General features: G+C 47.3%; 1 long non-coding RNA gene across 1 annotated transcript; it reads right to left on the bottom strand.

Moving 5' to 3' along the window:
* Positions 1-3267: 3267 nt before the first annotated feature.
* On the bottom strand, positions 3268-81422 carry LOC138489621 (uncharacterized). The gene is made up of 3 exons (XR_011274834.1): positions 81315-81422; positions 79706-79785; positions 3268-3349 (listed from the first exon to the last, which is right to left on the bottom strand). It is a non-coding gene; the product is annotated as an uncharacterized lncRNA (long non-coding RNA).
* Positions 81423-121896: the final 40474 nt, after the last annotated feature.

Below are 121896 nucleotides of genomic sequence, written 5' to 3'. Positions count from 1 at the left end.
GGGTGGGAGACATGGGTGGGGGCCTGGTGGAGGGTGCCCCTGCACTGCTGGGGGGTAGGGGGGGTGGGGAACATGAGTTGGACATGGGTGGGGGCCTGCTGGCAGGTGCCCCACAGTGCTGGGGGGTGGGGGTGGTGGGGAACATGAGTTGGACATGGGTGGGGGCCTGCTGGCAGGTGCCCCACAGTGCTGGGGGGTGGGGGGGTGGGGAACATGAGTTGGACATGGGTGGGGGCCTGCTGGCAGGTGCCCCACAGTGCTGGGGGTGGGGGTGGTGGGGAACATGAGTTGGACATGGGTGGGGGCCTGCTGGCAGGTGCCCCACAGTGCTGGGGGGTGGGGGTGGTGGGGAACATGAGTTGGACATGGGTGGGGGCCTGGTGGTGGGTGCCCCTGCACTGCTGGGGGGTGGGGGGGTGGGAGACATGGGTGGGGGCCTGGTGGAGGGTGCCCCTGCACTGCTGGGGGGTGGGGGGGGTGGGGAACATGAGTTGGACATGGATGGGGGCCTGCTGGCAGGTGCCCCACGGTGCTGGGGGGTGGGGGTGGTGGGGAACATGAGTTGGACATGGGTGGGGGCCTGCTGGCAGGTGCCCCACAGTGCTGGGGGTCTGGGTGGTGGGGAACATGAGTTGGACATGGGTGGGGGCCTGCTGGCAGGCGCCCCACAGTGCTGGGGGGTGGGGGTGGTGGGGAACATGAGTTGGACATGGGTGGGGGCCTGCTGGCAGGTGCCCCACAGTGCTGGGGGGTGGGGGGGTGGGGAACATGAGTTGGACATGGGTGGGGGCCTGCTGGCAGGTGCCCCACAGTGCAGGGGGGTGGGGGTGGTGGGGAACATGAGTTGGACATGGGTGGGGGCCTGCTGGCAGGTGCCCCACAGTACTGGGGGGGTGGGGGTGGTGGGGAACATGAGTTGGACATGGGTGGGGGCCTGGTGGTGGGTGGCCCTGCACTGCTGGGGGCTGGGGGGGTGGGAGACATGGGTGGGGGCCTGGTGGAGGGTGCCCCTGCACTGCTGGGAGGTGGGTGGGGGTGGGGAACATGAGTTGGACATGGGTGGGGGCCTGCTGGCAGGTGCCCCACAGTGCTGGGGGGTGGGGGTGGTGGGGAACATGAGTTGGACATGGGTGGGGGCCTGCTGGCAGGTGCCCCACAGTGCTGGGGGGTGGGGTGGTGGGGAACATGAGTTGGACATGGGTGGGGGCCTGCTGGCAGGTGCCCCACAGTGCTGGGGGGTGGGGTGGTGGGGAACATGAGTTGGACATGGCTGGGGGCCTGCTGGCAGGTGCCCCACAGTGCTGGGGGGTGGGGGGGGGTGGGGAACATGAGTTGGACATGGGTGGGGGCCTGCTGGCAGGTGCCCCACAGTGCTGGGGGGTGGGGGTGGTGGGGAACATGAGTTGGACATGGGTGGGGGCCTGGTGGTGGGTGCCCCTGCACTGCTGGGGGGTGGGGGGTGGGAGACATGGGTGGGGGCCTGGTGGAAGGTGCCCCTGCACTGCTGGGGGGTGGGGGGGTGGGAGACATGGGTGGGGGCCTGGTGGAGGGTGCCCCTGCACTGCTGGGGGGTGGGGGGGTGGGAGACATTGGTGGGGGCCTGCTGGCAGGTGCCCCACAGTGCTGGGGGGTGGGGGTGTTGGGGAACATGAGTTGGACATGGGTGGGGGCCTGCTGGCAGGTGCCCCACATGGCTGGAGGGTGGGGGTGGTGGGGAACATGAGTTGGACATGGGTGGGGGCCTGGTGGTGGGTGCCCCTGCACTGCTGGGGGGTGGGGGGTGGGAGACATGGGTGGGGGCCTGGTGGAGGGTGCCCCTGCACTGCTGGAGGGTGGGGGGGGTGGGAGACATGGGTGGGGGCCTGGTGGACGGTGCCCCTGCACTGCTGGGGGGTGGGGGGGTGGGAGACATGGGTGGGGCCTGGTGGAGGGTGCCCCTGCACTGCTGGGGGGTGGGGGGGGGTGGGAGACATGGGTGGGGGCCTGGTGGAGGGTGCCCCTGCACTGCAGGGGGGTGGGGGGTGGGGAACATGAGTTGGACATGGGTGGGGTCTGCTGGCAGGTGCCCCACAGTGCTGGGGGGTGGGGGTGGTGGGGAACATGAGTTAGACATGGGTGGGGGCCTGCTGGCAGGTGCCCCACAGTGCTGGGGGGTGGGGGTGGTGGGGAACATGAGTTGGACATGGGTGGGGGCCTGCTGGCAGGTGCCCTACAGTGCTGGGGGGTGGGGGTGGTGGGGAACGTGAGTTGGACATGGGTGGGGGCCTGGTGGTGGGTGCCCCTGCACTGCTGGGGGTTGGGGGGGTGGGAGACATGGGTGGGGGCCTGGTGGAGGGTGCCCCTGGTGGCTGGGGGTGCAGGGGGACATGCGTTGGTGGGCAGTAGTGCAATAGGAATCCAGTAGTGATATTCCGTTTATTGAGAAGTCTTCTTTGTAGTTTAGTAGTTAGTTTTGTTAGTGGTTTCATTCTGTTTAAAACTAAAATAAATAACTTCCTTTTGAGAAGGATTGCACTGTCTATGAGAGCTATGAGAGCTTCTAGGATACATTTTCTACGGTAGTTTGTAAGGGTTGTGCATGATTTCTCCCCTGTTTTTAAAAGGTTCTGAAGGACTGTGGTGGAACATTTTTTGTAAAACATTTTTTTTGGTATGCTTACTTGCCATTACATCAAGATCTATAGGTCCAGTGTTAGCAGTAGTGGTAGTTGAAGTCTTGTTAATCACTTTTTATTTGGTTTTACATTTTGATAGAGTTGGGGAAGTTTCTGTACTGGAAGCTTGTTTTGTTTCACTTAATGACTGTATTTGCTGTTTTGTTTGAACTTTTTGTACAACATCTGCTAGAGAGGGATGCTTATTTTGAACACTTTTATTTTGATTTGCTCTACTTCTGCGTTGCTTTCTACGGAGTTGCTTTTTGGTAGGCATTCTTTGGGTTGTGTTGGAGAAAAAAAAGAAAATGTGGGTTGGGCTGTGGTGCAGTGTATGCGTGCTTTGTGCATGAGTGTCTGAGTATGATGGTAAGTATGATTTTGGAGGTGTGTGATTGTGCAATGGGCAGGTACATCGAGTTGGGAAGGCTATTCTTGTATTTGTGTGTTAATATACTGGGCTTCAGATGACAATATAAAGTATGTAGCTGGTAAGGGGAAGCACGAGTACTACATCTAATGGTAAAGGGTTAATATATTTGTTTCTTCTACAACACTAAAATGCTAGTGTGTTTGAGTAACAGTTAGAACATTATGTTAGTTTTGTACTTACTTTTTTGTATGGAAAGAGTAGGTGTATTCTAAGTCCTTGTTCGTACTTCAGACGCTGCTGCTTTTCAGGAGAATGGTGTTCACTGAAAGTGTAAAAGAAAGAAGTTAGTGCATATGTGTGTTTATAGCACTTTTGTTAATGTAGACATTGTTTTGCACTTTTCTTTGTCTATGTGCATCCTGTATATTTTATTTAGAATCTGTTAGTTGAATATGTTTTTCAAATGAGTATGCTAGTAAACGTATAGAGCACACTTGTTTTTTTAATGTTATGTTTATGGATGTTAAGAGATAGAAGAAATAATCATATGCATGTTGTGCTATTATTACAGGGTAAATGGCAGAGATTGTACATAAAAGCATTCAATGTATGCCTTAGTGAAGGTGTGGGTAATAAAGCAGAAGGATTTGATATAGAGGCAGTGGTGTTTTTTTAGCTGGGAGCCTTTCTAATGATATTGTCTGTCTGTGTGCTTGAATGAAGATGTATGTACTCATCCTGGCTGTGTGTAATTTTATAACACACTGGAGAGTCTTTTTTCATAATTATACTGTTATTTTTCACATCTTATAATATCAAACAATATTTTTATAGATATGTGTGTATGTAAAAAAAACAATTGGAGAGCTGAAAGCTTTGCAAGTGACACTTCATCATAGCAGATGGGAGAAATGACAGTAAGTTCATTTTACAGTTTATACAGGTTCATTGGCATTTACTCTGTTCATATTTGTATTTATTTTGTTTTAAATTTTGAAAGCGCTTACACAGCCCGCGGGCATCAAGGCGCCGATACAGGAATTGTTTGTTTTTTAGTTGCTTAATTATTTTGTCTTAGTTGCTTATTTATAATGCGCTTAAACACGCAGAGGTTTCTAAGCGCGGACCCGGGGATCACATCTTTGTTGCTTCATGTTGTCTTGCTTTCAAGGCGTGCACGTTGCCACTGAGCTATACTCCCGGGATGTATTGTATTTCTAGAAGAGGTGTACATGTACTGTGTAGAAAATATTAATTCCTGTAGTCTGTGTTCTTGCTTGTGGATGTGCTTGAATCTGCAAGTGGAAATCTTGAGAAGTTTTATAGTAGTTGTTGCTGTGGGTCCTTTGCAGTGACAGTTGAATTGTACTGAGAGTGATCAATAGTAAATCTAAAGTGCTGATCTGTGATAACAGAGTTAGATGTAGAGTTCTTTGATGTGATTGGTGGATGATTGTGTGACTGCTTAACAGTAGACAATGAGGAAATGGTGCAGAGAGTGCAGTGGAAAGGGTAGAAGGGCTCCCCTCAGTGTTACTAATGCGCTCCGCGGATAGCGCGGCTGTTCGCAGACAGGACATGCTACATCTGGGGTTTCCGAGCACAAGGTGGGAGTGTATTTTGAGGATTAGCCAATCAGGTGTTGAGGTTCTGCTTCATATTGAGAGAGGCTGTGTGTAGTGAAGATGGTGGAGGTACAGAAAGTCAGGGTGTTGGTGGTTGGAGATATGTTTGTTAATGGTTTGGAGCAGTATGCAAAATCTAGGAATGTGGCTAACCATTTTGACACAAATAGAGTGGATGTGGTGTGGATCACTGTGTCTGAGTCGAAATTGCAGGCAATTCTAGTAGTTTGTCAGGATATGGCTAGGTTTCTTAGTCCACATGTAGTTGTCCTACACTGTGGTGCTGTGCATTTGGGCTATGTTAGTGGCCCTACTTTGTTGTAAGATCTGTAAATTTGGTTCAGGCAATCATGAAAGTCCTTCCAAATTGCAAGGTTATTTTTTCTGGGTTGACACCTAGGGCAATATGGGACAATAGTTCTGTTTTTTGTCCTCAGCAAAATGTTGCTAGGTGCTTAGTCAACCGAGGCATGTTTGGTTTTATGACTAGATCGGGCATGTTGTTTTGCAACAATGACAACATTGACTCTGGTAATGTTGATTACTTTAAGGAAGATAGCGTTTCTTTATCTTTTATGGGAAATGCCATGCTGTTTTGGAACGTAAGGGTTGCTTTGGAGAAGCTAATGTGAAGATTTTTAGAGGAAAATAAGAAAAAAAAACCAAAAGAAATAGAAGAATAAAAGATGTTTCTGAAGCATCTGCAATATCCCCCAAAAAAAGAGTCTTTTCAGAGCCAACCTCAAAGGGGAAATGGGGCACACTATTCAATTTTTCATCCCCCACGCTCATATTTTTCGATTTGTCCCCAGACAGTGCGGTTGTCCGTGGACAGCGCGTATTACATACAGGGATTTTGGGGTTGAGTGGCATGCAAATGAAACTGAGCAGAGCAAGGGATTGGTCAATAAGGTTTACTGCGTGTGTTGTGTAAGGAGAGTTTGTCAGTAAGTCTTTTTCCTGATAGAAGAGCAGATAGCTATGGCTGTGTGTTTCAGAAAGCAGATTGTTTGGATTTTGGGAGATTTGTGGCTAAATTGGTTGGAGGTGCATGAAGATCGCTGTGGAGTGGCTGCACATCTTGGATTCTCTCATGTAGAAGTGTACTGGCATGGAGTGCGTGGAATGAAGTGGGTGGATTTGGTACCTCTCTGTGCTTCTTTAGTGACACGGCGTCATCCAGACATTATTATTATTCATTGTGGAGGGAACAGTTTAGGACATGTGTCTGGAATCTCCTTGCAATTTGCAATGAAAGAAGGACTTGGGAAAGTCATGGACATGTATCCAAACTCCACGGAAATTGTTCCCGCATTGAGCAGAGACAAATGTGGCTGCGTTCTTTTTTATTTGGTCCACCAATGGAGAAAGCAAGGCGCAATGTTAACAAGGCTGTTTGTGCCTTTTTGAGAGATGTTGGCATGTCCTCTTTTCAGAATGAAAACATAGCACACACATTTTTCGCAGAGATGGAGTACATCTTACTTATGCCGGCAATCAGATTTTTCTGCGAAATAGAGAAAATGCATTGCAGCCTTTTTTGAATTAGAGCAATCCATTTTGCAGTAGGTGTTGACCACACAAAACACCAAAAAACACCACAAAAAGGCTCTTTCCAGAGCCGCCACTTCCTCCCAGAGATAAGTGCAATGGTTGTGACAGGGCAGCACTGCAAAGATTTTAGATGTCTGCGGACCTCTAACAAATGCACAGGGCCCTGCACTATTTAGTGTCACTTCTGTTTTTAAACTGTGAAAGGTGGCTCTGAAAAGAGCCTTTGTTTTTTTTTGTTGTTGTTTTCTATATATTTTTTTTTAAAACATGACACACAAGGAATGGAGGGGAAAGGAGGGTAAGGAAGGGACACCAACCATGGGGATGAGAAAGGGCAGGTGGAGAGAGGAAGATGTAGGGTGGGCCTTATTCAGGTAGGTCGTAGTGATGTCATCAATGACATTTGTGATGTCATCTTTGATGTCCTGGGTGTTAGTCTTAGCAGTGCACGGTGGTGGCGCGAGCTATGGTTGCTTAGCTTACCATAACTTGCGAATTTCAGGTGTTTTTTTGTTTTTACTTTGAACCATAACGTTCCTTTAAAAAAGTTTTTTTTACTGATTTTCATAGGTTTTTAATAGCGCAATTTAACCATAACATCCCTTTAAGAAAGTTTTTTTCACTAAATATATATATATATTACACGGCCTGCGGTAGCGGCCGTGTAGTTATGGTTTGCTAAACCCACAGGAAGAGCACTTTTGGGTGGCTTATAAGTTCGCTCCCCCTGGTCAAATCCTCACCAATCTGGCAAGTTTGGTGAGGTTTCGTGAAGGGGGGACAAACTTATAGGGGGGTCCCAAAATGTTGTTTTACTCCATAGACATAATGGAAAAAAGAATTTGCTCATGCCGACAGCCCAAACCAAATTTGCGCGAGGAGAGGCGGCTTGGTGCCAAAAGCGTGCTTTTGTAAATTTGTTTTTTTTTTTTTAAATGACCAAAAAGACGGTTCAAAATAATTAGTGAAATCTGGCTCTGCTTCGCGGACCCATTTCCCTGTTCGGTCCACGGACAGGTATCTGATTGGTCTAGAGGATGCCGTGATATCCGCGGACATCGGACGCGCCCACTGGATGGTGAAAAGAGTAAAGTGCGTCAGATTTTTGGAAACACCCGCCATGTTGGATTTGCGGACATTCCGGTGGTGTCCGTGGGCATTGCACTTGTCAAACTTATCAAACAATCTCTGGGGAGTTGAGGGGTAATGAGGATGGGATGGGATATGACTGTAGAAGCCAAAAAAACTGGTGTTATTCACTCCCATATTCAGGAAACATTGCAGATGTTCGGGGACAGCCCTGTGACGTTCACAAACACTTCAGATGTTCAGGGACATCTATGCCTATTTCTGAATTACAGAGTTGGTGAAAAGCAGTCTTGAATGGCTTATAACTTTGGACCACCCAATGAAACTGCATGCACTTTTGGAATTCTATTCTAGACTTGATTCTGAATGGTTTTGCAAAGTGTGGAGCTGTTCTGTTAAGGAGGAACAAATTTAGATAAAATATTGTAAAGGCTTAAAAATGTGGTGACGAATCTGCACAAAAGTTTGCAAAACAATTTGAAATCTAGATATAAATGTTTTTGTAAAGTTTGGTGGGATTTTCTCAAGAGGGGGCTAAATTAGAGTGGGGTCTCAATATTTTTAGATGTCTTATAACTTTATTGCCATTTGACGAATGTGGACAAAAGCTTTCAGAAAGATTATAGACCGAACCTTCAATGTTTCTGTAAAGACTGAATTGATTTTGTCAAGTGGGAGCTAAGTTATATGACTACCGTCTGTACATACATTTTGACACTTTTAAAAAAATTAAACATGGGCGGATTTCAAGCAAGGAGTATTGGCGAGGACGTTAAAGCATGGTTTTGCAAATGTGCCTGTGTTTTATTTTTTGACAAGTGTCATAATGTAGGTACAAAAAATAGTGATATAACTTTGGTAACTGAGGTATAGCCTGTGGCCATAGGTAGTGGTCAGATTGTCTGGGTGATGGTATAAGGTCATGACCCGGACAATCTGGCTACTGGCCATGACTGCGAGGGACGAAAAATTGCGTTAAAGTGGCCATGTCCACCGGGGACCGGCTATGTGATAAAGTTATTCGAAAGTAGGAAATTAGTTTGAAAGGGAAAAAAATGTGCTCGTAGTAATTTGGTCGTAGGGTTCTGACTTCGCCTTCTGCAGGCTGCCATAGAAAGGTAAGAGGGTCTCTGCACAGAGCCCCGCCTTCTCCTTCCATGGAGGCCATCTTGGAAAAGGATTTTCCTTACTTTAGTGGGACACCGCAGGAGTCTCGTTGTAGGAAGAAAAATCCTTTTTTTAGCACCCCTGGTTCCCGCTTTGGGAACCAGGGTTGCTAATGGCCTTTATCCTCCATTGCAGGGTCTGCAATGGAGGATAATGGTCCGGAGCCCTCGTCATTTATTTATTTATTCATAATGCACCAAAGCCCGCAGGCATCAGGGCACACACAGACACACTTCGCTTGCACCGATAACTTGGGCTGCCGGGCTGTTATCCCTCGTTCCGGTGCCTGGAACGGGGGATGAACGTCACATTATTCCCATTAGCACAACACAAAATGCTAATGGAAATGTTGGAAAAACGTTTTGAGTCTATGTACTTTACTGAGAAATGTAAAGTAGATGGAGTCTATAAGATTTCTTTTTAGTTCTATTTTTTTTTACTTTGAAAGGTGGTTCCTAAAGGAACCTTTCTTTGGTTGTTTTAAAAAAAAGTGTTTGCAGGACAGGTTAGAACGTAAGGTAAGGTAAGGAGGAAAATGAGGGAAGAGGGACCAAGCACTAATATGGAGGGACAGGTGGACAGGGGAAGATGTTGCGCGTGTGTTACTTCTAAGGTAATGGGCGTGTTTCTCATGCTCCTTGATTACAGCTTCAAACGCACATCGAAATTGGCCGTGTAGTTGCTTCCCCCTTCAGAGTGGTGTGTTGCATTATATACAGAGGACTGTTGTCTTCCAAAGATATGGATCAACCGCCTCTTTTATTGCTTGCAAGGTAGCTGGTGGGATTTTGTGTCCCACAGAAATAGGCTATGTATTTAGAGTATTGGTTGAGGAAGATGATGTGGAGGAAGACAGCCTACTACTTGCTAAGAAAGGAACAATATTTCTGAGAGCATTGCAGTAGTTGGATTTGGTGTGGCGGCGCATGGAGGTGGTCCCGTAGGAGTAATTTCCAGGTAGTCCGCGACTGAGTACAAGGTCAGTGCATTTCAGTTTTGTAGCTTTAGCCTTTGGTACATTCCCAACAGTGGTAAAGAACTTCCACACACATGATTCTCTCTGGCTGGTAGAGGCACTTCCTCTGCCCCATCTTCTTGGTCCTCTTCCATGTCTTCGAAAATACTGTGCTTTTTTTGTTGTGTGGGTCCTCCAGCTGGTGGTGGTGGTGGTGGTGGCTCTTGGGGAGGAGGGATGGCAATAGCCAATGCCATTTTTAAGTTAAATAGTAGTTTAGCTACTATTCTTCCAAGTATGTGCTTTGCACTAGATTGTTAATGGATAATGTGTAAGAATAGGTGTAGAAGCTGTGCAAGGGTACATTTTGAGATTGAAAGTTCTTCCATCAGTAGAAAATGCAGTTCCAAATTGTCCTCGAAGCAAGGACTCAAAAGCGAAGTGCAAACGCGTTCACGGACACGTCATCATGCCGCGCACAAGCGCATGGTCACGTGGCACTGTCCGGAAGGTCCACAATGACGTCAGATGTTCGCGGACGTCGACGGAAGCAAAAATAGTGGAAAAAAGTATAGAAGTGTTAATAATGATGCTAGAAGGTGGGAAATAGCAGAGTTTTAAGGTGAAACGCTGTAAATTGTACAAAAACATTGCTATATAGGGGTAATTATGATATTAGTAAGTTGTACGAAAATAGCATGCACTGGTAAAAACCCATGGAATTCTCTGGAAAAAAGGTTGTTAAAGAGACATTATTGTTAATTTGCACCAATACAAACCTATACAATTCAATGAAAACACTTTCTTAAATGGACTTTATGGTTAAATTGCACTAATAAAAACCGATGAAATTCAATCAAAAAGCTTTGTTAAAGGGATGTTATGGTTAAGTTGCACTAATGAAAACCTATGAAATTCAATTGAAAAACATTGTTAAAGGGACGTTATAGTTATAGCTATAGTAAAACTGAATAAAACGAAATTCGCCAGTTATGGAAAGCTAAGCAACCATAACTCGCGCCACCACCATGCACTGCTAAAACTAACACCCAGGACATCAAAGATGACATCCCACGCATATTGCACGGGTTTATAGGGCACTTCGAGAGGAGAAGGCAGAGGGGGTATTAAAGGTTAAGGAGAGGTGGGAGATGGATTTGGGGTGCCCAATACCAGACAAAGAATGGGCGCAGGTCTGGGAACTGGTTTGAAAAACATCCAGGAATGCCCGCTTTCAGTTGGTCCAATTTAATATCTTACATAGGGTATATGTGACCCCGGTGGTGCTTAAGGCTATGAATAGGGATCGTTCAGATGCATGTCCCAGATGTGGATCAGGGCAGGCGGGGTTTTGGCATATGGCATGGGAGTGCGAGATAATAGCTGAGTACTGGGAGGAGGTTCTTAAGGGAGTCAATGACGTGCTGGGAACCATTTGGGACCGCAGCCCGGAAATGTGCCTGTGGGGTAAGCTGCCGGGGAGAAGAAGCACGGACTGCGGAATAAAATGGGTCGGTTCTTGCTCATTTTAGCTAAGCGTCGTATGGCGATAGCGTGGAAATCTCCACAGGGCCCGGCGGCTAGTCAATGGAGGAAGGATGTGCGGAGATGGGGAGTGGCGGAGGTAACGTTGCTACAGAATGCAGACTCAAAGACGGAGCGGACAGATGTAACGATTCATTGGGCCCAATTGTTAGATGATTTCTCCAGAGACAATGATCTACGACCTCTGTGAAAGATTGGAGGCAGGAAGGAATAAAAGGGAGATTAGAAGCAAAAGGAGAATACAGTGATGGGAGTTGTTGGTCGGACCACCTAGTTGGTATATATTCACGGACAAGGGAGAGTTGTGGGCTGGGGTTGAGGCGGGGAGCGAGAATTAACAGACTGATATGGACACTGAAAGGTGGGAGGGTTTAGGGGGTGGGAGGGACCGGGTAGTTGTTGACATTGTTCGATTGGAAACTTGGAAGATGTTTACGGGGAGGATTATTGGGGAGTGTGGGGGAGCGGAGGATAGGGAGTGCCAATAAACACTCTTTATTGGAAATCCCAATAAAGAGTGTTTAAAAAAAAAAAAGATGACATCCCAAATGTCATTGATGACATCACTGATGACATTGCATATCTGGTCCACTTGTTTTTGTTCACTAAAATATCTATGCCAGGTGGTTTTGTTCACTGACAGTCAGAATATTAAAATTCAAAAGGTGCGGTATATCTAGACGTTAACCTTATCTTATGTTCTTAAAGTACTTTCCTTAGGGTTTGGTCTCCGCTCACGGTGCATGTACATGGGACAATAGGCAGGCCTCAAACACACAATTCATTTGTATACATGAAGATAAACTTTAATGATATTAACATTTTCTGATGATTCTGTTTCTTTCTTCCTTACTTTAGTTTCCCTGTATGTGCCTCTGATTTGTTTGCATTTTGGGTCTTCATATGTATTGTTTGTACTAGCACAAGTGTGTAGTAAGTCTTAAATTGTTAGCTAGTTATTACATGTTTAACATTACACAATCACCCCTGACATCATGTAACCAACATTAGAAACACAACCCCTTGTAAGGACTTTTCATCAAAATTAATTTCACATGTGATGCCATCAGTGATGTACAGAAGTCACTATTATGAGTAACTTGTTCTATCTTTCTATTGGGACCACTGGCCATGTCACACCATTAATTTGCTACCAAACACCCATTGCCCCTTCCCAGTAGATGGAGGCACTGCAGATGTTAATGTTCAAAATAATCAGTGATCCTTCAGAGTGACAACATAAACAGAAGGAGTTTTGAGTCTGTGGGCCTCATTACAAGTCCGGCGGTAACACTGCCGGTGCTACCGGTAGGTTGACGATGGACTTGCAATATATACCGGCTCCTGTCTTGCCAGTAACAGCGGGGGATTACAACCCCGGCGTTCCGGGAAGTCAGGCACCGGTAAATTGTAAAGCCCCATTCCCTTTGAGTCCCATAGGACTCAAAGGGAATGGGGACCACTGAAGCACTAGCACTGTTAATAACGGTGCCGCTGCTTCCGTGAAACTCTGCGGGCGGGTGCCATTCACCTTCCAGGCCTGACCCTGGTGGGCGGGTTTGCACCCGCCCGCTGAGTCGTAGTGTGCCAGTCCGGTAACAACAGTGACGGTAGGCTTACCGGCACTGTTGTTTCCAGTCTGGCACAGTCGTAATGAGGCCCTATGTCTGATGTCGAGAACGTTATTAGACTCTGTAATGTCGCTTTAGCCGCAACTGATGTGAGGGCGCTTTCCAGCCCTGTAGAATTATGCATACTCCTGATAGGCTGCTGTCTGCCTTAACTCCATTGGCAGGGAGCCGGCAGTCAAATCCGGCCCCCAGAAAAGGACTACGGCTAAGGACAGGACTTTCCTGTGCGGGCCACATTGGACATCATCTTCAAGCGTTGGACTTGTAAGGAACTCATGGTGGCAACAGTAAAGACAGACACAAGTGATCACAGTTTAAGGGTGTTTATTAAACTATATAATGGGTGAAATAAACACCTAATCTAAACCTAAATCTAAGATAGGAGCAAGCTACGACCATCAAATAATAATAATGCAGTCCTAGTTGTGTCTTAGTCAAATAAAAAGGGCCTATACTAAAAAATAACTATTGCCAATCCTTACCGCTATGCTACAAAATAGTGTGGGATTATGTTCATAAGAAAAGAAAGAAGTGTTCTCAAAGTCAGAATGGTAAGCTGGGGTCTCCTTTCTGCACATTTTTAGCACAGGTAAAGGCATCACGCCTGAGCACAGTACACTCCTAGGCTTCTCCAGCACAAGGTTACAGTTCCTTTCAACGATATCAGGACCTTCTGGGGCCAAGTCTCTTTTATGCAAAGTCTCTTGCCTCAGAGGGCCTGATGGCTCATAAAAAACAAACAAAAAGTTCCTTTGGAAAACTTAACGTTGGGCGATCACTATTCACCCATTGGATCCCCCTCAACAGGCTCTGATCCTTCTTTCAACAATAGCCTACCTCAGTCAGGGTCACTATGGCCTTCCTTCAAAATGTCATCTGTGAGAGTCTTAATGTCCTTTTAAACAATCATTCACTGTGGACATCCCTTGGTCGGGTTCACTCTTGTCAACACAATGTTCACGGGTGTATTATGATTCACCCCAAATTGCAGGCATCTCTCAGTCGGTTCACATTTGCCAAATACACAGTTCACTTTGCTTTATCACAATGCATGACTCATTTGCCTTAGCTTTGCTCTTGGCATCCCTCCGTCGGGTTCACATGGTCATTCTAACACAGTTCATCAGAAAGCGGTGTTCCCTTCCCCTAGCTTTCTCTTGGCATCCCTCTCGGGTTCACACTTGCCACAGTTCACTAGACCTCTTAGTTTCCTTTCTTACCTAAATCCGGGTCTCAGCCCCTACTCAGGCTTCACAGAGTTCTATTCACACAATGTTCTCAGGGTTGTTACTGTCACTCTAATTCGTAGGCATCCCTCAGTCTGGTTCACATTTGCCCTCATTAACACAAATCACTTTGTTTCCTCAGCGTGTCAAAGACTTTCAATTGTACAAGGGGTTTTGCTTGACCCTCGTCTGACCACTTTGACACCTCATGCCAGCCTCTTGGTTCTCGTTGTTTCAACAAAACAAAAAGGCTCCAGTCAGAGTCCTTCGAAAGAGCGCCCCGCGGTGCCGGGCCACTCTGCCGCTGGACCTTTACTGGGGTTTTGTTTTAAAGTTTGAATGCACAAGTTCTTTGTTCGACAAAGTTGCTGCCCATAGCCTTGGGCCCAGCACAGTTTGGTTTACTATCAGTCCTTTCTGACTCACTGGCTGTGCTCAACTGTTGGAGTTTCATATCTCCGGAGTCAAGGACGGAACCATGGCGGCAAGCGCGTCTCCCCGCTTTGGCTATCAGCGCGGGAGGGCCCACTGTACCATTGACACCTGTCACACCACACGCCAGCTGGACTTCTCAGTCTTATGATTTCTCTTTCAGAGGCTTCATGGGTCTGAGTTGAAAAGGGCAAGGGCAATTCCCTCCTCGTCGTCATTCAGGTCTCGCCACCTTTCTCCTCCGTTTGCCGGTCCGCAATAGCAGCTTCCTCGTACGTTCAGCCTTGCTCAAAGTGTGCTCTCATGCTCCACCTTTTATCCCTATGGGGAAGAGAATGGCAGTCAGGTGTGTGTGGTATTTGGCAATTGCCTGACTCTGCCTGACCCTTGTGTTAGGACATGTCAGGTAAACAGCTTTGGTGTTAGTCCGTTGTCTGTCACGGTGTGAGAAAGTGTTCGGGTAGGAAAAGGGTAGGTGGTTGGTCAACTCAGAGGGGTGAGATTTGTAAGGTTTGTGAAATGAATAGGGGGTATTGTGGGAACTGTAGTGTTTTGTCAAAACAGACTGGGAATTCAGGAAATAATAATCAGAGGGATGTGGACTGGGAGTATTCGGATACACAACAGTAAAACAGGGATTCTGGGAGATGTAGTTTCCCAGTGCACCAGGGTTTGAGTTCCTATTGGATTTACCAGATGCAAAGGGGTTTCTGGATTCATCAAGATGTGGGTCGCTTTGGCCGCAACTGATGTGAGGGCAATTTCCAGCCCTGAAGCAGCCTGCATCCTCCTGATAGGCTGCTGCCTGCCTTTTTTCGAATGGCAGGGAGCCAGCAGACGAAGTCGCCCCTGTGGAAGGACTCCGGCTAAGGACAGGAGTTTCCTGCCTGGGCCTTTCCGGGCATGGATGGGCTCTGCCCTCCTTCCATCTTCTGCCAAATTATGGAGTTGCCTGTTTCACATTACTCCCATGTTCAGGCCACTATGTTGGCAGGTAAGGCTCACCTCTGACTTCCTTCACCTTTCTTCCCTTTACCTTCTTCTTCCCTGTCTCCCCCTCTGCACCCTTGACCCCCTCTCCTTTCTCTCCCCGTAGGTGTTATTTTTGGTTTTATTCTGTTCACCGCCATTGCATCCCGATCATCCACCATGCTCTGTGCCATGATGTTCCCCTAATGACTGCCCGGCCAGGAGGGGCTTAGTGCACACCTATCCTCCTAACACCCTTCCCTATGATTTCAATGCTACTGCAGCATGAGTTAGCATCTTCTCTCCCTTATGAGCTCCAGTCTGCCCTCTTAGCTTTTACATCCTGCTTCCAGCCGACCCGCTGCACCCGCATTGGGTTCCCTCTCTTGGTCGACGTCCTTCTTGCCACTGCCTCTGTTATGCTATGTTAAATGTGCTTATATCACGCCGGCAGCCTGCGGGCATCCGGGTGCTTGTAACATATAACAATACTAGGCATACATAGGACACCCTTTGAGCAGCCAGGTGCACTTTCTATTTCTTGAAAGGGTACGATCACTTAAAGTGGCAGATCTTCAGGCATTTCCCAACTGTTTGATAGTTCTCTTCCAAACGCAAGGTGGAAGGTAATTTATTCCACTTTTGCGCGGCACACACTGAGAAGGATCTCCCCATGCCTGCCTTAAGATTGTATCTTGGCACGTTAAGCAATCCTTTATCCGCTGAGCGTAGCTGTCTCAGGGCGATGTATCTTACAAATTGATTTTTGAAGTAATGAGGAGCATCTCCAAAAAGGCACCTGTGTATAATGGTCATAAATTTAAAGTTGACTCTGTCCTCAACTCTTAACCAGTGCAGAGATTTTCTTGCCGCAGTTATGTGCTCCCTGGTTTTTATTCTCTTGACTATACGTACCGCGGCATTTTCCATGATCTTTTTTGGTTGCTCCTAGTAGCAATGCATTACCATAATCTAATCTTGACAGAACGATTGCTATAGCAACAGTTGCTGTTTTCCTCATTCAGATACGGTCTAATTGCTCTCATGAGGCGTAAGTTGTATGCATTATTCTTATGCAAGAAGTTGACCTGAGCCTCTGAGCTCACTGAGGCATTCACCATCATCCCCAGTGTCTTAACCTGGGTCATGTCCTGTGTTTTAGCCTCTTTGATATGGAAGATTTTGTACTCCTCACCTAATTCGGCTATGGCGGTGCTGGTTCCAAAAATCATAAGCTCTGTTTTCGTGTTATTTAAATACATCCAGTGTTGCTGCATCCATAGGTCTATTATGCAGTACACTTCGGCTATTTTAGCACTATCCCTGGTGTATTCTCCCTCCAATTCAACAACTGACATGGTACGCCTCCTCCACTATCGCTTTTCGCCTGCCTGCTTGGCTCTGGCTTCCTGCCTCCATCTCCTTACTACCTGCTTTCTTCCGCTCCGCTCTATCCTCTGCTACCATGCTCTGTCTCCTTCACAGCCTCCTTGCCCCACCTAAGGCCTTGGTCTTCTTCCCCGCCTGGACTTCCCGTTGCACCTCTGTTCTCCGGGATCCTGCCCTTGCACTGCACACTCTTGGTGTTACTTGCTTTCCCTTTTAGTTTCTGCTGCTTTCCTTCCTTTTTACTACCTTACTTCCTGATTGCCACCCACAGCACTGCACTGTCCATGTATTGCCTTACCTGTGAAATTTGCCCTACCTGTGTCCACTATTATCACCTGAAGTCCAGAGCTGTCATTTAGCTATCTTACCTGTGAACACTGGATGGACACCTGCAGCCCAGCACTTATTGTCCTACCATCGACCACCGTCTTGTTACCTACAGCCCAGTGCTGCTTTTAATCTGACTTACCTGCGACCTCGGGATGGACCCCTGCAGCACAGCACTGTACTTTATTGTCTTACCATCGACCGCCGTACTGAAACTTGCAGCCCTGTGCTGCACTTTATCTGACATACCTATGCCCACTGGACGGTCACCTGCAAGCCCAGTACTGTTCTTTATTGTCCTACCATCGACCTCTGGAGTGACCCTGCAGCCCGGTGCTGTACTTTATCTTATTTGCCTGCTTTCCTGATTTAGCCCCTCATTCCATGAGGTCAGGCATTTCCAGTCTGCAGCCAATCTTACCTGCTTGTCATAATTTCATGTTTTATTTTCCCTTTATGCAGTTTTCCTGCTTGTCCCTGCACTTTTTTTAAAAAAACCTTCTTTTATTACGCTTGACATTACAACTGAAGAGTAAGCAGTGGGTTACATTCATTGATTTCTGCGGACAACATACTTAGACTGTGCACTTACAATGACAAATGGAATCGGGAGAGAGTCACATTAGTGGTTAGTCGCTGATCATACATAGCATGACAAGAATAGATCAAACATTCAAAAGGATTGTTCTGTGATGGGGACTGTTCAGGGGAAGAGGTATCCGACTCAGTGGACATAGCTGCAAGGTAGGAACGGAATCTGGACCACACATCCCTAGGTCTAGTTGCTTGTGGCAATTGGAATGACCAAGCCGCCTCAGTGTCGGAGGCCCAGGTAACGGCTGATAGCCACTGTGCATGCGTGGTGTCCGGGGCCAGAGTCAACACAACAGAATGCATCGTGCTGCTAGTAGCATACATAGCCCAGCAAGCTTTCGGGAGTCTCAGTGAAGGCCTTGGAAGTCGTGGAAAAGACATTTCGATGGAGAGGGGGCAAACTCATGGTCAAGGGTCGATGAAGTTGTGGAGTATACATCGGACCAGAATGGGGCAATGGAGGGGCAGGTCCAAATCATATGATATAGGTTGCTTCATTAGTCTTACATCTGGGGCAACAGGGTGAGTGGTCTGGGAACATGCAGTGTACTTATAATGAGATGTAGTGGTATCTGTGTAGAATTTTAAATTGTATCAACTTGAAGCGGGAGTTGAACGAGACTTCGTGGGTGCGGGAACACATCCGCTTCCAGCACTGGTCGGACATCTCTAGTTCCAAATCCCCGGCCCAAGATTGTCCCAGCGCTTCGAATGTAGGGAAGGTCCGTCCCTGCACTTTTTAACTTGTTTTGCATATATGTACCACTCCCTTTTCCCCTCCGCACTTCCCTTCCTTCCCCCTCTCCCCTTTTTTCATGTTCAGCACTTGCAGGTTCCCAATTGTTTCATGACCTAGTCAGAACATTTTTGTTTGTCTTTTCCCCTTCTACCCGCTTCATGCACTTCTCCGCCTCATCCTCTTCCCTGCTCTAATGCTATAGCACTTGCATGTTCTAAATGTTTCGAGACCTTTTAAGAAGTTTTTGCTTTATACCTCTTCCCCATCCTTACTCCCCCCTTGCCTTGATATTTTGCTACATAGTGCCCATTACAAATATCAAATAACTAAATAAATAAAGGTCCTGGGGGAGTTCATTCCAAAGTTTGATCCTTTTTTCCTCCTCCAAATAGCATTTTGAGTTCTTTAATTTGCGGCGTCTCCGGGTAATATCATGGGAATCATTTGCATTGAGCACAAAAAAAATGGTGAATTTTCATTTGTGAAAAGCCTCTCAACCTCTCTGCTGCAAAGCGCCAAGGCTGATATATATAAAGGTTTTAAGGAATAGGGGACAACTCCAAGTCTCTGTCAAATATTGTAAAAACTACTGGATGGTTCTACCCCAAACTAGTCAAGGAAATTAAGTCAATGCTATGTGCCCAAATAGTTTCTTATTTTGTCCAAATCTGCCCAGTGGTTTTTTGTGCTACGGCTGTTCAATAACTGCACTTTTTCTCTGAAAATGAATGGTAGTATGCTGAAAACTGTGTTTTTAGATTTCCTTAATAGCCTTTTCATTTTTTAACAAATTGACCAAAATGTCCAGTTTGGTGGGTGGGGGGAAACCTTGACAAACCTTTTGTTTGGACAAGTCAAAAGTTATTAACATCTTGCAGCCTCTCTGCTGCAAAGCACCAAGTCCAATATGCAAGTTTTAAGGAGCATGGGGTCATCCCCGATTCTTCTGAATATTTTAAAAACTACTGGATGGATTTACTCCAAATGAGTCAAGGAAATTATGTCAACCTGTTGTGCCCAAGTTATTTCTCATTTGGTCCAATTCCTTCAAGCAGTTTTTGCACTTCAGCTTGACAACATTTTGACTTTTTCTCTATGGGAAAATAAATGGGAGTAAGCCATGTTTTTGCTTTATTAATAACTTTATGAATAACTTTGTCATTTCTTAATTAATCTTTCCCAAATGTATAGACTGGGTGGCATGACAAACTTTTCATTTGGAAAATATCAGCCAAATCCATCCGGCAAGTCAAAGGTTTTTTTTTTTTTAAAATGTCTTAATTATTTTTTCGTAATCAACACAAAGTCAACAAATGCAGAAATACAGACGACAACGCATTCCTCAACTCCAACAGTACAAAGATGTTGCACCCAACCAAGGAAAAGGAGACAATTACAACCATACTTATGTAACAGACCGGTGCTCTGATCCTTTGGAGGCATCACTACTGATCGATAATAAATAGGCAACATACGGACCCCAAATATCCCTCAGCTTCAAGGCCGGGTGTACAGCAGCTCCCTAGTTAGACTCAATTTCATAACAACATAAAATGTCATCTCTCCATTCTTCATATACAGGTGAAAGCCCCCTTCCCTACACCATAGCCACCCTCCTATTGGCAAGCAACAATAACAATCCCAAAAGCTTTCTGACATGATTAGGCAGATCATGTGTGTATGCCAACAACGCATCTATGGGGGATGGTGCCACCACCTCACCGCAATCTCCTAAAAGATGTCAAACTCCTGCGCCCAGAATGAATGAATACGAGGGCATAACCATGCTAGGTGCAGAAATGTAGCTGAGGAATCACGGCACCTCTGGCATGAGTCTGGTGTTTTCAGGGAAAAAACCTATGAACATCCCCCGGGGTCAGGTAGAACTGGTATAGGAATTTTAAAGCTGCTATTGACAGCCACCTTGCATGTCTGCATGCAGCAACACCTTCAGATATCCTCCGAGAGAGAGGTACCCAGAGTGTCTTCCCATTTAATGCAAGAATCCCCAGAAAACCCTGCTGCCATGTGGATTACAGTAGCATATAGCTCAGAAACCAATCTGGACTGAATCCCCGAGCTGATCACACGATGTAAGACAGGTGCAGTGGGGGGCTTCCGGCAAAAGCTAGTGAACCTGCCCTTCAACCGAGTATGCAGTCTAAAATATATAAAAATGTCTAGCGCTGACGCCTCTCCCCTTGCCTTGAATTATTCCAATGTCAGGAACTGCCCTTTCACGGAAATATTCCACCAACATGATAAACCCAACCTGTCCATGCATTGTGTGAAAACTTTCTCCCCTGTCAATGGGATCCCTGGAACATGCTTGATGGGAAAAAGTGGGGAGTACAGAACCGTGTCACATGTCCTCCCCTCAATGCGCCTACAGGTGCCACAAGTGAGCTCTACGATATTGCGGGCCCTTACTATTTGTTGTGGCGAAGCGAGGATAACTTACCTCAAAAAAGACTACCACCCTCTCAATCTGGACATGCGCCTTATTTGGGATCCTTTCATACCAATAAGCTAGAAAAGAAGCCTGCGCTAACACCCAGTAGGCTTCAAAATCGGGTAGAGCGAGGCCCATCCTAATCAATGGAGCCACAAATTTACTCGTACACACTTTCACCTGTCTCCCTTGCCACCGAATCTTGTTGTTAAGGCCTTCAACGATGGGCACATTGACGAAGGTGTACAGAAATCTGTGCAAGATAACCATTTTAATTAGCGATATCTGGCCGTATAGGTACAGGGGAAGATTCATCCACCTCCCAAGAGCTGCCTTGATATGTGCTAACTTTACCCCATAGTTCTCTTGGTAAAGGACTTCAGGGGACCGCACTACCGTCACTCCAAAGTACCGAGTAGGATCAGAGTGCCATTGCAAGTTGAACTCCTCACGGAACCTCTCGGTGAAGGGGAACAACACTGATTTGAATGGTTTGAGCCCAAATATTCTATGAAGCCCATACGATGAGGACCTCCTGGGTATAACCCTGCCTGATCAACCAGTACACACTTGGGCATTACCGGGGAGAGTCTGTTAGGCAGCGCTCTGGTCAAAAAAAGGTTTGTATTTTGTTTTGTTGTAGTCCAGCTTTATCAGGCAGATCGGTTGGTATGACGAGCAATTCTCAGAGCTCTTCCCGGGCATTAATTGGCGGGTAACATCTGCTTCGTGCATCGTGCAGAGAGCTGTCCCACAGTGCCTGCTGATACATATGCAACATATGCAACATTTGGGGAACTAGGATATTTTCAAATGCTTTGTAAAAGTCTGCCGAGAGACTGACTGTGTCTGCGAATATTCCTGTGAGAAGTGCTTTGATGGCCTCCTGCAGTCCTTGCTATTTTAGCGGCCTCCAGCGCTCTCTCTCTTCCTGCGCTACCCAATACAGCCCAACCTGGTCCAAGTATGTATCCAGCATTGCCTGGTTCATTCTGGTCTTAAAAGGAATATCCATTCTCTCCTTGTCAGTCTGCAAGAGCCCCCCCGCCGGTGATTCAATAGCTGTAAAAAGCGACCACGTGTTTTCGGATTTTATCATTCCCGCCAGCAAACTCCCTGTCCTCTGCCCCTCACTGTACTGTCACACAGCTGTGCTCCTGTTAAGAACTCTCACCTCTCTCGCTGCCGTGTCCTTGAACACCCCAAGGTCCTCGTGGAATTGTGCCTGACTCCCATCGTCCGTAAGGAACCCCAGTCCAGCTTCCAGGTCCCTCAATCGAGTTTCACTTGCAGCCGGCTCCGCCCTTATACTCCTGAGAATTCCTGATTCTTTGCAATACATATTCCCCGAATTACACACTTAAGAGCTTCCCAAAGGGTAGAGTAAGTGTTGTACATGGAAAAAGGACATGGCCCCTTTAAGAGGACCAAGGCAGAAGGAGCGGGAGGAAAGCGGAAGGGGAGGGGACAGAGGGAAGGAGGGCAGTAGGCGTGAGAGACTGAATAAAGAAGGTTTGTAGCATATCAGGCTCTGTCTCTTTATTGTGGTATGTGCATGAGTGAGGCACATTGCAGGCCTAACACTGGCGACGAAGCCGATGCGGAATCCCGCGGCAGCAACAGCAGGAGGGCGGTGTGCCCAGCAGTTTCAGAAGGCCCGTGTGCCCCAGCTAATAGGAGGCCTGTGCGCCTCGGGACGAGGTGGCCGTGCGCCGGCAGCAACTACAGGTGGGCGGTGTGCCCAGCAGTTTAAGAAGGCCCGAAGGCCCGCAGATGATCGGAGGGCCGTGTGCCTCAGAAAGGTGTGGCTGAGTGCGGGAAGGTGAGGTCCGTGTACCTCAAGAAGGAGAGGTCTGTGTGCCTCAGCAGACCCACAAGAGGGGCCCGTGTGCCCGGGGATCGGAGGTGGGCTTGGAGACCCTGTAGCCCAGCAGTGGCCCAGTAGCCTCAGCTAATCGGAGGCCTGTGCGCCTCAGCGAAGTGAGGCCCGTGTGCCTCGGCAGTCAAAGGAGGCCTGTGCGCCCGTCGGCGACCGACGACCCGTAAGAAGGCTGGGAAACTAAAAGAGAGAGAGCACCGAAGGACCGGAGTGGGCCCGTGCGCCCAGAAAAGAAGTACCGACACCAACGAGGAGAACGGCACGTCACAACGACCGCTTCAAGTAAGGTGGGTGGGGGGGAAAGGAAACCTCGCGTCTCCCGATTGTGACAGTTTACAACAATCTGGAAGAGCCATAACAAGGAAAGGAAGCCCCGTGTCCCCCCACGTGACACTTGCAAATATTACGGGAGAATAAGAATCCCTGTGTCTCCCCACGTGACATTTACGATTTACATGAGAAAGCTAACACAGAAAAGAAATCCCCGTGTCTCCTCACGTGACATTTGCAATTTATACGAGAAGGCTAACACAAAAGAAACCCTGTGTCTTCCCACGTGACATTTGCAATTTATACGAGAAAGCTAGCACAGAAAAGGAATCCCAAGAGTACGATTACTCCATTATCCACAAACCAGGGGGTGACGCCAACCCAGCGGACTACCTATTCAGGCACCCCCTAAGGGACAAAAATGACACACTAGAACATGAAGCCACTGAATATATCTCATACCTGTCAGCAAATGCCACGCCACCCACCATCTCCATAACAACATTTGAGGAAAGAAGCAAAGCGGACCCGACAATCAGGGCCGCTGTCTCTCTCACCCGCTCCAACAAATGGAGAGAGCGTCGCACAAGAGAAACGGAAATGGAGGAGGTAGACCAGAAAGAACTTGACCGGCTGACCAAGATACACGACGAACTCATAGCCACAGACCAAGGACTCCTACTACGGGGGAAGAGATTAGTAGCACCAAGAGACCTGAGAAAGACCCTGGCAAACGCAGCGCAAGAAAACAGACACCCGGTACAGTCCCGAACCGCGAATCATCACGGCCATTAAGGGACCCATGGTCACGGCGACCGGAGACCTAGGAGACATCACCCGCAATTCCTCATTCTTCAAGAAATTGTATCTAGAGGAACCCGAAACACAAGAAACACCTAATGAGAACATTAGTGAGGAAGAAGAAACAGAGCCCCCGGTGGAATCAACCGGCGAGAGCCGCGAGTCACCAGGGAGACCCCCTCGGACAATAAAGAAGCCAATGAGACTCATCGAACAGATGTAACTGGACTTTCATGTTAAGCATGGGGGAGGTGTTGTACATGGAAAAAGGACATGGCCCCTTTAAGAGTAGCAAGGCAGAAGGCGTGGGAGGAAAGCGGAAGGGGAGGGGACAGAGGGAAGGAGGGCAGTAAGTGTGAGAGACTGAATAAAGAAGGTTCGTAGCATATCAGGCTCCGTCTCTTTATTGTGGTATGTGCATGAGTGAGGCACATTGCAGGCCTAACAGTAAGATGCCACAGAATCCTCGATCTCTTGAAAAAATGTAAGTATGCCTTCCCAAACCTCCTCTTGAAATACCAAATCTTGCAGGCTCTCATTTTTAAAAAAGCAGCTTCTGCCATTTCCCTGGGATAGTAAGTGTTGCGACCACTGGTGCGTGATTGAAGAGTGTGTGCACCTGAATTTTACAATCACCGACCCATCCTGACCCCCTAGTAGAGACCAACACATAATCCAACCTGGACGCAGAGCCATTCACTGAGGAGCTGAAAGTTAACCCTTTATCCAACCTGTGATGATCCCTCCACACATCCGCAGCCACCTCATTGTCCTCATTGTTGGAAACGTACCGCAGTTTGCATGTGGCCCTAGCTGTCCCCCTATCTGCTCCCCCTGACTTATCTAATGCAGTATTCATGACCGCATTGAAGTCCCGCGCCCACTACACAATACTTTCCGGGTGTCTTCTGAGTTACTCCTCAATAAATTCCAATGCCTGGAGAGTATCAGTGTTAGGACCATAGTAGTTCACAAAGGTAAACCATTGCCCTTGTATCAGCCTTGTAAGGACCAAGGCCCTCCCTTCAGTGTCCCTCACCGCCAACTGGCATCGGAATACTACTGTGCCCCTGATGGCTATACAGACCCCCACCAGTATCTAGAGCATAAAAAAGTACCTATGGCAGCCCCATGATTTGGCGAACGCTGCCTCACCGGAAGGCAAGAGGTGCGTCTCTTGCAGGAAAGTGACGCCCACCTGGTGTCTCTGCATATACAGTAGTACCTTCCTAGCTTTAGAGCGGCAATTCAGGCCTCGGACATTCCAGGTCCTACAGGTGTTAGCCATCCCGTTTTAGGTGAAGCATCCCTGGATTCAGTGTGTCATGGGGGCTCAGCCTTCCCTGTGGTGCTAGTCAGCCCCATGGAAACCTCAGCGGCCTTCTGCTATAGCCAGACCTTATAATCGGTCAACCCCACTGAAGCTCCTTGTTTCATCATGAGCCCAATATCCTGGCCCACTGCCTGTTCGCCCCGATGGTATTGCTCAGACTCACTTTCCAGAGCTGGGTAAAAGCCTCCCCGACCTCCTTTCTTCCACTCAAACCTCCCTGTAGCTGTCTCCCCTAGAAAAGTGTTGAGGCCAGTGGCCTGTGTGCTGTCAAAACCAAACTGACACCAACCAAACAGCCAACTTGAACTGCCCGTCCCCTCAACCCCCAACCCCACGCCAACCGCAATCTGCCAGTTAAAACCCCACCAAATTGCATCCAAGAAGGCAAAGTATGGGAGCCTCTCGAGGCTTAGCCACTTCCACGCTCCACAGTCACTATCATAGGCCTCGACAGTAGGTCACCATGTACTTTCTACAAAATCACCATAGCCAAGCGCCCCGGTGCACGTCCGGAGTATTAGCCTGGGTCTCTGGGCGAAGGCCCGCCCTGACCATTTCTGCTCCTGGCTGGCCCAGCTCCATTGTCTGCGGTGTCCAAGCACTCACTCTACTCCTCAGGCAATTGAAAGAATAGGACTTTGCCATTATGCTCAACTCGCAGGCACGCCGGAAAAGCATGCCGTACTTGAACCCCTTTGCTTTGAGCCTCTTCTTCATATCTATAAAGTTCTTTCTGGACGCCTGTACCCTGTTCGAGAAATCCGGGAGGAGCAGGATCTGATGGCCATTATAGCCGAGGAAGCCCAGTCCTGCTTCGATGACCAAGGATTTTATCCGGCTTTATAGCGGGTGCAATGGGAGTTCACATTAGAGAGGCCATCATGGCGTGGCTCTCTAGCGCCCCCCCCCCAAGTCAAATGTTATTAGCAATAGAATGATGTAATTTCCTATGGATTAAGTCACTCACCTTATCTACAGGGGGCGGCTGCCGACCTTTGATATACATGAATAGATCATTGACCCCATCTGTAATATGGCTTTTTCATTATTGTGACAGTGTTTTGTATGAACGTTACCAGTATGCTAGCTGGGCTGAGTTTCTAGAAACAGATTCCTCTACTCTTTCACTTAATTAAGCCTGCAACAGTGAATGTGTTCGCAGCTGGTATCAAGCAACTAGTAGACGAGTTGGCTCTGGAAATGACTCACCTAGTAGGGCTATCCCTGGAATGACTACACAACCCATAATGCATAGTTCAGAGTGCAGTTGGAAGCCTTGTAATGTGTTGCTGATAACGTCAGCTGTGCAGCCCTCCACATCCTGCACGTAAACCCACCAACCCACACCCCATTCGGCCCATACCTGTGTAATAGGCTTAGGGCAAGGGATGTGTGGGTTTAAGAGCAGCATGCCCGCTCACAGGAAGCAGGAGGAGGCAGCTAGGCATTGCGGGGGCCAATGTCCGCGGACATCCTACTTCCATAGCTTGAGGGAGCTAGAATTTGTCATGTGTGTGGAACTAGCCCCAAAAATGGAAACATTTTGTTTTTAAAATGTGCTTGCCTTCTTTGAATCGTGACTATCGCAGACTTCGTACCTCCTCAGCCGTTTATTCCAAAACCTTCTGTCAACACTAAGGACACAATTAGATAACACGAATTTCCAGTTTTTAATCTCTTTCATTTGTACTTAGACGCCACACTTTGTAAACAATGATTTCATAGGGTTATTTGTCATTAAGTGCTTAATAGTCACCCTTCAAACTAGAGAGAAGCAGTCAAACAACAAGTCACTACATGTATCCTCCTGTCAAGCAGTGGTGACTGCTGAACGTTCAATAGGGTATGGTGTAAAAACCTGCCCCACATGTTCCCTTGCTCCTGGCTGACTGTCAACTCATTTTCCCTTAGCTCTTCACACGCCGTTGTTTCATACGCTATAAATTAATAATTAACAATTTGGCCGACTCGATTTGGTCGAATCAACCTAATGCACGCGCCTGTGTTTGCGGGTAAGGAAACAGGGAGGTGAGTGGGAGCGTTGCGTAGGGTAGGGAGAGGGTACATGGAGGTGACCTCCCATAACAAAAAAAGCAAATGGCCTCGCACTGCGTTTTTTTGGTAGGATTACAGTACCTGCAATCAAACTGAGCTCTGCCAAAACACACCCGTCCACACCCACAGTAACCCTTTTCTTTGCACTGTGTCCAATGCACAGATCTTCCGATGCCCCACTAACCTGACCTGCAGCACGCCTGCTATAACAGCAGAGGGATTCACACAAATCTCTACTAATGCACCTCAATTCATTTGACCAACAACCAACCTTCGCTATTTCTGAATTCGACCAACAAATGCACCTCAACCTTGCAGCAAACCCTCATGTTCAAGCACAAAGCCAGACGAATAAGCATTAGCAGAGCCAACAGTTTAAGCTGTTGTGTAGGTGTGGCATAAGTATTTGCTAGGCACTGATATGAAGGTACTACAGGGCACTAAAATTGCAATAGCTGGAAAATTGAGTGATTACCTGGGCATATGATGTCAGTTCATGGCAAATGCCAATCTAATAACTAAAGCCAAAACAGTTGGCTTTGTCATTGCTTGTTTTCCACAGGACCTCAGACCCTAGAAAATTAGGTGGCTGAAGGCACAGTTGGTTAAGACAATTGTATTACACCAATAGCAATTTAGAGCTACAATTAAGCCATTAACTCTCAGCAGACTGCTTAGAGAAAACACTGGCAGATGAAAGTGTGATGCTTCGGCTTGAGCACAAACTCACAGAGATCCCTGGACGATGTGTTTTGGGGAAGGGGCAGGTAGTGGGTGGGAAGGCCCGTAGGGATTAACATGGCCAGGGGCAATCAATGGGTGGGTAAATAACCAACAACACACACAGGCTGTGTGTCCCTACTCATATGCCATCTCCCTACTACTTCTACTCCAATGCAATAGTTTTGACTTATAGGTGATGCTTAAGCGCCACCTAATAGCCCAAACTAAAAAGAACTGCCAAAGCACCTCCTTTTGCCGGATGCCATTCACCATCAACTTCTTATCCAGCACTGGCGCTTGTACACAGCATAACAATCTGTTTCACCCCTGTTGAGCACAGTTCTGCAAATGTACATCGGTGCTGACCGGCAGCAATTCATAAGATTCTAGCAGTGGGTCTCACATTCAGTCCTGGAAGTGCACCTCAATCCACAGCTGCCTCCCCCTCCTGTGGCTCCAATGAGAGGCACACCAATGTATTGTGATGAATTCAAGGATGTCATCACTTCTTTCCCTGGGACTGCCCCCCTCCCACCTATGTGGCCAGCAGAGGGCAGCCGCTAACTGATACTGACCCTGGGGGCGTCTATATGAGGGAGGACCACCTGAGGGGAGATATCTCTCAGGGTAACCTGATTATATCAATGGAGGAAATCACATATCCTCCCTTTTCTCCTAAAGGGTGCTTCCCCGGTCCCCCATGCTCAAATGGCATGTTTGTACCCTCATTTCTCCTCTCACTGTAAGGATGAAGTGTCTGGCAATCACATTCACAGCAGGGAGATTATGTGGGTCACCGGAACATGGAAGAGGCAGGGGGTGATGAGGATTACTCTCCAGGTAATACAATGTTCACCCCCATCGAGTTACCTAAAACCTGACTTGCCATCTGAAACTATTGGAAATGCTTTTTCCCACTCTGCATTTTAGTTGCCAAACTTCACTCCTAAAATTACTGGAAAAATTACTTCAACCTCTACACATAAGTTGTTAAACTCGCCCTTAAGACTTACTAAAGGCATTTCCTCAAACTCTGCCTGTAAAATATCACAAGGTGACTTTCCTATTTCTAATGAAGCAACCAATGCCACTAGGAAGATAAGCCAAGTAGTGAAGATCACAAATGTGAAAGGAACATACGCTGTGCTCTAGTTGTAGCGAGCAGCTGACTGCAGATGGGACATTTAAACAAAGAGATCAGCTCAGTAGAGGAATCTACATCTGAGACGTCTTTCCACTCGGTACTGACCAGGGGACTGCCAGCCAGAAGTGAGACCCATGGAGCCAACCGGCTCAGAAGAGGAACTGGGGGAGAGAGACTGCCCAGTCCGGCAAGCGGCAGGAACGCCGGAGTTAAGTGGATGGCGTCTCGAGGCATAGCTTTTCCGGAGAACAGCCCCTGCGCTACCAGAGTCCAGGAAGACGTGCAGCAGGCCTTGCGAGACACGCAAGCAGAGCCCAAGAGAAGAGACTGGGGCACCCGCAGGCCATCGGCAGTTCACCACAGGAGAAGCTATTCCTGATGCAGTAACCCGGTGAGTCTGCCTGAGGGAAGAGGGGACACCGATGCATGCAACCAATGGTGCTGAAAGAAAACCAAAGGAAAAGTAATGAATGAAACTGAACGCAAAATGCCATTTAATTTAAAGAAACTGAATCATATAATAGCAAGAGACTATCAAAGTTGCAAGTGTACGCATTTATTCAAACAAAGGTGCCAAAGGAAACTGAAGCAAATGAGCTGAATGAAACAGAACGAAAGGTGCTAAATAATTTAAATATACATCTGAAAGGAAGAACTGGCAGGAGAGTATACCAGGCATTTCAAAGCATAAGCAAATGAGAATAAGTGTAAAGCCCTGGCAGGAGAGTATACCAGGCATTACAAATCACAAGTAAAAGAGGACCTGGCAGGAGAGTCCACCAGGCATTACAAATCACAAGTGTTTGAGAATAGGAGAACAAGTGTTATTAGAACAAGTGGTTTGCATACAGTCAAAGGCCTGTCAGGAGAGTATACCAGGCATTGGCAAGCAAGAGGTGTTTATGTAAAAGGCAAGCCCTGGCAAGAGGACATTCCAGGCAAAGGTCAAATGAGACAATGCTACATGAGAGAATCCTGACAAAGATATATTAAGGGATGACCAAGGAGTGTGAATAAAACACATCCCGGAGTAAGAGAAGGCCATGCAGGAGAGTACGTCAGACAGTACTTTGTATGCTCATACTACTGATGTAAAGAAATTCAAACAACTGCTATTAAGTGAAAAGAAATCCAGGGGAAGGGAATTACCCATTGGAGCTGTGAGCTAAATTTACTTTGTGTTGAAGTTAAACTTTCTTTTGAACATTTGTACACTTTTCAAGGCCAAAGACATGTCCCTTTCACTTTAGAGTCGATATTTGAACGTGAGGGTCAGGATAGTGCTTTGGACACAGGACTTGTTATTTTGGACTTTCTGTCAACATATGGAAATGCTGGCATCTAGGACGCAATTGACGTTCCATCACGTTTCTGTTTCAACGTGTATGCCCAGTCTAGTCTATTTCAAAATGGCCACCGCCATTCATTTCAATGCCGGTCTGCAGCCGTTCCCTGTGTTGCAACCCTGTGGGTTATTCTCCTTTCAGATAAGACACAAAGTTTCTTATCGCTCATGTTGTTTTCCTTCCACTCTTGTTTTCCTATTGTCAGCCTTGACAAGTATCATCTTGTCACTCTGTATCCTGCCTTGCCTCACATTCAGCCTCTGCCTTCACTGTTCGCTACGGCGGGTTTCTTCCTTACCTTTATCTCCTATCTGCCTTACCACCTCCAACTGCTCTCAGGATTTCTCTGCTGCATCCCCAGTACACGTCTTTCATCCAAGGGTTGTTCTCTGCTCATTCTCCATCATATCCAGATACCGGAAAGTACAACGGACATCACATTTCTATGGACAGCGACTGAAGGGTTTCTTCTGCTGTTCAAGGCTTTTTCCCTTCATTTCTGGTTTGCCCCGTGGAGGAGTCTCTTGCCTGGATTGCTTTACCAGCGGGCATAGTGGCTTGATCTTGACGTAGACCTTACCTCTTCGGGGACCGGAAGTCATCCCAAAATAAGGGTTCTTCACCTCCACCAGACAAGCTATCTGAGGAACTCTCCAGTGAAGATTCAAGTCAGGAGAAATCATCCAGTTTGGACAGATTGCAATGCCAAACAGTACACCCCATCATTGCTACAGCGGAACAAGTTCAAGAACTCATTTGCGCAGTCCAAGGACTTTCTGTAGAAGTACAGAATTTGAAGTTGGAATATGTGGTCCTTAGGCAGATGGTCTCTGCCAGAGAAGATCGGTCTACTGAACTACCTCCAATGGGATTAGCAGTCAGAAAGTTTGATGGATCAATGCAAAAACTTAAGGAATTCCTGGAAGCATGTGTGGTACACTTCGCCTTCCAGCCTGCCACCTATGCTCCTGATCAGGCTAAAGTGGGGTTTATGATCACCAACATGGTGGGAAAAATGCCCTTGTGTGGGCAACTCCTATGGTGACTTGTACGAATCCTGTACTACGTGATTACAGCGCCTTTGTTGGACTCCTGAGGCAGAACTTTGGAAGATTTGAAGTTGTCTGTTCTGCCTGGGAGGCTCTTCTTCACATTCAACAGGGGTCTTCATGACATACATTTTGAGTTTCCAATGCATAGTCACCGAAGCCAGATGGCCGGAGGAGGCACAATACACCATCTTCAGAAGGGGACTTCATGAAGAACTCAAGGATGAAGTGGCTCCCAGGCACGTCCTGCGACTTTATCTGACCTCACCTCATTGGCCCTTCAGATTGATTACCGGTTTACAGAGCGAAAGGCCGAAGGGAAGAGACACCAACCCAGTGCGCTACCTCTCCCTACTCCGACTCAGTCCTTCTCCAAGACAGGAGAGTCTAATAAAGAAGAACCCATGCAGATCATGGGCTACTAGAGGACCCTTATCGCCCTCTGAAAGGAGACACAGAAGGGAGATGGGCCTTTGCATGTATTGTGGGTCAAGCAGTCATATACTCAAGGACTGTACTGAGATCCCTCAACAAAGGACGGGAAATGAAAGACTCCGGCCCTGGAGGGGATCGCCGGCCGGGGAAGCAAGTATGGTCCCTTGTTCACTTCGAAATCCTGTGCCTTGAACACTGAGGACATGTGTCTTCTCATGGTTAGAGTAATTCTACAATTGCCCGAACTAAAGTCAAATTGAATAAGGTACTGTGTTCTGCTTGAGGAATTAGGGTGAATCGTTTTTCTTCATCTCCAAGGCTTGCCCTTGTCTTCCCTCCTTCTTATAACTTTTGCTTCCTCTGTTGACAATATCTAAGTACTCCTGGCAATGTTGAATCTTGAACTGTCCGACTGTGTGATCCTCGACAACAGGAACCCGGTTCCACTTGACACTGGCTCTGGCCTATTGACTCTTGAATTTCCGTCAAATAGTGTTATCTCATTTTGTCTGCCTTGACAAAAGTATTGCCTATGATTTTTGCCCCCAGCTCTGTCTGGTTAACCCAGGTGCTAAGTATGTTTTTGCCCCGGTAACAATTCTTGCCGCGGATACAAGTTTCTTTAGGAAGACCGAACTGTCATTACTGTCAAAAAGTGATCGCAAGTGTATTCCAGGTAATGTCTTTTGTTTCGCAACACCGGTCCATTAAAACACAGGATACTTACCTTGAGTTAGAGTGTACCAAAGTGAATAAGTTGGTTGTAGTATATTTTTCGTGTGGTTTTGAATTAATAGAAGTGTTGTGTTTATAACAAATGGTTTAAAAATAAATGTACTTATATTTTTCTACCTGAAACCTTGAGTCAGTGTTTGCTTGAGTCACAGTAATTGGTTGTAGGTCATAGTTTCGAAAACAAAACGATTGAATGCCTTTTGTTCGACAGTCAAAGGACCGAAAAAAAGGATCGAATTTTTTTTTACATTATTATTATTTTTTTATGGGGGGGTTCCCCCACCAACCCCCATTTTCTTTATTAAAAACACTTTTTTTTACCAACCCAAACTAAAAATATAAATTAATAAATAAATTAAAAAAATGTGATCCTTATTTTATCGATCCTTTTGCATTCGAGCAAAAGGTCATTCGATCCTTTATTTTCGATCCTTTGACTGTACACCGCAGTAATTGTGGTCACTTTGTGTAATCTCTGCTACTGCTCATATACTCTTGAGAAAAGCCTGGCTGCTCCGCTACTGCTACCACTTTAACATAGTAGTACAGGCTTGTACCAAAGGTAAAACCTGTATTACCACCTGTAGTCTTAATTGTGTGTAGTGGTCCCTAAGGGCACTGCACAGGATTCTGCCTAACATGGGTATGTCGGGGTTTTGAATGCATGTTCGCATGGGAAATGTGCAAACCTCTTGTGGTGCAAACCTCTCATGCAAACCTTTCCGTCACAGACTTTTCCGTGACGGAAAAATCATGCAGATCCAGGGCACTTCATTGACACGCTGTGGGCTGAAAAGGAAAGGATACCCCACCAGGTACGAGCTGAAAACCAACCAGTAGAAGAATGTCCGGTCCTATCATGCATACTTCCAAACCTTTGGAGGTTGCCATTTTGACCATAAGGAATCCCTGCAATTCAACATAATAAGAGCAGCTCACTTTCCAATCATACTGGATATCCATTGGATTACGAAGACACACGCCGTTGATAGATTAGGGTAAAAATACTCTTCAATTCGGCTCTGCATGTTGTGCATCTCATTGTCTCTCCTTCTCTCTAGGAGATCCCACAGTAGTGGAGTTTGTGGTTTCCAAAGCCCCTATAAAAGGAATACATTGTATACCAGTGGAATACCAAAAATTTGAGAAAGTGTTCTTGGACAAGATACCAAAGGAATTACACCCTCATCGCCCAGAAGATTGCACTCTTGACTTGATGTCTGACTCTTTGGTTGCTTTCGGGCGCATGTTTTCATTAACCATCCCTGAAAAGAGAGCTCTTAAAGAATATTTGGAATCCAATCTTCAAAATGGTCTTATTCGTCCTTCTAAGTCACCAGCTGAAGCCTCGCTCTTTTTCATACAGAAAAAAGACACACAAGAACTCAGACCTTGTATTGACTACAGAGGCCTCAATCCAGTAACCATAAAGGACAGGTATCCAATGCTCCTCATAAAGGAGATCCTAGAAGCATTCCAAGGGTCGGTCATTTTTACTAAACTTGACCTCCGAGGAGTGTATCATCTCTTACGGATATGCCAAGGGGATGAATGGAAGACTGCTTTTAGGACTCCTTATATGGCCATTTGAATACCAGGTCATGCCATTTGGCCCGGTTAACACTCCTGCAGTGTTCCAGAGATTTATGGACAGTTTTTTGTAGGGTAACAGATACAGACCACAAGTGCAGGGGCCGCCAAGAGGCAGTGCAGTTATGGAGCTGGACAGGCAGGGACCTGGGCCCAAATTCAGAGGGTTGCCAGGTGACCAATGCATGTATCAGACAGGAGATCAGCAGGGGATAGGAGGAGAGAAGTCAGAAGCAAAGAGGAAGGTCTTGAGGTGCTTCGGGAACCCAAGATGGTTTTGCTCAAGTTTCAGAGAGGCAGGGAGGCTGTTCTAAAGGGAGGCACCTGCCCAAGAAAGAGATCTGCCCCCAACTTGTTGCTTGGAGAAGCAACTGACTCACAAGGAGTTGGAGGTGGAGGAGCTAAGAGCTCAAGTAGGAAGATATTTCAGAGAGTTGGAGGTAGTGCGGTCCCAGGCCCCAAGAAGCCTTGTGGACGATGCAGAGGGTCTTGAACTTGATCCTTACCACCACCGGGAGCCAATGAAGAGATTTTGGTGCAGCAGAGATACGATCCCTGGGCTTGAGGCCAAGGACAAGTCTCGCAATCCTGTTCTGGATGAGATTTAGAGGACGGAGAGTAGAGGCAGGTAGATTTAGAAAGAGGCTGTTGCAGTAGTCCAGCCTAGAGAGAACCAGAGCTCTGGAGACAGTGAGCTTCTGGGGGAAAGTGAGGAAAGGAAGAAGACCTCTGAGGAGGTGCAGCTTGTAGTTTGACTTCTTAGAGACGTCAGAAATGTGAGGAGAGAAGGAGAGTGTGGAGTCAAAGAGGACCCCGCGTTCTTAGCCTCACAGGTAGGAGCAGGAAGAGGGCCCAGAGTGGGCAGCCAGAGAGTGAGAGGACGGTGCTGGCGAGCCAATGACTCTTGCAGCAGTCAGAGCATTTTGTGTATTTCTGTCTGGAGCTGGGAGTTCACTTACAACACATGTTGAGCTCAGCCCTTGGTGCCCCGTGGTTTTCTGCTGGGAAGGCTTGACACAGTCCCAAAGGAACACGGCATACCCCCCAGGGGAAGGGTCGGAGCTTACTACTTTAAAGTGTGATCTGCCACTACATGGCAAAATCACATCAGAGGGATACTTATTGGAGTCCTTTGGATCTCAGGAAGACAGGAGAGGGGGAAGTATAGTATAACATGAACCCAGGAGAAAGGTTCTGCCACATTGCAAATGCTTAGTGTAAGGGAGGCAGGGTATCACAAGTATGACACTGACACAAAAGGTACAATTTGTAAAACCTTTATTGATGTTTCAATTTGTAAAACCTTTATTGATGTTTTATTGATGTTGGAGAAACTCCTACTTTGCCCTTTAGCTAAAATGGGAGTCGTCATGACCATCAAATAATAAATAAAACAGTCATAGTTGAGTTTGTCAAATCAAAATGGACTATAATAACAAAACCTAATGCCTCCCATATATCTTATACAAAAAGTGTCAAAGGAAGAAGATGTATGCAAAGGAAAGTCAGTGTTCAGATATAAAGAATAAAGGCAGCTGAGTCAGCTCTTCTCCCCACCTTTAGACAGCGCAGGGTAAGGCGGTCGACATAGACACAATGACACACTCTGGCTCAGATTCTTAACACAAAGGCAGTTCACAAGGTATATCGAGGCCAGCCTGGCCTTTCATGTTAAAGTCTCACCTTCCACTTTACATGACACAATTCACCATTAAGGTCACGTTGGTCCCCCTCTGTCAGGCTCAGACCTCTTATAGCAAAACCAATTCACTTGCTGGGGTTTCCTTCCCCAAGCTCAATTCCCCCTTCATTAGGGGTTCCCTTCCCCTAACTTGTCATCCTTTCGGTCTCCCTCAGTCAGTCTCGGACTGTTTCCTGATGTGTTAGACTTTCAAATGTGTGTGGCTTTTCACAGACCTCTGCAGGACCACTTCAACTTTCCAGCTTTCAATTTACACTCTTATGTCATTTGCCCCAGTGCTTCCTGATCTGGGTATTTCAATGTTTATACATCATAGTTCAACGTTCACCTTTTTACTTTCCTATTCTCTCAGGGTTAATTTTGATCACCTTGCTTTTACAGTTCATTAATTTTATCGCTAGAAACTTTACACCTTTCATGGAGACTTTCGAGTGGGCTACTTCCTTTCGCTGGACCACTCTGTTAGTCATTATCACTGAGTTTACAACTATTATTACTTCAAAGTTAATTCACAGGTCTGCCTTTCTTCACATCTCACCCACATGTGTGCAGCCTTCAATTGTGTGTTATAATGTTGCTATTTCAATCTTTGTAAGGCACACACCAGTCTCTCATGTTGTTTGTCAACTCACCGGCTGTGTGAGTTTCTTTCTTTTCTTTTACTGTCTTTCAATTCGCGAGTCAATGTTAGTACCACAGACTTGGCCTTGCCTCCCCAACTCTACCGTTCACCCGGGAGGGTCGCTGGCGTCCTTGAAACACAATGCAGCCTTCTCGATTGGGTTTTGGCCTTCTGCACATATCTTTCGCAGCCTTTTGGAGGCAACAACCTCCTGCACGGAACTTCTGGGGTCCTCCACTCGTGACTCTCGTCCCTCAGTCCGTTGCTCTGCTCCGGTAGGTTCGCCTTTGCCCAGGAAGTTCTGATGTTACTGGTGTTCCACCTTGGTCAGAGTGTGTCTCTACGTTTCGCCTTTTATCCTTGTCAGGAGGGCTAATTGGCATCAGATGTATGTACTTAAAGTCAAGTGCCAGACCCTGTTAGCGGGACATTTCCAATGCAATGTGTAGTAGTTAGCATTGTTACGTTTCGTCATCCTCTTCCTCGGACCAGTGTTTGTGTAAAAAGAGGTAGGGGGTTAGACATCGGATAATCCTATGTAATAGGAGGGATCATGGGTACGGAAAAGGGAAGTATACTGTGTCTCACCATCAGCTGCCTCACCCGCACTCCGAGAAGACCCCTCACCCAGATGATCCTCCTGTACTGATCCACTCCCAGGATCTGGATCCAAAGGCGATGGCTGTGCCATGGCCACCTGAGAGAGAGATGCTCAGGGAGTAGCAGGTGAGACACCCTTTCATTTCTCACATTAGGCTAAATTTCCTTCCTGTGCCCCTCCTAACTTCCTGCAGACAAGACACTCTTGGAGCTGATTTCAGAAAGCATATCTCTTGTTACAGCAGCAAGAATTTGCCACTTAACGTTTGGAATTGACACATTCACTGTGGAGTATGTAAGGGGGTGAGCCACCCACCCTCCTGCCTACCTTTGAATCATCTTGGAAAAAACATCTTGTAGAAGATTTTGCTGCAACTGTGTTGGAGTGAAGACTTCCCAAAGTCCCCAGGCATTGGGGTGAAGATAATAATTCCCCTGGAGGAAAAAAGGCCATTTTCTAACCCACTTCTAGGGAACTCTGTCTGCTGCTTGGACACAGGTACTCAGGACTCTGACTGATGAAGGGGCAACAACTGTAAGTGTCCCTGGTACCATTCTTGGCTGGAAAGGGAAGAAGTTGATTGTTGCGTTCTTGATTCTACTTCCGTATTCTATGTGTTTTCCATTACTTGAGAATAGTGTATTCTGGTTCTGGAATGTTTTGTTTTAAAGAGAGAAAGCTGAGTGGCACAGCAGACCAGCAGCAGATGCTGCGTTCGGCAGGCTTCAATAAAGGACTTGTCTAAACCGTACATTGTGGAGCAAGTCTTTTCAATGATCTCACACTTTCCTCAGGAACCCAGGACAGGGTTTCACAACACCGTGGGAACAAAGAGAAGCCCTGCTTGGCTCTATCTGCTCTTTCAAGTTGATTCGAACTGATACAAGTGCCTTCAAATTCTTTCATGCTACTGCAAAGTCCCTACAGAGCTGCCTTTGACACTCTACAATTTGAACCGCTTCAAGTTACCTTTGAGTCAAGCTGACTTAATATCACCTGCCGTTTCCTAGCTTCTTTGAGCTTCAAGCTATTGCTGCTGCTGAACCATACTGCATTGTTGGACCCATTTGAGCAAACTCGCTGCTGAAGTTGAATCACTGCATTCACAAATCAATCCACTGTCCAGTCTTCAAGCATTGTGGATCTGCATATTGCCATTTTTCTCAAGCTTCTTTAAGCGTTTAGAAATTGCTGCTTATTGAATTGCATCATTTGTTGGGATTGCTGAATCCCAACAAACCAGCCCAACCAACTCGACCCCAACTCCATTCAGTGATAAGCGCCTTGAACCCAGTCTCAAGGCTGTCGAGCCTTTGAAATGAAAGAAGACCTTAAGGTATCTACATAGTGTTTCTGTCCCTCTGGCATTGTTCTATGGGCCCTAGGGACATTCAATGTCCCACACTGTACTTTATAAGACATATTCTTGAAATTGAACTTTCTACAAAGAGTATTCACCTGCATACCTCTGTTCTTCAGTACCCAGAGTGCCATTTTCCCCAGAAGTCTGCATTATCTGTGTATTTCTCTACAGGGGTGAGTTTTTAGTGTTTTAAATTTTTTTTAAATTTAGTTTAAACTGCGTGCCTGGCATCAAAAAAGCCATCATAAACACTATATTACAAAAATACAAGCCATTACAAATCCAACAGTTTAACACTTAATAATTCATAAATGTCATAAATTCAAATAGAATCGTTTGTAAATTCTATTTAAATGTATAAAACCCAGTGACCACCAAGGGACGCAGATAAAATTGCAGATTGAGCCAAGCTGTCTGACCCGTCTCCAGCCCACCGTTAAAATTGGGCATGCCCCCGCTACCACTCCCTGGCTGAGAGAGTGAAGGAAGCTGGTGGAACTAGTTTTATAAGCATCTGGGAACCAGACCAGCATAATCCCGGCGGCTGCAGACATCCCCAAGGCAGAGATATTGAGGACTTGGGGTGGAACCAGATATGCAGCTCCGATCGCAGGCGAGATGAGCAGACACGCTGGACCGGGGAACCAGCCTGTTGTTTAGACAGCCCTGCTGCCAGAGAAAACAGGGGAGGAGGAAGACAGCGGTGGAGATGGCTGCCAGTGATTGCTTGCCCTGGAAGCATTGAGGAGTGAGAAAAGAGTCGTACTCTTGCAAATTGCCTCCCCACGTGCTGCATCCTCTATACAGTACACTGCCTTCATATAGAAGGGCTGATCAGGCAGGGGCAACAAGGCGGTGTAGTCAGAGGTCAGTGACTGGACACCCTGGTGCAGTGAGACTACTTTGCATACACACCCTAAACTGAAGACTCAACGTGGATGCAATGGGACCCTGCAGAGACAGGAGACCCCCTCTCCTGGGCAAGAGGATGGCAGTATGGAGATCGAGGGATTGGAGCGATATGGACCCTAGAAGATAGGACAGCACAGGCGCTGATGGACATAACGGGACCCAGCGGCAACGTGGGGTAAACCTCCCCCGCGACATATGTCAGAGAGGATACAGTGAGATTGCAGGGACTCACACCCTGCAAGGAGAGGAACCATAAGATCATCATGCAAAGCAGGGGCAGACAAAAGTCACATCTAACCTGTAATGGGCGTGACAAGATGGCAGACTCCATGACAGTCCAAGACGCCCCAGCAGGGCAAACTTTAGAAGGAGCCCACTCGAAAGGCAATATGCTCAACATCTACAGAAGATTAAGGCCCTTCGTTTGGATTTGCAGGCCTCTCTCACTGAACTGAAAGGAAGGGTATCTAGGGTGGAGGATACTCTTGAGACCATGGAAACAATTTATCATCCGTTGACATTAAGGAGACCGTACTGGCAACACACCACATGGTTCTGGAGTAAAGGGATAAAGTGCTAAATATCAAGGTAGAAGACGTGGAGGACAGGGAAAGGAGGAGCAACATAAGGTGCAAGGGTGTCCGCAATAGGACAGCAAGATGCTCCAGCTCTTGGAGACAACAGTGAGGGACCTCGTGGCTCTCCTATTTGAAGAGACAGGCCCAATAGACATATAGTTTGATGAAGTCCAAAGGGAAGGAGTCCTTCAGAGTCCCATATCAATCCTCACCAGGTGCCACTACTACAAGGAGAAGCCGACATCCTCACAAAACCCCAACAGAGATATCTGATCATGTATGAGGGTTCCAATGTGAAAATCTTCTGGGACTTGTCCGGAGGAACTCTGGACAGAAGGAGATCACAATATGATTGGTTGAGAGAGGTATTAGATATAGTTGAGGTTTCCCTTTCTTTATCTACTTTGAGTTCAGGAACAAGCAATATAGACTTACAGAAGGTTCTGCGAATGAACCCACCATCGAAGATTTCTCTAAAGAATTTGAATCAACGACACAGGAAGGAGAGAGAGAAAAGGAAAGATTTCTGAAGGCCTTCACTTGCTCTGCCTCAAGAAGGAAAATGTTGAGGTTTTGTACATTTTGGAAATTGACAGGCCAGACTCAGGCGAGACCTCTGATCGCTCACATCCCAGTAATGATACTCCTCTGAAGATATAAGGGGGGCAACACCACATTGGGTTATTTGGTGAACAGGGGCTTGGGGTAAGATGGGGGGGTGACTGCACCCCGGTGTCCGGGATATTTCCCAGGCGTCCACAAATGGGAGGGTTAACACAGTTACTGTTTGGTTAGAAACATAGTTGTTATTATTACTTAAGATGGTTCGGGGGAATTTCTGTGACTGCCGCACCAACAGGAAGGGGAGGGTTTGGGGGGAATCCACCACACCAGTAGAGAACTAGATAGCCCACATCAAAGGAAATTCACCCATCACCACATCTGAGACAGGAGGGGTGCACACCTTGGAGTAATTCCTGACCTGGACATTGGGTAGTGTTAACATTGCCACCCTAAATGTGAAGGGACTCCATACCCAAACTAAGATATTTCTGCTCAGGAGACAAATTAGAAGGAATAATATAGGGATTCCTTTTATTCAAGTAATCCACTACATGATAAGAGATGAAATCAAAATACAGGGTAGTCACATAGGGCAGCACTTTTGGTCCTCGGTTCAGGCACACAAGAAGGAGTGGAGATTGTTATGGCCAAATCGATTGATATCACAGAGGCCCTGGGTAAAACCGACACAGAAGGGAGACTTGTGATGGTCAGGGGTAGCCTGATGGGAAGGACGCTGCCAATGTACATCAAGGGGAATTTATAGTGGAGGCTTTGCAAACACTGGAGGGCTGGGCTGAGGATTCTGGCCCGGGACTTTAACACTACTAGTGCCTCTCATCTCGATTGGTTATCTGATTAGGGGAAGAAAGACGGGGGAGGGATTCAGCGTTATAGGCATTAAATAAGGGACACAAGGAATACGGATGGTGTGACATGTGGCAACACGCAGTACCGGGAGGGTAGACGTTAATTTCCGTCCTACATAGATTACCTACATTGATTTACTACATGTACTGGACACAGGGAGGGGGCATCTCCAGAGATGGGCAGAAGCCCTGACGATAGGCTGGTCTGACCATGATGCAGAAAAAATAGAAATAACTTGGGGATGGGTTGCTTCAAGAGGGGCAAGGTGGAAATGCAACCATTTCCATTTTAACGACCAAGGGGCCTGATTCACAAAGCCTTTTTCAATGGGATTGCACTATTATAAAACATTTCTGTGAATCAGACCCCTAGTTTTCAAGACGTTTCTTGCAGATGACATTAAGCAGTTCTTCCTCACTAACGATGACTGGGCAATGAAATTAGGGATGGTCTGGGAAGAAGCTAAAGCCACACTGAAAGGCCTCATTATTGTTGAAGGGGAATCAAACCAAAACAACATTAACAAAGGACATTATGTTATTGCAAAGGAAATGGTCACTGGGAACACATAGGATCTACAAGACACTCCATGGGGTGAAACAAGAATACAATAAGGGTATTAGGGCAGGTGCCTTGTTGGCCAACAGAATTAAGAAAAAGGGACTTGACAGAAAGATGAAAATACTCTGGGATAGCCACAATGTATGTTGCAAACAGCCTGAAGACATTGCCCATTGTTTTGCAGATTTCTATTGCTGTATAGCCCTGATAAGCCTCTAGGGGATGTAGACCCTGCGGACTACCTATATATCTTTACCCTGCCTAGAACCATCTGAACGGCCTGATTTGGATAAGCCATTTTCCCAGCGTGAAGTTGCAGCGGCCATTAATCACCTTTAACTTGGAAAGGCCCCTAGGGAGGATGGCTTCACCGTCCTCTTCTTTAAAAGTATGTTGCATCCCTAGCACCCTTCCTGGTGCAATTGTACAGTAACTTTACCCGGGCCGGACTCCTTCCTCTCCCTTTACTCAGGTCACTCATAGTGTTAATACACAAGGTGGGTAAAAACCTGTCTCTATGCATGTCTTGCAGTCCAATTTATTTTTTTAATATTGGCGTGACCATTTTCACCAGGATCTTGACCACACGATTGGAGGGTCTCCTCCCGACACTGGCGCATCTTGATCAGGTAGGATTTGTGAGGCATAGACAGGGAGCGGACAACATACAAAAGACTCTGAATCTTATGGTTTTACCTCAGGATGAGGTGGCAGACTCGTTCCTCATCACAGCAGATGCAGAGAAGGCCTTTGACAAGGTCGACTGGGGCCTCCTCCAGAGGGTCATGAAAAAAATGGGTTTTGGCCCGGGATGGATTAGCTGGCTCAATTTGTTGTATTCTTCCCCGTCTACTAGGGTCTTGATGAATACAGTACAATCTGAGTCCATCCCCCATGGGCAGAGGTACTCATCAGAGTTGCCCACTGCTGCCCCTTGTATTCTCTGCTTTCCCCCCGGCTCTGTCCACCTGGCCTCCCCTGGCACATGTTTTCTTCACGGGCCCTTCCGCTCTTACTGGAACTTCCTTGGTTTCTTTATCATAAGGTAAAGATGTCATTTTTCAACATGAGCTCAGTTAGAAGAGATGTGAGATTCAGCTCTGTTCTGACCATTTGGATAGGGGTGCCAGGAAGCAGGTCAAGCCAACAGCGCCAAGGTTTACGTTCGACTCTGTTAAGCCAGCCCATGTCCACATTTTGATGGCAGTCTGGACCAAAAAGCTGAATCAGTCGGAGTTTGGCCGAAAAAAGGCTTTAATAAATGGCGCCATTCAATGCCTCCATACTTTTGATCAAGTTTCTTCAAAGCTATCTTCTTGAAAGCTTTTGATTCCTTTTCATCTTGCAAAGGGGACTTTTCCTAGACGTGGTAAAATAAACATCCAGATAACAAAAATGGGCAAGTTCCTCCAGATTTTGATCAATCAATTTCCATACCAATCTTGTTTTTTTTTTTTGTCCATGACTTGCCTTAAAAATCATTACTTTAATTTCACCTCTAAAGAAAGCCTGGATGAAAATTGAGCTCCAGCATCGATGACTGCAGGCAGACCTTTGTGATATCAAAAAGGGTGACATCATCAACATATGCAAAGTAATATATGTGGCTATCATCCACACTGGGGGTGAGGTTACTAGCTTCCCTCAAGGCATCAGAAAAATCTGCAATATAAAGAATGAAAGGAAGGGGTGTATTCATGCACCCCAGGTTTAGCCCACAATTTACTTTCATATCGGAGACCTGTGCATTCAGCCAGACACGCGTTTTAGTATTTGTGTAACAGAACTATGAGGCTTAATAGCCCATCTAGTACCCATTTTTATAAATGTATTTCATAGTAAAGCTCTGTCCACCATATTACATGCTGCTAAATAGTCCAGGAAGGCTACCAACAAGGGGGGATTAGCATAGGTTGCAGCATTCTGAGTTCATACATTCAGATATAAAGCGCTATGGTTTATTAACATACCTTTCCGAAATCCAGGCTGAACACGGGAAAGGATTCTGGCTAATGCTGCCCAGCTCACCAATTCACATAACACCATAGCTGCAGATATTTTACTAGATACATCCACAGGTGCAGTCAAAGAATAATGATTGGGATCCTCCATCCCAGCCTTCTTTATATATTTGGGCCAATGTGGCATCTGTCCATGTTGCTGTTAAGACTGGAGTTTTCATTATGTTTCTGAATAACTCTTTTCAAGGTCGAGGACCAAAAATCAGGATCTGTTTTAATTTCACTGATTGGAATCCTGTCTGGGCAAGGTGCTCTAGGAATCTTTGAACTGTTTGATTATTTCCATAAGTTCTTCTTTACTTACCAATCTGTCCCACCCGGCCTTGAGGACCTGCTGTACTCGGCACACTTCTTATGAAGGGACCGCCAATGTACTACTGATGTAGAAGTCCTATGCATATGCACTTGTGGGTTTATTTAATCAGTCTCAGGTGGAACATGTCTCTTACTGGTCAATTCCTAAAAGCTACTATTGTCCCGTTTGTAGATAGCTGTTAGCATAGTTCTACACTGAATTTGTATCTCTTGATCCAGTTTTTAAAATGAAGCTTAAGGCTCTTTATCCATTCAATTGACCGTAGCCCCCTTTATCCTGTCTCACGAGCATTACAGCTTCTTTTATTCACTTCCTCAGCATTCTCTTTTCCATCATGATTACTGCATCCCCTTTCCTGCATATTTCCCCCTCCTTATACATGCTGGAATTTCCTACAGTATAAGCCCACTCTTTTGTTAGTGACATCATTCACTGTGTCCATACGTCAGACAGACAGTTAAAACAGATAAAGTAGTAATGTATTTGTTCAAGGTTACCTGCAGTCCATCTTACCCGGTTTACCTTGTTCTTTAACATGGTAGCCCCTATCTTATCTACTTGGAATGGTATGGGGTGGTAATGTTTATTTATATAGCGCCAATGCACAGGCAAGTGTTTCAACGCGCTCAAGAAGAGTTTGAACAACAGTCGCTCAGAGCCCTTAAATTTCTGTGACGATAAACGGTCTGCACAGGCAGATTAAGTGAATATGAAACATTTAACAGTTTGCCCTTTACAATAATATCAACTCTACATTTACTTATTAGTGGGCAGTGGTCACTTACAGAATTGGGTATGAAAAAGGAGAATCTAGCGTAAAGAAAATTGTTTTTAAAACACAAATTTAATCTATGGTCGAACCCCACTTACTAGTTTGTGTGTTTTGGCTGGGAATGTCACCTGCCATCCTGCCGTTAAGCATTACTAAGTCTCAATTGTTGGTCAGGTGCCACTATCGTTTACTCCAGGTGACACTTCTGTTTAAATCAATATAGCTTCAGGAATATCTATATTTATTACATCGAGATCAACCCCTGCAATATGAGCATGCAATAGACAGTGTTCAAAACCCCTGCTAAAATAATAAGGCTGCTGGATAAACCACTGACCACTTTTCTAAGAGTGTGGTCACCAACTTCAAGGTCTCCTTTGTCATCTGAGAGCCTGTTAGATCATCAATATTTTGTCATCAGACAGTTCATGTCACAAATGTGAGCAGCTAACATTTATCGAAATACTGTCATGGGAACATGCAATTCTGACTTCCAACAATTTCGAAGTAAAATCAATAAGCTAAGCTAGGTCTACCTCCCTTGCCTTTCATTGCAGAATTGAGAAAAACAGTAAAGTCATCAATTATAGGGGAAGCTGTGAATCAAAGTTCTTGTAACAAGATAACATCATGTTTCAATAAGAGGTCCAAACCAGACTGATGTTGGGTCTGGTGACAAGCCGCTTGCATTCCATGAAATTATAGCGATCTCATGTTTTTTTTTTAAAACTTCATTGGCATTTCATATAATGCAGTACAAACAGTACAATTCCCCTGGTCAAAAACCAACCAACCCAACTGAACATTGTTAGGCAGAATCATATGCAGTACCCTTAGGGAACACTACACACAATTAAGTCTACAAGTGATAGTACAATTTCACCTTTGGTACAAGCCTGTACTACACAGTTATAGCGGTAGCAGTAGCAGCAGCAGTAGCTGAGCAGCCAGACTTATCTCAAGAGCAAATGATCAGTAATAGGGATTACACAAAGGACTACAATTACTGTAACTCAAACATTGACACAAGGTTTCTGGTTAAAAAATATAAGTACATTTATTTTTAAACCATCTGTTCACAAAACACTTAAACCACACTCTAAATATACTACACACAACCAATTCCTCTTGTTCAGGTCAATTCAAGGTAAGTACATTTGGATTTGACAGACCGGTGTTTCGAAACAAAGACATTGCCGTGGGTTAATGCGCGATCACTTTTTGACAGTAATAACAGTTCGGTCTTACGAAAGAAAAGCGTACCTGCGAGAAGAAATGTAACCGAAGTCAAACACACTTAGCACGTAGAATTAAAACAAGGGAATAGTGGATAAAAATCATGGGCAATACTTTTGTCAAGGCAATAGAATCAGAGGACGTGTTCTAAGAGGCAGATAAAAGTCAATAGGCATCCGCCAGTGTCAAATGGAGCAGAGGCTCTGTTGTTGAGGATCACACGGTTAGAACAGTTCAAGATTAACGTTGCCAGGAGTACTGGATATTGTCAAAGGGAAGCAAAAGTTATAAGACGGAAGAAAGAAAGGACAAGCCTTCGTAAAGGAAAAGGGTTCACCCCGATTTCTCAAGGTCGGACGGAGAGAACGACCAAATGGACACAGTACCTTTTTCGAATGAAAAAACTGGTGCTACGGCAGTTGTTCCTGGTAGTTCCTACAGACTCACGGTTCCTGAAGCTTCAGTCGTGGGGACAAGAAGGAGGACGTCTGCAGCGATCTGCACTACCCAGGGATGAAGCCAGCAGCAGCAAAGCAACGATGAATAAAAGGTGCGCTCCTTAAAAACAGGAGAGGGCTCTTCTGATGGCTATCCGGACCACTAGAGCTCAGTGCAGCAAATTCGACCAAGAAGAGGATTCTCTGACTGTAGAAGATGAGCTGGTTTAACCCACCAGGCTCAAGGGAAGAAGACTCCGGACTGGATCTTCTCTGTCGTTGAAGGGTAGATAGCTCAGGACTGCAGCAGGGCTTCACCGGGATCCAGGAGTTGCAGCAGCCGTCCTCTTCTCCACTTCTCTTCGGTTCTTGTAGTTCCAGTGGTGAATCTGACTTCCAGCCCAAGAGTCCTGCCTTTTATGCCAAAATCCCCCATTCACACAGCCTGGCGGTCAATCACACAGCAGGGGGGTTGTCCAGCCCGGGCGGCCACCTCAGCCAATCAACACAAAATGCGACTTGGGTCTCCAAGGAGACCCTGTGCAGGGGATTACTAAACTCCTCCCTCACATTCAGCCCACCAAGACACCCAGATGCCAAAAGGGGGGCTTCTTCGCAGAAGCCCACCAAAGGACAGAGAACAAGGAAACCAAACCTGGTTTGGCGCGAAAGGCAAACAACAAGAAAGACCTTTCCAACACGAAATGGCAAAAAAAACACGCTAGTACCCAAGATAAAAATGATATGGGATAGCGGGTTTTATGTTCACATCTGTCACCACACCCAGAACATTAACACGGGAATCAGTGTAAAATGGATAGTTACCACTGCCACCAGCCATGTCGAGTCGGGAAGGCGGACACAAAGCGCCCCTTGAGGTACAGAAGGACAGGGGAAAGATATTCCCCTCCAGTACTCCATTGTAAGATGGCTTGTACTGGGTCTGTATTTAAAAAGGACTAGTAAAGCCAATGGTGACTTAACATGTTTCTGGGTGACAGTAGTCATCCCCAGAAATGGAGTTTACAAGGGAAGTCTAAAAGACATCCCTGTGTCACTGCACTAAAGGTGCTGTGTGACACACAAGTAAAAAGATGATGCCTAGGGAGTTGGTGATACTCCATAGCCCATGAGCACAAAAAGTACAACACACACAAAAATACACTGTAAGAGTGGGAAAAAGGTTCACATTCTTACCAGGTGGAAAAAATAAACCCCAGAAATCCAGCAAACTGCTGAGGGACTAACTAGGTAAGGGAAATTAGCCATAACTGGGAATTCTCCCTAACAAACACCCCTCCCCATCATTTAACCCCCCCTTTCCTCCCCCTGAAGTAAATGTTAGTCAGTAGGTTCATACCAAGGACTCTAACCCCCTCCGGATCGGACCATTTCAAAGTCATTGGGCTGGCTATACAGCTGTCACTCAGTGAGTCGCCTGTTACAAGTAATGTACGGAGTGATAGGGGGTCATTACAAGGTTGGCGGTAAGGGGTTATCGTCGCCGGTAAAGGTGCCGGAGCCGTCAACCCCTTACCGCTGCATTACGAGGTCCTTTAGCGGGTCCCGCTAAGGGCACCTGGTTTTACCAGGTGCCCTTAGCTGGATCCACTAAAGGACCAGCATGCTAACAACGGGCCCGTTATTAACGGGCCCGTTGTTAGCATGGTCCCCATATCCATTGAGCCCTATGGGGGCTCGAATGGGAATGGGGAAGAGTTCCCTGAATGGGGAAATACCAGGTCCTCCAAGGTTGGAATGACCCGGTATTTCCCCATTCAGCAAACCCGGACCCGGTATGCGGTATAGGGGTAGCCATTCCGCAAATAGCGGCATGGCTACCTCCAACCTTGTAATGACCCCCCATAGACTGTGACCTGTAGACTCCCTTATGACCAGTCCATGCAGCCCACCCCCGGCTGAAGAACCCCCCCCCACTCCCCTGCACTGTTCATCGGCTGTACATTTCAAAATAAGGCACCCATTGGCTTTTGATAATGGTCCAAAGGATGTGTAAAGTACTCCATACCATATATGGCGCGGACCTTCGCCACCCATTATTTTTCAATAGGCACACGCTGACTCTTCCACAGCTGGGCTAGGCAGCATCTAGCAGCCACTAACATAACCTGCATGATATGTCCATCGTCCACCTCCTCCTCCTCCTCCTCTAGCCTCACGGCAAAAGCCCCTTACGTAGTTCATCAACACCCTTAATCCACAATAAAAATTCCCTTCAGTAAGCTTGTACTCAAGGGCAACCCCACCACATATGACTATAGTCCCCCTTCACCCAGTTACACTTCCAGCAATGCAAGTCATACTCCTTATACATTTTAGCCAGCACCACTGGCGGGTAGTGCCAACTGTGCAGCAGTTTCAGGTCCTGATGTCTATACTGCAGGAAAACCGTCGAGCATGAGACTCCCATACACATTAACACCCATAAGGCGTTGTCGATGTCCTTCCCCAGATCTTGCCTCCATCTGATTCTGGATGGGATTGGGTCCGTAGGCTCGGCCAACAATATAGCTCTATACAGCTGAGAAATAAGCCCACTCAAGCCCGCTCTCATAAGCAAGAGCTGTTCAAAGTCTGTCAATCCCCTGCCCAGGTTCTCACCCCAATGACTATACATCAGCACTCCTTCCAGCTGTATGTAGTGGAGTACCGATAGCTTTCCAACACCCAAACACTCCTCCAACCTACCCAATGAGATGAAAGCCCCCCCTTCCCACATATGACCGGCGCTGCTCCGCCTGGCCTCATACCAAAGCTGGACTGCCGACGGTTCCTCAACCCCATACCGCAACAGCGGGCCCAGATAAAACTCTGGGGCGATGGCCACGTGGACAACCACCTATTCTCCCCCTTGCCTCCAAAGAGACCACAGGGATACAGGACCTTGGCACCCATAACCATAACCATTCTCCAAGGGAGACTGGGGTCAAGATTGCATTGTCCATCAGCACTCACTGTTTGTCCGTGAGCGGGTCCAGATGGTCCACCAATACACAGAGCTGGCCAGTTCTGTAGTAGGTCAAGAAATATGGGAACCCCACACCCCTCTCCTCCTTCAGGAGAATCAGTGTCATATGCCCAGAGAAATGTTAGCAGGGCTGCCTTGACGTCATCAAAAAAGGACCTCGGAACCACCATCGGGAGCATTTGGAATCAAAATAAAAGTTTGGGCAGCACCACCATTTTGATACAGTTTAGCTGCGCCATCCATGTAACCTTCAACCTAGCCCACCTCTCAATATCTTTTCGCACCGCTGACCATAACAGCAGTTAGTTCTTGGGAAAATTATCTCTGTAATGGCGTGACACCTGCACCCCTAAATATTGGAAAGAGTCCTCTTGCACCTGAAGTGGCCACTCCTTGATGTAGGCTCTCTTTGCCCCTGACAGTCCCCCGACCGGGTAGACCACCGATTTCTCCAGGTTGACTTTAAAGCCGGATAAGTCCCCATATCTCACTAAACTCTCCAGCAAGCGTGGCACTGACTGCGCCAGCTTAGTGATGTATAGCAGGGCATCATCCGCAAAGAGACTGATTTTGCACGTTAATCCCCCTATTGAGCCTCACCCTATTCCCTCGTCCTTCCTCACCCCCACAGCCCACAGCTCCATCACCAGCGTGTACAGCAGCAGGGATAGCAGGCACCCCTGTATTATACCCTACTGCAATGGGAAGACCTGCGATGTACCCCCGTTCCCCACCACCCTGAACATTGGTTCTGAGTATAGTGCTGCAATCCACCTCCTTCATATAGGTCTCATCCCTATGGATGGGATGACCTACCAATGAAGGCCCACATCACCTGATGACAAGCCTTCTTGGCGTCTAAGGCCAGTGTTAGAGCCCCTTCTCTCACCACCTCTGGTGTGTTGAGGATGTGTAGTGTCTTATGAAGGTTATCCGTGCCTTGCCTGCACATCATAAAGCCTGTCTGATCTGCGTGAATCAGTTGAGGGAGGCATAACTCCAAGCGCGATGCAAGCACCCTGGCAAAAATGTTTGCATCTACTTTTAGAGAGATGGGTCTGTAGGAAGCACATTTAGCCAGGACCTTCCCCAGTTTTAGGATCACTGCTATTAAGGCCTGGAGGAACTTCAGGGTATGGTTCCCTCCCCAACTATAGAGTTAAACAGCTTGGCTAGAGTTGTTGCCAATAGGGATTGCTACTGTTTGTAGAAAGAAGTGCAAACCCATCCTCCCCCGGGGCTTTGCCTTGCTTTAGCTTTTGAATAACCCGTAACAACTCCTCCCGCGTTACCTCCTCCTCAAGTGCTTCATTTTCAGCCACAGTAAGTTTGGGGAGCTGCACGCTGTCAAGATAGCTGCGCACCTCCTCTCCCGTTGCCTCTACCGGTCTGGCGTATATGTCTTAGAAGTATGCAGCAAAGTGAGCTGGAATGTCCTCTCCTCTCTCCACCCTAACTCTATCCGCCACACATACATTATCTACTCTCCTCCCTGCACTGCATCCCCTTACCCTGTTTGGCAGGAACGCGTCCACTGCATCTCCTCGCTCATAATAATTTTGCTGCGTAAACCTCATCCTCTTTACCACCTCCCCTATTGACACCGACTGGAGCTCCTGTCTCTTGTCCCTAATCCCTCCCAGGAGCCTCTCCCTATCAGTGTCCTTTTGGACTAGCTGAGTTTCTAAAGCTTTCAGGTCTTCTCTGAATCTGGCCTCAACCAACCCCCTTTCCCTTTTCTTCCTTGCTCCTTAAGGGATGAGCCATGCCCTGAATGTGGCCTTTGCTGCCTCCCATATCATGGCCATACACACCTCCCCATTATCATTAGTCTTGAAATGCACCCCTATATCCTTCCCCAGGAAGTCCCAGAACACCCAATCACGCACCAGCGTATCATTACACCTCTAAGGTGGCTGTCTCTGAAGTGGCTTCCAAAGCCTCCATTCTGCCACCACCAGCTAGTGATCTGACCACATTACTACTTCAACTTTAGGTCCCCTTACCTCTCCCCCTGTTCTACAGGACCAACAACAAATCTATCCTGGTGTATGTCTGGTGCAAGGCGGGGGGAAACACATAGCCCCCTGGCCCTGGAAAATAACCCTGCCAAACATTCACCCAATAGTAGTCTTGCAGGAGATTCTGAAAGTCAACGTTTTCTGTGCCCACTACCCTTGGCCCTCTTCCCTTTGACGACCACCAATCCAGTGCTGGGTTGGCCACAAGGTTGAAATCAGCCCCCAAGATGATGGCCCCCTCTGCCCAGTCTTCCAACATCGCAATATCTGGCTTCAGAATCACATCTGCCCTAAGTTGGGTGCATATATTGGGGCCAGAGTAGCCCTTACCCCCTCGTGAACACCCTTGATCCCCAGGAACTGACCTCCCAACATCCTTTTGATCTGGACTTATGTCATTCTGAATACTTTTCCTACCAAGATACCCGCCCTCTCCTTCTTGCAATTCTTATGATAGGCCCAGTTGGTCTTACCTATGTCTTTAACTTGTATTACAGACTTTGCCCTCTGCTTGTAGTGGGTGTCCTGGAGAAAGGGAATCACCAGGAGCTGCTTGTGGAACATACTACTGGTTAGCAATCTCTTATTTTGGGAGTTCAGCCCCTTTACATTTAACATGGCCACCCTCACCTCAGCCATAGCCCTTTGTTACCTTTTGCCGCCTGTCCTGCCAGTCTCCTGTGAGACAATCCACCATCTCTTTTTGTGACATCAACTGCACGCTATCCCCTCCGCTCTCTCCCCTTGTCTCCCTCCCGTGCCCCACTTCCCCATACCTGAGGCGTTCAACCATGTGCCCCGAACATCCTGGTCACACCAGCCGAACCACCATGGATACAACACCGACCTTGGTCACACTACCTACCCCCGTTGCCGACTACCCCCCTACTTCTACAGTGCAACATATACCCCTCCCCCGAGCTAAGTTCCAACATGCCCAATAACACTGTAGCCCCCTCCCGACTTCACGTTTAGCCCCCTTTTCACCCTTCGCCCCACCCTTCTCCTCTAGCCCCAACACCCGAAAACAAACTCCAAACCTCCCAGTGTACAAATGCCCCCTCTTCTCCACCCCTCCCATCCCCCCTTTCAACCGGGAGGTTCGGGGGAGACCCCAGGAGCGAGCACCAGGGCGTGTCAATAAATATGTAGATCAGCACAGCCCTCTCCACCCCATTAATGTGCCGTCCCTCTGGGGCAATGAGAAATTGAGTTTCTGAATTTCCTCACCCCCTGTATTTTGCACCTTCCCAGCGCAGGCTTCGGTCCTCTGGGCTCTCAGCAGGGGTCCACCTCACTGCCACGTTCTTCTTGGAGGGTCCCACTTCAGGCCCGCACCAACTCCTCCATGATGTTCTTGATCTCCTCTTCTGTGACCAGGTGGTATCTCTCCCCTTCCTACTCAAACACCAACACAAATGGGTAGCCCCATTTATACTTTGCCCCTTCTCTTGGAGCCACTTGGTGAGGGGCCCACTTTTCTTTCAGCTCAATAGTGTGTGGGCTGACATGTCCTGAAAAATGGCCACCCTGGAGTCTGTGTAGTCGATTCCCCCATGTGTCGTGCCTTCTCAAGGTTTCTCACTGTGTGACTGTAATAGTGCACACATGCCAGGACTGAGCAGAGTCCTCTATCCTCCCCCACAGCATGATGCACTCTGTCCAGGATCACCCGCCCACCCTCTTTGTAGCCCAGGACCATCCCTATTATTTCTTAAATCTTCTGCACCAGGCCCATGGAGGATTCCCCTTCCTTCTCCCGCAGCCCAAAGAACCGTAGGTTATTACGCCTCTCCCGGTTCTCAATGTCGTTCATCTTGAGACGCAGTTCCTTTTCCCGTCTATCCATCTCGAAGAAGCGGGCCTCTGTCTATGCTTCTAGGATCCCCATCGAGGTCTGGATGGCCTCCACCCCTCCACTCTCTCCTGCAGGGTAACTATCTTTTCCAAGAGATCAGCCACCTTCGCCGCTATGTCTGTCTGCATTCCTCTGATCTCCTCCAGGATGGCCTGAATATCGCTTTCAATTGTACCGATCTCTGCCGAGCAGGAGGGAGGTCCCCCGTCTCCCTTGCCATTTGCCGTCTCCTCGCTGCCCTGGTAGTGATACTGTGCAATGGTACCTTTCCAGCTCCTTAACCTGTGTCCTCCCTTGTCCACTCCAGGTGTTGGAATCCACTCAGGCCAATATGCTTCTTTCCTTGCCCTCCCCCAACCTCACTATCCTCACGTGTCCACGAGGAGGCCCCAGCCCAAAGTGGTCTCTTTCACCCCTGCCTTCCATTGTCGTGCAATCCCTTCAATGTGGCTCCCGAAGCCAGTCCTTCTTCCTGGGCTCCCTCCTCAGTCCAATCCACTGCACACTTCCCCTGCCTCACAGGGGGATTCTGCTGCCCCATTGGTTGGGGGGGTCTCATGCCGCTTTCCACTCCACCAGGGCTCCACGGCTGCGCACCACCACAGTCCCTGTTCCTCAGCCTACCCTAACCATGCACCACTTGTTCACTCCTAATAATCCACCAGGGGGGGCTCCTGTCCACAACCACCACCCCCTGCCATTGCCCGTGGCCCTTCTCCCAGCCGGTTACACAATGTTCCACCCTGTGCCTGAAGCACACCTGCAGGGCCTGCCAACTTGTGCAGTGGTGACCGCCAGTCTCAGGGAGGGCACGCTGTTTTAGGAGCCCAGGCAGTACAAGGGCACAGAAGCTCTAGTGGTTGCGTTGAGCTCCCTTGCACCTGGGACGCAGCTGCCTCACCTTCTCTGCTCGCTGGAAGCAGACACAGCTGCTGGGTCACTGGTTGTTAGGTCCTTTCATAACCTCCAGGCCACCCAGCTGCTGGGGGAATGCCTCCCCTGCTGAAATCCCCACAGCAGCCTCCCTTGCGGTGTCACACACAGGCTTGTCCCATTTGCTTTACTTTCGACACTGCCATGCTCCCCACCTCCTCCAGCTTGCCTTCAGGACCAGTGGCTTCCACTGCACTCACCCACCTGGGGTGCTGCCGCTCATGACCTCCTGCAATGTCCTCTGTACCAAGGTCACTCCCTCCACTTGATCTGGGGAAGCTCCACTCCTCCTTGGCTTCAGCTCTGCGCAAATCCGCTTTGTGGGTCAGGTTCCGCACGGCACCATTCACTGCCTGAAGGATGCTAGCTATCTCCCAGGGGTTGTAGCCCCCCAGCCCTGGGGTCTTTCCCTAATTAACGTCTTAGGGGCTTGGCTCTTCTGAGGGCACCGAGCGGTGGGCAGCAAGCACTGGAATCTCCTCCCACGTCACCCAATATGGCTAATCAGCAGAATCAGGTTCCAATATTGTTCCCTTCAGCCCTGGAGGCTCTGTGCAGGTGGGGATTGCTACCTCCCTCGGTCACCAGGCTCCACAACTGCCCTTTATAGCCATCCATGCTTCTCCAACTCCTCCACCGAGTCTGTGGCCCGGCCTCAATGATCCCCTGCCTTGGGTGTGTCACACACCGCTACTTTCTCTCCCAGGTGGCTGTGGACGTTCACACGACCTGCTGGCTTTCTCAGGATGCTACTCTCGCTGTGTTGGGCCTTTCTACCCCCTCATGTCTTCCTGCGGCTTGTTCTCGGGTGCCTGCATGTGGGTCCTGCAAGCTGCTAGCAGTGGTTGCTATTTTGTCCGCTACCCGAAATGACAGCTTCACCAGCACCCACCTTCAGCTGCTGCACCCCGCTGACAGCGTGGAGGTGGTGGGGGGAAATAGTCTACCTCTGTGCTTATGCAGCTCCGCCTCCTGCTGTTTGCGGTGGTCCCGACAGTCAACCAAGGGCCCACAACACCTCTATGTGGCCCCCGGTTCTGGGGCCAGCACACTCCTAACCTTGCTGCAGAGGGGACTGGCCTGCCAACTGTGCAAGGCCCTGCTTACGCCTTCTTCACTTCCCGCATGTTGGTCTTTCAATGCGGAAGTCTGCCTCCCCCTTCCCCCGTGTGCTCTGCACTGCTGGTCTTCCTTTCTTGGCCAGGTTGGGCCGCCACTGTCATGATCTCTGCTTCCAAAAGGTCAGGGTTTTCCCAACTCCCTTGGAAGCAGATCCATAACCCAGGTTCCGAGTGCCAACCAGTCCCAATTGGGACCTATTGGACCCAGTCCTGGCGCCAGTGGCACCAGGCTCATAAATATGCCCAGTCCCAGCGCTGGAAGCGCCGGGCTCATAATGCTTGGGTGGACTTACCTGCTGCAGACCATGCTGCTTACTTGCCTGCCAGTTGAGCCTCTGATCCTCTTCTGTTTGGAACTACTTTTCCTGTTGGGTGGGGCAGGAGCCACTCCCTAGATTATGAACACTGGAACTCTTCTGGAAAGCAGGAACTCTTTTCTTACCTAGGCGTGGCTGTGGAAGGAGACACCTAAGCACTACAGGAGGCTATTTAAACCACACCCGATGGATGAATCTTGCTTTGCGTTATTCTGCATCCTCTGCAGCAGAACGCTCATCGTGTCTTCTGCATCTGATCCTGGGCCTAAGGAAAAAGGCTTACCATCCTGAATCCAGTCTTCAGCAACACCTATAAAGACAAGAAAGAACAGGTTAGCATTACGGTCTTCAGTGACAGCTCTTCACTTACCTGGTCCATCGGCTGTCACCAACGCCTCACGCTGCATTCCGGCATCTGAAAGACAAAGGCTTACCTACTCTTCGTGCGCTCCGGAGGTCTTCACACTGCATTCCGGCATCTGAAAGACAAAAGCTTACCAACTCTTCGCACGCTCCGGAGGCCTTCGGCGCTGCATCCCGCATCTGAAAGACAAAACAAGGTGTGTTTAAAGACATTGGGGAACTTTAATACTCACGTGCCATTACTCCTTTCCACATCTAACCCAGTGGGTATTCCGGCACCCTGCAGCCGCTCCGAACTTGTACCTGCAAAATAAAAAGACAGTTAGAGCGCATCGCGAAGCAGGCAACAAGCGCTTACTTACGTGCTTCCAGGCGCTTCTATTCATCACACGGGCTCCATCTTCAACTCACTTCAGCCCGTCATCCGCCATCGCCGGAACCCTGCAAAACAAGAAACATCATTACTACAGACTTTAAAGACATTAGAATTACTCGAAACTTACCGTTCGTGCAGTAAACGATGGACAGCAGTCCTCTGAAGTCAAGAGGCCTGCTCCCCTTATCCAGTGAAGAAACTGGTTACAGCACCCTGCCCCGAGGCAGATGGAGAGCACGGCGTTCACTTACCTAAGGTGAGAGCGTTAACCTTTGGGGTTCTACAGGAGAAGAGAAAGGGAAGAAGAGAGAGACATTCAATAACCCAGTTCCTTAATCCCATATTTTCTATCTGCAGACATCTTACCCTTCGAGTCAGACATACAGTGCACAGAGGTCCAGCCCAAAGAGCCAGCCGTGTGTTACACATCACCTTTGAAGATACGGTATACGCCCAGTCAAGACCGGCGCCTCTACGGGAATCAGGTGAGCGTTACAGAACGCAAAGCCTACCACAAAACTCCCGTCCAGGCGCTATGGAAACCTCGGATACCGACCAGCTAGCCCAGTTACTTGGGGAACTAAGGGCAGAAGTGCATGCAGCCCGTCAGGAAACGAACGCTCTAAGAAGGGAACTGATTATTACCAAGGAGCGAACAGATGATCTCGCTAGACAATTGCTACAGTCACAAGCCGGACAGACCCCGTTACCCGCATCTGGGGGAAATTTCCTTCTACATCCTCTATGAATCCAGTGCAGATCAACCTACCTGGGAATGTACCTCTGGCTCCGCCCGAACGATTTTCTGGTGACCCAAAGAGGTTTGCAGTATTTATCAATCAGTGCCGGTTGCATTTCGTATTCCGGCCAGCAGCCTTTCCAACTGATCAAGCTAAAGTAGCTTTCGTGCTTTCGTACCTTAGTGGCAATGCGGCAGACTGGTCGATCCCTCTAGTAAATCAAGATGCTCCGGTCCTCCATGATTTTCAAGCTTTTCAGCTCAGTATGGAAAAACTGTTCGCAAGACATTCACAGGGGCAGGCCTTGGACAATGAGCTTCTTTCGTTGCGACAAGGTAATCAAGACCTTTTGGCTTATATTGCGTCTTTCAACAGACTGATAGTGGAAACTCAATGGCCTGAGGACAAAAGGATTACACTGTTTTATAGAGGTCTACGTGGAGAGCTCAAAGATGTGTTAGCCCAAGTAGTGAATCCCCCACAAGATTGTTCGGACTATATAGACTTAGTCGTTCAAATAGATCACAGACTGCAGAACAGGAAGGCCGATCGTTCCAAGTTTGATGCTCGAGTATTTTCCAAACCGCCAACTCCTTCCAAAGGAGTAGACTCCGGGGAACCCATGCAAATAGGGGGTCTGAAAGGTCCTCTAACACAAAAGGAGCGGGAAAGGAGAAAACAGTTGCAATTATGCCTCTATTGCGGAAACTCAGGGCACTTTCTTCGAGACTGTCCGGTGAAACCTGCCAAGAAGGCAGTAGGAGCTGCAGTTACCAAAGTTACAAACTCTGAGCAGGGAAACGACCTCGCCCGACAAGAATAGAGGTCCTCTTGCCGAGCGTGAAAACCAGTTCCGTGACCTCGCATTTCGTGATACCTATGGTCCTCATTAGCCCTGATAATCCGGATCGATTACATGCAATTGAAGCTTACGTCGACAGCGGTGCCATCGGCAATTATGTGGATCATGAAATGGTTTTGAGGATGAATCTAACTCTTTGTCCCAAGGCTGTAAAGGACGTCATTACTACGGTGGATGGTACGGAGATAGCCTCCGGGCCAGTAACGCATACCACTCAAGAGGTGACGCTAGTAAGTCAAGATGGACACCATGAGAAGATCGTGTTCGATGTGATCAAGGCCCCTCAGTTTCAGATTATTCTAGGAATACCTTGGTTAGAGAAACACAATCCTCTGATCGATTGGCGAGCAAGAACGGTCCAGTTTCCAGAATGTGTCTCTACTTGTCACCCTCCACCTGGTGTTGCACTGGCAGCAATTTCTTCAGAGACTCCCCAGTTACCTCCCGAATACCTAGAATACCAAGATGTTTTCCGGAAGGATCAGGCTAACTCTCTACCTCCTCATAGGTCTTATGACTGCCAGATAGACCTGATACCTGGATCTACTCCTCCTTGTAGTAGAATTTATGCCCTCACCGAGCCTGAGAACCTTCACCTTCAACAATACCTGGATCAATACCTGGCAAATGGGTTTATTCGTCCTTCCAAGTCCCCTGCTTCTTCAGCTTTGTTCTTCGTTCCAAAAAAGGAAGGAGACCTTAGAACTTGTATAGATTATCGCTCCCTGAACCAGATCACCGTTAAGAATAGATATCCGTTACCTTTGATCCCTGAACTCCTGGACCAAGTCAGAAAAGCATGCATATATACAAAGCTGGATCTTAGAGGAGCTTACCACTTGGTACGAGTAAAAGAGGGCGATGAATGGAAGACGGCCTTCCGCACCAAGTATGGGCTATTTGAATATCAGGTCATGCCCTTCGGACTTTGCAATGCCCCGGCCGCCTTTCAATATTTTATGAACGATGTCCTCAGAGAGCTCATAGATGTGTGTGTTGTTATTTACATTGACGACATCCTCGTTTATTCTTCATCGGAATCTGAACATCGGAAACACGTGAAAATGGTCCTCGAAAGATTGCGTCAACACAAACTTTTCGCTAAGTTGGAAAAATGTGTTTTCAACGTGACTGAAGTTGAATTCTTGGGATTCATATTATCACCTGGCGGAGTGCGTATGGATTCAAAGAAGGTCGATGCAGTTCTCAAATGGCCATCACCATCCTCCGTAAAAGGTGTGCAAAGCATGTTAGGCTTTGCTAACTTTTACCGCAGGTTTATCCCCGAATTCTCTCGAATAGTCCAGCCCATCACTGCCTTGTTAAAGAAAAACAAACGTTTTGAATGGTCTACCGAGGCGGAACAAGCTTTCCAGGATTTGAAGACTAAATTTATCTCTGCACCAATCTTAAAACACCCTCGCCCCGAACTCCCCTACATCGTGGAAACTGATGCTTCAAGCCTTGCCATGGGGGCAGTTCTATCACAAAAGGACCCGGTAACCAATCAGTTGCATCCCGTGGCATTTTGGTCCCGCAAATTCTCGCCTCCTGAAATCAATTACACGATTACTTACAAGGAACTTCTGGCTATCAAGTCTGCCTTTAAGGCTTGGCGGCATTATCTGCTGGGGGCCCGACACACCGTTACTGTGATTACAGATCACCGAAACCTGCAATATTTGAAAACCGCAAAAGCCCAATCCTCTAGACAACTCAGTTGGGCATTATTCTTTGCCGAGTTTGACTTCATAATTACCTATCGACCTGGTACAAAGAACGGTAAAGCTCATGCCCTTTCTCGGATGGGAGTGGAAGAACACTTGATCAACCCTAAACCTGTACCAATCATTCCCGAACAAAGAATTCTGGGTGTAATCGCCACAGAATCCATAGAGGAAGTTAAGGATAAAGCCAGGCAACTTGTAACTCCAGCAGACATACAGAATTGGCATCTGCAGGGAAAGGACTTTGCAGTAAAGGACAACTTATTGTATTTCCAAGAACGATTATACCTACCCAGCACAGATTTACAGAAAAAAGTAATCTCTTGTTATCACGATTCTTTAATGGAAGGACATCCCGGTATGGCCAAGACCTCAGAAAAGATCAAGCGCTACTTCTGGTGGCCGTCTTGGAAAAAAGATATCAGAGACTTTATAATGTCCTGTGGAGTATGCGCCCAAAACAAGAGTCAAAAGGAAAGACCAGCAGGCCTCTTACACCCTATTGACATCCCACCTCGCCCTTGGCATACGCTTTCTATGGACTTCATCACCGATCTACCTCCATGCTCCGGATACAATACGATTCTAGTAATCGTGGACTTATTCTCCAAGATGGCGCATTTCATTCCGCTCAAAGGCTTGCCAACAGCAGCAACTCTGGCCCGAGAATTTCTCGAAAACATCGTCCGACTGCACGGTTTTCCTTCGGTTCTAATTTTGGATCGAGGTAGTCAATTTATTTCTCATTTTTGGCGAAGTTGCTGTCGGTCAGCTCAAATTGATGTGAGACTATCGACCAGTCACCACCCTCAGACCGACGGACAAACCGAGAGGACCAATCAAACTCTGGAACAGTATTTACGCTGCATGCTGCAACAAACTGAAAAAACTTGGAAAGACATCCTTTGGATAGCCGAATATGCCTACAATAACTCTGTCCATTAGGGAACTGGGAAAACCCCGTTTTTTCTTTTGTACGGCAGTCACCCTCGAACCTCGGAGTTGGATCCCCTCCAAGATCTTGAAACACCAGCAGTAGACTACCTGCATTCTACAATCACCCAAGCCTTTAAGGAAGCTGTTTCTCACCTTCAAAGGGCTAAAGAACAATACAAGAAAGGAGCAGATCAACATCGGAAGGAAGCCCCTCAATATCGAGTAGGGGATCAAGTCTGGTTATCCACCATATATCTACCTCTAAAAGGGCCACGCACATTCAACCCAAGATACCTTGGTCCCTATTCCATCACTACCATAGTAAACCCAGTAGCGGTCAAGTTGGATTTGCCCCCGCACATGAAGATACATCCGGTCTTCCACGTCTCTCTATTAAAACCCGTGCAACCTCAAACCCGACTAACTAAATCTCCAAAACCTATCCTAGTTGATGGAGAACTCGAGTTTGAAGTCAAAAGCATTCTGGACTCCAAGATCTCCAAATCTAAACTATTTTACCTAATTGACTGGAAAGGCTACGGCCCCCAAGAGAGATCCTGGGAACCTGCTGAATATGTCCACGCTCCTCGCCTAATCAAAAGATTTCACCGAACATTTCCTGACAAGCCAAAACCCCCGGAGAAGCCCGGTTTGGGAGGGGCCTTGAGGGGGGGTACTGTCATGATCTCTGCTTCCAAAAGGTCAGGGTTTTCCCAACTCCCTTGGAAGCAGATCCATAACCCAGGTTCCGAGTGCCAACCAGTCCCAATTGGGACCTTTTGGACCCAGTCCTGGCGCCAGTGGCACCAGGCTCATAAATATGCCCAGTCCCAGCGCTGGAAGCGCCGGGCTCATAATGCTTGGGTGGACTTACCTGCAGCAGACCATGCTGCTTACTTGCCTGCCAGTTGAGCCTCTGATCCTCTTCTGTTTGGAACTACTTTTCCTGTTGCGTGGGGCAGGAGCCACTCCCTAGATTCAGAACACTGGAACTCTTCTGGAAAGCAGGAACTCTTTTCTTACCTAGGCGTGGCTGTGGAAGGAGACACCTAAGCACTACAGGAGGCTATTTAAACCACACCCGATGGATGAATCTTGCTTTGCGTTATTCTGCATCCTCTGCAGCAGAACGCTCATCGTGTCTTCTGCATCTGATCCTGGGCCTAAGGAAAAAGGCTTACCATCCTGAATCCAGTCTTCAGCAACACCTATAAAGACAAGAAAGAACAGGTTAGCATTACGGTCTTCAGTGACAGCTCTTCACTTACCTGGTCCATCGGCTGTCACCAACGCCTCGCGCTGCATTCCGGCATCTGAAAGACAAAGGCTTACCTACTCTTCGTGCGCTCCGGAGGTCTTCACACTGCATTCCGGCATCTCAAAGACAAAAGCTTACCAACTCTTTGCACACTCCGGAGGCCTTCGGCGCTGCATCCCGCATCTGAAAGACAAAACAAGGTGCGTTTAAAGACATTGGGGAACTTTAATACTCACGTGCCATTACTCCTTTCCACATCTAACCCAGTGGGTATTCCGGCACCCTGCAGCCGCTCCGAACTTGTACCTGCAAAATAAAAAGACAGTTAGAGCGCATCGTGAAGCAGGCAACAAGCGCTTACTTACGTGCTTCCAGGCGCTTCTATTCATCACACGGGCTCCATCTTCAACTCACTTCAGCCCGTCATCCGCCATCGCCGGAACCCTGCAAAACAAGAAACATCATTACTAAAGACTTTAAAGACATTAGAATTACTCGAAACTTACCGTTCGTGCAGTAAACGACGGACAGCAGTCCTCTGAAGTCAAGAGGCCTGCTCCCCTTATCCAGTGAAGAAACTGGTTACAGCACCCTGCCCCGAGGCAGATGGAGAGCACGGCGTTCACTTACCTAAGGTGAGAGCGTTAACCTTTGGGGTTCTACAGGAGAAGAGAAAGGGAAGAAGAGAGAGACATTCAATAACCCAGTTCCTTAATCCCATATTTTCTATCTGCAGACATCTTACCCTTCGAGTCAGACATACAGTGCACAGAGGTCCAGCCCAAAGAGCCAGCCGTGTGTTACACATCACCTTTGAAGATACGGTATACGCCCAGTCAAGACCGGCGCCTCTACGGGAATCAGGTGAGCGTTACAGCCACCTCCTGGTGACCATTGAGGCTTGCAGCCATTGCTGAAGAGCACAGTGTCCCCCGTGCTGGGCAGCAGCCTTCACTTTCTCTGCTGCTCTCCACAGCCGGAGTTCATCAGGGGTGTCCGCCACTAAAAACGGCAATTGTTCAGCGATTTTTTTGCATGGCATTATTTTTGAGTGGACATTTTTGCATGGAACCTTTCCTTCCTGATTACCATATGCAGACTGCCTTATTATCAGGGGCTCTACATTTTCAGGCAAGATCTGAATGGAACTGGACTGGTTCAGTCCTTGGGCTACTGTGTCAATAATTGTTTGTGCCATGCCATTTTCGTGCTAAACAATGGTACTAAAGGGGACGTATTATATCCAAGGTGAAAGGAACCTTATCTTTGATCTAATAATATCATCACTTTAGGTGCTTTTTACAGTGAACTTTGATTTTAACGATGTCACTTTGGTCAACAAACTCTACCAGCTCGATATTGTGCGCTGTTACCACGCGCATGGCTGAAATCTCTTGAAACGTTTGTAAAACATGCAGCCTATTAATTGGGGCAGATGCTTAGTGGGGAATGTGTAGTACTTTTTGAAGAACCACCCCAGTTTGAATGTTGTACACCGGAGAACTGCCTAGGTTGAGATGAATCAAGAGTTACAAATATTGCCCCCTTTTTGGTTATTTTGTTACATAAAACAACAGCAATAAATATAACTTCTTACAGCATGGTCAGTTAAATGTGTCATTATGCAAGGATGCTTTAGCGGCATACTGACCCCCCTGATTATCTTCTAAATGGTTTATCTGATTCTTACTGGAGTTGTCGGCCTCATCAGCGGTCCTAAGGCCCCACAGGAGCCCTATATCCCACAGTGGAGATCACCTTGTCTTTTTCTGCTTTTTAATCCGGGATTTTTAATTACGTGAATGGGCATTTCTATTCCATAAGTGCCTTTTGGTGTTGTGATCAGTTAAAGATTAGAGTCATGGGGCAATATTTAAGGGTTTAATGGAGCGCAATCTTCCATGCACTTCCCCTTTTTGTTAGCCTTATTCGACATTTGGAGCTTGTTGTTTAGGTTCACTAAGAGGCTCCCATATTTTATAAATCTGACTCTTGCTCACATGAAGCTCCCTTCTATTAGATTGAGATACTAACCCCCATTATGCCTGAAGACACAGAATCAGATAGAGATGCAGTAGAAACTGCTGCTGCAGGTAGATCATTTTCATTGCCCAGCATATTGTATTGCGGTCCCCTCAAAGTTATCACTGCATCCTGTATCTTGCATTTTGATTTGTTCACATGCATCTCCCGTAGACGAGTTATTACACATAGGGCCTCATTCCGGGATTTGAGGTAGTCATGGCGCTATTTGCACCATGACTGCCTCCAATAACGGTACCAGCAGTGGTCTTGTTCAATGGGGACTTATCGGTGTAGTCCGACCTTTGCGGGACCAGTAAGTCCCCATTGAAAAAAAAATCCCCATTCCCATTTGAGCCCCCATAGGGCTCAATGGGAAGGAGGAAGTAGCTAATAACGTAATAACGGTACCGCAATTTAAAGTACCGTTATTAGCTCTGAAGTCCCTTAGCAGTCCAGTCTATACCGCCTGGTAAAACCAGGCGCTGAAGGAGGGACCCGCTAAGGGAACTCGTAGTAGGGCTGTAAGGGATTACTGGCACCGGTCTCCTTAACGGTGCCCGGTATCCCCCTACTTGTAATGAGGCCCACAGTAATTTGAACTGAAGATTCACCATCAAATCCCCTGTTCTTCTGATTAATTATCTTCCACGTGTTGTTGTCGTCTAGTTTCATTACAGTTTCCAGTTTTCAGTCATGTACTTGCAATTCGGCTGCCATTTGTTTGGTGCAACTTGATCAATGATTTTAAAACTAAATGCAGGGCAGGTGGAGACGAAGTCGTAGGGAACGTGGGGCATGCCGTTTCCTCTGCTGGGAGTGACTCAGAGCTCGATTCTGAGCTCGGGAGGAAAGTTATGCAGAAAGTCGACATACTTCCCACCCGTTTCCTGTAGCACCGCTCTGAGGCGGGAGGAAGGATTGGAGGGGAGATGTTGTGCTTTCCATCACCAAGAGCTGCTAAAATCCTTCTTTGTTTGGGCAGAGTGTGCAGCAATATCATTGTCAATATTTCTTAAACGACTGCCACTTTCTAATTTACGGAACTGTCCTTAAGCTTTCAGAAAATTAGAAAATTGGTGCTGTAGTCTGGACATGCCTTAATTAACAAGGGAAAACGTGTGCAGTAGATGCTAACGGCACATATTTTAACTCCCTTTTTCTGACATGCAAAGGCAGGGCTCTGTCAGGAGACTCCCTTGCACTGCCAGTTTGCATGCACGATGGTCACCATGGCGGTTGTCAGGCCAGGCCATGAATCAGGTACATGCAAAAGCCGAGGCTTTCATACGAGCATGCTGCATTCTTTATTTTATCAGAATATGGTCCTTTTAAGAAATGTGTTTTTATGCTTGAAACAACACATCTCAATTTGTACACGGACCTCGTGCCCTCAGGAGGACTTTTTAAAAAGAAGCTGGAGTCTGATGAATACTAATGTTGATTGCTATTTTGCTCCAACTCAGAATTCAAAGATTCACAAGCTGCATGTTTTTTGTCGTCAATTTCATCCGTCACATTTAATCAATCATAATTTGTATCAACATTACAGTCTGACAATTAATTATTCTGTTCTTGCAGCTCGTGTGAGGGAGGAGAGGGAAAGATCACAATAAGAAGTGTTAACGGAGAACCTGAAGTAAGCAAGTGATCACCTTGGTAGTGTGCTCTCTGTGTGAGGGTGTACTTGGGCTTTTTGTTTTAATGCTTTCTGATCTAAAATAAGCTGTAATTTTCCCTGCACACTGGTTTTTAAAGGTCCTACATTTATTTTAGAAGTTGGCCTTGCTACAATACACTCTTCGCAGCTGTATGAATCAAAGGCAACTCTTTTCCTGGCGTCTTTACTGCGCTGGGGGGATTGCACCTCCCTGGGACGTGACTGTGCCCAACACACAGCTGCTACAGCAGAAGCCCAGGATTACAGCAACAGTATAGTGTAGTGTGAAGTTTACCGTATTTGGTGCAGTAAAACAATACTGTATGCATGCGTTATTGCTTACCTTGACCAAAATAAAACCGCACTGTACAAAGACAACAGTAGTTGTTCACCCTTTAGCCCTGAGAGCTTATGGGGAAATAGTTATTGAGTGTTTTCAATAGCTTGTTTGCCCTATTACTGTCATTTTTTGAAAAAGAAAATAGAAACTTGATTCGACATTTCTTTCACTTTCGTACCGCAATACTCTTGTTGGTTGGATGTTACCTTAAAGAGATGAAGGAGGTTTAGTAGTAGTGTGAGACTGAGTAGGAGTTCTATCTGTATTCCAAGCTTTTGTCATGGCCAATTTCCCCTCATCAGACTGAATTAAAAAAAATATATATATTTGGGGGATGAGTGGCTGGGTGAGGTGGTGTAGTTGGGTTAAAGGGGGCACTGTGATGCAAATCCCCCATTTAAAATAAATGTGGCCAAAACGACGGCAGTGAAAACTGCACACTTTAAGTGCAAATTGTGAAACTGGCCACAGCAAAAACCTGTAGAACCGTTCAATCTATTATTATACCGGCACTACAGTAGTCAGTTCATGACACCAATAGTGTTGTATTGTGAGAAATGGAGCATTGTGTATTGGCTGTTATTACAGATGTCCTTGACAATTACTGTAGATGGCGCTCTACATAGAATGGAACATCAGATGGAGATGGAAAAATGATATGTCACCCAAATCATGACTACATTAAAACTCTCTGAGGGGATACTGAGTACTTTGTTTTAATTGCACAAACCTCACTCCCTGAAACTCATAACAACTACAAGTTTCCAATTTGGAATTTGCTGCTCATTTGAAGACAAAGATCCCTTTTGGGGTGTGGTTCAAGGTGGAGAAGTTGCTTGTGTCCTTTATTGCGTGCTACCTAAATCCAAAGACTTTAATTTGATAGTGAGTCATTTTATGTCTTTGAGAGCAGACTATACAAAAATAGACAAGGGACCAACTTCTCTGCTGGGCGAGAACAAATCAGGTAAAACCTGTTGAACTACCTGAATGCCAGAAAGACGAATAGCAGAAAGATGCTGGGCTAGCACCATCGAGGAACACAACACACCAGGAATTCTACTGTGAACTGCACACAGAAAACACTTTGCATTTCCAATCACAAGTTGAACAGTTCCTGTCCAATTGTACATTGCCCATATTGTCAGACATTATAATGTCAAAAGTAGATCCTCCGAATAGCTGCTAGAACATATTATAAGCAGTCCAAATAATGATAGTATAGTTTCCCTGTACTGCCCTATATGGGTTAAGTTCAAATGCTGCCTATAATCTTGTGCATGACTTCAGAGACGAGCACATAGATGGGGGCTTTATTTGTTGTGCCCTAAAAGTGGTCCTTCTCAAGGTGGGCCAATATATTATAATGTCAACCAGTTTTGGGCTAATACTGCGTCGAGCTAGGGACAGTGCGTTAGAAAAGCTGCTCTATTGTAAGGAGGGTATTTACCCTGTAGTGGTCCCACCAAGTGACACCGTGCCAAGGTCACCACAAAAACTACATACACTAGACTGTGAAGCCCAAGCGCTACACCCTAATCAGTATTAAGTGTCCTTTAATTAGTAATCACATTCAAAATCATCAACGACTTATAAAATGTTGGTGCATGTCTCTTTTACTGGGTAGCCAACACGTGTTTCCACCTGAAACCTCAAGTGTTCCTCAGGACTTAAAAATCCCAATATTAGATTATACAACAAAAATAAACATAATACATACAAAAAATAATATTTTATACATTACCAATTGTTTAGTAATCACATGTCATGTTAGGTGATGTATCCATCTGTGAACTCAATACTAACCACAACAGGAACCCATTGTGGATTAAGAAGGAGGGGGGGAAAAAGTACATAGATACTATCATTGGTTGGCTCATTCCCACTTCTTCATTACACAAGCCGACAGCACTAGCCAAACCGGTGCTCGACTCTGTTTCTTTATATCGTATAGACATCCGCAGTGAACTTTGTGATCGTGCATCCACCACCACTGCACCCAATTACCAACTTATTACAAACTGCACCCGTGATCCAAAACTTTAGGCCAAGCCAGTTGTTAGGCATGCTGAGACATCTATGGTTGATAATAATCATCCCGCAGTGAGTTTATACTCAAATTCTCTCTCCCAAAATTGTCAAAGTGCAGAACGAAAGCTTGGACTATATTACCTTTCTTAAATGAGTGGTGCGTGCCTACTTGAAACCAACAATCCACTTTCCATACCTTGCTTATAATAGCAATAACACACAACTTGGATTTGGTCTTGACAATGTGTCCTATAACAATATTCATAGAAAACTGTAATGTCACTGTTACATATTTGTATTTCATACCATCCTTAGTATCTAAAAGTGATCATGGTTCTGCTACCTGTATTGGAGAGCCTAAGGGCTCATACTGGCGATTGATATGCCGAAAATGTTCCATATGTCCTAATTGTCATATCCAATCCAGTTAATGGGTAACCTAAGATTCAATCAAATGGTGAATAATGAATCCTATTCATGTCAACCCTTATCAGATTAAACGCTAGCTGTTTCCAAGACACCCAGCATCATGAATGTAGCCCTTACCTAGTAATTCCAATTTGGAGTCACTGATGATCCACGGTGCACCATGACCGTTGTCAGGCCATAGATCAGGCACATACAAAAGCTGGGGTTTTCATGCGAGAATTCTGCATTCTTTATTTTACAGAATATGGTCCTTTTAAGAAATGTGTTGTTCTTACTTGAAATAACACATGTCATTTTGTACACAAACCTCTGAATCTTGCCCTCAGGAGAACCTTTTAAAAAGAAGCTGGAGTCTGATGAATACTAATGTTGATTGCTATTTTGCTCCAACTCAGAATTCAAAGATTCACAAGCTGCACGTTTTTTGTCTTCAATTTCAGCAGTCACATTTAATAAATTATAATTTGTATCAACATTACAGTCTGACAATTAGTCTGTTCTTGCAGCTCGTGTGAGGGAGGTGAGGGAAAGATCACAATAAGAAGTGTTAACGGAGAAACTGAAATACGCAAATGATCACTTTGGTAGTGTGCTCTCTGTGTGAGGGTGTGCTTAGCCTTTTTGTTTTTGTGCTCTCTGATCTAAAATAAGCTGTAATTCTTCCTGCACGCTGGTTTTTAAAGGCCCTACATTTATTTTAGAAGCTGGCTCTGCCACAATTCACTCTTCTGGCGTCTTTACCGCACTGGGGGGATTGCACCTCACCGAGATGTGACTGTGCACAACACGCAGCTGCTAGAGCAGAAGCGTAGGATTACAGCAACAGTATGGTGTAGGGTGAAGTTTACTGTATTTGGTGCAGTAAAACAATACTGTATGCATGCGTTATTGCTTACCTTGACCAAAATAAAACCACACTGTACAAAGACAACACTAGTTGTTCACCCTTTAGCCCTGGCAGTTTATAGGGAAACATGTTATAGAGTGTTTTTAATAGCTTGCTTGCCTATTACTGTAATTTTTTGAAAAATAAAATAGAAACTTGATTCGACATTTCTTTCACTTTCGTACCGCAATACTATTGTTCGTTGGATGTTACCTTGAAGAGATGAAGGACGTATGTATACAAGTCACTCTGTGCCTGTTTCACCTTTCTGGTTGAAATCTCTGCTGGTTTAGTAGTAGTGTGAGACTGAGTAGGAGTTCTATCCGTATGCCGAGCTTTTGTCATTAATACAGAACTACAAAGAACCTTACAGATGGAAGAATCTAAATTTAAGAACAATACTTTAGTCACGGACATAGAGGCACAACTTTCAAACATTAACAAACAGTTTGAACAATTTAAGGCCAATACACTAACTAAAAAAAACAACCAATTAAACAAAGACATTAAAGACTTCAGGACTGAAGTCATTTATCCTTACACGACTGACGGCTACATTGATTCCCTCAGGAAACAAGGAAGTGGATCCCAATCCTCGCCGAGAGGCAGACGAGGCAGAGTCAGCTTTCCGGGATCAAGTAGCTCGGGCTCGTGTGGTGGAAGCTCCCACCAGAATTTTCCTCCATATCAGCCCTACCAATGCCCACAACCACCATTTCAGGGCCCATACTCCCCACCTTTCCCTTTTTTAGGCAGAGGAGGACAGGGAGGGGGATGGGGTCCTCCATTTTGGAACACACCGAACCAAGGACAACGGAGACGACCCAGGAGACGGAGACCTTTGACTACATTTCCGACAATAACCAGCTACCGATCTTCAACTTGGGTAACTTTAACCTTACTCCAGATCAAATTTCACTTTTAACGAGAGGTCTGTCTTTTGTACCAACTAGCGATACAGGCTGGTATAAGGCCGAAACAGAGATGCACCGTTTTTTTTCGCAATTTAAGACTTTGTGTCTTTTTCTAAGACCACAATACGCAAAACGCAGACCAGGACACAGGCCTTCACCCACAGTCATCCTTTACACCCTCTGACAATCAGGTACCCGATGACCTACTCACCTTTGAGAGATGTGTCTTGAGAGACATCAGACAATTGAAGCAAATCAAGCACAAACTAAATCAGAACTTAACCAAGGGTGAGAGAACAGCCCTCAAAGATCTTTCTAACAATCGGCATCTCATTATCAAACCAGCTGACAAAGGTGGAGGCATTGTCCTTATGACAAACAATCAGTATACCAACATGATCATGACTCTACTAAACGATGGGGTCAGCTACTGTACACTTAGGATGGACCCCAACAAAGAAATGCAAACAGAGATTTCCCAAATGGTTGCATATGCACAAGACAGAGACTGGATAATGGATAAGGAAGCCAGTTTCCTTACCACATCCTCTAACCGTACACCCTGTTTATACGCTCTCCCCAAGATCCATAAAAACCCACAGGATCCACCGGGAAGACCAATTATCTCTGGATGTGGCTCCATCTTGGAACCTTTGGGTCAATTCATTGATCATTTCCTTAAACCCTTGAGCAGCAAAACTCAATCATACCTCAGGGACACGACACATACCATTCAAGTATTTGAGAATTTGCCTTTCATCTGTTCTGAACAACTCTTGGTTACAATGGACATTAAGGCATTATATACTTCTATCCCACAAGATGCAGCGATAGATTGCATATATGAACATCTGACCCGGGACTACGCTGAATCAGGACCATACCAGGTCCCACCAGAATTCATCATTGAATTAGCGACTTTTGCCCTATGTAAAAATGTCTTCACCTTTGACAACCAGTTCTACCTACAGGTCAAAGGCACGGCCATGGGTGCAACATTTGCACCCAGCCTAGCCATTCTATTTATGGCCTCCTTTGAGGAAAAATACGTTTTCAGTCCAACCAACCAGTGGAATGCAAAAATCTCCCACTGGCATCAATATATCGATGATATCATTTTCATTTGGACAGGCGACGATATATCTCTTCAACAGTTTTTAAGAATGGCTGAATACCTGTAATAATAACATCCAATTTACAATGGAGTACAGTACCAAACGGATACATTTTCTGGATCTGGAGATCACATGTCTCAACAACAAACTTGAGTGCAACCTCTTTAGGAAAACCACAGATCGCAATACTCTCCTTCACTATCAAAGTGATCATCCACAACACATCAAACAGAACTTGCCATATGGCCAATTGCTAAGAATCAGGTGGAATTGCACCTCTCTGAATGATTTCTATGAGAATGCCAAAGCACTTGGTAACCGACTGCGCACACGCGGATATCCCAAAAGATTGGTGAACACCGCAACCAAGAGGGCGAGATTCACGAATCGGGACTCACTTTTGACACCGAGGCCGAAATCCAACGCACTCGATGAAGAAAGACTAACATGCGTGAAGACTCATTGACCCAATGTTTTTGATTTTAAAAAAGTGATCCGCAAATATTGGCCCATAGTCAGACTACAACTTACGGATGAACCCATACCCCATTTTGCCTTTAAAAGAGCAAGGAACATCAGGGAATATTTGGTTCACTCTTCATACAGTAAAATTCCACCACGTACAGGTCTGTGGAACTTACGCAAGATCACTGGACACCATCCGTGCGGGTCATGTTCAGTATGTAAAGTTACAAAGAAGATACAAACATTCAACATTGGCGACAGACAATGGGTCCTTAACAATCTATTCAATTGTAAGACCAACCAGGTCGTATACTGTATTGAATGTCCATGTGGCTTTCGATACGTGGGACAAACCATGCGAAATGTTGGAGTTCGGATCTCAGAACATCGCTCGAGGCTCCGATGCAAGAAAACTACCTCTCCCTTGGTTGCACATTTCCTGGCCAATTCTCACACTCCAGACAATATTCTATGGTGGGTCCTGGACAGGATCCATTCGGGCCAGAATGTACAACACAGACTCCTTGAATTGGAAAAAAGATGGGTCTACAGATTGGATTCCCTGGAGAATGGACTCAATGAATTACCTCCTTCCTAACAGCTCTCCCTAGATATGGGCATCTAGTCTACACTAATCGAGCTGAGCACTTTTTGTTCCACTTGCCCCGCACTATAATTCCATACAGGGACCGCTATAGGCTTCATTTGCGGTATATATTCCTAACTTCCCTTTTGAGACCACTCAGTCTCATGGTCTTTTCGGCACTTCTACCTCTTTCCACCACTAGGCCCGTGATTCTTCACAGTGCAATCTGCATGACTACACCTCTCTCATGCAGACTCATTTATTCAGCCTCACCTGGCAGATCTCTGACCAGTCATAGCCTCTACCTAGCACAGGCTCCTACATTTTCAGGCTCCAGGATCTGACAACCCCGGGCTCCGTGGAGGCATTCTTGTCCCCAGGCCACGGGCCGTTTTCAATTTTCACGTAAACATTGTCTTGCACTCCAGTCTGCTTTAGCAGCCGACTGCCCACCTGGGGAATCGATCACTCGTTCCCCGGGCGCCGGTATGCTTTATTTAGTAACCGGCACCGTCACGCGCCCTTTGGTTCCCGATCCGGCACACATGATTGGACACTCGGGACACACACCCCTCTGCCACTCTGCGGATATGCAGGCACCGGATTGGTTGCCGCGCACACACCAGGCACCAGCCCACCAGCCCGCCCTTATATGTCACGGTGGCACCCTGGGAACGAATGCCCTTCTTCCGCATTCCTGCAGCCACTCGGAACGGAGTTCTCAGCACGGCATACACCTGGCCGCAGGCTGCTTCTCTCTTCTTCCAACTTGGACTGCGGACCGTGGAACTTTGTACTCCAATTTTTGAGGTACTGCACGCAAACACATTTCCTCAATTGGTCCGGCCGTTACCTTCGGCACGGCCATTTATTCTCACTTTCTGGTATTTTTTCGGGCAATTCCCCGTCCAAGTGCCCTCCTTTGATTGTCCTTTCTGCTCCACTGTGTTTCTCTCCAGTTGCAGAATCACGGGCCAGAACGCATCTGAGGACACGAACCCAATTGATGCACCAATTCTTTTCACTGATACCACATAGGACTCAGTGACTCTGCAGCGACCGTAGCTGGATACACCTGTCCTTTTTGTTGAATACAGGACAACTTGCAGGTAATCTCTTGGTTTATCTGCCCCGCCTCCAAAGTCATGGAGGCCCATATGGCCAGTTCCCTGACCCCATCTCCGTGCGCCTGTCTGGATTTTACATTACATGGACACATTTCTTTTGTATATTTCCAGATACTATCCACATGGTCTGGCGATACCGACTACCAGGACGCCTGGACTCTGGAGACTTCCCAGTGTTTTCATACAGGCACTACATGCACTTCCTGATGCACGAATAAACGACCACGTGCCACAGGTTCCTATTCTTTCCACCACCACCTTTGGTAAGTGACGTTCAGTTTAGCTTCTCAGTCACTTTTTTCAGTCCACTCAGGCCCTCACCGGCTGCTGTCGGCTCTCTCTCTCGCCTGCCCCCCCTGCTGTCCCATGCCGGGTGGGGTTGTTGGACCGTATGTGGGGAGCTGGGGCCCATGCGATTTGTGTTTGAAGGGGAACCCACACCATTATCTTTTTTTTTCCACGGGGGGGGACCCACGGGTAGTCTACCAGGGGATCCCCTTACGTTAGGGGACCTAGACATGGTTATGATGTGATTGGCAAATGTTAGGAAAGATTTCTTAATTGTGGGTAATTTTCCTTCCATGTGGCAACCCCTAAACTTTTTGCTGTTGTTTTCACCATGATCTAGACTTTGCCAGAGAAGTGCAGCCTTCTGCCTCACTCCTCTGGGCTTTCGCTCCATTCTTACAGGGAAACTGACATGCCCTTAAGACAGTCAGTACCGGGAAACGTTGTTTTCCGTAGTTTCTTTATCATGTTGCAGCTTTCGTGCAACATGGCACAAGAGGGCACTGTAAGCTAAGTTACTGCTCTCTTGGGTCTCTAGTCTTCTACAGGCCCTAGATACTCTCTTTGGATTGTAAATGAACGGTGCAAGTGAATCACGGACGGGATTGGTGGCAGCGATCGTTTCTTGTGTTTTTGAGCTCCTTTTGGCGTTTTAAGCACGTTTCTCGCGCTTAGCCCAAAATGGTGGCCTGGCTCCAAAAATGGCCAGACCACGAGGCTCTTTGTCCTGTCCGCTGACCGTCTTGCCCACCTCACCTACCCCAGGTCGAGCTGACCCGAGACCTTCCTTATTTGGGCATGTAGTTTCCGGCGAAACACAGATGCTTTCGCAGGCTTCTACAGGCCTGGTGTGTGCCTCCTGGACGGGGGCTGGGATGTCTGGTCCCAATACACATCCTGGGCGCCAGAGAGTCTAGGGTGGTGTGAATGCCTGGGACCCCCGTGGTCCGTGATAAGGTCCACATATGGTTTGAGTGTTTTATGAGCGGATCTCCCATTGGGTCCCATCCGTTTTGGCGTGAAGGGAACCGTGGATAAGATGGGGCTGGAAATGCCACTACCAGGTCGATCTCCTGAGGTCTCACGAACAAAGGAATACAGGAGCCAAGTATCCTGCAACCACAAGGATGAACCGAGGAATCGCTGGTGACCCGCTGAAGGACTGCTCCTCTGCACTGCTGTCGCTTGTGAAACCTTTTCTACCCCGGATCGAACAAGAAGGCCTGTACTGGTACTTCGACCCTTGGAATAGTGGGGACAACTATTCTCGGCATCTTCACCATCTCCTGCACGTAAGCCTTCGGAGGTGTCTGTGGGCCATCCAAGAGACTGACCAGCCTACCCAGGAGTCTTGCTCTGTAACCGCCGTCAGGTTGTGTTGTATTACGAGTCCTTGTCACTCTCACACGATTTGTACACTTGGCATTCCCAGGTCTGAAGTGAGTAGTGTACATTTGGCTGAAATACACACGGCCGCTCCGTTGCCCTGCTGTGGTAACAAAGTGTGTGGGTTCACCGTGTTTGGGACGTCCTTAACTCAACTTCTGCTGCTGCGGAATCTACACGACAACGAGACGTCCCCTGCTCCTATTTGAACCTGCCAGCACTGAAACTGACGCAGAGAAGCCTGGGTCTGCTTGCATCGGGGACCGGTGAGTAGCATCGCTAGGAACTGGTCGCCCTCCTGCAGGAGCCCATAGCTTTTCCCCGCTGTGTCTAACAGCACGCCTGTCCGTACTCACGCTCTACTTCTGCCCACAGTGGAGGCTGCGCTTGAGTCGCGGAGCTCTGTTCATCTTCATTTGTCCACCGAACTAAACTGCCTGATTCCCTCGAATTGACTCCCCTTTTTGCCCATTGGCACCAGCGTGTGCAGGTACTTTTGAGCACAAGGCTCCACTCTTCGTAGGGCTTGGACTTCCTTTTAGTTAGGTGCCTCTGAAGGCGGACTGGGTCTAATTATTATTCGCACTGCCTGTTTTCCTCTCCATCTAGGTGGTCTACACATTTCGTGCGTCTAACTCGTTAGACTCGTTTGTATTTGTATATATATTCTATTGGTTTGGTATGTGTTGGTTTACGTGAGTTTTATTGTGATTTCTCGCTACAGTCAATGTTACAAAGACCTTGTAATAAATGTGTATATATTTTTAATATAACACCTGCTTGGAGTAATTTGTAAGTGTCCTTGCTTTGTGTGCTCATTGCGGGCTTTCAGTCACCCTCACCCCTCTTGAGACCTAGTTTTGACCGCCGCGATCGCTTCCCTTATTGGTCTGCCTTGTCCAGAGGTTACCCTGTTCCAAGAAACTAGGTTGGCCTTCTGAACCTCTGCCCCTCCAGGACAGAGTTCAGAAATCCGTCTTAACAGCAAACATGACCACATTTATTGGTTTGCATTTAGTCTATTGCATTTCTGTCTACATTACATTGTTTTGTATAGACCATTCCCTTCATCATGTCTATTTCATTTTTCTCCTTCCTCTAACTTCTTTTCTTTTTACTAAATGTATCTTTTCCTCCTTCCTTCCTTTTGTCTTTTACAGGGTCTTGCTATCACTGCCCTGATGAAGGCGGAGCAATATCTTCAGCTATGAAGAGCACCTTTTTCATCCACTTGATACTGCCGAAACGCATCACGTTTTAGAGGGGATTTGAGGTCCCTCACAGAATATCTGATAAAAATTGGACCTCTCACTCAATTGTTTTTTCAGTTAGTCAGGATTTCTTCTTCAGAAACTCTGTTGACTTCCTGGCTCCATTGTCCTTTTGCTTTTTCCTTTCTTTTCCCCCTCATGCGTTGGCAGACCCCTACCCCAATGTATAATAATGTTTACATTGAATGTTCATAGGTACTCAATTTGACCACACAGTATTGAAAAAAAGTATTTGTTACCTTTTTCAAGCTTTGTCCACTTTTGATGTTATCACAGTGTGGGAAATATTACATTGATTTCTCATCATGTTTTAATGACTTTTCTGTCTTTCCTTTCTTAATTATTAATTTTTCATTTTTGTTTTATTTCATTGCACTTTGTTATTTCAATATATGTTTAGAAGGATTTTTTAAGTATGTATAAACTGTGTTATTGATTGTATATGCCCAACTTTGTGGGCGTTCACTATTTGCACAACTCTTTAATATAAAGCCTTGTTTCAAATATCACACAAGCTTGAATGATTCTTTTTGATGTTTGGTTTGAGATATATACAAAGTATATGTAGATGTAAGTACCCAAGAGGGTACATAGGATTGGACCAGAGGCAGGGCTTTAATTAATTTATACTTCCCTATAGGCCAATCTGCATACTTACCAGTACCTTGCGTTAATCTTAGTTTCCTTTGCCCTATTACTGGTATATATAGCCCATGGGCGAACCACAGCCACAAGAGTGTGGCATTTCTTTTTGTTGTATATGAGCTTTTGTCATGGCCAGTTTCCTGTCATTAGGCTGAATAAAATAATGTTTTTGTGTGGGTAGGGATTATGGGTGCTGGGTGGCAGGGCGAGGTGGTGTAGGTGGGCTAAAAGGGGCACTGCGGTGCAAATCCCCAATATAAAATAAATGTGGCCAAAACGACGGCAGTGAAAACTGTACGCTTAAAGTGCAAATTGGGAAACTGGCCACAGCAAAAACCTGTGGAACCGTTCAATCTATTATTATACCGGCACTACAGTAGTCAGTTCATGACACCAAGAGTGTTGTATTGTGAGAAATGGAGCATTGCGTGTTGGCTGTTATTACAGATGTCCATGACAATTACTGTAGATGGCGCTCTACATAGAATGGAACACCAGATGGAGATGGAAAAATGATATGTCACCCAAATCATGACTACATTAAAACTCTCTGAGAGGACACGGAGTACTTTGTTTTAATTGCACAAACCTCCCTCCCTGAAACTCATAACCAACTGCAATGTTTTCAAGTTTCCATTATGGAATTTGCTGCTCATTTGAAGACACAGATCCATTTTGGGGTGTGGTTCAAGGTGGAGAAGTTGCATGTGTCCTTCAGCGCATGCAACCTAAATCCCAAAGACTTTAATTTGATAGTGAGGCATTTTATGTCTTTGAGAGCAGAGTATACAAAAATAGACAAGGGGGCAACATCTCTGCTGGGCGAGAACAAATCAGGTAAAACCTGTTGAACTACCTGAATGCCAGACAGACGAATAGCAGAAAGATGCTGGGCTAGCACCATCGAGGAACACAACACACCAGGAATTCTACTATGAACTCCACACAGAAAACACTTTGCATTTCCAATCACAAGTTGAACAGTTCCTGTCTAATTGTACATTGCCGATATTGTCAGACATTATAATGTCAAAAGTAGATAATAGCTGCTAGAACACATTATAAGCAGTCCAAATAATGATAGGATAGTTTCCCTGTACTGCCCTATATGGCTTACATTCAAATGCTGCCTATAATCTTGTGCATGACTTCACAGACAAACATATAGCTGGGGGCTTTGTTTGTTGTGCCCTAAATGTGGTCCTTCTCAAGATGGGCCAATATATTATAACGTCAACCGGTTTTGGGCTAATACTCTGAAGAGCTAGGGACAGTGCGTTAGAAAAGCTGCTCAATTGTAATGAGGGTATTCAGCCTGTAGTGGTCCACCCAAGTGACACCATCACAAAGTCACCACAAAAACCACATACATTAGCCTGTGAAGCCAGAGCGCTACACCCTAATCAGTATTTAGTGTCCTTTAATTAGTAATCACATTCAAAATCATCAAGGACCCGTAAATTGTTGGTGCATTTCTCTTTTACTGGGTAGCCAACACTTGTTTCCACCTGAAACCTCAGGTCTTCCTCAGGACTTAAACAAATCCCAATAACTGTCCAGGATTATACAAAAAAACAAACATAATACATACAGAAAATAATATTTTATATATTACCAATTGTTTAGGAATCACGTGTCATGTTAGGTGATGTATCCATCTGTGAATTCAATATTAACCAAACAGGAAACCATCGCGGATTAAGAAGTAGGGGGAGAAAAAGTACATATGTTGGCTCATTCCCACTTCTTCATTACACAAGCCTACAGCACTAACCAAACCGGTGCTCGTCTGTGTGTCTTTATAGTGTATAGATATCCTCTGTGAACTTTGTGATCGTGCATCCAGCAACACTGCACCCAATTACCAACTAATTTCAAACTGTACCTGTGATCCAAATCTTTATGCCAAGCCAGTTGTTAGGCATGCTGAGACAGCTATGGTTGATAATAATCATCCCACAGTGAGTTTATACTCCGGTTCGTCCTCCCAAAATTGTCAAAGTGCAGAACGAAAGCTGGCACTATATTTAGCTTTCTAAAATTAGTGTTGCGTTTCTACTTGAAACCAACGATCCACTTTCCATACCTTGCTTACAAAAGCAATAAGACACAACTTGGATTTGGTCTTGACAATAGCTCACTGTTACATATTTGTATTTCATATCATCCTTAGTATCTAAAAGTGATCATGGTTCTGCTACCTGTATTGGAGAGCCTAAGGGCTCATACTGGCGATTGATATGCCGAAAATGTTCTATATGTCCTAATTGTCATATCCAACCAGTCAATGGGTGACCTAAGATTCAATCAAATGGTGAATAATGAATCTTATTCGTGACAACCCTTATCAGATTAAATGTTACCCATTACCAAGACACCCAGCATGGTGAATGTGGCCCTTACCTCCTATTCCAGTTTGGAGTCACTGGTGATTCTCGGTGCATCATAGTTAAAATATTCAGATAGTCAAAAAGAATCTTGATCTGAAAAGACAATATATGAATACATCCGTTATTCCTTGTATGCCCATCATGTAATCATTACACTGTCATATCATGCCCAACATAGACTTACCTATAGAAGGGTGTATTAATTGCATCATCCAAATAGTAGGAAAATGTGGCATTCCGCAAGTGTGCTAGCACCAACATTTTGATTTTAGATCAGTATTTATATTTCTTTCTGACGCAGTAACGTTTGGGACGTCAGACGCATAACATCTGACGTCACAAATATTTTACATATCAATACAAAGCAAAACAAAAACCTGTCGTGATCCTTAATGCGATCAAGAATCCATGTGGAACCTTCTCATTCTATCCACAGTTATATACAGAGCAAGGCTGTAACCAAGTACTCTTGGTTCCAAGCCTGTATTGCACTCATTATGCGCATATATACTCGGTGATGCGTTAAGCTTACCTTTATATAAGTTGGCAGTCTAGCCAAGTGATACCAAAACCTTAAAAACGCTGCATCGTTATACTGGTTCACTTACTGTGCCCGTTTTAGATCAAGGTCCACAACATGACGCTTGTCCCAATACTAATAATGGCAAGTAAAGGTTAAATGAGCCTCTATTGGTCTTTATTTTAAAAAGATTGCAGTCTTTAAGAGCCAAACTGCACATTGAAAAGCCCTTGTTGGCATAAATAAAATTGCATTAGAACCACATTATGGGTGGCCTGTGGTGTATCATAGAGCTAACTATAGGTAGCAATGTCAAGCGTACCCTGGCATAACAATATGCCTCTTATGCGCCTGGTCCCTTTTTTTTTAAACATCCCCATCCAAACCAACTCCCATCGCCCCTCTACATTTAAATTGCAAGTGCTCCATACTCAACACTACATTGAACCGCCTTGCTTCCTTCGATGGTGGCCAGATCCCCCGCCCTCTCTATCGGCAGTGCACAAACAAAACATTTTGGTTGGCTCCGATGGTGGACGCCGGGAACTTCACCAACTGTCTCCATGAGCTTGTCCCGTCATGCTCCCCCATTCCGGCATGGCAATGTTCAACTACCTGACAACCATATCTCGCTCCTTGTTGCAACCAAAATACTGTTGGAACCTTGCAGACACTGCCCCATTCTGCCAGGCACTGTATGATCTAAATGCCTGGACCCAACAACTGCCTGTTACGCCTTTGTGTGCAATATACTGCCAATCCACTGTGAGGGTGATATCCTGCTGACACCAGTTAAATGATGCAACGCTATTGCGGCCCTCCCATGCATCTACACAGCATGCGTCCATACAACCGGGCTGCCGATGATTACCCCAACCAACACAACATCAATCACTCGCCTGAATCCAGGGACCACATTCCAAACGCAACTGAACTGCTCTTTTCCTGACCTCTGGACTACTACCCCTGACTCCACGAAACATTCAGCGCTGCAGACCGCAAATCGGCTTGACAACAAGGGGGGCCATGAAGCAACGCCCCTCCCTGTATGCCAATGACACGCAATGACAAACAAAGCCCTGAGTGCAATAAATCCACTCACCAAAGCCTCTCGCGCATGGCCCAGTCACGAGGCAAGCAGAGGGAGGGTGTCAAAACAAATGGCTCCAGCATCCACACAGAACAGGGAACAAGCCTGTTCAGACCCAACCTCGACACTTATCTCTCAACTGCCACAGGATGACTCATCTCAACATTCGTTATCCTCCGCTGCATGATCTGGAAAAGAGGGTGTCCGCCTGGGTGTGATACGTTTATAGACCCCATTTGCCGGTTTCGCAACCCTTCCCTCCCTACCCATCTCCTGTCCTTTTCTCACCTCGGTCCCCTATCTCCCCCCCTTTCCTGTTACCGGGTCCCCCCTGTCTGCCTCTGATGGCCTGTTGTGTGCCACGGCTAAAGCAGCGATCACCGACGCCTCACGTTGCTCAGCGCGTTCCCCAGCACTGATGCACACAAACCGTCTTGGCATTTATTGACATGACTGTGCGTCTGCTGCAGCCTCAATGTACTGTTGTGCTTGGTTCACATTCTTGCTTAGCTTGTTTAATGAACTAGGTCCACACCTTCACTTCTGTCCCTATATTTGTACTATCAAGTTCTAAGGCAAGAGAGCATCTTATTAATCTTTTTTATGGCAATTACAATCCTTATAGGCAAAATACACAAGGAAATACCATGTGGAACATCAATGAGTACACCCTATCCTTCACTTTGTTTGGCCTACACTGGACACTAGTGCTAAATGTAGAAGTAAAAACTGGATTAATATCCTCTATCTTACAGTATATATAATTACCATGGTGGTGGCTGAATTCCACAACATTTTCACAATATGCATCGATATATTCCACAAAGTTTTCACAATATACACAGGTGTATTTAAAAAAAACGATGGGCCTCATTACGAGTCCGCTTTGCTGGAATGCAGTGATTCCGTGTCGACGGTGACTCCGCTTCCGCGACCGCAAGGTTGCGGAAAGAAGGGCCGATTATGGCACGTGGGTCGCGCGCAACACACCGAGGCGGAAACTGAGTCACTGCCGTCACATAAACACCTGCGCACGTGGACTTAGCGCCACAGAAAACGGCGCTAGAACCGTGTCCACCCCCGCTAACACGGAAACATCGGAAGCGGAAATACCATGACCGTGGGGAAAAAACGGAAACAGAGAGGCTGCCATTATATAAAGCACAATCCACTGCCATCCTCAGACACCACAGGTCAGATCACCTCCCTGAGACTGACAAACCATCCAACACCATCATTGCATCCAGGATACCAGCACGCAGACAGAGAAAGCAGCGCTTCAGTGAGGCTGAGCTCACAGTACTGGTGGAGCACATTGTTGAGCATGCTGAAATGCTCTTTAGTGCAGATCAGCGGCGCGCTAGTCAGCAACGCTGCAAGGAGGTGTGGGCAGAGGCAGCATGCAAGTGCACAGCGGTTGGCGTGACCACACGCTCAGTGAAGGCGTGCCACAAGAGGTGGGATGACCTCAGGCTGCGGGTGCGCAACCTCATCACAGCACACCGCCAGCACAGCACTGGTACTGGTGGAGGCCCTGCATCCCCTCTGAAGCTGCAATCGTGGGAGGAGAGCTGCAGCAGTGTCATGCACCTCAAAGGCATCCACGGCATAGGAGGGGCAGAGGCAGGAGTGAGCCCACCTGCAGAGGCTGGTAAGTGCACAGAGTACAAAGCCATACGTGTGATTGGGAGTGACCCAATGGACCCACTCCCAATGCCCCCCCCAAACAGCGCAGGAGTGACCCAATGGACCCACTCCCAATGCCCCCCTCCCAAACAGGGCAGGAGTGACCCAATGGACCCACTCCCAATGCCCCCCCCCCCCCAAACAGGGCAGGAGTGACCCAATGGACCCACTCCCAATGCCCCCCCAAACAGAGCAGGAGTGACCCAATGGACCCACTGACTGGCCAAACGACGAGTATCACTTCCCCAAAGCACGACCTCTCGAAATTCACACAGTGCATGCCTGACTGGAAGCAGGGACACACACCTGTGTGTATCAATAGTCAAAAGTGTTGAATTGCAAGTGGACATGGATTGTGATGTTTGATGCATGTGTTGGACACATTACGTAACACCACACAACTAACCGCATGCCCTCTGTATCGCCACAGTCGTGACAAGTGACAGCGACGACGGACAAGAGGCTACGCAGCCGCCACCTGCAGGCACACAACGCAGCACTCATGTCCAGGAGGATGATGCGAGCTGCTCTGGCACGGCACCGGCAACATCAGGCACACCGGCTGCAGCAGGCACACCAGCAACATCAGGCACACCAGCTGCAGCAGGCACACCAGCAGATGACACCATCCCCATGCAGCCATCCACCCTGGCCCCGGATGATGATTCGCAACCCATCTGCACAGCTGAGGAGGCTGCATCAAGTGATGGGAGTGCCCCGGCCATGCAGGCCGAAGCAGTACAACAGGGTGAGGGGGACAACATGGATGGCCTGTCACCCATCCATGGACTACAGTTCAGCCCCCCAGAACTGCACAGCCCCATGCGCTCCCCAACTCCATCCATGGCCGAGCTCTGTACACGATTGCAGCACATCGAGCAACAACAGGCTACCCTGACGCAGCTAGTGGAAATACAGCTGGAGGAGGCCAGGCTGCAGCGTGAGGAGGCCATGCAACAGCGGAAGGAGGCCAGGCTGCAGCGGGAGGAGGCCAGGCTGCAGCGGGAGAGCAATGCCACATCGGTGCGTCAGCTCACCAGGTCGATTGGACGATTTGCGGCCACAATTCTCACCCTGGCACGCCATGTCAGGGAAGGGAACAGTGTGCAGTCCAGCATTGCCGAGTCAATGTTGGTAGCCCAGCAGGCGTTTCAAGGACGCTTGCCCATAGTTGCACCGACAATCACCTCAGCCAGCACCACCCCATCCAGCTCTGCCACTGGCAGCCCACGGAGGCGTTCAAGTCGGTTGACTGGATCCGCCAGCAAGGACACACCTGCGCACAAGCACCCCCGCAAATAGTGGCATGTGGGGATGCCAGTCAACATGACATTTGGGGACACCATGGGTGTTGGAGGGGTGGGAACGTTTGGGTGGTAGGGGTGGTGGGGGTTGCCCATTAGGTGGTTAGTTGTTAGGGGCCTGGTTGGAGGTGGGAACGTTTGGGTGGTTTGTGGGCATGGGTGTACACCTTCCCTACCCAATGCACTTTCTTCCCTGTTTAATTGATAATACAAAACCTTTGAAAACTACCATAATGAGTGGACATCTGTCATTTCATTAGCAGACAAAAATCATTTATTCACTGGCATCGTCATATCCATGCTTTGCTGTCAATGTGCAGTCTCTCAAAAGTAAATGCGAATGAGTGCATCCCGTGCTTGTTGGCCATCTTGCGCACCCCTGGGAGGTTGTGGTGCCACCCTATCCCCATCCCCATCCCCATCTTCATCTTCTGCGTCTGGGGGCAGCGGAATGTTCCTGTGCAAGCACAGATTGTGCAGCATGGCACACACAAGCACAATTTTACCCGTCTTCACTGGGTTGTAGAGCAGTGATCCTCCAGATCTGCTCAAGCAGCGGAACCTGGCCTTCAGTAGGCCAAATGTCCTCTCAATCATGCCACGTGTGCGGACGTGTGCCCTGTTGAACGCCTCCCCATGCCTGTTCCTTGGCCTCCGTACAGGTGTCATCAGCCATGGCGTGAGTGCATATCCAGCATCACCTACATGGGATGTAAATGTGTGGGACATGTCAGTGTTTGTGGTTCATCTCACGATCTGATGCAGTGCAATATTGTGTCATCATACATTCATCCATATGGGCCTAGCCGTGGTCGGAAGGGCGGGTGATTGCCATCCAGGGGTAATTGTTGTAGATGGTGGCATTTGGACATTGCACCATTACTTGCTGTGCATATGAAGTGGACCTTATACACGATAGTGGTTGGTAAGTAAGGCACTATACAATGACAAGCACGCATGGGGGGAGTCATTCCATGGCCTGTGATGATTTGGCTGTTGCAGGATGTCTCATGTGCAGCCATCATGTGCTTTGGGGGGAAGTGGTCCAAAGTGTGGGTGGCTGGATTGAGTGGATCAACTTGTATGGCCTGTTGGTAGCTTTGGTCGTATGTCTCTTTAGGCAGGGTGTGTACTCTGGGAACCTGTCATGTGTAGATATGTGTGTAAAGACTGGTAGAGGGTGTCTGTACTTCTGCTCCCTATATGGTAGAAGAGAGGCACAGAAGACCCCAGCCAAGATTCTCTATTACGGTAGCAATGGATGAGAAATCAAGGCCTAGCTTCTCAGGAGGTGATGCAGGCTGGTTCTTAAGTACAGTGTAGTCCCCAAGCCCCCACAAAGGAATGTCCACACACTGTATTGGTTAGAACACAGTCTTTATATAATCAATATTCAAGGTTATGTACACTTATCATAATAACTCACTTTGTACTTAGGAAAATCAACAATGGCAAATATATACAGTTCTAAAGTGGTACCACCCTTTGTATTAGATCTCATGAAAAGTGCATCAACAATACTGTAATCATGTCACACAGATCAATAGAGTGAAACCAGCAATAGAGAGAGAAGAGAAAATAAGATGGTTGAGCAATAGGCAGAAGACTGGCCCCTACCACTAGGCACAGTTCTGTGTGGAGATCCCCCCACCTGGGCAACCTGTAAAATAAAGATGTAGCACAAGCCCAGTCCACATATTGTTCTGCAAGTCTTATTCCCTCCTATAATGTTTTTACCCCCCCAATGTACCTGGTGGAGTCGAGTTCTTCGAAGAGGCGTCGACAGATCCTTCTTGAGCGACCCCCTTTCCAGCGGGAGTCACGGATCGTCGAGAGGCGTCGAGAAGCGTCGAGGAACTCGGTGTTCGGCGACGGGGAATCGACGGCCCCTCTTGAATGCCTTCCCTTTCAAGCGGGAGACACGGGGCGTCGAACGTCCGTCGACAAACAGGGTAGAACGGCGTCGATGAGGCGGCAGCTTCGTCCGAGCGGTGCTCGTCGACGTCGGAGCGTCGGCGTCCTGCAAGGCAGAGGCGTGCGGGGCACCTCGGTGACAATAGTTCTGGACCGCAAAGATTGTGGAGACGGAGGTCTTCGGGTGGCGGGAAACCCACCGGCAGGTTTCTCCTCGGCGCGTTGGTCGTCCTCGACTTTCTCCGGCCGGATGAAGCGGTCGACGGTGCGGTCGAGGGAGTCCTTCGATTCGAATGTTCTTAGGCAAAGGAGCGGACGGCTCCGGTCGTCGGCGGCACGGCGTCAAGTGGTTCCCATGGCTGGGCAACACAACTTCGACGGCCTCCAGCGGTTACACAAACCTGCGAACCCTGGTCGACGACAATGGACTTCGACGGCGGCGATTTCCGGGTGCTTCACTTCGATCTCCTCGGCGGTCCCGTCTCGGGTCAGCAGCCTTTCGAGGGTCTGACTTCCAGGGCGCTTCGGCGAGAGATGTAGCGGTGCTCGATGATCCCTCGGAGCACGGGAAGAGGGCGCCTTACCAGGTCCTCTCTCGGGTCAGTCCTCGACGAATTCGACAGCTTTCAGTTCTGTCGAAGCAAATGCCACAGCAAGTCTTCTTCCTCCAGCTGGACGTCGAGGATCAGCAGTTCCAGTTACTCTTCGAGTGGAGACTCAGCTTCTGAACGCTTCTGAACAACTTCCAGTGGTGAGAGGTCCCCAGATATACTATTCTGTCCGTCATCCACACTGCTGGCACACACACAGCAGCCAATCACCCAGAAGGGCATTCATGCAGTCAGTCAGCCAATCAGGCACCCGGTGCATTCAGGCCACACTCCTCCCTTTCAGACACTCACAACAAGGAATGTGGATTGGGACAAGTACCCAGCCATTCAACACTACACACTGCATTCAGGCCAGTTTCGGGCAGGGCTGTCTCAGTCTTTGTCTCACATGCCAGAAACCAGACAACCACAAAAAGGAGTGTATATTGGTCACACACTCCATTCACCCAGGTCCCACCCACAGGAGGTACCCACAACATACAGTCACTGGGAAGGCTCCAGTCAGTCTAGCTGGGCCTTCACAACAACACCATATATGGAACTTCCACCTGACAGCCAGTCAGGGGGAAGGGACAGAGTCAGGGCTTCCCAGGACTTTGCGAAAACAATGTAACAGGCAATAGAAAGCAAGAGGCCACAGGGGCCATCTTGTTTCCTATCAGGAATCAACTGATCCCAATGGCAGGGCCTGGGTATCCCAAAATGGAGGACACCCAGAGCACCTGTCAAATTCAGCATGGAGCTGCCACCAGCCCATACCCTGCTCTGTGGGCCACCCACAGGTGCCCAAAAACATACACTAGGGGCACAGGGTTGTACCCCTACCCATGGGTGCCATAAGGGTATCCCATGGGTCTGTTCACCAAACCAAAAGAGAGAGCTGCACTGCCAGGAGTCCCACATGGACTCCTGGGCAGAAAACACGACAGAACACACGATAAAAAGCAGTAAAGGACAAGGATTCAGAGGCCCTGTCCCTCTGATGCATTTCCAGCATCACAATGTGATGTGTGGGTTATGCTGACCGTCCATTACATGGGCCAGGGGGTGATGCATGTGCAGTTGTAGCAGCGCACTTACACAGGTCATTGGCCTGGGCACTCAACACACTTCCACAGGGCCTATGCATTGGCAGTTGTACTCACCCAATAGCCATGTGCTTTGTCCAGCGTAGCGTTCCATGTAGCGTGGCAATGTGGAAATCCGCAGGACCATTGAGTCATGTGTTGACCCCGGAAAACGTGCGCAGCAATGTGTAATCACCAGTCCGGCATCCCATACCATCTGTACATTCAGTGAGTGGTACTGTTTCCTATTGCGGTACACCATCTCCATTGCACGTGGTACTGTCAGCTCTATGTGGGTGCAGTCTAATGCACCTATGCAATTTGGCATGGCTGCAATGGCATGGAATGCCAACTTGGTTGCAATGACCTCTGCAAGTGTACGGGGTAGGGTGATGTGTTCCGACACATGGCGCAGCAGAGCGTCCAGTACCTGTCCCAATATTTTTGAAAAACAGGGTTGTGAGAACCCGTGCAGCTCACCAACTGTGTGCTAATAAGTTCCAGTGCCTAGGAAATACAGTACTGACACCACCTTCAGGAGGGGGGGATTGCGGTCGAGATGGCAATGTGGCTGCTGATGTCATCCTCAATCATGGCGGTGATGTACATGATTGTTGGACGGTCCAGCCGGTATAATGTGTGGATCTGTCCTGGGGTCAGGTTCCAGGGTGAGGCCCTGATGCGGGGTATTGCAGGCTGCCTGCGGGGTTGTGCCGGCTGCGCAATTGGGTTTGGCATGGGGGCAGGGTTTGCTAACTGACACCTGCGCCTCCTCCGCCTCCGCCTCACCCTCCTCTGCACCATTGCTGCCACCATGTGCACTGCTGCCTGTAGGTTCAATAGTCCCAGTCCCAATGCTGCTGCTGCTGCTGCTTCCTGCATTGTTGTGTTTGGAGTTGGCCTGGGTGTGGGTGTGGCCCTTTTGTAGCCTCCCGGTGACCTGCTGAGTCCGACTGGCCTCATTTGGGGCACCTGTGGCCTGATTCACCTGACTGGGTACTGTTTAACGTCATGTTCACGGTGGCATCGATACCGCCTCCGTGGCCACGGTTTTTCCGCCATTTTTGTGGCAGTGTTTCCATGTCTGTGGTACTCGTGATGCCCATGGTATTTCGTGTTGCCGGTAACTGGGTGGTTTCGCCGCCGTCGCATTCTACGGATCCCTGAACTCCGCAGCGGCGGTTTGTGGTGGTGGTTTTTCCGGGTCCATGGGACCGGTGGCGTTAAATCCGGGTCAGCGGACTCGTAATGAGGCCCATTACCTTGCCAAATGAGAAAAACATCTTCAATGTACCAGACCAGAAGATTTATAAGAGGTGTGAAAATGTGTTCAGAATATACATATGCATCCTCAAAATAGCCCATAAAGAGATTTGCCAATGAATGTGCATAATTTGGCCACATGGCTAGCCCCTGAGTTTGCCTATAGATGGTATTGTTAAATAGGAAAACATTGTTGCGTAAAGTAAATTCAACCAATTCTTTCAGCATTTCAATGTGTAGGAAATAAGATGCAGATCTTTTGGCAAATGTATGGTCCTTAATGTCAATTTGTACTCAAAAGACGTTTAATCTGGCAAGGCAAAAGTCTTCTGCCCAGTCAAGTTGCTCCAGTAGCTGTAATAAGTGCATCATATCTCTCAGGTATTCCTGCAACTCAGGAACCTCCACGGCTATAATAGCATCAATGTATTTCGAGTATTTCTCGGTTATCCAGCCAATACCACTATCTATGGGCGGACCTTCAGGTGTGATGTCAAAGTTTTCATGTATCTTCAGAAGAAAATATATTGTGGGTAATTTTGGACTACCTAATGTTAGGTACGTTTTATCTTCAGCTGTAAGGAGTCATGTTCTTGCCCATTTTTTCAACCAGTTTGTTCGCCTCATCTAGACTCACTGGATTGGATATGACAATTAGGACATTTGGAATATTTTCGAGCATATCAATTGCCGATGTGAGTACTTAGGCTCTCCAATATAGGAAAGAGAACCATGATCACTTTTAGATACTAAGGATGGTATGAAAAACAAATATGTAACAGTGAGCTACATTATAGTTTTCTATAAATACTGTCACAGGACACATTGGCAAGACCAAATCCTTGTTGTGTCTTATTGTGGATTTTTGGTTTCAAGTAGCAACGTAACAACAAATAATTTAAGAAAGGTAAATATAGCGTCAGCTTTCATTCTGCACTTTGACAATTTTAGGAGGGAGAACATGAGTATAATATCACTGGAGAATGATTATTATCAACCATATCCGTCTCAGCATCCCCAACAATAGGATTGGACTAACGTATTGGATCACAGGTACAGTTTGTAATAAATTGGCAATTGGGTGTACTGGTGGTGGATGCATGATCACAAAGTTCACTGAGGATGTCTATAAAGAGACGAGCACTGGTTTGGTTAGTGCTATCGGCTTTGCTACTGAAGAAGTGGGAATGAGCCAACCAATGATAGTATCTATGTACTTTTTGTCCCCCTACATCTTACTCTGCGATGGTTTTCTGTTGTGGTTAATAATGAATTCACATTTGGATACATCACCTAACATGATATGTGATTACTAAACAATTGGTAATGTATCAAATATTATTTTCTGTATGTATTATGTTTGCAATTTTTTATAATCTTGTACTGTTATTGGGTTTTTTTAAGCCCAGAGGAAGACCTGTTGTTTCAGGATTTGGCTATCCAGTAAAAATGAAATGCACCAACATATGAGTCATTGATGATTTTGAATGTGATTACTAATGGAAGGGCACTCAATACTGATTAAGGTGTAGCGCTCTGGCTTCACAGTCTAGTGTATTCAATATATTATTACTAGTGCAAATCCTTATCCCATCTCCAACAGGACTGCAAAATATGCTCTGAATTTCCGGAAAGCAACTACTTGGGGTGAACCAGCTACTTTGGCGAAACCAATCCAGTTTCCACCCGTGACACGTATCATCAACATAAAGGTACTGGTGTGCTATTGTCTCACAGAACTATCAGGCATGGATGTCACCTGAGTTTGTGTCGGAAGGTAATTGGTCAAAAGTCTGCAGAATTGGGGAATCTTTCTCGAGCATGTTTAAAGTAATTCTCCTGACCTCCCATCTCCCTCTTCTGAGGCATGGGACAGGCCTGTCACCTTTCCCCAATCACATTCATTTTGATGCTTTCAAAATGGAGTGTGACGGGGTGTCACCTAAAAGACCACTCGCACTCCTGAAATGAGTTCCAAGGGTCTTTATTTGGGATAAGATACAGATAGATTGCTTATTGAAGAAATTAGCCACAGTATTCAGAGACTGTAGGTCAAAGGGTCTTTGAGGAATTTTGGCTCGAGGGCCGTCCCTCACTCTCCCATCACCCTTGGTTTACTGCCACCCTATCCCAGGCATCTGTAAAACGAGTAAGTGCTTGTGCTTTTAACCCCTGCTGTTTGGGTCTGTCTTTGGCTATTATTGGATTTCCCTAAGGTGCTGGCTGTATGACTCCCTAGGGCTTTCTTGCTGTGGCTTTCCGAGCCCCGCTTAGTGTTGGAGGGATTATAAGGATGGTGCCTTTATTTGTATGGGTTGAATTGCTCAGCTCGCATGGCCAGTCTCATATTGCCCTCTTCCACACTGGTGTCCCACGATGCTCCCCCCACCATTCTACTTGTCCTCTGATGTTTCACTCCTCCTTCCTACCTCCACCCTTTGATGTCACTATCATTTCCTCCTCTCCCTTCCTCACGCATGCAATCCTCCACTCGCAACTACCACTACCTCCAACTAGCACCCTACTACTCTCTCCGGTGTTACCACTCTTCTCGCTCACTACTACTTCACCTGCATTACTATAACTACCTATCCACACCTACCACTACTTATACTCTACTACCACTACCTCTCCGCCGCTACTACCACTACTACCTATCGCCTCGTACCATAACCTCTCTTCTATCACTACTACTCACTACTACTGCCAATACAACTAACCCTCACCACCACTACCATTTATCAATCTACACCTGCACTCTCAATCCCACTACCTCCACTTACCTCTGCACATGTTCTACCACTACTTCACTTACTCCTCACATCCATGCACAACCACTCCACAGTCCCCTCTCTCCAACAACCTCCACACTCCTTTGATGCTCTATTCCTATTGTCTCTCGGACGTCTTCACTTTAAAATTCACTATAAACTACACCAAGGCTATTCCTTAAATAATCCTCTCCTGCCCAGAATTGGACAACTACCCCTAACCAATCACTTATCCATCTGAAGGGGGTTTACTGGGAAGGGCTTAGGTAGCCTTCATAAGGGCTTGTAAGCCCTGCCCCCTTTTACACACGCATATGCCTAATTTGTAACCTGGGACACACAGGGCTCCAGCAATAACTGTTTTTCCCTACTTGCCTGGCCTATCGGCAGGAGTTTTCTTTAAAAATCCATGGTGGGTTATGTGATGAATCCAGTGGAGTCATCACTTGTTTCCAGGCACTGACCTCCTCCCATGTGGCCAAGGGACGGCAGCCGCTACCTGACCTAATGTGCAGGCTAGTTGTTTTGCTAGACTTAATGTGCGTGGGACATATAAAAATGATAGCGGAACGAATGGAAAGGGTAGTGCAAGAGAGAGCGGCACCAGAGAAGCAGTGCGGGAGAAGACGTGCAACCTCAGGCAGCAGATCTCAAAAGCGAGCCACCCACACCGGTGTGGTGAGAAGAAAGGAGAGGCGCAGCGGCAAGTCCGAAGGACGGCAGAAGCAGTGGAAGCTGCAGAGGAGCTCCTGGAGATACGGCCGTGCAGAGGGTTAGCGCTCTCCGGTCCAGGCCACGAAGAAAGCTAGCGAGTGATCGCAGAGCTGCAAGAGAAGCTGGGGGAACGTCCGCACACTCTGAGAAAGCTTAACCGGTGAGGAAGCTTTATCGCAGAGGCACACCAGGAGTCGAAGACGCTGGGAATGACCAGTGAGTGTGCCCAAAGCATCTGGGGAGCCATGGGCATACCGACAAGTATATGAATGGTACGAGATTGCTAATACGGACAATATTCAAAAGTGGTTTGAATGTAGACAAAACCTACTACAATTTCGATATCCAGTAAGAAGAATATTTCAATGCAGACAAGACAAAGTGCAACAATAACCCCCAATTACAGTACAGAGTCATGAGATGCCAGTGTGGGGGAAAGCTGGAGCAAGTGTTACCATAAGCAAATGTACAGAGCACCTTAGGGTATATGCATTTGTGGTATAGTGAAACAAATAAGTCCTGGGAAGGCGAATACACCAGGCAGCTGATATTGTGGGAAGATACTTGGCAGGGGAGTATACCAGGTGATCTGAAAACTCCATAGGCGAGTTCCTGTTAGGCGAGTGCACGAGGCACCTGAAGTTGTATAAAGTTTCCAGGCAGTGGAATATACCAGGAAATCTGCAAGTTACAAAAAGAGCTAAAGAAAGAACAGTGAAACAAATAAGATGTCCTGGTAGGCGAATACACCAGACAACTGACACTGTGGGAATATACCTGGCAGGGGAGTGTACCAGTGATCTGAAAACCCCATAGGTGAAGTCCTGGCAGGTGAGTATACCAGGCACCTGAAGGTGTTTCAAGATTCCTGGCAGGGGAGTATACCAGGCAATCTGCAAAAAAAGTGTGTTTGTTTGTTTTGTTTGTTTTTTTTTGTTTTATTATTTGTAGCGCACGCCAGACCCGAGTGTATCAGGGCGCGGAAAGCGATAGGTACATTCTCAGCTTGGTTACATTGCTGTACATATATACATTTAATACATTTTAGAAAGGCAGTAGTTACAGGTATATACAGAGTGAATATTGTTGTGCAAATATACAATCGGTGGGCAATGCTTAAAAGCATTAGTTATGTACAAAGGTAGACAGAGAAGGTGGGTAGTATACAGGAAGTCGTGGCCTAGCTATGTACAGTTAGTCTGGTCATGAGGTTCATAAGTGGAATAAAGGAAGTTAATGATCATTTTCTTTAAACCAATTAATGATGTTCTGTCGAAAGTGCGGGTAGGTTTGGTTTGTTCTTAAGGCGGGTGGTAGCGAGTTCCAAGGTTGGGCTGCTTTGACTGGGAAACTACTCCTTCCTGTTTTGGCTCATTTGAATCTAGGTATTAGTAAGAGGTTAGAGTTGGCCGATCTTGTCGGGTGGTTAGATGGTTGTCTTGAGAATCTGTCGGTGAGGTAATACAGGGTGGGGTTGTTGAGGCATTTGTGGCTCAGAGAAGCTGTTTTAAGTATGATTTTGTCATTTGTTGTGAGCCAGTTGTTCAGTCTTCTGGTCTCGGATATGTGGTCTTTTTTTGAGATATCCAATGCCGCTCTAAGAGCGTTGTTTTGAAGTATCTGGATTTGATTGATGATTTGTTTGTTGGCAACCAAGAATAGTGCATTACAGTAGTCTAATCTTGATAAGATCAGGGCTCTGGCCAGTGTAATACAACTCGGGGTTGAGAGGAAGGGTTTAGCAGCCCTGATGAGCTTGCATGTATAGGCCGTGGTAGAGGCCGAGGAGTTGGCCTATTTAGATAGGGAGAGGGTGGCATCTATGTAAAAGCCAAGTGTTTTGACTTCTTTGGCCACTTTTATTATGTTGCCAACTATATCAAAGCCAGAGTATTTGGGGCTGAGTTTATTGATGTTGGTAGCCGTCCCAAGGATGATGAGTTCTGTTTTGTCATCATTCAGGCATAGGCCGTGGGTGGCCATTCATGCCTGGATGATGAGGTACACTCCATTGCCCAAGGCCAAATCCTTATCATAATCTCCTGTCATCTGCATAGTTGGTGTAGGTGATACCAAGATCATCGAGATCATCAAAAAGGGGCTTGGTGAATATGTTGTACATGGTGGGCGACACACAGGAGCCTTGAGGCACCCCACAGGTGACAAAAAGTAACAAGAAAAGAAGGACTGTTCTGGAATTTATAATTTAAACAAGAACTTTGTGAGTTCCGTGAAAGACAAAAAGCAACTGTTAAAGAAAGACGCGTTCTTGCCATCCTACCTACAACTCCAAGGGCAGGGAGCCACCCTCTGTATCTAAGGGTCTTTTTCTTTGGAGAACATTTATGTTTGAGTCATCCTTATATTTTGGTTTTGAACACTTTTTGTAACATCAAGTCAGAAACATTTCCTTACACCCGTTGTTGTTTAGTTTCTTGTGTGAGGGTGAGCTTAGGGCATTTTGGACACAACGGCTTTTAAGTTCCTGACTACTTGACACAGACAGATCTTTAGTTTTAGTTTTCTAGGTAAGGAAGTTCCTATTTACAATAGGGCTAAAGAGGCGTTTTCCCAACCCTTTTGATTTAATAAAAATGTCTGGCTTTGGGAATACCATAACTATGTGTCTGGCTCTCATTTCTGATCCCTCACAGTTAGGGGTGCTCCTTCATTTGCGTGGGCTCCAGCTGAGGCTGCCAGCTAGAGCTTCACACTTCTCCTCTATGGCTCATAGGTTCTGTTGCTTCCCGAGAAACAGGACCATGTTCAATGAATACCCTAATAATAATACTTGTCCTGTGGTTTCACCGATGCTAGGCCTACTCTACTCTCCCAGGTGTCACTATTTCCACCGGTTCCAGCGGTGCACCATGGGTGTTATATCCCTTGGGATGGCCCCTGCCACCTCCCCTACACCAGCTCCTGCAATGACCCCCATAGCCATCTCCTTGGTGGCTTCTAGTCAGAGCCGTGCCACCATCCAGCACATTGGTAACGAGGGGCTGGGAGGGGGTCCATGCTCCATTTTCATGGGACCTGGCACGGTGTCCGCATTCGGACACATTCCCTCCCCTGTCACATGAGGTGCACTATATATTTCAACATTCAGGCTTTTAGTGTTTCAGGCTCAATCTTTAGCTTCTCTTCTTATAATGCCAATATTTTACGCTGCATAAGGAACCATAAGATTTCTATCCCCCTACATCTTGTTGAATATGGTGGAGTAAGCTTGAGTAGAAATCCAATGTAGCACTTGTGAATGTTTTTTTGTTTTTTTTAATTCTTTTTTATTAGCATTTCGTACAACACATGAAATTCCCCAACATCCACGTGTGTCCCGCCCTCTCACCCTTCCCACCCCCCCTTTTGGAGTCCAGAAGAAAGACCATTGTAGAGCTATACCTAGGATAAAGAGTTTCTGGGGACAGTATGTCAATTTGTAGTTGTCTTGTAAGAACGCCAGGATCAGCCCCCATTCCTTTGTAAATATGGCTTGATTCCCTTGTAGCGAATATGTGAGCCACTCTAGTGAGACAAAGTTCCAGACCTTAGCTAGCCAATCGTGTACGAGGGGGCGGGTCTTTGGCCTTCCATTTCTGCTTGATCACCAAAAGGGCTGGTAGACTGAGGATGGCTTATGCTTTCCTTTGGTGTTTCGGCCAGTCCCTTTCATTTCTCTCCCTCATGCAAAGTAAGCTCTCCTTAGGGCCCCTGCGATGTTGATTGCCAAAGATCGTTTGCATGTTTTTTCTTTACTACTGTTGAGATGGGCCTATTGGGTAAGACAGATCACTCTGGAGCCTCAAGTGACAGGTACAACTTTACTTAGGTTCACAGCAAAGGTAAGTACAGTAGGAAGTAAGTACAGTACATTTACGACAAGTTCATGCTTAGAGAAACAAGTCCTTATATAGAGAGAAGCATCCACCAGTCCCCCTCTATTCAAGCTCCAGATTCCAACTGACACTGGTGGAATCCCCAGGAGCCTTGCATCATAACATTCTACATAAACCCAACACTCCATACTCTGACACACACAGGTTACAACCAGCTCAGGTAGATCACAACACATCTCCCCCCTATATAACAATACACACCCATAGGAAGGAAAAGTCGGCAATAAAATTTGCAACAACCACAAACATTTGACAGTCCTTCTAAAGCCACGTACCAAGCAAACCACTCTGAGCACCAAAGCTCCCCCCCCAGAGAAACCTTAAAGTAGCTAACCACTTAGCTATGCCACCACCAGAACAATCAACAATACTATTGCTGGCCTACTATAGAACTCACACAAGGGAAACAGCCCGCAATCCAACTCAAACCCCAAAACAAAACAAACGCACACCTATACCCATCCTTCTCCATCCACCATCGACTAATATGCCAAGACACAATACAGGGTTCCAAACCCCACTAACAGCCTAAAGCCAATACCGGACATCCAAATCCCGCTCACCAATTGCCACACACACCGGGCATCCACATCCCGCTTACCAATTGGCACCACAAATCCGGACATTCACATCCCACTAACCAATTGGCACAAAAAAACGGCATCCACATCCTGCTAACTAATTGGCACTACGGGTATCCACAACCCCCTCACCAATTGGCACCACAACCAGGCAGCCACATACCCCATACACTGCACCACACATTCCCCCCACACACACAACAGATGGGAAAATTGGGGGTTATGCACCACACTTGAGTCCAACATTTAAGCTTGCAAAGTCCTTCATGGTCGTTTACCTGTGGAAAAATGTTTGGTTAAACTAAAACAGTGCAAAGCAGAACACAACTCAAATTTAGCTTTGAAATTCAGCAAGTCGCATAGTCATCAGAACACCAATGAACACACATTTTGGCACCACACATCACCACCAAATCTGGCCTCACAACATGCCACCATTATTGCCAAACACACGCTATCTCTTTTGGCACCACAAGAGCCGGGAACTGCATCGCCCACAAAAATATGCCCACTGAATGCCATTTGCACATCAAAACCAGACCTTAAAATAAACTGCATGCCAAATTGCAAACAATATGTTTTCACACAGCACAATAAAGATGATGGCACCACACTCATGAGCCACAGTAACTCGCATCGTGTACCAAACATTAACAGTTGTTGCCAAAGCCAACCAAATAGGTCTACAGATGACCTCAGCAAAGCCACTTGATGGCTGCACAAATTTGTGACCAAAAAAAAAAAAAAATTGCAATAATACGGGTCATGTGACAGAATTCGCATTTCTTGTGAAACTTAACAAAAAAAAACATTGCAGTAATACGGTCATACGGTAAACACCATAAAGTGTGACAGCATTTGCATTTTTTTAATTTTTCCAGGCACTGATGATCCGATCGTAAAACCCAGCGTTACCAAGAGGAAGCCAGTTGTCTCAGAATTCGGGTCATGCTGCCATTCAACACCCGAAGATGTGACAGGATCCACACATTACATCACAGCCATCAAGCTGACTTTTCTTAATATCAGATCCCCAACACTGACGTTGAAAGCACAAACCAATGTACCTTCCTTTGGACTCCTCTTAATATGCAGTTCCGTACTTTCGCCTGTTCAGGTAGACACTCCACACCCGTTGGAAACACGTTGGAAGGTCCTTTACTCCAAACCCATCACAGCCACTGCAGTACATCCAATGGGATGCAATTATTAAAGAACGTTCAGCAATCTCCATACCCCGCAGAGCATAGTGATGTCACCATTCTTGAAAGGATCCTCGACCTGCACCGAGCTCCCAGCACCAACCGTCATCCGACCACGCCAGCCGTGATGTCTCTACATTATAGCAGGCTGAACTACAATGCCCACACAACATTAAAGCTGCCTGCCACCGGTACAGACTTTAACATAGCGTCTTCACTGTATACGCTCCGACCGCTCCTCTTAATTGCAATTAAACATTTTTACCACTCAGTCACTCCAGACCCCAGCTTACACCAGCTCTTCTTAATCTCGCTGACCTCAGTCCAAACAAGCTAATTAAGGTGCGCAGAGCTGCCCCCCAAATATCTCGTGGTGTCCCAAATAGCAGTTCACAGTCACTCAGGACACGTGTGCGCTCCCCTTATGGCCAGGGAAGGACCCCTCAGGGCTGGGGAGGGACCGGCAGATGCCTCTGTTTCAACACCTCTATGGTGGATGTCTTCTTCCAGACCTTTTCCTTTCCAATTTCTTGCCTTTTGGTCTCAGCTTACTTCTTTTTCCTCTTTTTCTGAACATCCCTTCACTTCCAAGATCCTCATCCCAGTGTTAAAATGGGCCTTTTGGGTAAGACAGATCACTCTGGAGCCTCAAGTGACAGGAACAACTTTACTTAGGTTCACATACGAAGGTAAGAACAGTAGGAAGTAAGTACAGTACATTTAGGACAAGTTCATGCTTAGAGAAACAAGTCCTTATATAGAGAGAAGCATCCACCGGTCCCCCTCTACTCAAGCTCCAGATCCCAACTGACACTGGTGGAATCCCCAGGAGCCTTGCATCATAACATTCTACATAAACCCAACACTCCATACCCTGACACACACAGGTTACAACCCCCTCAGGTAGATCACAACAACTACCTTACAGTATTCTGTTAGCTTAGGGCAGCTCCACCAGACATGTAGCCAGTCCCCACACTCCCTCCAACAGTTTTGGAAGACCTTCGGGAATATGGTATGCAGTCTTACAGGGGTGTAGTGCCATTGGGTCACAGTTGGGTCATCAGTTTATACCAAAACACCCTGGTCTTTATGGCCTGTGCTAATTTGAGTATGCCCCTCCATAGAGATTCCCATTCTTCTTCCTGTATAGGTTCGCCCAATGTTTGTTGCCATTTGGCTTTGTATTTTGGCACCGTCCCCACCTCGGCTTCTATTACTAACTTGTATATATTTGAGACCAGGTGGCTGTCTCCTGAGTTTGCTACTAGGAATTTCACAAATGGGGTGAGAGATCTACTGCTGCCTCTCGGTTGGTGGGGGGTGCAAGCCAGTGGCGCAGCTGAAAATATCTATGCCGGTCCCCTTCTGCTAATCCCAGTTCAGTTTTAATTAGCATGAAAGATTTGATTCCATCCCCTAAAACATGTCACTGAGTTTTGTGCATCCTGCCCTTGACCCCGAATTGCCCGTGAATGTTCTGCACTTAAATCTGGGTGTAAACTGAGGGTTTCCAAATAAAGGTATAAATGGGAATGGGAAGGAAGTGATCTGATGAAGCCTTATGACCTTGTCCCACACATCTTCTATCAGTTTTATGACCGCTGATTGCATGTTGAATGGGCAGTCTGCTTTCTGCAGCCACAAAACTTTCCCCAACGGGGCTCCAACAATTGCCTCATCCATATGAACTCATCTCTTCTCAGAGCTTCCCAGGTTCCATTCTTTGATTACTCTGAGTTGCGCTGCCAGTAGTACATTCAAATGTTTGGGAGACCCAGGCTGCCTTTCTGTGTGGGGATCTTTAAGGTAGCTAGTGCAAGGAGTTCTATTCCAGATAAACGGTGCCAACAGCTTGTCTAGTGCCCGGAAAAAGGATTGTGGCACCGGTTGCGCCTGAAAAGAATAAAGGACCCTTGGTAGAGTTACCATTTTTATCGTGTTGATCTGACATAACCAGGATAACGACAGGGGGCCCCATATTTGAAGTTGCTATTACAGCTGCGCCAGTAGCGAGAGATAATTGGCGCCATAGAGCCCCTCTTGGGTGCGTGTTAATGTGACCCCCAATAACCTTATGCCCCCCTGCACCCACTTGAATGCTGTCATGCCCTTAGCCCTTTGGAGCCCCTCCACTTTTAATGAGAGATTAAGTATTTTGGAATTCGAGATGTAAAATTTTAAGCCTGCCACCACCCCAAACTTATCTATTTTATCGACCACCCCCTGCAAGGAGGCCTCCGGATCTGAAAGTGAAAATCATGTCATCAGCGTACACCATAACAGTGTGTGTTTCCCTCCCAAATGGGATTCCCTTGATACCTGGGCTTGTCCACCGTGCGGTTAAGAAGGGTTACAAGTGAATGGCATATAGTAGAGGGGAAAGAGGGCACCCCTGTCTCGTACCCCTCTCCAGGTGAATCGGTTGGGAGATCTGACTGTTGATAAGCAGTCTGGCCACCGGGCTACAGTTATTGGGCTGATTTTAGTCAGAAACTCTTCCCCGAATTCCATAGCTTCCATGGTGTTAAATAAGAATGACCACTCCACCCTATCAAATGCTTTCTCTGCGTCCATTGAGAGTAGAATGGCTTGGTCCCAATGTCCGTGCTGTCTGCTCAATCAGACGACAAGCCCGGCGGATGTTGTTGTGGGTTTGCCTATGTTGGATGAATCCGGCTTGGTCTGGGTGGATTAACCTTGGTAACAGGGTTTCCAAGCGGTTCGCGAGTATCTTTGTGTATATTTTTGCCTCAGTGTTTATAGGGGCAATAGGTCGATTGACCTGCATTGCGTCGGGTCCTTGCCCGGTTTTGGGAATAATACAACCTTGCCTTCCTCCATTGATTGAGAGATGCAGCCACTTTCGGCAAAAGAATTCAATAGGAGGTTTTAGCTATGAGCAGAAGCCATCTGCTGGGAAGCCATCTGGCCTGTGGCTCATTTAATGGGAGCCCTTTAATAACTTGGAGGAACTCTTAGGTCATAATTTTCACGTCAAGAGTCTCCCGCCTAAGATATTCTAGGGAGCAGGATTGTTTGAAGGTATGTTTTCAGTAGGGTTTGCTTAGGTTTTTCCGACCCGTACAGTTTAGAGTAGAAGTCTACAAATTGGTTTGATATCTCGGGGGTGGTTGTTTCCTTGCTTGCATGGGGGTCGATGATCCCCTGAATCTTTTGGGCGGCTTGCCCTTGTTTGAGCTGTCTGGCTAGCAGCCTGTCTGCTTTGATGATCTTTATATTGTATTTCTGTCTCATTGCGAGCAGGTTCTTGTGGGCTTTTGTGTCTGCAGGAGGTCTAATTTCCCCCTGGCCGTCCAGTATTCTTTTTGTAGTTTCTTGCTTGGATCAGATTCCATTTCCCACAAGATATCCTGTACCTCTTGCTCTAACTTTGTTTCCAGTGCCCTCATCTGCTTGTACCTTTGGGGTGCACAGGGCTATGAACTACCCCCTGATAGTGGCCTTGAATGAATCCCAGCCTACTCCCTCCTGTGGAGGAGTTTGTATCAAAAAAAGCCCTGCTGTTCTTTTCTACATCCTCCCGTAGAACTGGGTCCGCTAGGACGTCCATTGGGAACCCCCAGCTCCATAATCCCTTACTGGGCTGCGTAAGCTGTATTTCCATCAAGATGGGGGCATGATCTGATAATGCTATCGGGAGGAGCTCGATCTGGGTTATCTTCCCCAGTGGTGGGACAAGGGACCACATGTAGTTTATCATTAAGAAGGCCTGGTGTACATGGGAATAAAATGTAAAACCCGGGTCTGATCCCTAAAAAGCTAACCATACATCTTGTAGCGCTAGCTGTGCCACTTTCATTTTAAATGCTGGGGAGGGGGTTGGTTGACTGAAAGACCTCTTTTTGCTCCTGTCCCTCTGCAAGTCCCAGGCTATGTTAAAGTCCCTGTGACTAGGAATTCCCCTTTGCCAAATGCCTCTAGTTCCGTTATGACCTTCCTGAGGAAGCCATCTTGTCCTGAGTTGGGGCCATAGACGGACGCAACCGTAAGGGTCGCAGCTTGTGCTCAGAGTATAAGATAAACAAGTCTCTCTTATTTGTCAACTTGTGAGTCATCTAGCTGGATTGGGAGCCCCAGTTGGATCGCTACAACCGCCCGCCACCTTGCCCCGAGCATTTGTCTAGACCATCGTCGGGTATTGTTGCATTTTCAGTTTGTGCCTATCAGCCTGTCTGATGTGAGTTTCTTGATGTCCAGACGATGGCGCACCAGGAATCGATCCAGTTTCGTCCTCTTGAGTGTGGTATTCAACCCCCTAATGTTTAATGAAAGTAGTGTGACCATGGATTGTACAGGAAGTAGGCCAGTGTCCGTGTCCCCCTATGTTCGTACCATAGTTGTCTTTCTCTGCTCCCCACCATTCCTAGAACCCCCTCTAGAACTTTCCCTGATTAAGGTAACAAACCGAACCCCCAAATAACCATCCATTCCACTCCAACCCTGGTGCGAGCAAAAGTACCTATATGGTCCTCGTGCCGGCGGTCAGCGGCTTCTACTAGCAAAAAAAGGACAGGGCATCCAAAAGCCCCTACAGTAGAACCAAAACAACCGCCCATCAAGACTCCGTCCTCCAGAGGCCTTCACTTGTGTTTGCAGTGTCCTGAAGTAGAAGTGTGCAGCGGTCATCTCAGTGGTGTATCTCGTTGGAACACAGTCTGTTAGCCAATTTCTGAGTTTCCCACAGCCCCAGCTCGCATCTTCCTCTTCTACGTGTAGAAGCCTGAACCCCTCTTTGCATAATTGGAATCTTTTTTTGTCAGCCCTCCCATTGGAAGATGAAGCCAAGCGGGAGTGTCCAATTATATTTAATGCGCTTGGTTGTAGGGCTCTCACCACCGGGCCCATCTCTCTCCTTTTATGGAGCATCACCTGAGACAGGTCCTGGTACAGCTGTATTTTTGAGCCATTATGTGAGACTGGCTCTGCCAGCCTGGCCACCCATATAGAATAGTTTCTTTCAGAGGATATTGTGCCAGTACGACGACCACATCCTTTGGTCTCATGCCCAGCTCCTGCCACTTGGGCCCTACTCAGTGTATCCTGACAAATGGGATATCCATTGCCCCGTCGTCCCCCATTAGGTCTAAGAAGATCTGCAAAGCCGTGTCTTTTAAATCTGCATCAGTGACTTTTTCTGAGAGATTCCAGATACAGATATTCGCTGTACGGGACCTATTTTCGAGGCCTTTGGATTGTAGCTACACATTTCGTGAAATTCTGGTGAGATCTTCAATGGCTTCCTATGTTTTTCAGGAATCGTCCACTAATTCTTGCATGGCTCGTTCCGATGTGTCGGCACGTTCTTTTAAGGCCGCAATGTTTTTCTTCATGTCAGCCAGAGACTGCTTCACCTCTCCCTGAATGCAGCAAACTGCTTTTGGAAGGTCGTGGTTAGCTTGTCTTGAAATTCTTGGAACCATGCTTCAATTTTTGCTATCATCACCGCCATTGTGGGGGTTGAGGGGGGTTCTCCAGGGCCTCCGCCTGTTTGCTTTTGGGTTCCTGTGCAGTACTTGAAATGGCGCAAGGGGTTGCTTCTTTGGCCCAGCAGCATTGGAGAGAGTCCTCCTTTTCAGCTTATGCCTGCAAACATTTGCTGGGGGTGCCTTTCCCTTTCCCTCCTGTCCCGCTTCCTCACCACTGTGTCATGCTCTGGTGATTCAAGGCTCCAGGCCCCACTGGGTGCCGCCTTAACAATTTGGTGCCGCTGCCAACTCCTTCATCACCCTGGGGCCTTCAGCTTCCTGTGGGCCCTCCTGTTTTGTAAGAGGATTCAATTCAACACTACAGCTAAGTCAATGCCTAGTCTGGGATACTGAATGGAAACCCTTATTGATATATCTTTATGTCCAGTTCATGCGTTCTGGATGACTACCCCTATATAACACCCCTCTCTTGGAATCCCCCTGACCCCACTGAGCCAAGAAGTAGTTCTCCTTTGCAAGTTAAAGGTTTATTTGAGAATTTAAACAATATATATAGATATCACACTTTATAATAAATGAATAATTGGATATCACACTTAATCTGAGCAGTAATCAATAATGGATAGTCTGGCACTAGCACACTTGTGAATAGGAACAGAAGAATAAGGTGGTAGAGAATACTTTATATAAGTTCAAATGGATGTAATGTTGAATGAAAAATGCAATACAGAAAATACTCAAGATGATTTCAACAAAACAATGTTATCACTTTTCTCTGGCAATCCCCTCCCTTTTATGCAATGCAAGGAAATGGAAGGAAAGCACACAGTTCTCAGAAATGCAATCAAATGCAATTCAGTTCACCCCAGCAAGCTTAGACTACAGAAGTTTGAAACACAGGCCCAAAATGCTTTTATATGTGCTGGCAATGAAGTGAAAACTATGCTAAAATGCTTTGAATTCCCTCTAGAGGTTCAGGGTGAGTGGTGTCAAGTTAATGTTAGTCCAGGCTCACTCTAGCAATGATTCAGGGATGGTTCTTAAGAGGCAAACGAATTTTTAGCAAGGAAAGCAAAGAAGCTTCTGTTTTCACACGTGGAGAAATTTGCAAATTGCGGCAAATTCACGAGTGCGTTTTTCGCGATCGCGGCAAAACTCTAGGGGGTAGGAATGCGGTTCTAGGTTCGTAGAAAAGCCACGATTCCCAGCTTTCAGATGAAAGTTACTGCAAGTCTCTAGGACAAACGGTCACGGAGATATGAGCGATATGGTAAAGGTTGTTTTTCAGATTTGAAATTTTAAATTCAAAGTGACAAGTGACAGTTTTGCAAAATGACAAGGTACAACTTCTAGGAGACAGTTCTGGTTAGATTAAAATAGATTGAATTATATTATTTTAACTAAGAGATTGGTTCTACACAGTTCTGCTAGGTACTAACAATATATTTTTGAAATAAATGGGCCTCGCCACGGATCTGGTCAGGTTTTAGACTGGACTCTGGTCTGGTCTCGGCACTTCACAGTGATCTGGGTCAGCTCTCTGGTTCTGCTAACAGTGGTCTGGGTCAGCTCTGCTCTGCCTCTGGTTCTGGATAGATTTGAAGTCTGGATCTCTGGATGTGGATAGATTGAAGTCTCTATGTTGGCTCTCTGAAGGTTGATGGAGGTAAAGCATGGATTTTCCCGGCAGAGCGTCCCGCAGCAAATGGATTTGAAGGTCCCTATCTGTCCTGACTGTCTGCTTTTATGTGTTTTGAAAATGGGTGTGTGTGCAGCATCACTAGGCTCTACCCCTCTCCACTTGTCATTGGCCACTTCATCCTCTTCCCCTTGATTGGGGGAATGAAATGAAGTGTCATCATGATGAGGTCTGTTTATGGTACAGAGAACCCACCCCTGTCAAATTACACACAATCTATATTTTGACCCAAAAGACATATTTGCACAGGTACACATTTGTTTAAAATTACATGCACCCATCACATATCACAGGAGGTATACCCTGTCCAAATCTGCTCGTCCTGGGAGCTTGCATTCAGAAATGGCAACATATTTCACTTTTTGGTCAAGTTACCAATATCAGATTCTTACTCAAATTTACCCAAATGTGTGCAAGGCATGCAGGCATTGATTGATGAAGTATCAGACTTTTCACATGCAGACATTTTAAGTAATACCCTCTTAACTGCTAGTTTGCCCCCAGAACATCACACAAATTGGAGTTTGGGCTTGAATTGAAGGTACATTTTTTAAATTAAGGCTCTCAAAGTTATACATTTCTGTCATTTGATTACAAAGAGTTATCAGTGTTTCTGTAAATATATATTTTGCTTTCAATTCAGTTCTCAGAGTGTTGGAGTCCGCCTCCAAGACTTGGGTGGGTCAGTCACATGTGTCTTCTGGCAGGCAGGCCTTTGTTGACAGGAAACAGTCAAAATCAACATATCCTATTCAATTGCAAGAGCCTATTGTGTGGTCTCCAGGAGGCTCCCAGCCAGTCTGCCTTCTATCAATCAAGAGGTCATGTGAGATTCTAACTCCTGGTGTGAATCTCTAGAGGTGAGAGGGTTTCCCAGGCTTCAGGCCCCTGGGAACAGCAGGTGGCTAATTTTTAATTAAAATGCAGCCTTTGAAGTCAGCTGAGTCAAATCCCTTTGTCAGCAACTGCACTCAGTTCTCCTGTCAGAGTTTAGACCGCTAGCGCCGCCTTAAGGATTTTGTTGGTACTGCATGCAATTTTGGGATCTTTCTTGGATTAATGCATTCTAAACAGGAATGGTTCTTACATGGTAGTAAATCCTTGCTTAACATTGTTTTGATGGGGCTCCTTACAGTAAGATGGTTATGTGGAACCCCACAAAAGGGTTGAATCTTTAAAGTGGTCCAATGAGCCACGATTTCAGCAACTTTTTGACATCAGTAACAGTGGATTTTGTTAACAAAGATCTTTCTTTACACTGGTGGGTGGCAAGTTAGGTAACCATTTTGTGGTGCGCACAAACTTCGTGGTTCTCCTGGATTCTGGCGCACTTGTGGGCTTTTTGGCCATCTTGGATTTTCTAAGCCCACAGCACCAAATGCAGCATGATAGTCCAAACGTGTGTCAGGACACCCAACAGTTTGTAGCTGGTGTCTCCCGCAGTGTTTCTCCAGCTCCAACCAGTATAGCTCCCTACTTCCTCTTTGGGCTCTCCTGTGCTCCTGCTCCTCTTCCTTCTCCACCTTTCCCAGTTGGGGTTGGGGGGTGGCTTTATGTACTTTGAGCAGGCCCGCTCTTCGCGCGCTCCAGGTACGTGATTGTGGGGAGTGGGGGTGGAGGGGGTGATCCAGGCCCCTGCTCTAATTCGTGTGTGGTTTCCTTTTGTGGTAGGGTAGCATTGTGTCCTTTGAGTGGGCCCACTCTCCTCACGTTCCGGGTTCGTGATTATGGGGGCGGGAGCTGAGTGATCCAGGCCCCCACTTGCGCTGCAATCGCTGCCTCTCCCGGAGCAGATAGCCCACTAGGGACAGCCTGCTGTCCGATGCTGCTCAACCTATTCCAGGGCTCTTACGGGAAGCCACCTGCCCGCACCTTGCACCGTCCCAAGTTTCAGGGCGGTGGCACCTTACCCCATTAGTTCCTGCTCCAGATACTTGTACATGGCTTGGCTGAGGCGCCAATCCACTCCAGGCCACTGTGTTTGCGGACCCGCAGCCACTGACGTCTTCTGCTGGCGCAGGACAATATTATATTCAGACATGTCGGAGAATTCTCCGAAATTTGCCAATTCCCTCAATTTTAGAGACCCCCAGCAACTTTGCTGGATTTTGAGGACTTGATTTTTTTAACCTGGACAGAGTGAGACCTTTTTCCCACTCTCTCATGTATTTTAATGTGATTTCTGAACTCTGTGTTTCTTTTGGTTGTGGAGTCTGACAAACTCCATAGGCATAATCTTTTACATTGTGACACACAGCACCTTAAGTGCATTGACAAAGGGAAGTCTCTTAGATTTCCCCAAAGTTTAAATACCTTCTCTGGGATAAACTACAGTTTCCCAGAGCAGTAAAGTGAAATTGACTTTACTTACATTTGTAACTTTCTGGACCCAGCACACACTATCTTACAATATGGTGCTGGAGGGTTTACTTAGTATCCCCTTTGTCTAGCTTCTCATATAACATTTTTATGTTACCCTTTCCTCACTGAATGGCTGATGGCAGTGGTTTTGTTTTTTCTACCGTGGTTTGTATTTACCGCGGGGTGCGTTCGCAGCTGCAGTAAAGCACCCGACGGTGCCATTTTTGTCAAAGTGGCCCCGGTCTTCTTTTTTTGCCATTCCTTTGTGGAAAAGTTCATATTGAGATTTAATCTGGTTTGGACCAGGTTTGGTCACTTTGTTCATTTTGCCTTTGGCGGGATTCACGAGTGAAGCCCGCCTCTGGCTACAGAGTGTCTGGGGTGGGTACGAAGTGAGAGAGGTGCCCGAAACTCCCTGTGCTTAGTCTCCTAGGAGACCCAAATGCACTCTGTGATGATTGACTGGCTGACTGTCCGCAAGGACAGCCACCCTGCTGGGTGACTGACAGCTAAACTGGAATGAAAGGGAGAGAACTGTATAAAAGGCCAGTCTTTTGGCTTGGCAGGCAGAGTCGACCACTGGACGAAGGAACTGAAGAAGAACTTGAAGACACCTGCTGCAACTTCTGGACTGTTGGTTTGCCCGGTGAAGCCCTGCTGCAGTGGCAAAACACCAAGTTTGCATTGACAGAGAAGCCCCTGCAAGGACAACTTCTCCCCTTGAGTTGGTGGTACCAATCAACTCCAATGTAAGCCACCTGGATATCCATCTCAGAGCTGGTTGGATTTCCACAGAGTTGCTGCAGGAAACCGTAGAGCCAGGGAGAGGGACACCAGTTTGTGTGTGTTGCTTTTAAGATGGCCATGAGCTCCAGGAAGATCCTCCGAAATCCCAGGAAGCAGGACTGACTGAGCCTGAGCCCCCTCAACAGAGTGCGGGACCCAAGAAGCAAGGAAAGTCCATCTCAACAGCCAGGAACACGAGCAGCTGAAACACTGAACAGCCACTGAAAGTTTTGACCATCCCAGTGTACTGCAGGAGTCCCCTGAAGGTCCTCCCTCTTGTCCCCACGACTGAGGCCCAGGAACACTGAGATCTGCAGAGCTGCACAGGAACAGGAGGCATCTGCTGCATCTTTTCTTCATTTTAAAGCTACTGTACAACGTCTAAGAGAACTTACCTCTTGCTGTAGAGTTGCTTGCATCTCCTACTACTGACAGGTCTAACAGCTTGTGACCCTACATTGATTCATCTTTTCCTTCAAAGACTTCTGAAACATTGTGCAAAGACTTTTCTACTTACCTTCAAAGAAGTGCTTCAGCCCATATAGTCTCTTGCCTATTGACTTTGGCTTAGCCTGTTTTAAATGAATGACTCTTATTGGGGATCTGAAAATATTTGCCTGCTTAAAACCTATTTGTGGTATCTTGTTTGCTCTAATGATCTTTTCCCTTTTGACTTGCTCTTAACTACTTATGAATGCCAACAGTAATACATTAATGTCAACAGCACCCTAGCAATTGAAGTCACCCGTGGGTGTAGGTCTCTACTGTATGCCATCCCAAATAGGTAGTAACTGATTCTGAACTTAAGAGAGTGTATAATTTGAAGTATATTTGTGGGGTGTTTTAAAGTGCTCCCTTCTGTAGAAGGCTTACATTACCTTACTGGTAAATAAATTAATAATTGTTTTATCAAGAAACCCTGTGTGTAAGTGTTTGCTTGGATACTTGTCACTGTGAAACTCTGTATAACTCCCCTACAGCTCACATTGACCCCTCTTGAGATAAGCCTGGCTATTCGTCCACACTACCAACCTGTGTAGTACAGAGTTATACCAAAGGTTGGTTTACTACTGCCAGGAGGTCAGGGTTGTTGTAGTGCACCCTAAGGGTATTACATACATTCTTGCCTAACAGGACCGCACTCTCGAGATGCTGGGGGTGCGGGCCCCCTTTTTCACTGGATCACTACTGTGCAATGTTGTGGGGCAAGCCCCAGCTTTATTGAAAGGCCTCTCCAGGAGCTGAGCCCGACACTCGCGCACCCTTAACTGATGGCGGCCATCTTCGTGAATGTTCTTTTAAAGGCTTTATTTCATCCGTTTTTTGAATAACAGAAAAACAAAACAAGACACAACATACAAGGAGTGCATCATGGAAGATGCAGAGATGCAAGAATTGTACAATACACCATGGCAGTGAAAATGAACAGGCTGAAGACAGGAACCCCCAATCCAATTTCCACCCCTGACCCCACAGTGATGTGACAGGCATAGAGCTTCTAAATCAAGGAAAGAATTTGCAGCTTGACAGAGCGTGCAGGGTATTTCTTACAAAAGTCATGGAGGGGAAGCCATGTGTTGACATACCTGGATAGGCGACCCTGGAGTACGACCCCAGTCTTTTCAGCAGCTGCAACCTCCATAATCTTATCCCACCAGACATTTGCATGTGGTCCCTCTTTATTTTGAGTAATTAAGGTCGCTCTCAGGCCGCTCAGAGGATACACCGCCTCCAAGGGGTTCACCAAGGAGAACTATCACTGGGTCTCTAGGTAGTACTGCCCCATTATTTTCCCTACGACACCCACCGCCTCCTGCAAGAATCCCTGGGCCTTCTCACACAACCACCACATATGGATATAGTCGCTGTTGCGACCGTAACCTGACAACAGAGGGGTGACATTGAATCGTCGCTCTTGTGGAGCCAGGTGGGGTAGAAGTACCATCGGTATAACAACCTCTAGGCCTTTTCCTTGTTGGTGAAACGGCAGAACGAAGTCGCTGCTCTCTGCCATATCTGTCCCCAGACCTCTTTGGGAATGGGTCAGCCCACATCTGCCTTCCATTGGTACATATATGCAAATTTAGAGGAAGGGTCGAACTGTCCAGATTTTCCTGACCAGACTTCCCTCCTGCTGCGTGGGTTCCAGCGACAAAGATGTAAGGACTGATTTTCTATACTCTGTCCTGGTGGACAGATGTATAGAAGGCCAACCTAGGTTAGTGACTGAAAAACACTCTGGGAGCTGTAGACAAACCAGTTTAAGGTTGGTGGACGAGTGGTCTAAGCAGTGAACGGTCAAGGAACACACTCACACAATCAGTTTTAAAAATACTTATTTAATTATGGCCATATAACACTGAGAAAAATGACTACTAGCATGTGATTTTATCGCATAACACTAAATAAATGATACATATATACAATCATTGGAGTAGGGCAAAATACAAATAAAACCCCTGTAAAAGAAGCTAATCATTAGTATAAAGCACTACCAGTCCACAGAGGTACAGCACTAACTTTAGAAGTCCATCCCTAAGATTTATGACATCCGGACACAGCCCTGTCTATGTCACATGTTCATCCCTGTTCTTCTAAAACCATCAAGGACCACATTGATACCCTCGCTCCAGCCCTTGACGATTTTTGCAACCACTCCTTTGCCTCAGGATACTTCCCCTCCCCTCTGAAGCACTCCCTTGTGCATCCTCTTCTTAAGAAACCTACAGCTGATCCTTCTTGTCCAGCTAGCTATCACCCAATTTCCATTACTCCCTTTCTGGGCAAACTCCTGGAAAAGCTGGCCATCTCTCAGCTTAACCTTCAATCCGATTCTGTTGGATATCTCCATGACCACCAGTCTGGCTTCAGAGCTGCCAGAAGCAAGGAAACTGCCCTCCTGAACAACCTTGAATATCTGCTCCAACCTTGATTCTAAAATTCCCTGTGTCCTCATCCTACGCAATCTCTCTTCTGCCTTCAACATGGTCAACCACACCATCCTGCTCAACTGTCTCCATGTTAACCTGGGTATCAACGATCAGGCTCTGGCCTGGCTGACCTCTTTTCTCTCTGATCGACCCTCCCAGGTCCAGCTTGGGTCCTTCCTATCATATATCTCACTCTCTACCTGTGGTGTTCCCCAGCGGTCTAACCTCTCACCCTAGCTTTTCAACCAATACTTGGCAACTCTCGCCCACTGCATTGCCATTTTCTGCTCAAATTTCCAGTGCTACGCTGACAACACTCAACTCATTTTCAGGCTGCCCTCAGCCACCTCTTCTCCCACTCTCCTCTCTGATTGCCTAACTGTCATTCAAGATTGGTGTGCCGCCAATGATCTTTGTCTGAATGCCAGCAAGATGGAGATCCTCGTCATCAGCACACCTTCACCATCCTTTCCCCTCACTCTATGGCCTGCCTCCCTTGGCCCTCCTCCTACCCCCACCTGCGAGGCTAACTACCTCAGGGTCATCTTTGACTCATCACTTTCCTTCTCCGCCCAAATCTCTGCTGTCTCTAAAAAGTCAAACTTCCTACTGCACCTCCTCAGAGGTACTCTGCCTTTCCTCTTCTTCCCCCAGAAGCTCACTGTCTCCCAAGCTCTGGTTCTCTCTTCGTTGGACTATTGTAACAGCCTCTTTCTAAATCTACCTGCCTCTACTCTCCACCCTCTGCAACTAATCCAGAACCGGACTGAAAGACTTGTCCTTGGCCTCAAGCCCTGGCATCGTATCTCTCCAGCTCTGAAATCTCTCCATTTGCTCCCAGTGAATGCAAGGATTAAATTAAAAACCCTCTGCATTGTCCACAAGGCTTTCTGGGGCCTGGGTCCAAATACCTTCAGCTATCCCTCCACAAATACCTCCCCTCTCGAGCTCTTCGCTCCTCTACCTCTAACTGCCTCAGAGTCTGTTGTTCTTTCAAAGAAATGAGCTGGGGTAGATGCTGCCTTCAGCTGGGGCTTTCCTCTGGAACAGCCTGCCTGCCACTCTAAAACTTGAGGAGAACCATCTCTGGTTCCGGTAGCACCTCAAGACTTCCCTCTTTGCTTCTGCCTTTGGCCCCCCCAGCTGATCTGCTCTCTCTCGGCACCGTGCACCTGGCCACACTCTGTCCCCTGGGCCAGGTACCTGCTCACCCTGCCACCCTCCCGCACTGCCTCCATGCCACCCCTTGCACTGAGGTCTGTATCTGTACCCATACAGTTCCCACCCCCTTTTTTTCTTACTCCACTTATCAGACCTACCCTGTCTGTTGCCTTAAACCCAGCACTTGCCACTTGCTTGCTGCACTACCACTGTTTGTTGCTGTTATTATTTATTTGTTTATGTATTATTATTTATCTGTTTCTCCTTTGCTCCACACTTTCCACTTCTCCCCCTTTTATGCACTTTTCCCCTTTCCCTCTCCCATGCACTTGCGCCTTCTCAATGTCACTGGGCCTAGTAAGATCGTTGTTTTGTTCCTCCCCTGTTCCCCTCCCTGGCCTTATCGCGCTCTAAAACACTTGTGTACGAGCGGGATAGAAATAAAATATCGATTCAATGCAATGTGTGGTCTTGTGCCCAAAAGTTTAATGCTCTTCTTTTCCGACTGGAAACAAGGGTAACAGACTGAGCAATGTTTGTTTGTTTGTTTTATTATTTATAATGCGCAACATACCCGAGAGTAACAGGGCATAGCGGTTGCAAGTATATGCGAAGCTTAGTTACAAAAGAGGGTATAAAATCAACATACAATTATTAATTACGTAAGGGTATATACAGAAGGTGCAAATTTACAGGTTGTAGGACTAGGAAAGGTATATACAGATGACGTAGACATATTACATTGTTAATTACATAAGGGTGTATGCAGAAGGTGCAGGGCTAGAAGAGGTATATACAGATGAAGCAGACATATTGCATCAACAATGGATGCCAAGTTTAAGTTTGGATGTTAGTAGAGTATACAGGTAATAGGTGGGCAGTTGTAGTTGCCGCGATGTGTTAGGTTAGGAGAGCGGGAGGATATACTCCAAAGCAAGGGTATGTCGGTAGTGGGTCCTGGCTATTTGCTAAGCGGGAGTTATTGTGATGCCGGAAATGCATCTGAGGGACAGGGCCTCTGAATCCTTGTCCTTTTTCTGTTTTTACCGTGTGTTCTGTCATGTTTTCTGCCCAGGAGTCCATGAGGGACTCCTGGCAGTGCAGCTCTCTTTTGGTTTGGTGAACAGACCCATGGGATACCCTTATGGCACCCATGGGTAGGGGTACAACCCTGTGCCCCTAGTGTATGTTTTTGGGCACCTGTGGGTGGCCCACAGAGCAGGGTATGGGCTGGTGGCAGCTCCATGCTAAACTTGACAGGTGCTCTGGGTGTCCTCCATTTTGGGATACCCAGGCCCTGCCATTGGGATCAGTTGATTCCTGATAGAAACAAGATGGCCCCTGTGGCCTCTTGCTTTCTATTGCCTGTTGTCTTGTTTTTCCCAAAGTCCTGGGAAGCCCTGGCTCTGTCCCTTCCCCCTGGCTGGCTGTTGGGTGGAAGTTCCATATATGGTGTTGTTGTGAAGGCCCAGCTAGACTGACTGGAGCCTTCCCAGTGACTGTATGTTATGGGTACCTCCTGTGGGTGGGACCTGGGTGAATGGAGTGTGTGACCAATATACACTCCTTGTTGTGGTTGTCTGGTTTCTGGCATGAGAGACAAAGACTGAGACAGCCCTGCCCGAAACTGGCCTGAATGCAGTGTGTAGTGTTGAATGGCTGGGTACTTGTCCCAATCCACATTCCTTGTTGTGAGTGTCTGAAAGGGAGGAGTGTGGCCTGAATGCACTGTGTGCCTGATTGGCTGACTGACTGCATGAATGCCCTTCTGTGTGATTGGCTGCTGTGTGTGTGCCAGCAGTGTGGATGAGAGACAGAATAGTATATCTGGGGACCTCTCACCACTGGAAATTGTTCAGAAGCATTCAGAAGCTGAGTCTCCACTCAAGAGTAACTGGATTTGCTGATCCTCGACGTCCAGCTGGAAGAAGAAGACTTGCTGTGGCATTTGCTTCGACGGAACTGAAGGTTGTCGAAATCGTCGAGGACTGACCCGAGAGAGGACCTGGCTAGGCGCCCTCTTCCCGTGCTCCGAGGGACCATCGAGCACCGCTGAATCTTCGCCGAAGCTCCCTGGACGCCAGACCATCGAAAGGCTGCCGACCGGAGAAGGGGACTGCCGAGGAGACCGAAGTAAAGCACCCGGACATCGACGCTGTCGAAGTCCATTGCCGTCGACCAGGGTTCGCAGGTCTGTGCAACCGCTGGAGGCCCGTCGAAGTTGTGTTGCCCAGCCGTGGGAACCACTTGACGCCGAGCCGCCGACGACCGGAGCCGTCCGCTCCTTGCCTAAGAACATTTGACTCGAAGGACTCCCTCGTCCGCACCGTCGACTGCTTTTGTCCTGCCGGAGAAAGTCGAGGACGACCAACGCGCCGAGGAGAATCCGCCGGTGGGTTTCCCGCCACCTCACGACCCCAAAGACTCGAGCGACTCGACGCCCTTGCTGGGCTCCCGTCTCTACAATCTTTGCGGTCCAGAACTATTGTCATCGAGGTGCCCCGCACACCTCCGCCTTGCAGGACGCCGACGCCCCGACGCCGACGAGCACCGCTCGGACGAAGCTGCCGCCTCTTCGACATCGTTCTACCTCGTTTGTCGACGGACGTTCGACGCCCCGTGCCTCCCGCTTGAAAGGGAAGGCATTCAAGAAGGGCCGTCGATTCCCCGTCGCCGAACCCCGAGGTCTTCGACGTTTCTCGACGCCTCTCGACGATCCGTGACTCCTGCTTTAAAGGGGGTCATTCAAGAAGGATCTGTCGACGCCTCTTCGAAGAACTCGACTCCACCAGGTACATTGGGGGGGTAAAAACATTGTAGGAGAGAATAAGACTGTTGAACAATATATGGACTGGGCTTGTGTTATATCTCTTTATTTTACAGGTTGCCCAGGTGGGGGGATCTCCACACAGAACTGTGTCCAGTAGCAAGGGCCAGTCTTCTGCCTATTGTTTCAACCCTCTGGTATCTCTCCTCTCTCTATTGCTGGTTTCCTTCTTATTGATCCACGTGCCATTGCTACAGTATTGTGAATGCACTGTTATGAGGTCTAATATTAGTGGTACCACTTTAGAATTGTAGATATTTATCATTATTGGTTTTCCTGAGCACAAAGTGCGTTGTTGTGATAAGTGTACATAACCCTTGAATATTAATTATATAAAGACTGTGTTTTCAGTAATACAGTGTGTGGACATTCCTTTGTGGGGGCTTGGGGATACACTGTACTTAAGAACCAGCCTGCATCACCTCCTGAGAAGCTAGGCCTTGATTGCTCGTCCATAGCTACCGTAATCGAGAATCTTGGCTGGGGTCTTCTGTGCCTCTCCTCTACCATATAGAGAGCGGAAGTACAGACCCCCCCACCGGTCTTGACAAGCTGGTGGCAGCGGTGGGATGCTTATGGTTTTAAGACTCAGTGTATAACCGTGCCACTTACAAAATATCCGCACTTTATTAGATTAAGGTTTGGGTGTGTACGAAATAACTGCATTACAGGCAATGGAGCCCATTGCAAATGGTAAATTGACTCGGATGAGCTTAGAGGCTCTCCAGAGTGCTTGTGAAGCCAGGGAGTTAGACTTTGTGGATAAGTCTAGGGCTGAGCTGATAGCTGCCCTGGTGGACTACCAGACTGATGGTGAAACCCTTGATGAAGGGGGGGATGCAACCAGTGAGGACTCTGCCCCTGGGGTTGTCGCTGAATCTGTTTCTGGGAATGCCACCATTCCTGCTGCCTCTGTTCCAAACCCCAGCAATTCCATGGAACTTGAGTTATTAAGGATGAAGTTAGCCTTTGAATATCGCAAGTTGGAAATAGAAGCTGAGCTTAAGAAAGAGGAGCTGGCACAGCAAGTAGAACTCAAGAATAGGGATCTTGAACTCCGAAATAAGGACCTTGAACTCAAAAGCCAGGACACTGAATGTCAGAGAATCCAGCTAGAGAAAGCTAGAGTGGAGACTTCAGCTAGGTCCAGTGAGAGTGTCAGGTCCCCAGCCACCAAGTTTATGAAAGGTTTGGTTGGTGTGTTTGTGGAGGGTTCAGATATCCTCCAATGGATTGAAGCGTTTGAAATGGCTTGTGCAATTCATGATGTAGATAAAAGAGATTGGGCTAAGTGTTTGTTAAGCAGAGTGCCTCAAACTGGATATGACTGTATTCTGAAGCTGAGTGTGGAAGAAAGGGGTCAGTATGAGTGTATGAAGTCTGCTTTGATTGCCAAGTTTGGCAAGACACCTGCCCAATACCTTAAAAGGTTCAGGGAATTTAAGAAAAGAGAGAATGTGTCTTGGGTTGACTGGGTGAGTACTGCGCACATGAACATGATGGGGTGGATTGATGGATACAAGGTGAAAACTTTTGTTGAGTTGTCCCACCTCTTGTTTTTTGAGCATTTTTCTGAAGCCTGTTCACCAGAGCTGCGTCAGTATGTGGCTGACCAGAACATTTTGGACCCCTTTAAGCTGGCTAGGTTGGCTGACAAGTGGGTCTCCCACCGGGTGTCCCCTAAGGACTCCAGTGGGAAGGACAAGGACAAAGAAAAGGGGGCCTCTCAGAAAGCTGAGGAGTCCCAAAAGCAGTCACAGTCGGGTAAACCAAAACCTTCCTCTCCTAAGACCCAAAAATCTAGTGGGGATAAGTCCTCTGTGGGTGGGAATAAGAGCAGTGGTCCACCTGCTGCAAAGCAGGTTCCCAGTGGTTCCAGTACCGTACCCCGCACTCCTGGCACTTGTTGGGATTGTGGGGCTCTGGATCACAAAAGGGGTGACCCCAAGTGTAAAGGTAAGGCACTTGGAGTACAGGCTGTCCGCCTGACCTACCCTTACCCCGTGGCTGAGGTGGAGGCCACTGTCCTCCCCTCCTCTACAGGAATCACATTTGGTGCTCCGGTAGAGATTTCCTTAGTGTCCCTTGGGGCCTGGGACCAGTACGCAGAAGTACTGGCAACTATCCCGCAGAACACCCGTAGGTTTTTGAGAAGTGTCCTCTTGAATGGCCAGCCTTCTACTGGTTTGAGAGACACTGGGGCAAGCATGACAGTGGTGGACAGGACCCTGCTCAAGCCAGAGGACTATGTAGGTGCTCCTCTGAGAACCACCAGGTTAGCTGGTGGGCCTCCCAAATTATCGCCTGTAGCCCTAGTCACACTCATGATTGGAGACAAGACAGCAAAGCTTCCTGTCCTAGTTCAGGACAATGTCCCTGCTAACATTCTGTTAGGAAATGATCTAGTAGAGTTGGGGTTGATCTCGGATGGTCTTCCCATGACTGCTGCTGCAGTCACTAGGTCACAGGTGACACCGGGTCTGGCTGTGAGTCAGGTACCCGAGCCAAAGGCGAGGCCTAAGGCAAGAAGAAGGAAGACCAAGAAGGCCACCTCTGTGGAGGGAACACCTTCTCTTCCTGCTGTTCCGACAGCACCCATTGGGATCCATGCTCCGGACGGGCTGGGTCCAGTGGAAAACCCAAACTCAACTCCTGTGGGAGAAGAGACAGAAGACTCTCCTGTGGGAGAGGTTCTCAACCCGGAGGATCATCCCGACCTTCAATGCTTGTTAGCTGAAGGGGGACCCTCCCGGGCAGACTTCTGTAAGGGACAGAGAGAGTGCCACTCTCTCGAGGGCCTGAGGAAACAGGCCCTGTCCCAGGCACAAGGTGAAGTGCCTAGGACATTCAAGATTTATTGGGAGGGTGAGCTCCTTGTTAGTGAGCCCACTAAGCCCGAACCTGGTGCCCGCAAGAGGTTGGTGGTACCCCAGGTTTACAGGCCCTTCCTACTGCAGTTGGCGCATGAGGTGCCCTTGGCTGGTCATCTTGGGACCAAGAAGACTAAGCAGAGGCTCTCTGCCCATTTCTACTGGCCACGGATGGGAGTAGAGGTGGAGTCCCACTGCAGGACCTGCCCAACTTGTCAGTTGTCTGGCAAGACTGGAGGCAGGGTCATTGCCCCACTGCAGCCATTACCAGTGGTTGGCACACCATTTGAGAGGGTGGGCATCGACATCGTCGGTCCCCTTGACCCTCCCACTTCAGGTGGACATCGGTTCATCCTGGTCTTGGTAGATCATGCCACCAGGTACCCTGAGGCAATACCCCTTCGGACTGTTACTGCCAAGGTGGTTGCCAGGGCTCTCCTGGGCATTTTCACCCGTGTTGGATTCCCCAAGGAGGTTGTCTCTGACCGAGGATCCAACTTCATGTCTAGTTACATGAAAACCATGTGGAAAGAGTGCGGGGTAACCTACAAGTTCTCCACCTCTTACCACCCCCAGACCAATGGTCTGGTTGAGAGATTTAACAAAACTCTCAAGGGCATGCTAGGTGCTTTGGAAGAGCCCCTAAGGAGGAAATGGGATCTCCTCCTGCCATGCCTGCTGTTTGCTTACAGAGAGGTACCTCAAGAGGGTGTTGGTTTCAGCCCCTTTGAGTTACTCTTTGGACATCCCGTGAGGGGGCCCCTCGCCTTGATCCGAGAAGGCTTGGAAGCCACCCCTCCAGGTCCCGCCAAGCAAGTGGGGGACTATGTGTTAGGCCTCAGGCGGAGGATGACACAAATGATGGGTCAGGCAACAGCAAATCTCAAGGCCAGCCAGGAATTGAATAAGTACTGGCATGACCTGAAAGCTTCGCAAGTGGATTGGACTCCGGGACAGGAAATCCTTGTGATGGAGCCTACCAAGCCTAGAGCTTTGGCAGACAAGTGGACTGGACCCTTCAGGATCATCTCCAAGATGGGCGAAGTCAATTATCTGGTGGACATGGGAGCCTCTGGGGTAGCCCCCCAGGTATTCCATGTCAACAGGCTCAAGCCTTTCCACAGGCGAGCAGAGGTCTCATGTCTCTTGCTAGCTTCAGGGCAAGAAGAGGATGAGAGTGAGCCCCTTCCTGATTTGCTGCATAGCAACCCTCAGGATGGCTCAGTGGAGGGAGTACAACTCTCTCCAGATTTGACAACAGAGCAGCAGAGGGCCTGCCGGGCTTTGCTCCAGCAGTATGCCTCTCTGTTTTCACTGACACCGGGCCTTACACCGTGGTGTAAGCACGAAATTGACACTGGTGACAGCGTGCCTGTCAAAAGCAGGAGCTATCGTATGTCAGATACCGTCAAAAACCACATCCAGGCTGAGGTCGCCAAGATGTTGGATCTGGGTGTTATTGAACCCTCCACCAGTCCCTGGTCCAGTCCAGTGGTCCTTGTCCCCAAGGCAAGTTCCCCGGCGGGTACCAAGGATTGGAGGTTCTGTGTGGACTACCGAGGAGTCAATGCCGTCACCAAAACTGACGCGCACCCATTGCCCAGGGCTGATGAGCTCGTGGACACTATAGGTGCTGCCAAATTTGTGAGCACCTTTGACCTTACCTCAGGCTATTGGCAAATAGCTCTGACGGACCATGCCAAGGAAAAGACGGCATTCTCCACACCTGAGGGACTCTACCAGTTTAGGGTCATGCCCTTTGGGTTGAAGAATGCCCCTGCCACCTTCCAGAGATTGGTCAACCATGCGCTCAGTGGGCTGGAAGCCTTTTGTGTGGCTTACTTAGACGACATTGCCGTCTACAGTTCCACCTGGGAAGAGCATTTGACACATCTGGATAAGGTGTTGCAGGCCTTGAAAAGGGCTAACCTCACTATCAAGGCCACCAAGTGCCAGATAGCTCAGGGGAAAGTTACCTATCTTGGTCATGAGGTAGGAGGGGGTCAAATCCAACCTCTCTCCAGTAAAGTACAGGACGTACAGAACTGGGAGACTCCCACTACTCAAACCCAGGTGAGAGCCTTTTTGGGCCTCACTGGGTACTATCGCAATTTCATGGCAGACTATGGAACCATAGCTGCACCCCTGACAGCTCTAACTTCACCCAAACAGCCTAGGAAGGTTAATTGGACTGAAGACTGTCAGAGGGCCTTTGATGGCTTGAAAGAAAGTCTGTGTAGGGCACCTGTGTTGAGTGCGCCTGACTACAGCCGACCCTTTATCGTCCAGACGGATGCCTGCGACACCGGAATTGGAGCTGTCTTGTCCCAGTTAGATGACAAAGGGAGAGAACATCCTATCATATTCATCAGTAGACAACTCAAGGGTAGAGAACTTAGGTGGGCTACTGTTGAAAAGGAATGTTTTAGTATAGTTTGGAGCCTTAGGCGTTTTAGGCCCTACCTTACGGGGTCCACCTTCAAGGTCCAAACAGATCATAAGCCCCTGAAGTGGCTTATGCAGATGAAGGGTGAGAATCCGAAATTGCTCAGGTGGTCGATTAGCCTACAAGGGCTAGACTTCACCATAGAGCACAGACCAGGGAAGAGTCACGATAATGCAGATGGCCTTTCCAGAAGGTATGTTGACCGTCTGGATGAGGGTGTCTATCCCGTGGGAGATTAGGCACCCTCCACCTCAGTCTGGGGGGGGCGACTGTGATGCCGGAAATGCATCTGAGGGACAGGGCCTCTGAATCCTTGTCCTTTTTCTGTTTTTACCGTGTGTTCTGTCATGTTTTCTGCCCAGGAGTCCATGAGGGACTCCTGGCAGTGCAGCTCTCTTTTGGTTTGGTGAACAGACCCATGGGATACCCTTATGGCACCCATGGGTAGGGGTACAACCCTGTGCCCCTAGTGTATGTTTTTGGGCACCTGTGGGTGGCCCACAGAGCAGGGTATGGGCTGGTGGCAGCTCCATGCTAAACTTGACAGGTGCTCTGGGTGTCCTCCATTTTGGGATACCCAGGCCCTGCCATTGGGATCAGTTGATTCCTGATAGAAACAAGATGGCCCCTGTGGCCTCTTGCTTTCTATTGCCTGTTGTCTTGTTTTTCCCAAAGTCCTGGGAAGCCCTGGCTCTGTCCCTTCCCCCTGGCTGGCTGTTGGGTGGAAGTTCCATATATGGTGTTGTTGTGAAGGCCCAGCTAGACTGACTGGAGCCTTCCCAGTGACTGTATGTTATGGGTACCTCCTGTGGGTGGGACCTGGGTGAATGGAGTGTGTGACCAATATACACTCCTTGTTGTGGTTGTCTGGTTTCTGGCATGAGAGACAAAGACTGAGACAGCCCTGCCCGAAACTGGCCTGAATGCAGTGTGTAGTGTTGAATGGCTGGGTACTTGTCCCAATCCACATTCCTTGTTGTGAGTGTCTGAAAGGGAGGAGTGTGGCCTGAATGCACTGTGTGCCTGATTGGCTGACTGACTGCATGAATGCCCTT

Source organism: Ambystoma mexicanum, chromosome 9 (assembly GCF_040938575.1).
Source record: "Ambystoma mexicanum isolate Mex_15411 chromosome 9, UKY_AmexF1_1, whole genome shotgun sequence".
In the NCBI taxonomy this organism is placed as follows: domain Eukaryota; kingdom Metazoa; phylum Chordata; class Amphibia; order Caudata; family Ambystomatidae; genus Ambystoma; species Ambystoma mexicanum.
The sequence above is the reverse complement of the archived record's forward strand: the minus strand, read 5'-3'. Positions and strand labels throughout refer to the sequence as shown.